Source organism: Stenella coeruleoalba (assembly GCF_951394435.1).
Source record: "Stenella coeruleoalba genome assembly, chromosome: 10".
Taxonomy (NCBI): domain Eukaryota; kingdom Metazoa; phylum Chordata; class Mammalia; order Artiodactyla; family Delphinidae; genus Stenella; species Stenella coeruleoalba.
Window position 1 is genome coordinate 62,768,908 of NC_137156.1, and position 121,896 is coordinate 62,890,803.

The window sequence follows — 121,896 nt, forward strand, 5'->3', positions numbered from 1 at the left end:
TCAACTGCAAAATAGGACAACTTGTACCACATAGGAATTATCAGGGTTATCCATGCTTTTATTGGAGCCACAAAGCCACCTTGTGAGAGAGGATGGCAAATAAGGACTAACACGAAAACTTACTGAATGGAAAAAAAGAATGCTGCTGGACAGTATGTGCACTGTGAAATCAGGTTTAGAAAAAAAAGCCCCATACATATTATATGAACTTTTTTTTTTTTTTTTTTTTTTTGCGGTACGCGGGCCTCTCACTGTTGTGGCCTCTCCCGTTGCGGAGCACAGGCTCCAGACACGCAGGCTCAGCGGCCATGGCTCACGGGCCCAGCCGCTCTGCGGCACGTGGGATCGATCTTCCCAGACTGGGACACGAACCCATGTCCCCTGCATCGGCAGGCGGACTCTCAACCACTGCGCCACCAGAGAAGCCCTATATGAACTATTTTTTAACGTGTACTATATATGAAACTATACATAGAGAAGAAGACCTGTAAGAACAATGACTTTCCTGGAGGGCAGAAGTAGGCCTTTATATACTTAAACAGCAGTTTATTTTCAAACAAATGTATACTTCTTAAACGAAAACATTTTACAAGTATTTAAGTGCATTGGGAATTGGAAGTAATGTTAATCCTGATTATCTGAGCAGGGTGATTATGGATGACATGTTCTTCTAATTATACTTTCTAAATTTCCTACAATGAGCCTGTATCCATCTGGGCCATTTGATTTGTCAGAAGCCCTAATTAGGGGACCTTCAAGATGGCTGACGAGTAAGACATGGAGATCACCTTTCTCCCCACAAATACATCAAAAATACATCTACATGTGGAACAACTCCTACAGAACACCTACTGAACGCTGGCAGAAGACCTCAGTCTTCCCAAAAGGCAAGAAACTCCCCAAATACCTGGGTAGGCAAAAGAAAAAAGAAAAAACAGAGACAAAAGATTAGGGACAGGACCTGCACCACCCAGAGGGAGCTGTGAAAGAGGAAAAGTTTCCACATACTAGGAAGCCCCTTCACTGGGGGAGACGGTGGGTGGCCGTGGGGAAGCTTCGGAGCCACGGAGGAGAGCGCAGCAACAGGGGTGCAGAGGGCAAAGCAGAGAGATTTCCGCACAGGTGCCAACCGGCCCTCACCAGCCTGAGATGCTTGTCTGCTCACCCACCAGGGCGGGTGGGGGCTGGGAGCTGAGACTCGGGCTTCAGAGGTCAGATCCCAGGGAGAGGACTGGGGTTGGCTGCGTGAACACAGCCTGAAGAGGGCTAGTGTGCCACAGCTAGCCGGGAGTGAGTCTGGGAAAAAGTCTGGACTTGCCTAAGAGGCAAGAGACCATTGTTTCAGGGTGCACTAGGAGAGGGGATTCCTTCCCTGTCTGCCCACAGAAGGCAGAGCATTGCCTAAAAGAGCTCCAGAGACAGGTACGAGCCGCGGCTAACAGCTTGGACCCCAGAGATGGGCGTGAAACGCTAACTCTGCTGCTGCAGCCACCAAGAATCCTGTGTGCAATCACAGGTCACTATCCACACACCCCTGGGAGCCTGTGCAGCCCGCCACTGCCAGGGTCCTGTGATCCAGGGACAAGTTCCCCAGAGGGAACACACAGTGAGCCTCAGGCTGCTGCAACGTCACACTGGCCGCTGCTGCAGGCTCGCCCCACATTCCAATCATAACTTCCATACCCCTCCCTCCCCACAGCCTGAATGAGCAAGAGCCCCCTAATCAGCAGCAGCTTTAACCCCATCCTGTCTGGGCAGGAACAGTTGCCTGAGGGCGACCTGCACACAGAGGCGGGGCCAAATCCAAAGCTGAACCCCAGGAGCTGTGCGAACAAAGAAGAGAAAGGGAAATCTCTCCCAGCAGCCTCAGGAGCACCAGATTAAATCCCCACTATCAACTTGATGTATCCTGCATCTGTAGAATACCTGAATAGACAACGAATCATCCCAAAATCGAGGCAGTGGACTTTGGGAGCAACTGTGGACTTGGGGTTTGCTGTCTGCAAATGATTTGTTTCTGATTTTTATGTTTATCTTAGTACAGTTTTTAGCACTTGTTATCATTGGTGGATTTGTTTAGTGGTTTGGTTGCTCTCTTCTTTTCTTATTACCATTATTATTTTATATTTTAATAATTTTCTTTTATTTTTTTTCTTTCTTTTTTCCTCCCTTTTCTACTTCTGAGCCATGTGTCTGACAGGGTCTTGGTGCTCTGGCCTGGTATCAGGCCTGAGCCTCAGGTGGGAGAGCCGAGTTCAGGACATTGGACCACCAGAGACCTTCTGGCCCCATGTAATATCAATCGGTGAGAGCTCTCCCAGAGATCTCCATCTCAATGCTAAGACCCAGCTCCACCCAACGGCCAGCAAGCTCCAGTGCTGGACGCCCCATGCCAAACAACTATCAAGACAGGAACACAACCCCAACCATAGCAGAGAGGCTACAGGAAACCACAAACAAGACAAAAAGACAACCCTCAGAATGGGAGAAAATATTTGCAAGCGAATCAACGGACAAAGGATTAATCTCCAAAATATATAAACAGCTCATGCAGCTCAATATTAAAAAAACAAACAACCCAATCCAAAAATGGGCAGAAGACCTAAATAGACATTTCTCCAAAGAACATATACAGATTGCCAACAAACACATGAAAGGATGCTCAACATCACTAATCATTAGAGAAATGCAAATCAAAACTACAATGAGGTATCACCTCACACCGGTCAGAATGGCCATCATCAAAAAATCTACAAACAATAAATGCCGGAGAGGGTGTGGAGAAAAGGGATTCCTCTTGCACTGTTGGTGGGAGTGTAAATTGATACAGCCACTATGGAGAACACTATGGAGGTTCTTTAAAAAACTAAAAATAGAACTACCGAATGACCCAGCAATCCCACTACTGGGCATATACCCTGAGAAAACCATAATTCAAAAAGAGTCATGTACCACAATGTTCATTGCAGCACTATTTACAATAGCCAGGACATGGAAGCAACCTGAGTGTCCATCGACAGGTGAATGGTTAAAGAAGATGTGGCACATATACAATTGAATATTACTCAGCCATAGAAAGAAACGAAATTGACTTATCTGTAGTGAGGTGAATGGACCTAGAGTCTGTCATACAGAGTGAAGTAAGTTAGAAAGAGAAAAACAAATACAGTATGCTAACACATATATATATACAGAATCTAAAAAAAAAAAAAAGGTTCTGATGGATCTGGGGCAGGACCGGAATAAAGACGCAGAGGTAGAGAATGGACTTGTGGACACGGGGAGGGGGAAGGGTAAGCTGGGACAAAGTGAGAAAGTGGCATTGACACATATACACTACCAAATGTAAAATAGATAGCTAGTGGGAAGCAGTTGCATCGCACAGGGAGATCAGCTCAGTACTTTGTGACCACCTAGAGTGGTGGGATAGGGAGGGTGGAAGGGAGAGGCAAGAGGGCGGGGACACGGGGATATATGTATACATATAGCTGATTCACTTTGTTAGACAGCAGAAACTAACACAACATTGTAAAGCAATTATACTCCAATGAAGATGTAAAAAAAAAAAGCCCTAACCATCCCTACCCCCCAGCCCCCCACCCCCGCTTTCTCGCTGAATCTGCCGGTCTCTAGCGCCCTCTGCCAAAGTATCTCTACGTTTTGCGCTTCTCGAACTAGAAGGTGCAGGCCAGACTCCTGGGGGTCTTGCTAAAATGCATATGCTAATTCAATGGATGTGGGGCGGAGCCTGGGATTGGGCGTTTTATTCATATTCCCACGGGAAGCTGATGCTGGACCACACCGAGTGACAAGGATTGAAACTGCTAGGCAGCGAAGAGTTATTCTACAACAGCAACCACAGTACCAGTCAGCCTTGGACACCGGTCCGACAGTGCTCCTCGGAAAGCCTAAACGTAACACGGAAAGCCGGCCACCCTCGGGAGAAGGCTGTCCTTGGCTCGGCCGGCGGCCCCGCCCCTCGAGGCCCTCGCGGAGCCTCAATTGGTCACCCCTCTCGCGTGAGCGTCTCGTCACGTGAGGCTGCCGTCCAATCGCGGAGCGATCTCGGTCCAGCCGGTGGCTGGCGCGGCTGGCGCACGGAGAGGTGGTGGCGGGCACCATGGAGGGAAGGCCTCAGGTCGCCGGCGGAGGGGTGTGCGCGGCTGCCTACCCCGACGCCTCCGCCGGATTCCCCCCGCACCTCCAGGCGGGAGCGATGCGGCGCCGCTTCTGGGGCGTGTTCAACTGCTTGTGCGCCGGCGCGTTCGGGGCCTTGGCTGCCGCCTCCGCCAAGCTGGCCTTCGGCAGCGAGGTCGAGCCGGGGGCGCCGCTGCGGCGGGCCGGCGGGTGGGGCCGGGGCAGGAGGGGCGCTGCGGGGCAGCGGGGCTTCGGGATGGAGCGGGGCTGGGAGCGCAGGGGGGCCGCCTCACCCGCGCTGGCCTGTTTGGCCCACTCCGCAGCCGGGCACTACTGACAGCGTGGGCAGGAAGGCATCCCTCGACTCCATATCACGCCCAGCCCACGTCCATTGTAGGTGGTAAGAGACTTCGGGGACTGAGGCTTGTACCCTTATCTGGGACCTAAAATCTGCCCTCCGATTGGGCTAGTTCACTCTCGGGGAAGACGCACACCTTCCACATCCACTCTCTACCTCTCATTTTAAGCCCTTTGTGCCCGAACATTTCTCTCCACGTGACTGTAAAGGTGAGACACCTGTTGCCCATCTCTTTAACTCCGTAGTTAATGGCTGTTTTGACTGGTCTCCCCTGCCGGCGGAAACTTGGGAATTTGGGATATCCTAGGTATAAGGGAGACTGAGAGAAACATTCTGGACATAACCCCGATGTTGAGAATTCCTTAACTGCCTCCCCATGTCTGCTAAAGGCGTACCTTTGCCTCTCCCATCGCGAGGTATAGGCCACCTTCTGCTTGTTAAAGAGATTTCATTGCATCTGCAACCCAGGGTTAGGCCCTGACCTGGACAGTAGACAGGTTGATTCTTTAGGTTTAAGCTAATCCAGTGGGAGCTGCCATGCTCGAGGTTGGTATCCTGTTGGGTGTAATTCTTGGAGTAAGTGGTCCAAAGTAAGATGAGTGACTATGAGCCATGAGGTTTTTCTAGTCTTCTCAGTTGTGCATCAGACCGTCATAAGCCTTTACATAAGCAGGCTGGCACTGGCACATAAAATGCTTCTGTGTAAATTATACAGAGACACTCCATCCTTAAGACTCTGTATATTCACCTGCTGATGAGAAGTAAGAGGATGAGGTGTAGATGGGCACCATCCCCAGGAGAAGCAGCTCTGTCTGCAGGCAGGTTTATAACTCAAAACCAAACAAGGGGTCTGCATATCCTTTGTGTAGGAGGCTTCTAAAGATCCTCTCTTCTTTCAGTGCTCTCCTTTAAAAAAAAAAGAAAAATATCTGCAAGTTCTCCAAGTGATGCCTGGGGTCACCAGTCAAATAGTCCCCCGTGTGGTTTCCCTAGGCATGGCTGTGTCCTAGTTTAGATCATGGACCCACACTTCCTGGGCCTGAATCCTGGCGGCTCCCCACAGCTGTGGCGTTTTAGGCAGGTTACTTAATGCCTCAGGTTCTTTATCTGTAAAATGAAGTTAAGGAATAAATGAAAATGTACTTAAAACACTTAGCACAGGGCCTGGTACAGAGTAAAAGCTCAAGAATGCCCAGTGGGACCGGCCTGAGTGGGTTTTAGCCTTCACAGAATGGGGGTGGGGGTGGGGAGACGACTAATTCATGCTTTACCTGATCCCGGGAAGTGACGACTCCGCCCCTGATTTACTCATCCCTCAGACTGAGCAATAACCACTTGGCCTGCTGAGACTGAACTTCATGCACTCGTCACTGTGAGGCCAATAAGGGACTGGTGTTCAATAGAAGATAACTGGTATGGATTCGCATTTTACTTCTGCCCAAGGTCACATGGCTGGCAAGATGGCCAAATAGAGGTTGTTTCAGCTGTTAAATGGGTGTGCGCCCTGCTGAGGGTTAAGTGAAGCCCTGTGCAGGAAAGCTCTGAGGACCCCCAGGCTGTGGTGGCCCGGCTGCCAGCAGTAACCATGACCCTGGCTGCTGTGAGGGGGTCTGCCGGTCATGCTGCCCAGGGCTGGCCGTGGCTGCAGTGACACTTTTTCCTGCAGGTGAACGTGGGCTTCTGCGTCTTAGGCATTATTGTGATGGCCACCACCAATTCTCTGATGTGGACGTTCTTTAGCCGGGGCCTCAGTTTCTCCATGTCTTCAGCCATTGCATCTGTCACAGTGACTTTTTCAAATATCCTCAGCTCGGTGAGTAGCCTGAGCGTACAGTTTCTCTGTCCCAAACCTGGGCTCTGGGAGGGTTCTGGGTGGGTTGTCCTTGGGCAACCCCTGCTTCTACATAGGAGAAGGGCCAGGAACTGAAGCAGAGGTTGGGCTGTGTCTTGACTCCCGGTGGCTGCCCCTCTAATCTCTAACTTGGAGGAATTCTCAAGTTAGATGGGGATGAAGTCCAACTGTCAAAAGCCTACTTGCTTGCTGCTCCTCAGGGGTCTGTGAACTCAGGCAGGAGATGTGGAGGGTCGAGGTTCTTCTCTCCCAGGTGGGGCTGAGCCACTCAGCCCTGCAGTCCAGGCAGGGAGGACTTGGTGGACCAGCTGTGTGCTGGGCCTGGCTGCCGGCCTCTGCTGGGCTTTCTTGTGCACTTTGCTGGGTCCGATGCTGTGAGGAGGCACCCTCCCCACTTCTCCAGGTGAGATATGCTGAAGGTAACAGATGGGTTTCAGGCCCAAGACTTCCAGCTCCAGACCTTTCCTCCCACCCTAGGAGGGCACTCAGCCACAGGGGAGTCAGGTGGTGCCCACCCATCGTGGTCGCATCCTGTGGGCACGTGCCTGCCCAGCCTCACAGCTGTCTCTGTCCTGCAGGCCTTCCTGGGTTTTGTGTTGTATGGAGAGTGCCAGGAGGTCTTGTGGTGGGGAGGAGTCTTCCTCATCCTCTGCGGACTCACCCTGATCCACAGGGAGCTCCCACCACCCAGGAAGGCTCTTCCACACAAGCAGCAGTAGCACCAGCGGGCTGGGCGGACCCGCTGGAAAGACAGTGATGGCGGCTCAGGCTTGGGTTGGCGTGTGGGGACTGCTTCTCAGGGTGATCTGGGTGTGCAGCCTTCTGACCCTCGGCCAAAGAGAGATGCTTCGCAGGGAACCAGGCCTGTGACCGAGCAGCCTTGTGGGTGGACAACTCCGGCTTCGCAGCAGTGTTCTGCCCGAAGCCTTCTCGGTCCGTCTGCTCGGTGCTGTTGATTCTCACGCTCCACAACCCACCCAGTGAGCCATGGCAGGTGTGGGAGACCCTGGGGTTGGTGGGCTTCCTGTATGGACTTGAAACCATGCTGTAACTGCAGTCCTGTTGCCTAACAAAGGCCAGTCATGGAATTTTGGAATCAGTGACTGGTGGGGCTTTCAACAACTTCACACTGATATCAGGCCGTCAGCGTCATGCTTCTGGATTATGGCAAGAGAAGGAAAATTAGATTAATAAATACTTTTTTTGTAAGTTAAAACTGCCAGGTGTGGAATCTTAATTCTTTCCTACTTTTTTTCCTTTCCTAAGTTTTTGGAGTAAGAGCAACCAGGGTGAGCTGCAATTCCTGGAGGGGGAGTTGAAACTCCTCCCGCTGCTTCCAGACCTGGGGCTTGACTGCTCTCTGCCTGCGTGGTTCCTTCCTGACTTCACGCAGGCTGGTGCTCTTCAAATTCAGGAGCATCTGTCCATTCTCTTGGTCCCAAGGAGAAAGGCTTGACCTCACTTTGGGGGCCTAGTTTTATTTTACTTATTAGGAAAGGAAACTGGCCCAGAGGTTGCTCCCACCCCCTCATGTTACCTCTTCTGCCTTTTGGTCCCGTGGCTTTTTTGTATCTTACACCACATGAATCTAATTCCTAGTTCAAAACAGTCTGTTTGCTGCCTGCATCCTCTCCCCGTGCATAGCTTCAAGTGCGATGCTCACCTGCCCCAGTTCCCCGGGGCTCCCCTGGCTGTCTGAGAGCCCTCTCAGCTCTCCTGAGCCTGACTGCCGGCCCCAGGAGGTCTCCTTTCACATCCCCTGCAGGAGAGAGGGCCTTCTTAGCCACGAGGCTGGGGGAGAGAAGGGTCGTGTCCAGCTGGGCCCTCCTCCCCACGCACATAGCACCTTCATTGCTGTCCTCCATTACTCGTGGCAGTGGCCGGATGCTCTCCAGAGCTGTTCTGTGACTCCCAGTGACTTCGCTGTGGCCCAGCCCCCTCTCCAGCTGCTCCCTTGCTGCCTCCTTCCCTCCCCCACTCACCGTGCCTGAGTCACCCACATGTCTGCATCTCAGCAGTTCTTAAGGCCACCACAGCCAGTCGTGCCTCCATGCTTTTGTGCCTGCTTTTCCCTTTGCCTTGGATTCCCTCCTCCTTCCCCTGTCCCTGGAAAACTCCTCCTTCATATCCAACAGGGCACAATTTGCTGCTCTTTCTGAGCTGCCACAGGGGCTAAGGCCAAGCGGTGATTCACAGAATGGTAATTGACTAGCCCCACTTTGACACATTGAAGCCTCCCAGCCTCACTGGGAGGGAGGTTTGTTTTTTTTTTTTAATTTATTTTATTGTATTTACTTTTGGCTGCATTGGTCTTCGCTGCTACCTGCGGGCTTTCTCTAGTTGTGGCGAGTGGAGGCTACTCTTCATTGCGGTGCACGGCCTTCTCATTGCGATGGCTTCTCTTGTTGCAGAGCACAGACTCTAGGCGTGTGGGCTTCAGTAGTTGTGGCGCGTGGGCTCAGTAGTTGTGGCACACTGGTTTAGTTGCTCCACGGCGTGCGGGATCTTCCCGGACCAGGGATCGAACCCGTGTCCCCTGCTTTGGCAGCTGGATTCTTAACCACTACGCCACCAGGGAAGAAGCCCAAAGGAGGTACTCTTGTTACTCTCATTTTAGAGGTGAGGAAACTAAGGCTCAGAGAGATTGGGTCATTTGCCCAAGGTCACACAGCTAATGAATGCCCAAATCACTGTGTGACTCCAGGGTTTGCCTCTTAATCCGTATAAACATCCTGCTTCCCACTTTAGCAGTTAAAGCCCCAGAGAGGTCCTGTGGACGAGGAGCCTGTTTTACAGTGTCTAATAGCACTCCCCAAGTCTCACCTCCTACCTCTCTGAAGGTGATGCTCCCTGGAACACTCTTCATATCTCCCTGGTCAAATATGATCCCATTATTCTACCAGTGAGGAAGATGAAGGCCATTCAAGGCTCTGCAGGGTGTGTTCACATATGTGAGTCAGGCACCCATCCAAGGCCAGACGTGAAGGCTGCTGAGAGCTGGTGGCCTGGCCTCCCTGAGCAGTTCATGAAAAGGGCAGGAAGAAGTCCACCTCGGAGAAGACGTTGTCACGAGGGGAAACAGCCCCCCATCTAGACGCCTGCCGGATACATAAAGATGCTTGAGAAGGAGGAGGCGGCTCCGGGAGATGGAGCAGCGAGCTGGAGCACGGAGAGTGAGGGAGGGAGCTGAGCCGCCTGCCCGCTCGCCATCACCTCCCCTCCATAAGCAGGAGCCCGGGCTGGGCCCAGCATGCTGCCCCAGCCCCTCCCGCGTCATCAGGCCATGAGGGCAGCGTGCGAGCCAGGGGGAGGGAAAGCGAGCCAGTAAGCACCAGGACGAGGCGGCTGAGGAGACCTCAGAAAAAGAACAGCAAGAAGCAATTGAACATATTGATGAAGTACAAAATGAAATAGACAGACCTAAGGAACAAGCCAGTGAGGAGATTTTGAAAGTAGAACAGAAATGTAACAAACTCCGGCAACCATTTTTTCAGAAGAGGTTGGAATTGATCGCCCAAATCCCAAATTTTGGGGTAACAACGTTTGTTAACCATCCACAAGTGTCTACACTGCTTGGGGAGGAGGATGAAGAGGCGCTGCATTATTTGACAAGAGTTGAAGTGACAGAATTTGAAGATACGAAATCAGGTTACAGAATAGATTTTTATTTTGATAAAAACCCTTACTTCGAAAATAAAGTTCTCTCCAAAGAATTTCATCTGAATGAGAGTGGTGATCCATCTTCAAAGTCCACTGAAATCAAATGGAAATCCAGAAAGGATCTGACAAAACGTTCAAGTCAAACGCAGAATAAAGCCAGAGGAAGAGAGAGCATGAGGAACCAGAAAGCTTCTTCACCTGGTTTACTGATCATTCTGATGCAGGTGCAGATGAGTTAGGAGAGGTCATCAAAGATGATATTTGGCCAAATCAATTACAGTACTACTTGGTCCCGGACATGGATGATGAGGAAGGAGAAGAAGATGATGATGATGATGAGAGGAAAAAGGATTGGAAGATATTGATGAACAAGGGGATGAGGCTGAAGGTGAAGAAGATGAAGATGATGATGAGGGGGAGGAAGGAGAGGAAGGTGAAGGAGAAGATGACTAATGGAACACTGATGGATTCCAACCTTCCTTTTTAAATTTTCTCCAGTCCCTGGGAGCATGTTGCAGTCTTTTTTTTTTTTTTTTTCTCCTCCTCCTCCTCTTGTGCTCAGTCACCCTGTTTTTGAGGTCTCTTTTCTTCTTTATACTGTGGCTCACAACTTATTTGGGGGGGAAATACCTTGAACAGAATTCAGTGGGAAAAGAATCTCTACCCCTTTCTGTTCCAAGTTCACTTTTATCCCTTCCTGTCTCAACAAAAACTTTATGGAATCAATACCACCATGCTCTGTGGGAAAAAAGAAAAACCTTCTGCTCCCTTAGCTCTGCTGGAAGCTGGAGGGTGCTAGGCCCCTGTGTAGTAATGCATAGAATTCTAGCTTTTTTCCTCCTGTCTCTGTATATTGATTGGGCTCAGAGACTACACTGTGTCTCTATGTGAATATGGACAGTTAGCATTTACCAACATGTATCCGTCTACTTTCTCTTGTTTAAAGAAAGAAAAAAAAACTTTAAAAAATGGGGTTATAGAAGGTCAGCAAAGGGTGGGTTTGAGATGTTTGGGTGGGTTAAGTGGGCATTTTGACAGCATGGTCTCTCCTTTGACATGTTTAATTGTGATGTTTAAGGGACATCCTTGCAGTTTAAGATGACACTTTTAAAATAAAATTCTCTCCTAAAGATGACTTGAGCCCTGTCACTCAATGGGAGAATCAGCAGAACCTGTAGGATCTTATTTGCAATTGACATTCTCTATTGTAATTTTGTTCCTGTTTATTTAAAATTTTTTCTTTTTGTTTCACTGGAAAGATGATGCTCAGTTTTAAACGTTAAAAGTGTACAAGTTGCTTTGTTACAATAAAACTAAATGTGTACACACACACACACACACAAAGTGCTTGTTGCTGACCCAGACCCTCTCACACTCAACAGATGTGCCTGCAGGAGACCACGGGACACAATGAGATGTTTGTCTAAGAGGAAGGTTTGTCATTTTTCAAAAAGTAGAGAGGTGTGTGTCTCCGTCCAAGAAGATGGGGAAGTGTTCACTGTGTCCCTTTACTCATTGCAGAGGTGTCACATCTTGATCAGAGAATGAACTGCGTATCTGAATTTGTCTGTCTGGTGTGCACCCTGGATGATGGGTTGGAGTTTGTATGCTCTGGAGCCGGCAATTTGACATCCAGGTTAACAGTCAATGGCCTGATAGGTCAGTGTTACTATCTTTTTTTCTGGTTTTAGAATTTTACTTATTTCTTTTTAATGTGTATAATTCAGTAGTTTGTTGTTATATTCACAAAGTTCTGAACCATCACCACTGTCTAATTCCAGAACATCTTATCACCACAAAAAGAAACCCACACCATTAGCAGTCACTCTATATCCACCTTCCCCCCAACCCTCTGGCAATCACTAATCTGCTTTCTGTCTCTATGGATTTGCCTATTCTAGACATTTCATATAAATAAAATCACACAACATATGGCCTTTTGTGTCTGGCTTCTTTCATTTAGCATAGTATCAATATTTTAAAGGCACATCCAGGGCTTCCCTGGTGGCGCAGTGGTTGAGAGTCCGCCTGCCGATGCAGGGGACACGGGTTCATGCCCCGGTCCGGGAAGATCCCACATGCCACGGAGCGGCTGGGCCCGTGAGCCATGGCCACTGAGCCTGCGCGTCCGGAGCCTGTCGCTCCGCAGCGGGAGAGGCCACAGCAGTGAGAGGCCCGCGTACCGCAAAAAAAAAAAAAAAAAAAAGGCACATCCATGTTGTAACATGTATCAGTACTTTATTCCTTTTTATGACTGAATAATATTCCATTGTGTGGATGTACCACATTTTGTTTATCAATATATCTTGTGATGCACATATGGATTGTTTCCACTTTGGCTGTTGGATAATTCTGTTAAGAATATTTGTGGGAACTTCCCTTGTGGTGCAATGGCTAAGACTCCGCACTCCCAATGTACGGGGCCTGGGTTTGATCCCTGGTCAGGGAACTAGATCCCACATGCATGCCGCAACTAAGAGTTTTCATGCCACAACTAAGGAGCCTGTGTGCTGCAACTAAGACCTGGTGCAACCAAATAAATATTTTTTTAAAAAAAGAATATTTGTGTATAAGTTTTTGTGTGGATTTGTGTTTTCAGTTCTTTTGGGTATATACCTCGGTGTGGAATTGCTAGGTCATATATAACTGTATTTAATTTTTTGAGAAACTGACTGCTTTCCAAAGCAGCCACGCCATTTTACATTCCAACCATCAAAATACGAGTGTTCTAATTTCTCCACCTTGTTGCTGACAATTTTTATTGTCCATAATTTTATTGTAGTCATCTTAGTGGTACCTCATTGTGGTTTTGATTTGCATTTCCATAATGACTAATGATGTCAAGCGTCTTTTCTGTGCTTGCTGGTCATTTGTGTATCTTCTTTAGAGAAATGTCTTTTTAGAGCCTTTGCCCATTTTAAAACTGGGTTTCTTATATTTTTATTATTGAGTTGTAAAAGTTCTTTAAATAAAAGAAAAAGTTATTTAAATAGTCTGAATACAAGTGTATCTTATCAGGTATACGATTTGCAAATATTTTCTTTCATTCTGTGGATTATCTCTTTCACTTTCTTGATATTGTCCTTTAAAGCATGAAAGTTTTTATTTTGATGAAGTCCAGTTTATCCATTCCTTTTTTGCTTGTGCATTTGGTCATATCCGTTGCCACATCAGAATATGACCACAGATAATGCAGGGCCTGTCTTAGATCATTGAAAGGACTTTGAGTAAGTGTGCAGAAGAGAGAGCTGGTCAGCCATATCTTAAAGGAGTCCCTTTCATTGAGAGCAAACTACAGAGGGCAAGGGCAGCAGCAGGAAGACCTGTCAGGAGGCTGCTGCCACTGCAGATGAGGGAGAGGAGCCTTTGGTGGCAGTGGGGGTGATAAGAAGTGATCAGACTCTAATGCACTTTGAGGGCAGAGCCAAAAGGATTTGCTGATGAGTTGGATGTGCCTATGAGAGGAAGAAGTCAGTGATGCCTCCGTGGTTTGGGCCCTACTGTGTGCCAGGTGCTGGCGGCACTGAGAGATTCGTGGTGCAGAGCCTTTCCTCACACATTATCTCAATTAAACAACAGCTCTGTTAGTCCAGCTCTTCTAGAGTTGATCTTGGTGGTAACTGGAATGGCCAGCCTCATATGGGTGAGGTCACGGGGCCTCAAGAGTCAAGCAAGACAAAATAATAATAGTTGAGATGTAAAAGAAAGTCAAGGGCCTTTAGTTCCTCCTTAAGCTTTGCAGATACTAAAACCCCCAGCAGGTGGAAGAAGTTAACTGTGTGCTGACACCAGCACGTAGCCCCCAGACCAGCTGGAGCTGAGGATTGATAATACTGACCCCGTGATACCACCTTCATACCTCCCCATCAACCAATCAGAGAATTGTGCACAAGCTGATTGCACACCTCACAACCCTCTCCCTCACCTTGCCTTTTGTTTTTTTGGTCGTGCCATGCTGCTTGTGGGATTAGTTCTTAGTTCCCAACCAGGGATTGAACCTGCGCCCTCAGCAGTGAAAGCGTGGATTCCTAACCACTGGACCGCCAGGGAATTCCCTCACCTTGCCTTTAAAATCCCTTCCCCCAAAAGCCATCGGAGAGTTTGGGTCTTTTGAGTATGAGCTACCTATTCTTGCTTGACCCAGGTTGGGCGCATTGGCAAGAAACGCTGTACTTTGCTTCACCACAACCTGGGGTCAGTAGGTTGGCTTTACTGCGTTTGGGCTAGTGGACCTGGTTCAGTAACATAGAGGTGGCACCTGATGGGCTACAACAGAAGTGCTGAGCTGAGAGCACTTAACGCCCATTTGTCTCAGCTCATCTGTGTAACCCCACAAGGTAGGTATGTTAACCTCCATCTAACAGGTGAGGAAACTGAGTCTCAGAGAGGCCCACGCCTGGCTGGAAACCCAGCTCTGCCCGGCTCTACCTCACCGCAATGTCAGATTCTGGAGCCAAAAAGAGACAATGGGGGAAATGAACATTCTCTTTTCTTTATCTTTCTTTCTTTTTTTTTTTGGCTGCGCTGTGTGGCTTGTGGGATCTTAGTTTCCTGACAAGGGATTGAACCCGGCCCCTTGGCAGTGAAAGCGCAGAGTCCTAACCACCGAAGTGCCTGGAATTTCCTCTCTTTTCTTTCTTTATTCCACACGGTGTGTTGCTGACAGGTCTGAAGTTTCTCCATGCTGACTTCCTGAAAAAGGAGATGCCGTTCCTCACCACACGTTGCAGTTCCAGATGTGCAAACTCTGCTCTGGTGAGGCCTGGTGTTTACCTGTGGCTGGCGCCCTGCAGGCCTGGGACAGTGCACCTGCAGCTCACCTGAGCATGGGGTTCAGGGACCGGACCATGCGGATTCTGATCCTCAAGTCTGAGCCAGGAGTGTCTTCACCTCCCTGGTCCTCAGTTTCCCCATCTGTAAAGTGGGAGTGATATAGGGTGCAATGAGGATGCAGTGGGAGATGGGAGAGACCTGGCCCGTGGTGAGTCCTCCCTCCTCAGATGCTTCTGTTCCTTGGCTAGGAGCTGGAGGATGGCTGGGGAGGGGCAGAGAAAGGAGAAGAGACTCAGCTGGGCAGCTGCTTTAGAAGGGTCTGGGATGTTTCTAGAGATGAATCATAGGGCTGAGGTTTGCTGACACCATGGAAGTGTGGGCTGGAGGCAAGTGGGCAATAGTGATTAAAACACCACACCTAGGGTAATAGATAATGGAAATGGCTCAGCTGCTGGTTATGATTGGCTATGGGCATATGTGCAATTAGGGGAACAGATCTACAGATCTGGTGACAGGGAATGGGATAAGGGGGAGGGTCTTGCTTCTTTAATGCCGTTTTTTAAGTTTTATAAATAGATTTAGTAGATCAGCTTTACAAGAGGGTACATGACACCACTTCCTGGGAGAGAGCTTTAATTCCTTCTCCAAGGGAGGGACAGGCAGAGGGTCTCCTCAGATGTGCTGGTGGACCTTACAGTCAGAACGGTCTCCATTCTCTTCAGTCAAGACGAGATAAGTACCTACTATGTTCTGGGCTGAGGGCACCCTGCTCAGCATGGACGACAGGACGTCACGGTCCCCAACATCAGGGAATATATAGTGCCCCCGGTTTCACGTGCATCCCTCTCACGAACATTTACCTTGTATCACTCACCCACTCACTCAGCAAATAATGCCGAGTACCTACTGTGTGCCAGGAAACATCCCAGGCTCCAGGAATCCACAAGTAAAGCAGTGCCTGGCCTCCCAGACCTGCCCGTTCTAGTGGAGGGAGTCAGACAGGAAGCCAACAAGAGCACAGGGTCATTTCAGACAGGGACACATGGGCCCAAGAAACCAAAGCAAGAGGGTCAGGGCAACGCAGGAGGGTTCTCTTGGGAGGTGGCCTCCCTGATGGGATCCACACCCCATGCAGGAGCCACCACTAAAGACCTGAGAGCAGGGTTCCCAGCGGGGGCACAGTGTGTGACCCCCAGGGAGGCCACACTGGCCATCAGCATTGTCATGAACTATCTGTGTGAGGACCGGAGGCTGGTCATTGCAGGGAGGAGAGGGAGGGGACTGGGCGGGCTGGAGAAGCTGCACAGAAACCATGTGCAGGCTATAAGGAGGGGTTGGGTTTGATCCCAAGAGCAGTAGGGAGTTCCCGGAGGTCATGACATAACCTGACCAACGTTTTCTTAAGTCCTCCGACAGCTGGCAGGGTGGGCAGTGGCATCTGCCTCTTCCAGGTGAGAGAAAAGAGGCTAAGCCGCTGGCACTGGCTGCCCAAAGCAAATGAGCCTGTGCATCTGAGCAGAGCCCAGCGAGGGCTAAACAGGCAGGGAAAAGAAGCAGGTGGGGGACACATATGTGGCAGAGGCACCAGAAAGTGCCACACGCGGAGACAAGAGGGAGGCCTGCGTTCCGTTGTGGTGAACAGGGTGGCCGTGGAGAACAGGAGGCAGAGGAGATTCATCCAAGTTGAGCCGAAAATGAAAACTGGACACTCGGGGCAGAGGGAGGCTTTGCGGCCCTGGCGGGCGAGGGCAGTTGGATGGGGAAAGGCTGCAGGTTGCAGAGCTGGACGCAGGGCTCCAAGAGGCAGAGGAACAAGTGAGGAGGCTTGAAGGGGGCTGGGAGCTGAGGCTTGGGCTGAGGGGGCAGCACGTGTCTTGAAGCGAGGGAACCTCTCGGGGGGCCACCATCAAGACTCTGTGCCCCTCGGGTGTTTCCAGGGCTGAATCTTGGTGTTTCCAACAACATCATGATGGAGCTGGACCCGAGATCATCAGACAGATGTCCCTGGCAGGCAGCCATTCACAATGAGTCCAGTGTGGAGGTGAGGGCCCCCAGGCTGTTGCGTAAGTGGCTGGCTGCCTTCTGGCAGGTTCCTGCCTAATCTGAGGAGCCCTTTCCTTGCCGTGCTGAATATTCACTCCCATGATGCCTTCAACACCTGAGCCCAGACCCAGTGGGCCATCTGCTTTTAGGGGGAGGCCGCCCACCCACGGTGACACCTTCACTTCCTGTCCAAGAGGCCTAAACCTCTCAGGGATGTTCTAGGACACTCAGTCAATAACAGTGCTGAAGACCAACCCCCAGCAGAGTGTAGCAGGGGCTGCGTCTCCAAACGTCTCAGCGTTTGCTCCCGCACCCTCCCCGAGGCTCTTAGCAGCTCTGACTGTGGTCAAACCTCCTACATCTCACCTCCTCCCCTTTTCATTTCAGAAGGGACAATGTTCATTGGAGTAAACAAGCAAGAAGTAAATAAAAATAACCCATCATCCCACCAATGAACAGTTGTCAATCCTTGCTTCCAGGCTTTTCTCTATGACTCGATAATGGTTAGATACGGAAGTAGAAGTGTTTTGCCTCTCACTTCATTCACATTATAAGATACTGTGAACGCTCCTGTTCGTTCAGTGGTTCCCCTACAAGAGAACTGTTCGTGGTGGCTTCCTGCTCTGGCATGTGGGCTCATGGTGGCCGATCGGCCCATCTCCTCTTGGGGGCTCTGAGGATTTACAGTTGTCCAGTCTTCCCAGGGTTGTCATAAACCCTCTCTCAGCCAGATCTTTGGACTAATCTGTGAATATTTCCTTAGGATAAATCCCCAGAACTTTAATTGTGAGGTTAATTCCAGGATTTTCTTCAGAAGCAGAATTTGCAGCTGGAAATGAGGAGGTAAGTGGGCCAACTGCTGGCCTGTGTGTTCTTCCTTCCTTGGCCTCCAGTCCAGATCCCAGACTCCTAACCCTGATTTTTGCAGCATCTGAGTGTTTTTCAGGGATTCATGAAAATCTTCCCAGGAAAAGGCCGTTGATTTAATTTTCCTTTCATTTGGAAGTCTCTGTTTTTGTAAGAAGTCTGGTGGGAAATTTGCCTTCATGATTATGCCTGAGAGGTGGAAGTGGGACGGGGAAGGGAGCTGCATTTCTTCATTCAACAAAGTATTATTTTAAAAAATTTTATTGCTGTACAACACATATAAAGGATGCATATCTTAAGTGTCCCTACGATGAGTTTTTACATATAAATACACCCATGGAACCACCACCCAGGTCAAGGTGAATAACATTTCCCATATCCTGGAAGGTCACCTGCACTCCTTTGTAACATCAAGGAGGGCCTACTGTGGGTGGTGATGGGGATGCAGCCGGGAAGGCAAAATTAAGGTCTGCCCTGTGGCTTAGCGGAATGGGGACACTGTCACAGTTCTGCTGGTGCCAGGACATGCCCCTCACGGAGTCTAGGCCCCGCATGGATCAGTCGTGTGGGTCAGCTGCCTGGTGGGTTGGGGGCAGGGGCTCAGCGCCTTCCTTTTGCTGCAGGTGTGGGGGGTGCAGGGAGCCAGAGTAGTGCAGGCGGAGTTGTGTCAGGGGAGTTCTGTCCCCACTTCACCTCCTGTGTCACCTCTCTGAGCCTGCTTCCCCACCAGCAACATACTAACAATAGTTCATTTAATGAGCTAATAAATGTTTATCTCGTAGTCCTATTGGGGCGGGGGGAGCACTATGGTCATTCCAAGTGTCTAAATGAGAAACCTGAGGCACAGAAGAGATTAAGTAACCAGCCAAGGTTCTACAGCTGGTAAGAGGGAGAGCTGGGATTGCAACCGAGAGGCCACTGTTCCTATAAGATATCTTATAAAAACAAGCATCTCACAGGTTTTGGTGGCGGGGAGATCCTGGGTCACAAACAGAACTGTTTTGTGACAACAACAAGCCACTGTGGCTATAACAACTTCTACCTATCCATCCAGTCATTATCTACCCTCAAAGGCTGGGTGAAAGCCTGGGGTACCCTGGGACCGATGCCCCTCTGGGGCTCAGGCTGCTTGTATTCCAACAACAGAGAGAGAGGGGTTTTTTTGGCTGCAAAAGACAGCTGACATTTAACTTGCCCCCTGAAGTGCCAGGTGGTGGGCCAGGCCCCTTAGGCCAGGCCCCTTACGTTTATATTATCTATGGAATCGTCCCAACCACCTGGTAGGCTTCCCCTCCATGCTGTAGTGAAGGGAGTAAAGGTCAAAGGGGAAAGGGGAAAACACCCGCCAGGTTTCAAACCAAGTCTGTCTAGGCCCGTCGGCAGGATTCGCAGAAGCCGCCTGCTTTGCGTGTCTACTTTTCTGTCTCGGGCATCTGCTGTGCTAGTCCATCCTGGCCGCTACTGGTCTCTGGGGGAGACAGACTTGTTCCAGATGGGGTGATGTGTTAGGACTGATGGATTCTTCTGGGAGGCTTTTGTAGAGTTCAGGGTGTGGCCAAAGGGGGATATGTCCACCATGTCATGTGTCTTTGCTTAGGTCAAGGTGGTGGTTGGCAGCCCCCGCACGCTGTCGTAGGCAAGTACCACCTGCTAGTGAAAAGTGGAAACAAACATATCTTCAAGTCTGAAGAAAACATGTTGTACCCAGGTTTCTTTTCAACCCATGGTGTGAGGGTAACGTGAAACTCAGGTCAGCTGGGGAAATGTGTCAGGTGAGACTCATGGGAGGAGGCAAGAAGCAGCGCCTACTGTATGCCTCGTGTGGTCCGTGAGCTTTGCTTGCCGTCCAGGTGCTTTAAAACTAGGTGAAGGGACCAGACCCAGGGACAGATCATGGGCGGCTTTGGAGCAGCCCCTCTGTGGCTGAGCTCCTTGGACGTTTCACTTCTCCCCTGCCTGACCCCCGCCATCTGGCTTTGGCCTCCACCACTGTACGGAGGCTGCCCTTGTTGGGGGCGTCACCCCAGCTTCTTACTTGCCTTCTCCGGGCGCAGGGCCTGAATCCTGACAGGTGTTTCCTTCCTCCTGAAAACTCTCTGCTCTTTTGGGTCTCCCCTCTCCCCTCCACGTTTTCATTGGCCCAACCCCTTCCTACCTGCGGCTCCATGGGAGCCTTTGCGCAAACGGCACTGGAGGGCATTCCTTCCCCCACCAGCACCAGCCCTCTCTCCCGTGGCTGCTGGGGAGGGCATCTCGCCACAGCTTCACATGCGCTCGTTGGTTACCAGACCTTCTCCACACCCGCACTGCTACAGCCACCTAGAAGTTAAAAACTCAGGTGTACAAGCTAGAAACCAGGGAGCTGGTTATTTATTTATTTAGCGTTTGGAAATGATTTCAAGCTGCAGAAAAGTAGGCAAAAATGGTATAAAGAACATCCATATGCCCTTTATCCAGATCCACTGTGAACATTTTGCCCTATTTTCTTCATCATTTTCTCTCTCTTCCTCTCTCTCTCTCCACACACACACACACACACTTTATGTCTGAACCATGTGAGAGTAAGTTACATACATTGTTGCTCTTTAACGAAAAATATTTCAGTGTGTACTTCCTAAGAATAGGAATATTCTCTTGCTACACTGCTGTTATCAACTTCAGTAATTCAGTGTTGACATAACACTGTATCTAATCTACTTACTGGAATTCCAACTTAGTCAGTTGATGCAATCATGTTCTTTATAACATTTTTTTCCCTCCAGTACAGGATCCAGTCCAGGGTCACATACTGTGTTCAGCTGTCCTGTCTCTTTACCTCCTTTAATCTGGAACTGTTCCTCAGCCTTAGTCTTTTTTGATATGGACATTTTTGAGTAATAGACCCCCTCGGCTCCCCCCCCTTTTTTTTCACTAGAACATTCCTCATTTGGGGCTTGTCTGATGATTCATGATCTTTATTTTTTTGTTTTTATTTAATTTGTTTGTTTGTTTAATTAATATTTATTATTGGCCGCACTGCACGGCTTGCAGGATCTTAGTTCCATGACCAGGGATCGAACCTGTGCCCCATGAAGTGAAAGCGAGGAGTCCTAACCACCGGACCACCAGGGAAGTCCCAATGATTCATGATCTTCAGATTCAGGTTATGCCTCCCTGCCTGGAATATTACATAAGTGACGCTGTGTCCTTCTCAGGACATCACATCTGGTGGCACACAGTGTCCACCTGCCCCTCACTGGGAATGTTAAATTTGATCATTTGGTCAAAGTGTTGTGCAATTTCCCTGCTGTATAATTACTATTGTTTCCTTTGTTACTAATAAGCAGTCCTTGTCTTGTGGCAACACTTTCAAGCCGTGCAAATATCCTGGTCCTCATGAAAATGCTCCCCCCCTAGATTTACCAACCACTGACAGCTCATGCCTGAACCAACCTTCTCTATGATGGTTGCACAGTGATTTTCCAACTCCAGCTCTCCCTCCACACTTACCTGCTGGGCCCTGGTATTCTCCTGTAAGCAAAGCCCTCCCTTCACCAATCTATCATCTGTCTATCTGTCTGTCTAATCTATCGATCATCTATCCATCTATGAAACAATCTATCTGTATGGACTCAGGGATCTCATTTGTTCCCAGTGGTTTACAATCATTCCTGTTCTTAATTATGTTTATGTTCAGACTGTCCCACGTTTGCCCAGTGGAAGTCCTGCACAGCTGGTCAGGAAGCGAGCATCTTTTTGATACCTGTCTTAGCTCTTGCCTCCCATGTCTTACCCCCCAACACACACTGTTTCAAACCCCTCGTGTAGACCTTGAGGGACCTCCCACCCCACCTCTCCCCCAGGCCAGGCAGCTTCCTCCTGTGACAGGTCTGCCTGTGTCCAGGGGGTGGATGATAACCCCATGTGCATGTGTGCCCTTGCTTCAGAGGACGTGGTTTTCACGGCTAATGAGACAGAGTGAAATGAGAGCGTCCCCCACAGCACTGGCTACTGTTACATCTGTTGTGTCGACTCTGTCAAAAAAAGCCCTGGAACTTTGGTCAGGTGATGAATTGGTCATCCTATGGCTGGGCCAGGCCCCACCTTTTTAGTTAGGTAGTAGTCAGTAAAGGTTATGCAGAAATGTTTGTGAGCCTCATGCCAAACCCCAACCCTATACATGTGACACTTGCCTAGAGAGGGGTAACCCTCCCCCTGAGAACATGCAGGCAGGTGGCAGAATCAGAGCTGGGCCTAGGGCCTTTCCCATCCCCCTCTACTCTCTGCCACCCCCCACCCCCACTTCACAGTGTATTTTTTTTTTTTCACAGTGTATTTATCAAAGAACCAACCACCTAACAATTCACAAGGAAGCTCCATTACAAGTGAAATATTGACAAAGATAAAGAATTTCTAGAACTTTTTTTTTTTTTGGCCACCCCTTGCAGCTTGTGGGATCTTAGTTCCCTAACCAGGACTGAACTCGGGCCTGCGGCAGTGAAAGCACAAAGTCCTAACCATTGGACCAGAAGGGAATTCCAAGAACTTCTAAAACTTGAGGGAGATTTTCTAGAAGACTTTGGTCTGGAGACCTCTACTCCGTGGAAGAATGAATGTCTCTGTGCAGCCACGAGGCAGAGCAACAATGTGGAAGGAGGAAGGGCTCCATGGCTCTAAATGCACAAATCCAGTGGCGAGGACTTATGGCACCAGAAACTTCCAGCCTTTTGTCTCACCACCTTTTGCAACAAAAAAACTTCTGGAAAATGCCATACTCTACACAACTGCTTGGCTGCCCCTCCCCTCCCTGGGTCTGGATGCCTAGGATAGGATGGAAATGGGGACAACAGGGGGGGGACCCCCATGAGTGAGGCCTGCTGTGTGTACTCTGCAAAGTGCTTCACAAGCATCCTCTTGTGAATCCATCCCTGGGGGGCAGTTACAATCACTCCATCCCTGGGGGGCGGTTACCATCACTACTTACAGGTGAGGGGGTGGAGGGAAACAAAATGGGAGGAAGTGGTTAGCACAGGAGGTGGGGAGCAGGTAGCGAGTTGGTGGGGGAGCAGTCACCAGAGGAAGGAAACAGAATGAGGACCACAGCAGTGTGGGGAAGAAGGGATCACCTGAATCCTAGGTAATTGCCCCTCTGAGAAAATCAAGGGGTAAATTTAACAACCTCAAAGAATTATGACCATGGAACTTTCCCAGACTCTTTCTGAAGATTATTAGCTATTCCTTTTATTTTGGTAGTTTCCCTCTCAGATTACAAAAATAACACAGGTATTTCAACTCTGTAAATATACTAAAACCATTGAATCATCCAGCTTATAGGGTGGATTTTATGGGCTGTAAACTATATCTCGATAAAGTGGTTTAAAATAAATATATCAAGAGAATTCAAAAAGTAACACATATGTTTATCACAGAAGACCTAGAAGGCTTAGAAGATACAGAGACATGGAAAGAAATGAAATCATAATCTCCTCCCTCAGTGATAAATACTTCACGTTCTAGTGTGTGTCATTCTTTTTCTATTACTAATTCATGCTTACAGAGTTGAGATAATGTCATATGTGCACAACTTTGTAGTCTGTTTTGTTTATCTTGATCACAAAGGGATTTTCTCCGTGGTATTAAAAACTCTGCTGGTATGTCTTTATAATGGCTGTGTAATATTCCACCCCATGGCTCTGTGGGTTTACTTAACGGCTGCCTTGGGTATAGACCTTTAAGTGGTTTCTGGTTTTCCATGCTGTGGGAGACTTCTTTGTGAGCCTGTGGGCAGAGTTCCTTGCTGGGAGATGAGTGGTCCCACAGGGTGGTTGTGAAGTGCAAATTAGGGAGTATGTGGGAACTCCCTGGTGGTCCAGTGGTTAGGACTCCACGCTTTCCCAGGGCGTGGGGTCAATCCCTGGTCGGGGAACTAAGATCCTGCAAGCCATGCGGTGCAGCAAAAAGAAAAAAAAAAAATTACGGGGTATGTGTTAAGTTTCTGGCATGGAACAAACACTTGTTAATGGCCTCTTTCTTCATTTCCCAAAACAACTGCTGCATTTGTCTGTCAAGCCAGATCCTCCTGGAGACCATGGAGCTGAAGCACCCCACGCCAGGGTCCAGGACCCTGTGTGCTCTGGTAGGTGTGGGAGGCCTAGTCATGGCCTCCATCTCCCCTGCATGGACATGCCGTTCGGTGCCCTGCCCTTTCTCTCCTAAAGCCTGCTCTGGGGAAAGCAGTGGCAGGGGGGCCCCTTGATTCCTAGAGACATCCCCTCATCTTGCCCATCAAGTACACATAGGGATGGACACGACCCCTAGTTCCAGCCTCTCCTCTTCCAGGAAGATCTCTGGCTGTGAAGTCAAGGATTGGTCACTGCTGTTGGTCACACAGGTCTCAGATCAGAAGCCTCCTCTTCAGGGAGATTTTTCGTGGCTCCCCGGCCAAAGGAGCCTGCTGCTCTCACATCCACCTGCTGTCTTTTCTTCATAGCACTTGTCATTCCTGAAAGTGTTCGTGTGTTCCGTGTTTACTGTCTGACCCCCAGTACACCCCCAATACCACTTCCCAGACCAGAACATGAGCACCTGGTCCTGTGGGGACCAGGATCCCCAGCTCTTACAGGGATCCCACTTGTTTGAACTATAGCAGCTCTGAGAGTCCTTCATAAGTATTTTTAATCCAAATAATAATAAATCATAAATAATATTACAAAGAATACATACACTGAATCTCAGTATAAAAAATTCTGATAATACAGAAGCCTGTAGAGTAATTTTGCCCCAAATTTGATGCTGTCTTATGCTGTTTACCAATTGCTCAGCAGTTATTAGGTCCCCCCCTCCCCCCACCCCGCTGGACTGTAAGCTCTTTAAACTATACCTCAGTGCTAGGCCTGATTGACTGCTCAAAGCTATCAAGAGATCTACATCTGCTGAAGTCTATTTTGAGTGCAGAACCCCAGCCCTGCAGCTTGGAGGCTGACCCCACAGCTTGACCTCTCCAAGCCTCAGCTTCTGCATCTGCAAATGGTATTCACATGGAATTCACTCTTCCTGCCTGCAGGCTGGGCTCCAGTTGGGTAAGCAAATTATTCCAGTTCCTTTGGGACATTCCTGGGTTTAGGACTGAGAGTCCGTGTCCCAGGAAACCCCTCAGTCCTGGGCCAGCAGGATGGCTGTCACCCTTGTCCACCTTGCCCAGAGCAGCTGTTCTCAAATGGTTTGGTCTCAGGTCCCTTTTACACTCTTACAGACTATTGAGACCCCAAATCACTTGTGTTTATGACTTCTTTTTTTTAAGGGAATTTTATTTTATTTTACTTTTTTTTGGCTGCGTGGGGTCTTCGTTGCTGCACTTGGGCTTTCTCTAGTTGCGGTGCGCTGGGGGGCTACTCTTCGTTGCAGTGCACAGGCTTCTCATTGCAGTGGCTTCTCGTTGCAGAGCATGGGCTCTAGGTGCGCAGGCTTCAGTAGTTGTGGCTCATGGGCTCTAGAGCACAGGCTCAGTAGTTGTGGCGCATGGGCTTAGTTGCTCCGCAGCAGTGTGGGATCTTCCAGGACCAGGACTCAAACCCATGTCCCCTGCATTGGCAGGCGGATTCTTAACAACTGTGCCACCAGCGAAGTCCCACGACGCTTCTTTCTGCAAATATTTACTGTTTCAGAAATTTAAACTGGGAAGTTTAAAATATATTTATTTAACTGATTCTAAAAGAATAATAAATTCAACACATTAACATAAATAAACACACTTTTGTGAAAAATAACTATTTTTGGAAGCCTAAAATATGTCAGGAGAGTGGCATTGTTTTACATTGTTCTAAATCTCTTTAATGTCTGGCTTAATAGAAATCAGCTGGATTTTCCTACCTGCTTCTGTATTCAATCTGTCCAGGGGCATTGTTTTAGTTGTAATATAGGAAGAAAATCTGACTTCCCCCGGATACGGAGGTGGAAAAGGCAGGCATATCTCCATAGCCTTTTCAGATAATGGTGGATAGTCTTCTTTGATTCTACACCCATGTGTAACAACTGGTGGTTTTGTAAAGTTGATCACTGTGTGGAATCTGAAACCACGTCAATCAACTTTTCATCTTCGGTCCCTGTGGGAGAGAATGAGAGGGAGAAACACAAATAACGCCTGGGGTTTATTGTGCAAATCATTTGGGTCACAGACCTCGGGACAACCTGGCAAACACCCCGGGAACACTCTCCAAGGCCCAGAGAGAGAGACAGGAGCCATGGGGCTGCTCTTGCCACCTGGGTGGTGGGCAGCTGTGTTCATCTCTAGGTGAGTCTTAAATGCCGCCTTTGTGGGCTGGCTGTGACTGTGTACCTGACCCAGGGGGATGCCCCCTCCATGGTCGGGGCTCCCACTCCCTCCTGGCCTGCCTGGTAGTTCCAAGTAAGTGACTGGTATTGTACCCATGGGGCCCTCTCGCTGGCCCTCAGGGGCCCAGGCACAGAGCGCACGGTGCCCATGGAAGGATATGCCTGCTCCTGCCCCTTTACCACCAGGCCGAGTTCTCCAGCACAGGGCGGTGGGCTGGAGTGTGAGGAAGTAGAGGAAAGGGGACTGGGCTGCCGGCAGGCGAAGCTTGTACTGGTCTTGCTCTAGTTTTCAGGGGTGCAGGTGGACTTGCACCCTCTTTCCAAGCTGTGTGACCCCGGGCGAGGCTCTGAGCTTCTCTGGGTTTCTGTCAGCTCATCCTTGGGTTAATATGAGGACTCAGTAACATGTAACAAGTATGTGTTATGTGTTATGCCTGACACGTGTGTACCTATTCCCAGGTGATTCTTATGTGTTGGAGTTTGGGAAGCAGTGGGCTAAGCCACTGCTTATTTTGAGGACACCAGCCCAGAGACATGGGGCAGGCGGCCCAAGGTTGCACAGCAAGGTGGTAGTTGAGTCAGCAACACTGACTCCCAGGGCAGTGCTCCCTCCCGACGTCTGGGCACCTCTTTAGCCTGTGACCCAAGCTTGAGCACTCAGACCTCCCAGGTATTGCGGCAGTCACTTCCGAGGTTAGGTTAGAAAAGATTCCATCGCATGTGAGGGAATCTCAGGACCCAAGCTGACTCTGGAGGCCTCCGCTGTAGGCCTGACAACTTTTCCCCTCCTGGGTCCCTGGTTACTATTGCTCCTTCACCCCTAGAAATATGTTGCTGTCTGTGGGCCTGCAGGAGCTACTGTGAATCTGTGGCCACAAGGCAGGGCTTCTGGTCAGGGCTGCCTGACTAGCACTCCCACCCTGGGCAGGGGAACTGGATGGGCAGTTGGCGCGTTGGTTATCTGCTGCCATGTAACACGTTACCCCCAAATGTAGGGCCGTAACACAACAAATCCTTATCATCTTGCAGTGTCTGCAGGTCAGGAATCCAGGCACGGTGCTCTAGCTCAGGGTCCTTCAAAGACTGTAGGCCTCTTGGGGCTCTCGACTGGGTTGGGGGCAGGCGCTCACACGTGGCTGCTGGCAGTCTCAGGGCAGGGACATCAGTTCCTCACCATGTGGGCCCCTCCACAGGGCTGCTCACACCAGGTAGCTGACTACTGTCAGAGCCAATGAGCGAGAGAGGGCGACCCTAGGATGGAAGCTGCAGCCTCTTTGTAACCTCGTCTCAGAAGTGACATCCCATCACTTTGCCGTGCTCTGTTGTCTAGAAGTGAGTCACTGGGTCCCGTCCACATTCTGGGAGAGGGGCTTCTGCAGGGAGGAGGAGGGCATTACTGGGGGCCCTCTTAGAAGCTGCCTACCACACTTGGGAAGAGGAATTCGCTTTGTTCCATAGGAAATATAACACCGCCCATTAGGATTTTTGAAAGCATGAACATCTTTGGAGCCCAGCATCACTCCCCGTCCCTCCCCGCCACCCATTGCTCTGTGGATGCGTGGGTCCAGGAGGCACTGACAGGCCGGGGCCACTAGTTGGGACAGGAGGAAAACAAACATGTCATCTGCAGAACACCTTTAGGGAAAGGTAGGTGTTCTAATGATTACCATTTTACAGAGGAGGAAACTGAGGCACAGAGAGGTCAGCATGTGCCTCAGGTCAGCTGGCTGGTACGCTCCTTGGCCCTTTGTCCTGGTCCAACTGCACCCTCCCCATGTTCTGAGATGCTCTGTGGGGCCGCACTGGGGGCTGTGTGGCCAGGCTGGGCTAGGCTGCCAACACCTTGTTCCGCTGGGGGTGGGCACTGACCATCCCCCCTCGGGAAACCAGGGGCCAAAGGGAGAAGTACCAAGGGTGGGGCTGATCACCCCTGCCTGGTGTCATCTCAGAGCTGAGAGCATTGGGCATCCCAGCACACAGCATGACCGCCTACGATTCAGCCCATGACACTGAAAATAGCCTCACGGTAGACACCTACCTGAATGAGACAGGCGAGCCATCTCTAGCATGACTGAGATTCCATCTGACATGTCTCTGCCCATCAGAGTGTATTCTTGTTGGTTTTGTGTCAGTCTTTCTTTAAGTAGGGCTTTCAGGCCTGGGGAGAGGCAAGCAGGCCTTGCACCTCTTTTTAAAAATGTCCTCATTGAGGTTTTTGTATTATCTGACCAGCCGATTCAACTTGCTATGACCTTCAGTGCTTCCCAGTGCTCCCCAAATGAAATAGCAGTTCCTCACCTGGCCTTCCAGCCCCTGCAGAGTCAGCCTCCAGTTCCTTTCCTGACTTTACACCCCAACTGTGCTGCTCCCTCTTCCCTTAAATGGCTTCCCCCCTCCAGACCTCTGCCTCTGCTTTCCCCATCTGCTACTTTCTTTTCTGAGGTCTCTGCTATCCACGTGCCCCTTGCCCCCCGCCCCCCAATGTGTGTTTTGTTTGTTTGCTGTTGCTGTTTGTTTAGTAACTTTCTTGACAGAGTTCTGCAAAGTCTGTATTCTTTGTTGTACGTGGCCACTGAAGTCTCTGCTCAGCATGCTTAGTGGTCAGCTAATGACTGGACAGGAATTTCCATAAACGTCTTGGATTGATAAGTCTCCTAGCTTTTGCCAAGTAGCTCTGTGTAAATTTGGGGTACACATTTAGTGCTGTGGCAGGCAGTTTTCAACTCTGCCTTACCCTTCACTTCCTGCCTGTGCAGGGACTCAGGGTCAGTCAGAGGTAACAGCTTATGGCCTTCTAGGTCTTTCCTGGGCATGTGCACAGCCCTACACATGCATGTGGCTTTCTAGATTCCCAGGAATCTGTCTGAGCTTTTCAAAGCCCCTATGGATGTTATTCAGCTTTTCCTTTTAAGTTTTTTGGTGAGCTTTTTCCCTCAGCTGTTACTGTTGCCTTAGGCAACTTCAATGACAAACAATGCCTTTTTTTTTTTTTTTTTGACAAATGCTTTTGGGTTAAGGCAAATTATAAGGAGTGAGCTCTGAATCAGCTCAAAGATAAACCTCATGGGTTGGGGTTTCCAGGGGACTGCCAGAATGAGTTCCCTGTGGTGGATATTTGGAGATCCAACCCCTTCTTCTCCCTTCAGAGGTGATGAGGCTGCTGGTTTTCACTATGATTGTGGTGCTGTTGGATTTTAAGGCTACTGTGGAGCTGGGGAGAAAGGGATGGGAATCAGCAAGTTAAAAAAATCATAAAACACTGTATTGTTACAGAGAATAAATGCTCCTCAGATAGTTGCAAGCCTTTGGTTAATTTCAAGGGTTCTGAAAAAGTTGATTTTGACCATTTTTGCCAATGTTCTCATTGCTTTTATGGAGGAGTGAATTTTCAGAGGTCTTTATTCGGCCATTCCCACTGACTGACGTCAGAATGCGCTATTTTTCAGGCATGGTGATTTGAACACCTATCTGTGAATTCATAGCCCTTGGGCCCCTGGAATGTCCCTGGAGTCCAGGCTGGTGGGTAGGCTGCTTCTGCTTCCGGGTGCATTGGGACATTGGGCCCGTGGAGGAGCCCTCTAAGGAAACTGCTTCTGGGTCTCATTCAGGCTCCCCTGAGGAGAGGGAGGTCATGGACCATGCCTTCTCCTACTGCCGTTATGAGAGCGAGTACAAACTACCCCCAAAAGAGGACCTTCTTTAGATGTATGTCCAGGCAGATCCTGTGCTGCTGGGAAACCCTATCAAGTTCACCATCACTCTCAAAAGAAAGACAGACAGCTACCCCAAAGACTGTCACATCTCGGGCTCCCTTGAACTGCAGACATACACGATCAAAAACGCCACCAGCCTGGGCATCTTTCATAAGACCACGCAGAGGCAAGGTCAAGGTACTGGAACCATGGGCAAGAAGAGGGATCAGAGTCCCCACTATCTGAGATGCCCCTCTTCTCTGTGGACTATGTCCATACACTAACAAACTTGTGCATATGAGTAAACACAAACAAACATTTATTAAGTACCTACCACCTGGTAGTTACAAGGAATCTAGGCACAGAGAAAACGGGAGCCAAATAGACTACTAGTCCAGGAGCCTGGGGTCTATCACAGACTCAGAAATTAGGGGTGCTGGAAGTGTCATTAGAAGTCTTCTTTAATGATGGCAAAGATTTTATCTCAAATGCCTAATCTAATCAATGGGTTGTGGGTACCCAGGGCAGTTGAGAATGGGCGGAAAGCCCCCAAAACAACTGTGATGTCTCCATGGACTCAGGATGGGAGCCTGGAGAACGCAGCCAATTATTATTCCACCTTGAGCCCAACTTCTTGTTTTCCAGACAGGAAGAGACTTACCCAAAATAACCCAGTTCCATCCGTCTAGATTTCATCTAATTCTGTGCTTGATGATCACTCATTCGGGGGGACTATAATAAATGACCACACTCCTCCTCTCTAGCTCTTTGGCAGCACCTGAAGAGACTGTGCCCTTGGACTCCAATACCTACATGGGCAGCCTATGTTTGATGATGAACCAATCATCAAAAGTTTCATAATTGCAGGAATTCTAGAGTCCAAGGAAACAACCTCCTCTCAGGAGTTTGCATCTTTCCAGTACCCTGAGCTCCCTGTAGAGGTTAGCCACCTGCAGGCAGAAGGGTCTCCTGGCTGGAGTTTGGCCTTGGCTTGCGGGTGGGGCCCGAAGAATCCTGGAGGGACCCCTGGTTGGCTTATTCTTTAGGTCAATTGTATTCCTAAGAAAAAAGACACCTTGTTTTTCCAAATAATTATTTCTGGAGAAGTGATGGATCAAACAGTTTTTTTTTTTTACATTTTTGGTCAACTAAATTCTTAACATTTTAATTTTTGGAATAAGTAATTACTTGCACATTGTACAAAATTCTAAAGATGCAAAAGTTACAGGGGCCCACCCTCCTGGAAGGCAGTTAGCGGTCTTTCATTACCGCTAATGAAAGCGGTAATGAAAGCTGTCTCTCATTATAGCTTTCATTACCGCTGGCAGAATTGGCCAGCCACTTATCGGCACTTACATCTTCTAAAATGCCCTGCACATCCCACTTGCCACCCTCACCCAAGTGGCTTAGCAGAGTATTTCTTCCACCTCCTGAGAGAAGTCTGGGAAAACGCACCTCTCTCCAGGCAGTCATGGTTCCAGGGATGTTTGAGGTGCCTTTTTTTTTTTGTAATCTTTTATTTTTATTCATTTATTTTTATATTTATTTTTGGCTGTGTTGGGTCTTTGTTTCTGTGCGAGGGCTTTCTCTAGTTGCGGCAAGCGGGGGCCACTCTTCATCGCGGCGCGCGGGCCTCATTCACTACGGCAGCCTCTCTTGTTGCGGAGCACAGGCTCCAGACGCGCAGGCTCAGTAGTTGTGGCTCACGGGCTTAGTTGCTCCGCGGCATGTGGGATCTTCCTAGACCAGGGCTCGAACCCGTGTCCCCTGCATTAGCAGGCAAATTCTCAACCACTGCGCCACCGGGGAAGCCCTGAGGTGCTTTTTAACAGGCGCTCTAGCTTTGCCTGGCTGGCCTGCCTTTTAATTGGCTCTGACGGTATTTCAGGAATTAAGAGGTTTTAGCTAATATATCTGCGTTGCCAAAGGCATGGAGAAACCACAGGGTGTTGGTGGGGAGTGGGAACTGTTTCGGAAGAGCTAGATATTTGGATGAATGTTACAAATGAGGTGAAGCCTGAAAAATGCAAAACATGATGTAAGCCCAGGGGATCCCTGGGTGGAGGATGGGCACCAGGCCTGAGGTGTGGGTCCGAGGAAGAGGGCTCATCCAGGGCCAGGTGGGGGAAGTGGTTACACCAGTGTCAGGTGCTCTGGCCAGATTAGAGGTAGGGGCACTCTGAGGGAAGAGCAGAGCTTAGCTTCAGTTCTGCTTCTTTCTCTGGGCTGCTCTGTGAGGCAACTTGACTGACAGGCCCCTTTTGGGATTTGGGGTCTTGTCTGTGAGGAGGTATGATATCCAAGGGTATGGAAGGGAGCCCTGGTGTGGTGGGCGGGAGCCTGTGTATTAACCCTGGAGCTCAGGAAGGGCATCTATGGGAATCCTCCCTCACAAATGTCCCTTGTTTAAAGGGCCTTTCTGGGGAAGCTCCTTGCAACCGTCTGTCTTGCTAGATGGGGCATCTGAGAACCACAGGCTGCAGATGGGGCTGGGTGGTGCAGGACGGTCCTTAGTTTGGTGAAGAGGGATCCCGCTTAGGGCTGAAAAGAGGCCAACATACAGGTCAGGCTTGAACTCTGGTTGGCATGGGATAACATGTCTTGAGTTCCTTAAAAGAGAGTCTGACAAAGCTCAGGATGTCAGGTTATTTATACATATACATGATTGCTGGCAACACCAGAAGCTAAAGAAAGGCATGGAACAGATTCTCCCCTAAAGCCTTCAGACAGACACACACACACACACACATTTTCCTGGCTTGATATAACGCATCATTTTGGTTCTATTTCTCTGCTTTAACTTACCATGAAAACATGTACCTGACTCACACACCTTCTCCCCCTCTTCTCATCCCCACCCCACCACAGCTGCCTGACACAGGCAGAATTGGCCAGCCACTTATCGGTACTTACATCTTCTAAAATGCCCCGCACATCCCTTTGACAGACACCAAGTCCTCTGTGGAAAGCCTGGGCGTCTCCCTGCTGTAGACCATTGACCAAGGGTGAGTCCACTTAAGCTGTTCTTACAAACAGTGCAGAAAATCTCTCCAGGACATAGATCTTTGCTCATGTGTGCAGGTATTTCTGAGATGTGAATTCACAGTAGGGGGTTATAGGGTCAAAATATAGATACATTTTGCTAATGCCAAATTGCTTTGGGAAGAGATTGCATTGATTTATTCTCCACCGACAGATCTTTTTGATTTTTGCCGATATAAATGGTTGAATAATTTCACTGTTGTTTTAATTTGCATTTCTATTTGTGAGGCTGAATATTTTTATGTTAATTAACTATCTCCTGTGAATTGCTTGTTCATATCCTTTACCTATTTTGAGTCATTAATTTGTTCGTATTGTGTGTAGTCTTTATACAGAAAAGTGTTATTGCTGCAAATCATTTCACAGTCTTTTTTTAACCTCTAAATGCCTTTCACCACTAGAACTTTGCCATTTTAATGTAGCCAAATTTGTTAATTCCTTCCTTTAGGGATACTGGGTTTCATGTCACCCCAAGAATATGTTTTCTATGCTTTTTCTAAAACTTTTGGCTTTATACTATTAGGCACCTGGAATTTAATTTTTTAGCGTGTGGAGTGATGTAGATAGAGCTCCAACTTTCTCAAATAATCTATCATTTCCTAGTGTTTTGAAATGCTGCTTTCATACATCTGGGTCTCTGGACTCTTTAATTTGCTTATTTATCTTCTCCTACTGCAATGTCATACCATCTAAAGTATTGTAGTTCTATAGTACATATTGATACGTAGTAGGCAAATGCTCCTCACCACTGTTTTTCTTGTCCATAGAACTTTTAAAAGCTGTTGGGATTGAGATTGGCACTGCATTGAATTTACCAAGTTATCGGGGGGAGAATCATGCCAAGTGACTACACTGAGTCTTCCCATCTAGGCATGTGGGATACTGTTCCATTTATTCAGGTCTTCTTTGTTACATTTAGAAAAGTTTTATTGTTCATACACAATTTGCACATTCCTAGTTGGATTACTTGCAAGATGTATTTATAGCTTTTGTGAATGAAATATTTTTCATTATATTTTGTACTTGCTTGCTGGACTATATGGAAACTATTGATTTTGATATGCTGATAGATCTAGCAAAGGACTTGACCAAACTCTAATGCTTTGTTCCTGAACGAAGGTTTCTGACGGTCTGTTTCTTATAGGGTGTCTGAATATTCCAAGGAAAAACCAGTAAACTACTGTTTTCCTTAGACCTTAAGATACAGACAAATTAACTGGGGGAATATTGTTAAAATGTGTATTCTGATTCAGCAGGTGGGGTTGGAGGCTCAGAATCTGTGTCTCTAACAGGGCTCCCAGGTGATGCCAGTGTTGCCAGTAGTGTGGCCCCCCAGAGCACATTTTAGTAGTGAGAGGCTAGATGATATGTTTTCTGTGATCCATCATAAAACAGATGTTCCTCTTGGATTTCATATGAAACAACTGTTGCTAATACGCATGGAGCAAGAACATCTGTAAACGCGGGCAGGATTCCTAGGAGGGTTTGTGAAATGTCAGAGCTGGAAGAGCCCCTGGAAGCTGGTTTAACCACCTTGCTTTACATCGGAGAATACTGAGGCCCAAAGGGGCGGTGGAGTCATCTAAAGCATCAGAGCTGTGTCCCAGATCAGGTAAGTGCCATACTGGGGCCAGTTTATTCTAACTAGCCAGGGGACTGGCCTTTAGCTAGCCTCAGAAACTGAACCTCAGTTTCCTCATCTATAAAATGGGGATAATAACACCTGTTCACCGCATGGCACATCCGTGAAAGTCAAATGGGCCAAACAGCAAGAGGAAAATGGACAGAGAATGGCCTGAGTGCCTAAGAGGACCCAGGTCTGTCTGGCTCCAGAGGTCATGCTTGTTTCTGGCCCTTTGTCTTCCCCCAGGGTGATGGTGAGTGAAGAGGAAGCCTATAGACCCAGGGGGCACAGACTCAAACTGGCTAGACCAGTTGGCGGTAACAATGGGGACAGTGGGGTGTTGTGGACAAACAGGAACAGGAAGGACCGTGGTAAACAGGAGTGGGTGCTGCCACTCAGCTCATCTAACTGAGACTGTGTAGGAACGTGGGCCCTGCACTTCCAGATCTTCTGACCTTTCAGAATAAGCTATAGGAGTGTGTGTGTTCTTCTACAATGTAAAGCTCCTGGGTCTTAAAATGCGGCAATTAATTCAAGTTGTAAAAATCACTCTGTGGATCAGACACAGCAAGTCAGAGGTTAAACTTGTCCTTAGCTTGTCAGTTTATAAACAGTGCTGCCAACAGCTGAGATGCTACTGGCACCCCTGCCCCGCCCTGGTGCCCTGTTCCAACCCTGACAGGCTGCATCTGACTCTCCAGCATGGGTTTAATCATCAGTATTCATCAAAAGCTCCCTAGGTGCTTCTCACAGCACCCAGCATGGATGCCTACGTGCTGTGTCCAGCAATGGCCAGGACCCTTCAAAGAGGCTGAGCTGAGGTTGGGACTCTTGGTTTCTCACACAACTTACTTCCCCTCTCCTGCAACATCCTCAGCTGAATGCATGTCTGTGTGTCTGAATCTTCCACGACGGTGAAGCCAGGTGAGACCATTAGATTCCAAATAAAAGGCATCCCAACAATAGCTGGACTTGAGAAATTTATCAAGTTTAGTTCCAATCAGGTGAAAGAGGTTCATGCTGAGAAGACTGTTCTCATCACAACTAGCCTTTGCCTGATGCCTTGGAAAGAGGCAGCAGCTCTGACTGGCTCTAAGCCTTGGTTGAGCGTTTTAGCATTTCCTGCTTTGGGATTAGCTTTCAGATAATTAGATTTTATTACTCATTAGATTTCAGATGATTAGATTTGATTACTCATAGGAGGGCAGATTCAAGAGCCAGCTGGGTGAAAGCGTTCAAAGGCCAACACAAATCACAGGCAGCAGGACCCACTAGGCCAGGTCGTGTGGAATCACAGGGTAGCCTGTTGACAGCTAGAAACCCCCAGCCTGGGCCACAGAACCTCACCTCCCTGCCTTGAGTCATGGCCTCGAAGAGCAGGGCCACCACTATCTGCAGTCAGAACCAAAGGCGTCCACAGCCACAGAGTCCCTCCCTGGAGACACAGGCTATCAGAAGCTGCTGCCCACTTGCCCCGTGAGGAGGGACCACCTCTTCAGCCCCAGAGTGCATCAGCCCTGGAAGCACTAGCCAAGTAGAGTTTTCTGCCAGAACTGGTCTGGGCCTGCTGGAAATATATTCTCTCCTCGCTCCTCCTCCTGCCTGAAATCCCACCCCTCTTGCTTCCCTGAGGGGGGCCTACCTGAGGAAGAGCAGGTAGATGGGGCCGGGCCTGGGCCTGGGCCTGCCTGCCAAACCAGAAGCAGGACTGAGGGCCAAGTGCTGTCTGTTCACCTTTGACTTTCGACAACTTCAGGCAACTTGAAACTATGGCACGTGAAACCCAACTTCACAGCCCCTACGCTTCCCCATGGTTGGTGAGCCTTCGAGGCACCTGTAGTGTAGTAGGCATGTCCAGTCTTCCACGTGGAAGGAGCCCCAGCCCCTTGGTGGTGGCGGATGACCCAGTGGTCCCTCCTACTTGATGACTGATGGTGTTGGTAAGTTAAAATCAGGAACCTTCAAGGGGGCCAATGCGGGGGTGGGGGGATGAGGGAGGGAGGGAGGAAGATGGTGAACAGCCCCACCTCTCCTGGTGAGGGAGCCTGCATACCTGCTCCCTCCATACAGCCCCTGAACCTTCTCCAAGGAAGCCACAGCCTCCTCACCTGGTCCCATCCAGACATTTCACTCTCACTCTAACACCTGAAACATCCCCCTCCTCCAGGCAGCGTTGGGAGTGATCGGAGAGCACCCCTACCCCTCATACCAGGCAGGCCCATCCCAGGCCCTTACCCTGCTGAGCACTCCCAGCTCACACGCGGTGAGGACAGCCAGCCCTGTGCTCCCCGGACATGCTGCTGGACCCCAGGTCCCCTTTTCAGGAATGCCTTTCCTTGGGAACCATCTTGGATGTGGCCCTAGATGTGGTCTGTGAATTTGCTGATCCTGTTGCTTCAGTTCCTCTCTCATGGCCAAGGAGGTAAGATCCATCCCTCTGTACCTCCCATTCACTCCCTGATCCCCAGGAATAAAGCTGCCTTTGTGACCCTGTGGGCCTCCACCTCGGGGTGCAGAGGGGGCAGGCCAGCCAGAGGGGTCCTCACTTGGACCAGACCCAGGAAAAGAAGGGTGTTAAACAAGGGTGCCCCTTCCTGACCTTTGGGGTAAAGAAGACATCCCAAGGGGTGCCCCACGTCTGCCCTGCCCACCACCTCATCTCACCAGTGCTGGTGGCCCCATAGGCCTGGCCTGGAAGCAGAGCTGTGGGCAGCAGCACAGGGACCCACCAGAGATGCCCTCTCTGGTAGTGTGTGTGTGTGTGTGCGTGTGTGTGCGTGTGTGTGTGTGTGTGTGTGTGTGTGTGTGGCGGGGGGCTCTGGCCACCACCCATCCTTTCAGAGAGACACGATGGGCACTGTCTTGGGAGAACTGGCCTAAAACATTCAGGCCAGATTTCTGGTCAGTTCTGCCCATGTGGGTGGTTAGACTCTCTCCAGGACGGACAGTTAAATGCAGTTCTCATAGGGGAGGTCAGAGTTCCGGTAGCTCTAAACAGGTTCTTCCTCCCGACCCTTCAGTGGGAACGGACCGATTTTTAGCCACAAGGCAGGACACCTCCGAGCTGACTCAGGGATTCTAGTATCTATAGAACGGGAGCTAAGTTTGGGTGTTACTGTCATAACTCAGGCTTGCTTCCAACCTCGGCATGTCCCGTGTGTGTGTGTATAGCCTGCTGTTGGAGTCTTCTCCCAAACCAAGCCTGAGCCCTGAAGGTAGCTGAGGCCGCCATGCCTTTCTTCTAGTTTAGGCAGGCACCAGGGGGAAGCCCTTTCGGGGGAGTCACCAGAATCCCTTCAGCCTTTCCAGGTCCATCTCTCCTGATGCCAGTGTCCCACCCCAGGTTCCCAAGGCCAGCCCTGCTCTGTTCTTCCATCACAACCACACAGCCTTAGTTTTCAAAAGCCAGGAGCCTGGGCCCCAACCTTCTCAAGAGAAGACAGACATCCCAAGAAAGGACACAGGCCAGTTCTTTTCTGCCCCCAGGCTGCCCTATTCAGAGCCTCCTTTGCTGGGTGAGGGTGCACAGGCTGTGAAGGGCGCCCAGCCTCGGAGAATGGTTCCTGACAATCCCTCATGGGCAGATGAGCTCAGAGCAAGTTTCTCATCTTCCTCTGTCACCCCTAGTCCACCCCCATCCCCGAACTGGTCCAACGTGGGGAGAGGGAGGAGGGGTCAGAGGACGGCAAAGCCAAGGGGGTGGTGTGAAGGGAGCAGTGGGTGCAGGGGAGCGAGTGGTGCGCAGGAGCCCTGTGGCGATGATGCCGGCACGTAGGATGATGCGGCTGCCTGGTGCCTGGCCCTCTCCCCACAGTATCATTCATCTATCACCTCCACAGAGTCCTCGTCCTTCCTCTGCTCTGAGTGCTCCTCTGTTGTTTCTGTGTTCTCAGTGTCTGACAGCGATGCCACCTGTCGCACCCAGCCACTGTCACTGAGAGGCTTTGGATGACGCAGTCCGGAGAAGGGGTTGAACCAGTTCAGGGAAAAGTCCCCACCAAAGGTCTCTTTGACTGACTTCCAGCTGCTTGTGCGTTCCCTGGGCTGGTGCTTTCGTTTGAGGCGCTCAATGCCCTGGAGGGACAATGGGATAAAGAGGGTCAGCGTGGGACAGCCGTGCGCCATCTTACACACCCCAGGTCCCGGCACAGCAGAGCACCAAGGCCCAGAGCCAGGGGTTCCCAGAGGGTGGGGAGGGGCTCGGAGCAGCACAGCAAGCAGGGCCTGTGTTTCCCACCAACTGCCCTCCTTTCCTTCCACAGGAGCAAGGGTGCCCGGCCAGCTGCTGCACAGTGACCAGGCTGCCCAGTGGCTAAGGGCCAAGGAGTAACATCTCAGGCCTCTGCAGGCATGAGCTGGGCCATCTGTCCGGAGACCACCCAGAAAGACAACCCCTCCCCAAGTATCCTGGGCCACTCCCCCTACAGCAGGCGCAGCAAACCCAGCACGAAGGAGGATGATGCGGTTAAGGGGGACAGCAGGAGACACACGAAGCGTGAGGTGAGGAAGCAGAGGTGTGCACAGCGAGTGCCAACATGCAGCGGGCAGCTGGAGGGTGCACGGGGCCGCTGCGAGGGGGCAAAGGCTGGCGTCGAAACTGCACATGCAGTAGACATGCCCTGTGGCCTCTCCCGAGCTGCCCACTCACCTGCCTCTGGGTGTCGGCTGCGCCAGGCCACAGAAGAGGGTGTTGGGAAGGGGGAGAAGCCAAAGGAGTTAAAGGCACAGCCAGGCCAGCTCTCCAGGCCCACCACACCCTCTGCAGAGGCTTTACCCCCACTGGGGCTCTGCCTCCTCCATCTCTTCTGGAAGCCAAGGAGATTTGTCGTGGGCTTCCCAGGCACAGGTACTGCTCACTGACAGCACTTTCCACCTCGGAATGACCTCTGAGTACCTAGTTCTAGGTTTTCTCTTCTTTTCCACACAAGATCCTTACATAACCAGCATAATTCTTTCTATTGTGCAGGAGAAACTGAGATACACGTACAGACTGAGATCTGGCCACACCTGGGCCAGTTCCTCTCCACCACTCTTTCTTCCCACACCACCTCAGAGGTTTAAGTTTCTTGGCTTTTGGAAAAATGGTAGGTTAAAGAACCTGATCTCAAAGTATCTCCTCATAAGATACTTCCTAATTACCGAGGGTAAAACAGTACCTTTACAGTAAGGAAACTTCGCAGATATAACTTTAACCAATTGAAGTTAACATCACCAATAATGAAATGTATCAACATCACGTGCCCTCCGATACGGTGCCCCAAGAAGGACAGAACATCACTTCACTGGTTTTCCTGCCCAAAAGGCATAATCTCAATCTAATTATGTGAAAACATCAGACAAATGCAGATGTCAGGATATTCCACAGAATATCTTCAACAGGATAATAATCTTCAACAGGATCAAAGTCTGATGAAATTGTTTTGGAACCAGACAGAAGTGGTGGTTGTACAATATTATGAACATACTAAATGCCACTGAACCACACACTTTAAAATGGTTGCTTTTATGTGATGTGAATTTAACCTCAACTAGAAAGAGGATCAGGTTCATGAAAGACAGAGAAAGACTGAGGAGGAACTAAAGACACAGGACAAAGGATGCAATGTGGCATCCTGGAACAGAGAACGATACTAGTGGGACAACGGGAGAACTCTGAATAAAGTATATAGATTGGTTAATGGTATTGTATCAGTAAATTTCCAGGTTTTTATATTTGTGTTATGGTTTTATAAAATGTTTACATTTGGAAAGACTGATTGAAAGGCATATGGGAGCTCTTTGTACTATTTTTACTAATTTTTTTTTTTTTGGTTAAGTCTGAAATTATTTCTCAATAAAAAGCTAAGAAAAATCTGAGACACGATTTATGCAATACAGTCTTGAACACGGATTAATAATGAGAAGTTGGAAACAATCAAAATGTCCAATAATGATGGCTAAGTAAATTATTCTATAAAGCACAACACTATGCAGTTATTGAAAGTGGCATCAACGACAAGGGCCTAATTTTCAAAATATACAAACAGCTCATACAACTCAACAACAAAAAACAAATAACCCAATCCAAAAATTGGCAGAAGGCCTAAACAGACATTCCTCCAAAGAAGACATATAGATGGCCAGTAGGCACATGAAAGGATGCTCATCATCGCTAATTATTAGAAAAATGAAAATAAAAACTGCAGTGAGGTACCACTTCACACTGGTCAGAATGGCCATCATCAAAAAGTCTACAAATAATAAATGCTGGAGAGAGTGTGGAGAAAAGGGAATCCTCTTAACACTGCTGGTGGGAATGTAAATTGGTATGGAAAACATACCAATGGCTGCTATGGAAAACAGTATGCAGGTTCCTCAAAGAACTAAAAATGGAGTTGCCATATGATCCAGCAATCCCACTCCTGGGCATATACCCAGACAAAATTATAATTTGAAAAGGTACATGCACCCCTATATTCAAAGAAGCACTATTTACAATAGCCAAGACATGGAAACAACCTAAATGTCCATCGACAGATGAATGGATAAAGAAGATGTGGTGGGGAGATATACACACACACACACAAACACACAATGGAATACTACTCAGCCATATAAAAGAATGAAATAATGCCACTTGCAGCTACATGGATGGACCTAGACAAATACCATATAGTATCACTTAAATGTGGAGACTAAACTATAATACACATGAACATATCTAAGAAACAGAAACAGACTTACAGACACAGAGAACAGACTTGTGGTTGACAAGCGGGAGGGGAGGTGGGAGAGGGAAGGATTGGGAGTTTGGGATTAGTAGATGCAAACTATTATATATAGAATGGATAAACAACAAAGTCCTATTGTATAGCACAGGGAACTATATTCAATATCCTGTGATAAACCACAATGGAAAAGAATGTGAAAAAGAATATATATATATACATGTATAACTGAATCACTTTGCTGAACAGCATAAATTAACACATCATTGTAAGTCAACTATACTTCAATAAAATTTAAAAAAAAAAGTGGCATCAATACAGTTTTACATACACTGGAAAGTCCTGTCCACGTGGTGACAAGGGAAGAAAGCAAAGTTGCATCTGACATCATTGTGGAACCTGGGGTTTGGGGATGGGATTTTATTTTATTTTTTTAAAATTAATTAATTAATCAGCTGAGTTGGGTCTTTGTTGCTGCGTGCGGGCTTTCTCTAGTTGCAGCAAGTGGGGGCTACTCTTCATTGCAGCGTGCGGGCTTCTCATTGCAGTGGCTTCTCTTGTTGCGAAGCATGGGCTCTAGGCGCCCGGGCTTCAGTAGTTGCAGCACGTGGGCTCAGCAGTTGCGGCACATAGGCTCTAGAGCGCAGGCTCAGTAGTTATGGTGCAGGGGCTTAGTTGCTCCATGGCATGAGGGATCTTCCCGGACCAGGGCTCGAACCTGTGTTCCTTGCATTGGCAGGCAGGTTCTTAACCACTGCACCACCAGGGAAGTCCTGGGGATGGGATTTTAGATTTGATTTGTTTCTGTAGACTTCCCCCATGTTCCAAATTTTCACCAAGAAGCAGATGTGACTTTTATAATCAGAACAAAAAAGCTGTTTCAGAAAATGGACCTTATTGACACAACTCTTGAGGGAACCTCACGTGGGTCTGGGGCACAGGATGCTGTGCTATTCACGGTCCGGCCCCTCACCAGGCCTCCCTCCTTAGCGGGAGCGGCAATGGCCAGCTGAGTGACTTGCTTTGGGGATTCTGGGTTCCCTTCTTGGGTGATCATTTGCAGCCTGTTGAGAGAGGCATTCTAACCATGACTGCAGGGGTGCTGGGATGTGGCCACTTGGCAGACCAGGCTGCAGAGGGGACACCCAGAAATGACAAACTGGCTGGGTCTGCACTGACTGAGCTCACTCAAAGCCGTGACTGTGGGTCCTTACAACCACCCCGAGAGGAGGCGGGTGTTAGTACTAACGCTCGTCATAGGGGAAGACAGGGGTTCTGAGAGGCTGTGACAGCGGCCGAAGCTCATCCTGCTGGTTGTGCCTCAGAACCAGGATGAGAACTGGTGTGTTCTCTCTGCTCAATGCATTTTCAATTCTACTGCAAATCCTCACTCAAAGACAGAGAAAAGCTGCAGAGGGAAATGAAGCAAAAGAGCCCACGGGACAACACAGATGGAAAGATGTATCATGTTCTTATACTGGAAGAATTAATATTGTTAAAATGACCACACTACCCCAGACAATCTACAGATTCAACAGAATCCCTATCAAATCCCTATCTGTCTCCTAGAGCAAAGGAAATAAAAGCAAAAATAAACAAGTGAGACCTAATTAACCTTAAACGCTTTTGCATACCAAAGGAAACCATCGACAAAACAAAGACGATCTACAGAATGGGAGAAAATATTTGCAAATTATATGACCAATGAAGGGTTAATATTCAAAATATATAAACAGCTCATACAACTCAACAGCAACAAACAAACAAACAAGCTGCTTAAAAAATGGGCAGAAGACCTGAATAAATAGATCTCTAAAGAGGACAGGCAGATGACCAACAGGCACGTGAAAATATGCTCAACATCACTAATCATCAGAGAAATGCAAATCAAAACTACAATATCACCTGTAAGACTGGCTATCATCGAAAACAATACAAATAACAAATGTTAACAAGGATGTGGAGAAAAGGGAACACTTGTGCACTGTTGGTGGGAATGTAAATTGGTGAAACCACTGTGGAAAACAGTATGGAGGTTTCTCAAAAAACTAAAAATATAACTACCATATGACCCACCAATTCCACTCCTGGATATATATCTGAAAGAAACAAAAACATTGATTCAAAAAGTTACCGCAGGGCTTCCCTGGTGGCGCAGTGGTTGAGAGTCCGCCTGCTGATGCAGGGGACACTGGTTCGTGCCCCGGTCTGGGAAGATCCCACATGCCGCGGAGCGGCTGGGCCCGTGAGCCATGGCCGCTGAGCCTGCGTGTCCGGAGCCTGTGCTCCTCAACGGGAGAGGCCACAACAGTGAGAGGCCCGCGTACCGCAAAAAAAAAAATAAATAAATAAAAAGTTACCACAAGGTTCAAAGCAGTGCTATTTACAATAGCCAAGACATAGAAGCAAACTAAATGTACGTCAACAGGTGAATGGATAAAGAAGATGTGGTATATATACACAATGGAATATTACTCAGCCATAAAAAAGAACTTTTGCCATTTGCAACAACATGGATGGGTATTATGCTAAGTGAAATAAGTCAGACAGAGAAAGACAAATACTGTATGATATCACTTCTATGTGGAATCTAAAAAATACAAAAAACCAGTAAATATAACAAAAAAGAAGCAGACTCACAGATATAGAGAACAAATTAGTGGTTACCAGTGGGGAGAGGGAAAAGATGAGGGGCGATATAGGAGTAAGTTATTAAAGGTACAAACTGTTCTGTATAAAATAAGCTACAAGGATATATTGTACAACACAGGGAATATAGCCAATATTTTATAATAATTATAAATGGAGTATAACCTTTAAAATTTTTCAATCATATATTGTAACATATAATATTGTACATCAACCATACTTCAATCAAAAAAATTTTTTTAATTAAAAAAAAAAAAAGAGAGCCCACAGGATGATGATTTTCCCCTGTGGTGGCGTGTTCCCAGAAGGGCACTCTTGGTCTCTACTCAACCTCCTCAGCAAGCTCGTAAAAATGTTCCAGATGGAGCCTGGCCTGCCCACCAGATGAACCTCCTCAGCAGTTAAGTAAACATCCAGGAGTGTCAGCTCTGGGTCTGAAGAGGAGAAAATATTCCAAACAAATCTGATGCATAAGAAAGGCTGAGGGTCTGGACCCTCAGGTTCAGGAGGAGCCAGTGGGGTTTCTTTTTCCTGGTAGGACGCAATTTTGAGTTCTGTGTGGATATAGAGGCGTCCTGAAGGCAGAGTTCTTAAGCTGGAGGTTTGCGGAGGCAGCAGTGATACCCACTTTAGGCTCATGCAGACAAGAATGGTTGATGCCTGGTAAGGGGGCAACAGCCTAAACCAGCACCTCTTGCAGGGAGTGTGTGACTTGGGCCTTTTGGGCCTGGTCTCCCTGGGTGACACATGAGCTGTGATCTATAAACAAACTCACGAATGCCCCAAAATGAATGTACCAGGACTACGGCTCCCCAGCAGGTAGAGACCCAGGCACATGCTCTGTAAGGACTCAGCTAAGGCCCACGGAGCAAGAGCAGGAGGTCCCCCTGCTCCCTGCATCTCAGACATAGAAAGTCGGAGGTGCTGCAGCTTATGCAAATGTGTCCTCCTCAGAGATGGCCAGACAACTCTCTCATCAGTGGTTTCACATCTTTTTAGTGCAGCCCACAATAGGAAATACACTTCTGTTGCATATGAGCGCGCGCGCGCACACCCGCCCCACTCCCCCCGGAAGTTTCATGAAACAATATGTATTTTACAAGGTGTAATGCATTATTTTTTATTTCTTTAAAAAAATTCTGTTGCAAACCAATACACTGATCTCACACATCATGAACAGTTGTGTACATGGTCTGAAAGTACAGCTTCAACAGAGCTAACATTCCCTAAAGCCATACAATGTGCCAGACACCATCCTAACATTTACATTCATTTCTCTCTTTGAATCCTCACAGCAATTTTGTGATTTAGATTATCTCCCTGATTTTACAGATGAGAAAATTGAGGCTTAAGTAAATTACTGCCTAAGGTCACACAGGAAGGAAGTAGCTGAGCAGGGATTTGAACCAAAGACCAAGGCCAGGGCCCAAGGCCCCATCACCCCATGACCTCAGCTGCAGAAATTCAGGGCATCCTTTATGTCCATGTCAGAGCACGTTGTCTTCCCCCCGAAGGTTTTTGCAAACCCTATTCTGCAACGCTTTTCATAATTCCTTGGATCGGCGTCATCAGCTCCCGTGTGCGCAGATGAGGGATCCCTGGGACTCAACTCAGTTTTGCTAGGGTAATCACGAGGCTCAAGTCATTAACGATTTTTTCTTGAGAAAGCGGGGTGGGGGAATGAAGTCTTTGGTTTGGGAGAGTAGACTCGTCAGTGGCTTGTTTTTGTTTCACTGTGAATCCTTTATCCTTTGTTAGGTGATTCTCAGGCAGATATGTATTTAAAAGATACAAGAAAAAGCCACATGGGTGTTGAGGTCCACAGATGGAAACCAAAGGCCAGGACGTTCATGTGCGTGGCCGCGCCAGGCTCTAATCACTCACTGGCCACCGCTCCCACTGGGAGGACCCTGGCTTCACTCTGTCTCCTTTTGGGATGGTTCTTCCAGAAACCAGCTGGCCAGATAAGATGTGGAGAAAGATTGCTGGACAGACTAACAGTTTGGCTCTCCTTCTAACAAATACTTTCCTTGTTTTCTCAGCATTCATTGGCTGGGGAGGCCGCTGGTTATGAGGGAAGAGGGGCTCACAGTGGGCACAGCCCACCCAGCACCACACTGAGCCCCGCAGCACACAGGATCGCTTAATCAGCAGGCCTTTGGGCAACCCCTGCAAGCCCCAAGTGGATCCTCAGACTTGAACATGCGTCACCATCAATGGGAGGGCTGTGAAAATCCAGATCGCTGCTGCCCCACCCCCTCAGAGTTTCTGATTCAGCAGGTCTGGAATGGAGCCTGAGAATCTGCATCTCTAATAAGTCCCCAGGTGATGAGGATGTTGCTGGTCTGTGGACCACACTTTGAGGTGCACTGCCTCAGTACATCCTCAGCAAGAAGATTCGCAAGAGGGAATCCAGTAAAATCTTCTCTTCACGTATCTTTGACAACTAAGGTCCCCTTTAAGGTTGGAACCCCTCACTTCTACTGGCTGGCTCACCCTGGAGGCTTATGCACTACAAGTTTTCAAGTGAGAAAAACGTAAAAACCATTGGCCTAGTTGGGAGAGCCCAGCCCAGCCTCTCAGAGTCTGGGGTTTCTGTGTGATGCCAACCTCACGTTAAGTGTTTAATAAACATTGTTTAACCTACCTCATCAGGAAGGTGGATTATTTATTTATCTATCTATTTATTTATTTATGGCTGTGTTGGGTCTTCATTTCTGTGTGAGGGCTTTCTCTAGTTGCGGCGAGCGGGGGCCACTCTTCATCGCGGTGTGTGGGCCTCTCACTGTCGCGGCCTCTCTTGTGGAGCACAGGCTCCAGACGCGCAGGCTCAGTAGTTGTGGCTCATGGGCCTAGTTGCTCTGCGGCATGTGGGATCTTCCCAGAACAGGGCTCGAACCCGTGTCCCCTGCATTGGCAGGCAGATTCTCAACCACTGCGCCAGGGAAGCCCCCAGGAAGTTGGATTTTAAAAGCTGGTAACTCAACATGTCTCACTTTGGGTTCTTCCAAGGAAAAAGTATTACAAAGATGAAATGGTATGATTAAAAGGAGACGTAGCACATACATTTCTACCCGAATCCACTTTGTGCATGACGTCACCAAGCCCATGCAAATATGCATAGATTTGTTTGCTCCTAAGCCTTTTGCATGGTCAGTCTGGTTGCTACGAACACAAACAGGAAGTTGACAGGCAGGAAGGAGTCACCTAATCCAACTGGCCAAGTCACCTTCCTCTTTATTTTTCCTTTCAACTCCTCAAGAGCCCACATTCTGAAAGACTGTGGCTACTACTGTCTCATTTTCCCATGCACACACCATTCAGTGCTGTCAGGATTCCTGTGCCGAAGCAAAAGGCTAGGGCTGCCTTTGTGTAGAGGTGTCCTCCTTCATCAGACGTCTGGGAATACTGAGGAGGGCTCAGGGATGCCTGTTTCTTCCTGTCACTATGCTGCAGAAGACAGCCACACTCCTTAGTCATTGTGCTCCTGGCAAAACGTTCTCCATCTCAACAAGATGAAATAGGAAGAACACAGAGAATTTTGAGCTATTCCTATGTTCTGAGTATAGCATTTCACTCTGGCTTGAGAACTGGGGAAAATTCGTTCTTTCAGCCAAAGGGCTCATAAAAACCCAGACAAAATCATACAGGATGTCGGAAGGAGACTTTCCCTCTGGGAAAGATATACGTGGTATGCTTAGGTATAAATGATGAGTTTCTATTTTTAGGATTTGAAAAAAATTCAATACATCTTCAGCACTATCTACTGTATTCCTTAGAAATTCCATGGGAGGAAGAACCAACTTGGGTCACTTTAAAAAATGCCCTTGAAGATGGGGTATTTTGAGGCATCCAAATACTTAAAAATATTCCCTGAGTCCTACTCTCTCTTCTGAAAGCACATGGGAAACAAATGCTATAAAGGAGATTTAAAAGCAGCACTAAAAAAAAAAGCCCATATCACAGCCTTGACCATGGCGTAAATAGCACAGCAGAGGCAGGTCGAAGTTAATTGCCTTAGGAAAGGTCACAGGGTTCCTTGGTTAAACATCCGAGGCATGGTGAAGAGCTCCTCAAAGCGATGTCCCAGGGCGTGTGTGGAAGCTTCCAGTGATTTCCTCTGGCTTGACTTTGCCTTCTGCTGGGTGGGCAGAAGAAAATGGGTCTCTCTCCCAGGCCCAACCCTAGAAGCAAACTCCACAGACCTGATGAGTTTTTCTGTAGCAACTGGGAGCCCACAAGCATAAGAGAAGGGACCCAGGCAGCAGAAAGAGCCAGAGGAGAGAGGCCCGGTGGGGGCACCTTGTCCAAGATGGGGCTGTAAACGTCCTTTAGCGGCAACACAATAGAAACCTCATTCAAGAGAGGAAGCATGCATACATGTCCTTTAAAAGCAATGAAAGAAATGCCCAAACACAGCACACTCACGTTGACTGGACAATCGGCTCTCCCTGAGGGGTAACACTGTGAGAGATGGGAGCTCAGCCAGAACAGGTTTTGGAAAAATTTTATTGCGTTTTGTTTCCATGTGGAAGCACTGACAGAATTGAAAAGAGGCAGCATGTTCCACTTACTTTTCTGAAAGATCACATAGCTAGATGAAGTCTCTCCTCACCCAGGGCTGATTTAATAAACCTCACCCCAAACCCACCCCAAGCAAAAGATAAAAAAAGGTTTGTGGTGATCGCTTAAAAAACCAAATCCATGTTGAGATGGTATTCGGATTTGCGACCTCTGCATTTGATGCGTACTCCCTGTCCCCTCACCTCCCGCCACTGTCTTCAGGCCCTTCCTCCTTCAAATGAGACTCAACACACAAGTATGCAAATGGAAAGAAAAGCTAGTCAGTTTCAGCGCCACAGGCTTAGGTGTGTCTGCCGATTCCAGTGGATGGATGGCCATCTCTCAACTTTAAAATGTTTGGCTGTAATGTTGCCCTTGCATCACGGTCAGCCCACGCAGGATAATGGTCTCCCAGGTTAAAATACAGACAAGACATGGGTATGTGCACATTTATGGGTCTAAAATGTCAGAAAGTAAACCCACTGCAGGGATTTACAAAATGAGGAAGAAGGGGTTGACGGTGGAGCTGAGGCTGTTTCACTTGGCAGTAACACTGCTTAACCGACACCTCGCTAGGAGAGGGAGGGAGGTGGGGAGGTCAGAGAAGAAGCAAACGTTATTGAGGGAAATGTAGTTCGCCTGAAGCTGGGTCATTTTCTTCTTCCTTTGATTGTATAAGGCATTTTGAACCGGAAAAACTTCTTCACATTCTTCCAAATAATCATAGTTGGAATATAACTGGTGATTCAGAATACAAATAAGACCCCTTTCATCTCCATCCCCCACCCCACAAGTCATTCTACACACCCAGAGCCCATAACGTACAAGGCAGGAAACTGATTTTGTGAATTAGGAGGCGAATCGTGTTCACATGGGGGATGAGGCCACTGTGTCAAGGACCCTTTTAAGGGCTCCATCCCTGATCCTGGCCCTCTCAGGTCACAAGGAGTAAGCATCCATCTTCGGTGAGGTTTTAACTCCCATTTGGGCGCTCGCCACTGCCTCCTGGGCAGTGGGAGGTCATGGGCCCTCCTGGCTCTCCTATGCGTCCCAAACAGGTGTCCGGGCCGGTCCATCCACGCACAAGTGTCACGACTCAGTTAGTACAAGGGGGCATGGCCTGGAGACAGCGCCCTCCACATTAGTCATGCCAGACAGACAGCAGAGAGGAAACCAGAGATCAGAGAAGTGATTTTAAAAAGGAAAAAAGAAAAGCAGCTTCGGTCACCAAAAAAATAGAAAGGATGATCTTTTAAAAATAAAACATGGGGACATTTTTTTTTCTCTGCAATGTTCAGCCATTTTACTTGAGACATTAAAAAAAATGTTTTAGACTTGTTTTGCTTTTTCGGTTTAAACGTTCATGAGAACGGATTGGATGGTAGTGCTGGGATGTGGTTTGTGTCTGAGTGGCAATGCTGGTCAGGGGTCCTTCAGACCACATACTGGTACGGGTCTGCCTTCCCTTGGTCTGGCGTGGCAAAGGGGCTGGCCCAGCCTAGAGAAAAGGGGTGGCCAAAAACGGCTTTCATGTTCATCCATTTTGTTTTTTTAGCCCATCTTCTCTCTTCCTTTTTCAATTGTTCTATTCCCTGAAAACAAGAACAATCATACTTTCAGTCAAGCACTTTACTGCTGTGGTTTTGGGGGAGAGATATCCATTAGCTTGAGGTGAATGGAGTAAATGCTTCCTTATTTTAAAGCCATGAAGCTCATCTACATAGTACATTTTTCTTCTCTTTCTCTCATAAAAAGTGCTAAAGAAAAAAATCATAATTTTTTTTGGGGGGGTGGGCATATAGGCACACATGTATAAGTCCCTCCAGGAAGGAAGGGACAAATGAGCAAAGTCAGCAGGCCCCTAAGCCACTGTTCCTAGTTGTGCAATCCAGTGTTTTGTTAAGTGAGTCCTTGCTGGGTCTGCAGAGGCGCTTCAGGCCTGGTTCTGAGCTGTGTGTGCGGGAGCACTGTGAAGGCTGGGGCGCAGGAAGCCTCAGCTGGTGGGGAGTTTGAGATCTCGATAGCCAAGGACGGCCATTAATTTGGGAACGGTTCATGGTAAGTCTGAAGCTACTATGACCACTTTGCAGACAAAAAAAAGAACCAAGTCAAAGGACCAGCTCTGGTGCTGTTACGCCCCCCAGCCTGGGAGGCCAAGGAGCGCCCTGCTTAGCAGGACTGGCGAGGCACAGTGGAGGAGGTGGAACAGGAGGGAGAGGTCACTACAGAGGAGGAAGGAGAGGGATTAGTATAGGTTAGAAGGGCCGCACGGACAGACCGCTCAGCCTCAGCCTCAGCCCCGGCAAAGGCCTTCCTGTGCTCCTTTGGGGAGAAGTGTGACCCAAGGCCACCTCAGCAGTTGTCACAGAGCCCGCACGACCCCCTGGCCAAGTCTCGCAAGAAAAATGTGGCCTGGGGGAGCAGGCTGATCCCTCCCTTTTCCCTTCTCCTGAAGGAGCTGGTCAGCGGGTGGGGCCGGAGGACAGGGGAGAAGCAGCCTGGCAGGAGCCTGGCCAGGGGCCTGTCTGCTGTGGTCTCTGTGAGGTAGAGGCGCAAGGGTGGGGCCTGAGGGGACAGCCCAGTCTGAGTCTGGGCGGTGGGAGGTCATGGGCCCTCCTGGCTCTCCTATGCATCCCAAACAGGTGTCTGGGTCCGACACCTAGGTTCACAGCCTAGGGCCTTGGGACAATAGAGGCCAAGGGCAAGATGCCCCTTCCCATGAGCTGCAGGTCCTTGGCTTCTTTCTCCTTTCCTTTCAATGTGACTCCCTTTAGGAATACCCTTGAGGGGGAAGAACAACTAGGACCAGGGCCATGAGAGTTTTCCTTCTAGCTCCCCCAGACCATGGCTTGTGTGGCCTGGCGGGGTGTCCCAACAGCGGGTAGGGCCAGATAGTCACCTCTGGGTTCCCTGCAGGTCTTACGCAGAGAAGTTTGTCACATTTACTGCATGGATACACAGCTGGATCTACACCACTGGCTACTATTTTTACAGACACTCTTTTATAATGATATGAATGCTTATAAAAGAAAAAAGGTGCTGAGAGGCACCCAACCTTCTAAACCATGGGGAATTGCCGCAGATCCAAATGGTGGTGCCTTGGCAGCCGGCAGCATCGTCCTTCTCCACATGCTGAATTTCCACACCCACAGGAATGGGGCCTCAGCAGCAGCAGCAACAACTGAGTCTTCCTACGAGCCTCCATCTAAGGCTGACTACCCAATCGGCCGAAGTTCCCCCAAAGAACCCTAGACGATTGTTGAGAGCTGCTACCTGAAGGGGACTTTGGGAAGCCAGGAGGAACTCATGACCTCACCCCAGAGCTAAGGGCTGCCCTTCCTCCTGGGGCCCCTTACCCAGACCCCAAACCCAAACAGGGAAGAAATGCCCACATCACAGCCACGGACTGACCACCTGGAGGCTTCTGGACACCTTAGGAAGGTTGAGAGGTAGTGGCAGTGGCACCAGGGGTATGGGCTCCAGCTTGGCTGGGCCAGCAGCTTCAAAGCTCCCAGAGAAGGAGCTGTGAGCAGGGCGGAAGGTGGGGGCAGGTAGAAGGCAGCAGATGAGGACCAGAGCCGGGTCTTGCTGCCCACTGCTCTGGGGGCTCAAGCTGAGCTGTCTCCTGACTCCATCCTCAGGACCTGTTCGTGAAGGCACCTTCTCTGGGAAGCCGACCCTGTCTGTGCCACCTGGGTCAGGGTGGCCTTTGTCCACCACCTGTCTCCAAGCCTGTGGCCACTGGATGGGAAGGGCATCCCAGTGCCTAGCAGAATGCCCGACCCAGAGCCGTGTATAAGACAGAACCATCACGGGAAGGTGGAAGGGCTCGTAACAAAAGGGAACCCTTTGCCGAGGCTGCGGGGCCCCATTCCTGGTGTGATGTGAGTGCCAGTCCCAAGTGGGGAGGAAGAAGATCCCGAGTCACTGCAAATGGAGGAATGTGCCCTGCACACCCAGGGCCTGGCCGCTGGGCTCCCAGGTCTGGCCTGCAAGCAGCCCTCCCCCCACCCCAGCTGTGGAGGCAGATGGTGAGCAGGCTGCCCACTTGCTTACCGTCTCATCCGTGCAGATGGAGTGTACCTGGGTCCCAAACATGACTGATGTGAAAATGAGGAAGAGCAGCCCCTCGAAGCACAGGAGGATGAGGAGGATCACTGTGGTGGGTGGCGAGAAGGAGCTGCACTCTGAAAGAGAAGGGACACGTGGGGCTCAGGGCTGCCCCTCGCCACCCCCAGGGCTCCTCTCTGGCTTCGAGGCCATGGCAGGGGCCGTCCTCTCCCACACCTGGCTGCACCAGCTCTCCCTCAGGAAAGCCCTCCTCAGCAGGCTGGACCTTGCCGGCTTCCCCTCCCTCACACACACCACTCCCTGCTCTCCGTCCCTCTTCCTGGACAGCACGGGTGTCTGCATCCTGGTGCCAAGCACAGTACCCAGCACAGTCTGGAAGGACCAGAAGGACTCAGAGCTGAGGCACGAAGGCCGGATGACACCACAGGGAGACCTTCCTCTCCTCAGAGAGCAAAATGCAGGTTGCACAGGTGGAGGGGCCTCAGTCCAGGCCTGGTTTGGCCGTGGGTTTTCTGGGCATTCCTGTGCCTCTATCTGCTCACGGGTGAGAGGAAAATCCAGGTCTGGAGGATCACTCAGTGGCTGTGGGAGCTACAGCTCGGCAGGGGCCAGTCTAAGTGCTGGGGCTTGGCCTGACCCAGTAAGCCCCACGGGGAAGGCCCGCTCTCAGGAGCATCTGCGTCCCTGAGACAGTCTGTCCTGAAGCTGGGGAGCTGACAGAAGAGCCACCTGGCCCAGAGCAGACACTTTCACTCCCCTGGCCCCTACTACGACCTCACCCTGACCTGGGTGTGACCCGAGGCAAGTCCTTGTCCCTCTCCAGGCCTCTACTCCCTCCACTGTAGAGCAGTGAGGTTTGACCAGATGTGTGGTTTTGTTTTAGGCAGCAGAATCCTTTGTCTGAGTAGTGTCTCAGTCAGAAACCCAGCCCACTGAAAAGCAGAGGTGCTGAGGGAGCTGGTGGGGGGTGAGCAGGCAGAAGACCCCTTCTCTGGCTCTTCACCATCAAGGCAGCTTCTCAGGAGAGCCCTGGACCACCTTGGGAGACAGGGGCCCCACTTGTGGCACTGGTCCAGGCCCCTTGGTTGGCACTCACTACCCAAGGACTCCTGCCCTTGCCAACAGCTGCCAGGCCTGTCACACCCGGGCCGTGGCCCATGTTTCTGGCTCTTCCAGTGCTCTGGCCTGTTTTCCTGACAGAAGGGGTCTGGTCCTGCAGGGCAGAGCTGGGCTTCACTGGGCTTTGGGAATTCAGGGAGTAAGTGCCCCCTCCAAGCTGCCCTGCTAGCTCCCTCACAGGAATGTCAGGAGAGGAAAAGGACATAAATCTGGAATGAGCTTAGAGACACACCAGCACTGAATGGGTGGCAGGGTGAGAGCATCTTGTCTAAATGCCGTATCTCCCCACATCTTCCTCAGAACTTAACACCTCCACATGACTTCCCTTCTTGGTTCCTTGCTGGGCAGGGTGTGGTTAGGGTGGCCCAGCAGCCTGACGGGCTGGCCCTGGGTGGCCACAGCTGGGGCAGGTACCTGCCTGGCTTCTGGGCTGGTCAGGGTGGTGGGCAGGACAAGGCAGACAGGGTGGGCATGGATCCTGTACCAACTCCTGACTATGAACTCTCACTAACATCCTGACCTTCCCCTCTCTAGCTTGGGCTGGAACTGTGGCAGTCACGAAAATGGGGAGACATGGTGTTATGGACTAAATTGTAAACCACCCCCTGAAATTCACATGCCAAAGCCCTAACCCCCAAAGTGATATTATTTGGAGCCAGGGCCCTTGGGAGGTAATGAGGGTTGGAAGAGGTCATGAGGGTAGGGCCCTCGTGATAGGATTAGTTCTCTTATGAAAAGAGACACCAGAGAGCTTGCTTTTCTCTCTCTGCCATGTGAGGACACAAGAGGAGAGGGCCGTCTGCAAGCCAGGAAAAGGGTCCTCACCAGGAATGGAATTGGTTGGTACCGTGATCTTGGACTTTCCAGCCTCCCAGACTGTGAGGAATAAATGTTTTAGCCTCCCAGTCTATGGTATCTTGTTATGGCAGCCTGAGGTGACTAATACCCACGGGATTTCTCTTCCCCTAGATGAGGTCAAGCCAGGCAGAGATGGGGGCAGGACCGGGGAGATACACTAAGTCCCCTACATACAAACCTTCAAGTTGCGAACTTTCAAAGATGTGAACGTGTGTTTGCATGTCCAATTACGTTAGTTGGATTATGTTAGTTGGGTACCTAGGCTAACGTTGTTGGACTTTACGAACAAATTGGACTTATGAACGCACTCTCAGAACGGAACCTGTTCGTATATAGCGGACTTACTGTAGAAGGGGGGCAGATGCAAACTACAGAGGCAGGGAAAGCCTCAATATCTGGTTGGGAGCTAAAGATACTGTCCTTTTCACAGCCTCACAAGTTCTGGGGGAAATAATAGCAAGAAAAAGCTTAAGAAGTCAGTATGTGCAGGAAGAGCAAAACTCCTAAAAAATGATGAAATGAAGGGGGGAACCAATCAATGGAAAAAGAATGAAAATATGATGTTTCTGCTCAAGATGTGTCTCACAGATGTATGTGTGAAAGATGGAGCCCAGCAGGTGGCCTCTCTTAATTCCTCCAGTATCTGTAGTAGTCTTCCCCTTATCCTTGGTTTTGCTTTCTGCAGTTTCATTTACCTGTAGTCAACCTCAGTGCAAAAATATTAAACGGAAAATTCCAGAAATAAACAATCCATAGGTTTTAAAGTACAAACTGTTCTGAGTAGCACGATGAAATCTCACGCCATCTTGCTCTGTCCACCTGGAACGTGAACCATCGCTTTGTCCAGCATATCCATGCTGCATATGCTACCTACTACCTCGGTTACCAAATCAACTACTGTGGTATCACAGTGCTTGTGTTCAAGTAACCCTTATTCTACTTAATAATGGCCCCAAAATGCAAGAGCAGTGATGCTGGCAATTCAGATACTTTCTTACTGTGCCTAATTTATAAATTAAACTTCATCATAGGTATGTATGTATAGGAAAAAACATGGTATATATAGGGTTCTGTACTATCTGAGGTTTCAGGCATTCCACTGGGGGTCTTGGAACATATCCCCTGCAGATAAGGTGGGACTACTGTACTAAAAATTGTTTTCTTATAACTTATTTTTATTCTTCTTTAAAAAAATTTAAATTTTATTTATTTTTTCAGCATCTATATTTTTCCCTCAGGATTTATGCAATCTTGTGGTTGGAGTTCCTTCCTCAGCATTTGCACTTTTTTTTTTTTTTTTTTTGCGGTACGCGGGCCTCTCACTGTTGTGGCCTCTCCCGTTGCGGAGCACAGGCTCCGGACGCGCAGGCTCAGCAGCCATGGCTCACGGGCGGAGACCGGGGCACGAACCCGCATCCCCTGCATCAGCAGGCGGCCTCTCAACCACTGCGCCACCAGGGAAGCCCGCATTTGCACATTTAAATGAGATACTTCAAAAGCAGGAAGAATTTGTCTACAATCTTAACGTAAATTGGTGATTAAGCAGTTAAAAAAAACAACCATCACACACACACACACACACACACACACACACACACACACACACACACAAGATTAACGAAAACCGTCCATGTCCTAGCCAGAAAGTTAAAAATGGATTTCTGCAAGGTTGGAATAAAATGACCTTCAATTAAAGCTCCTCACTTAAAGACATGGAAGCAAAAGCTCTCTCTGCAGGCACAGCTCCACTCCAGGGAATGCACCGCCCTGCTGGGGGCCTGCATTTTCCCTGGGCTCACTCAGGCTAGAGGGTCTGTCCAACTCACTACATTACCTGTAGAACTGACTTTAAGGGGCTGCTTTTTTTCATGAAGAGATATTTGGGCCTCTGCTGTTTCTTCCCTGATAGGTCCATGGGCTTGCAGGAGATCTAATAAAATGAGGTTGGCCCCTGGTACCAAGACGGAAACAAAGAGCCCACCCTGCTTGGGTCATGCGTCCCCCTGCAGCAAGGAGGGAAGCCCTGGCACATACTCACTTGTCCAGTCTTCTTCAAAGCAATGCAGGAAGTGGAATCCCACCATGATGAGGGCGTGCAAGGAAATGAGAGCTATGTACATCTGAAACAGGAAAGCAGTGCAGAGGCCATTGTTGTGAGAACCTTCTGGCCATGAAGGCTCCCGGGACGGGGTGCTCGGAACCTCCCATTCAGGAACACTTAGGCTGAGGGCTGAGCAGGAGGGGGGCCAGAGAGGCACCTGGTGATTTCTCCACTGGTCCCCCGCCCCCAGCCCTGGGTCTGAGGTGAGCGGCCATTCACTGGTAGCGTGTGGGACAAGAACAGAAACAAGCACGTGTCACCAGGTGTGACCTGGGCTGCCCTGGGGGCTCCAGGCTGGCTGTTGCTCCTCACTTGAAAGGTCAGGGCGCTGACTGCCATTGGCCCCTCCAGCCCTCAGGCTAGATACACTCCGCCTACCTGCAGCTAAGGGAGGGTTGTCGCCTTCTTTAGCTACTTAGGTCGGACACCAGGCATAGAGGCCCAGAACACGGCCCTTGCTTATAGCTAATCAACTTGAGTCAATTTTCTAGATGCTCAAGTGAAGGGCACAGGAACGGGCACTTGTTGAACCAAGGAGAGCTCTGGCAGAAAGGCGGAGGTCTGCGTGGCCAGGCACTATTCTGAACAGCAGCAAAGAACACTGTGAGTGCTGACAATTCGAAGGAACAGAGCTCTCCATTGCTTCACAGAGGGTGGGGCAGAATTCGGAAGCTGACTTACTGTAAACAGGACGAAGTACTTCTGGTTGTTCTCGCCAACACAGTTATTGACCCAGGGACAGTGGTGGTCCATCTTCCGAATGCACCGCTTACAAACACTGAAAGAGCCGCAAGGCAGATCTTTAGGGGGGTCCTCACGGAGGCGGGAGGGTCGAGGGGACTCAAAACCCATGCTCCTGCACCACTCCTGGCAAGTGGCCTCTAGGGCGCCACCCAATGTTTTGCTGCATGTGTGTTGCAAGGGGCTTGGAAGGCAGGGCCAGGACCTCCAGGGTCACAATCATTCCAAACAAGGGGACAGTTATCCACCTCCAAGGCCCCTTATCTTGTTTCACATAAAAACAGGCTGGAACGACATGGCTGAGAAAGAGACTGCTCTCCTGAGGTAACAGTGGGCTGAAAATGTGGTTTACTGAGAGGACAGAAAGAAGTAGCACTTTCAAAAACTTGACAGGATGAGACGGGATACAGCTGCTCCTAATTTCCCCCCAAAGACCAAAAACCTGACCAGGGAACCTCCCAGGGTGCGGCTGACGAGAGAGAGCGCTAGAAGAGTTCAGAGTGGGGTCACAAGCAGTGCGTCACATGGCGGCAGGAAGTCCCCCTCTAAGGACCTTGCAGCTCTAAGATAATATCCACTTAGCCCAAAACAGCAGAAAAGTCATTTGAGCTTAAGTGTTGATCAGAAATCCCACTAATTTGCAAATTACTAACTTGTTACTGGGATAATTTTTGGACTGAGATTGTTTGAAGCTTTGTTATTTGATAGCAAATACCTTCCCCACCCCTTTTTGGACCATACAAGAATCTGAAACAAGAGCACAAGGCTAATGGGACCTCAAAAGCAACTACTCCCAAAGCTCAAGTTCAGGAAGACCAATTTGCCAATAGATGGGCTCATTAAAAATTGTTTCTTGGGGCTTCCCTGGTGGTGCAGTGGTTGAGAGTCCGCCTGCCGATGCAGGGGACACGGGTTTGTGCCCCGGTCCGGGAAGATCCCACATGCCGCGGAGCGGCTGGGCCTGTGAGCCATGGCCGCTGAGCCTGTGCTCCGCAACGGGAGAGGCCACAACAGTGAGAGGCCCGCATACCAAAAAAAAAAAAAAAAAAACTGTTTCATTCTCAATTCATTAAAATAGGCTCCCTAACATTTACCTTGGGGGCAGTATTTGTTCAAAACAGTTTGAAATACTATAAATACAAGCTTGGAAATAATAGAATTATATATATTTTTGACAGTCCCTTAGTTTACACCAGCTTTTCTTTCTAGTAGTTTCCATAACCAACTTTATCTCAGGTTCTTACTAAGGTGGGCTATGGTGGGTGGACTCTGGGGGAAGGGTTGGCTCAGGGGCCTGCTGAAGAGAAGGCTGCCTCGTGCTCACACACAGTGCTCGCTGAGCTCTGGCTGACCCACAGAGAGGGCAGGGATGGCGCAGAAGGAGCTGTTCTGGGCATGGAGGCGAGCTGTTCCCAGACCGCAGACCGGGAAGCACAGACCACTCTGAAGGAGGGCTCACCTGCACCCCAAGGGGGAGGCGTGGGCTTTTCTAAGCATGGCATGAGCTCTGGTGGCAAGGCAGACCTGGGTCCCCCCCTGCCCCCCACAGGACGTGAGTACCGTTATAAGAGAAAGTGAGAACAGATGCTGGCTCAGACGAGTGGTGGGGTCATTCTGGTCTCCACCCTTGTTCTTCCCACAGCTTCAAGGGGTCATGATAACACAGGCATATGGGGAATGGGCACATTTCAGAGATGCTGAACCAGCTCCAGAAATCTCCTTGGGAGCCAGAAAGGCGGGGTAAGAAAAGGACGCATGAAAGGGGCATGGAGGGCAATAAAGAGAAAGCCAGGTACCAGCAACTCCATTACTTGATCAATCAATCTCTCTCTCTCTCTCTCTCTCTCTCTCTCTCTGTATGTTATCGATTTGAATGAATGAATGAAAGAACAGGTAACACTTGTTCCCAGTGTACAATCTTGAAAGTACAGACAAGTAGGCAGTAAAGCTCCCTGCATTCTGGGCCTCAGCCAACACATTCCCACCATGGAACCACCCCCGTAGCCCATGTCTTGTATGTCCTTCCTCAGCTCTGGGGTTTCTTAATCCCCTCCCTCTCTGGGGAGCTCCTGAGGGTAACCACCTCCCTGCTCTGGACTCTTGAGCAGTTTTTCTTCCACTTGTACTTCTTTGTAAAAGGGGTTTCAGGTGGGTGCTCTGAGGCAGTGTTTGCTCAGCAGCAGAGAGGTGCCAAATGGCCTGACGTCCTCTGAAAGCTGTCTAAGAGATTAAGCAAATCTGTCCTTTGCTCTCCCCTCCCAGCCTCTCTGAAGAGGCCAGGTGTGAACCCTGGGAAGCTGGGTTTCACAATGGGCTAAGTTTCACTGGGCAGCCAAATTAGAACACTACTCATCCTTCTAGAAGTAGGCAGGAGTACAGCCCACTGAGAGCTGCAAAAGTTGTCCAGAGTGTTGGTCTCTGAGTTTCCTATTTGCAAAGACAGGAAATGCCAAGATGGCGCCTCTCCCTCCGGCTTACAGAGTTGTTCAGAAGCGGGCTCCTGGGGCAGGTGGTAGTGCACGTGGGTGGTGGAGGTCCATCCATGTATGTGGCTGGAGGCGCTGTTTAGAGGCTAACTGACCCACGGCTCACAAAACACCCAGCCTGAATGGCTCTGGGGCTGGGGCCTGGAGAGCACCAAGGGCAAGGCCTGGTCCCTCAGTGGGCCAAGTGAAGGGTGCTCCAGGCCCCGGGGGTGACTGCCCACACCTGCCTGGCTATTTCATCTCAGGCACCAGCCCTCAGGGGGAGGACGAAAAAATGTGAGCCTTCCACAACCACTGACACCCCACTGGGAATCAGGCACCTCAGAGTCAGTCTTCTTCCCAGTCCCCACAGCACAGTGGGCTCACTGGTGTCCCCTCCCCAGACACAGCAGGGCAGCTCAAGCACAGCAACCAGGGAAGGCTCCCAGAGGGCCCTTTCTCCACTCTTGCCTCCTGGCGAAATCCACCTTCCCTGGGGCTCCTGCCTGCACTCCTCTCTTGTACCAACTCCAGTGTCTCCTGTGCGAGACGCTGTGGACACAGACATGTCCTAAGCATTCAATGGCAGCTGCTAAAAAGACCAAATGTCCTCAATGGAGGTATTTGGGGTGTTCCTACCTTCAGGGTTTCCCAGGCCCCTCCCGTTTTTTTTTGTTGGTTTGTTTTTTTAATTTATTTTTGGCTGTGCGCGGGCTTTCTCTAGTTGCGGCAAGTAGGGGCTATTCTTTGCTGCGGCGTGCGGGCTTCTCATTGCGGTGGCTTCTCTTGTTGCAGATCACAGACTCTAGGTGCGTGGGCTTCAGTAGTTGTGGCACGTGGGCTTCAGTAGTTGCGGCACGTGAGCCCTAGAGCATGCAGGCTTCAGTAGTTGTGGCACACAGGCTCAGTAGTTGTGGCTCGCGGGCTCTAGAGCACAGGGTCAGCAGTTGTGGCGCATGGGCTTAGCTGCTCCGCAGCATGTGGAATCTTCCCGGACTAGGGCTTGAACCCATGTCCCCTGCATTGGCAGGAGGATTCTTAAACACTGCACCACCAAGGAAGTCTGCCCCCCGGCCCCCGCCTTTTTAAATCCTGGTTTTACAAGAGGGAGGATGCTTCTCTCCTTTTCCTCCAGGTTCCCTACCATTTTCAGTCCCCAGAGCACTTCCTTCGCAAGCTTGGAAGAGCCCAACAAGCTCACCGGATCGTGTGTATTCAGGTTCCCTGGGGCTCATGCTCCCTCTCCAGGGAGGTACAAGAGCCCTTCCTTGGCACTCAGCCCCCAAGGAGCAGGCTGAGGTCCTCCTGCCCACCCTAAGTGATGGCCCTGTGACTCTCCCTACAGCGGCACCCACCAAACTGTATCACGGCAGACAAGTGCATCTGCCCTACCTGGGCAGGAGGCCCCTGGGTCAGGGCCATGTCCCATCCACCACTACAGTCCACAGCCAAGCCTGGGGCCCCGCTTAGCAAAGGCTGGAGGAGTGAAGGCTCTGACACTATAGATGGGGAACTGGGCTCCACCACCTCAGGCTGGGATGCCACAATAGATGAAGAGAAAAAATCATAGCAAGGAGGTACCAAGGGGACCATGCTCCCCATATAGGTTTTCATCTCACACCTCATTCACTATGATTAAAATTATAAGCAAAAAAGGCATCTATAACATCCTGACCCCAGCTCAGACAATGTGGGGTAAGGCAGTACCCAAACAGGGTAAGGCCAGTGGAAAGAACACATCTCTCAGATCACCACTTTGGGCTCTGGGCAAAGAAACTTAGCTTCTCCAAACCACCCTCTGTAGAACTAGCCCTGCTCTCTCAGGGTTAGAGATGATGTGTGTAAAATGCTTTAAAACCAATGCTAGTGCAATATAAATTTATCAGTAACTGATAAACAAGCTGGCAGGGGCCCTAAGCAGTCCCCAACTGTCTCATCTCAGTGTGTGTGTGTTTGTTGGGAGGTGGGGAGGGGTGTGAGGCTTTGCCAAGGTCAGAGGTCTCCACCGCCTGTGCAAGAAGAACCTAACACATAAGCCTAACACCTTGGCTGTCCCCGTTAGCATGACCCACCCACCCCAAGGATTTCCACAGGCTTCCATGATCCTCAACGCCAGGATGAAAGGAGCCTGCTTGGAAGGAAGACCCAGCCACGTATCACCAGGCTGGAAGGAACACCTACAGGTGCAAGATCAGGGAATATTTGTGGTACCCATCAGAGCTCAGGGAAAAGAGTTTTAAATTCCATGACACTACTGGGAGGAGAGGAAGCAGAGAGCTGGGCACAGACACATGCCCCTTCACCTGAGCAGGAAGACTGACACCAACTTTCTCTAGCAGGGCAGCAGGCCCCTTGGCTCACCCAGTCACAAACCCAGCTCTGTTTGGTGTGCTGGGGATTCTGCTTATCCAAAACCATGGGTCCCCAGATGGCCTGGGCCACCACAAGCCACCACAAAGGAGCAGGTGTCAGCATACATTTCCTGACACAGGAACAGGCTATGCACAGGCATCCTCACTCAAGTTCATCTGAATCAGCAGCTCTTGTTTTGCTCAAGCTGATTTGTTTATTAGCACTCAAGAATACCTCCCTTGGATCATCCTGGGGAGAGAGGTGAGGAGGAGGCAGTGAGGAAAATGCCAGGCGGTGGAGGCTGCCAAGGGCTCAGGGACGAAAGAGAAAAGAACCACTGTGGTCACCCAAGTTCTTTCTATAAAGTTCACACTTCCCTGTTTCTGGTCCAGCCTATGTAAACCCAGCACATCCCCAATGCTCACACATTCCTCCATTAACAGATAGATATTCATACTTAATCCTCACAAGCTAAGGAGGAACAACTCATTTTACAAAGGAGAAAGCTGAGGCTCTGAGAGATGTGGTGCCTGGCCCACAGTCCCCAGTGTGGCAGGGACAGCGCTGCCTTTCCAATGCTGACCTCTCCAACTTCAAGGCAGCAGCCCGCTCCACCACACTGGAGGAATGTGCCTGGAGGAATCACATCACCCAGGGGATGAGAAGAGCTGGGTTCCCGAGCCTCGGGGTGGTAGGAAAAGGCTAGACTGATGCCTCCATCTCAGGCACAAGAAGAAAGCATTGAATTAGTTTCTAATACAGATTTCAGAAACAAGATGACCCAGACACAGAAAACCCCACAGGAGATGGCAGTTCCCATGGTCCCTGCCCAAGCTCCTTGGCCCTCACCCTTGAGAAGTGGCAACTAGCTGGGGAGGTCTCCAGATCGCTCTCTCAGACAGACAGAAAAAGATACACAAAAATATGCATATGGTTATATCAAGTTACACAAGTCATGCCAAACTAGATCTAGTGGAAAGAGCCCCAGACTCGGAGCCAGACACACCAGGAACCAATCCTGTCTCTCGTAGTCACCGGCTGTGTGACCCTGGAGCAGCCACTTAACCGCCTTGAGCCTTAATTCCTCATCTAGGGAGGGTCATGCCTATGGCAGAGCTATCTCTGGGGGTGAGCATGGGGATGACGATGATGAGACGGGGTGGGCTGAGGTGCCTGAGACACGGCAGGTATTGGGAGCTGACCATGGCATCTGGATGTTCAGACCGACTGCCCTCCTCCAAAAGGTGGGCAGTGCGGCCCGCACAGAAAAGCCACCTTTCAGCCGCTCGGACCTCGCACAAAACCCAGATGCTTCCACAGCCTCAGGACGACGATACCTCCTGACATCAGGAGCCAGTTCATTCCTCCACAGCCCCTCTCCACCCCGAACACACGCTAGTGTGAAAAAGGGACTAAGTGACAGGTTCGTTATTTCTGTAATTTAGCATTTAAAGTTCTCGTCATGATAAAATGCAATATTTAGCTGGAGGTTTTCTTTTGTCAAGAAGACTCAAAACAACAAAGAAATCTGAAAACCAAAAGGGAAAAACCACCACAGATAAAACAGGGAAATGGCTTTTCTGGCTGAACTCTACAACTGTCAGACCTCTAGAAGTTTTGTTTTAAAGAAAAGTCTTTCTTTTCTTTCAAGGACAACCCCCTCATTTCCCTATAAAATTTAAGTGAAATTGCACCTGCCCCTTAAATGTGTCAGGGGCTAGACATTCACAGAATGATTTCCTAAAGCTCTGTCTCACGTGCCCTTAATAAAGTAATAAAGCTGTGCGGCAGGAAGAGCAGGACTCCCCTCCATTTCACAGATTTGGAGACAAGGGTGGAGACAAGCAAGGGCCTGGGCAGGGCCCCCTGGCAAGTGTGGCGAAGCCTAGTGTCCTGAGCCCGAACCAAACACCCTTTCCCACCCTTGCCCTCCTGTGCAGGTGGGGATGGAGAGTCAATGTGGTCACTCCATGCCCAGAGCAGGGCACGTTCAGAAGTCCTGTTGCTGATGGCACCCGTGGAAGGAGGGCGAGGGCGGGGGCGCAGGGGGTGAGGAGGGGAGCCCAGGCGGGGGCAGTGTACCTGCAGTGGTGGGCTCGGTCAGGCTTGATGCTGCAGCATTTGGGACACTTGTACACCACCTGCCCGGGCTTCAGCTGTAAACTCTCGATGAATTCTTTAGTGGCATTTCCTTTGGGCACCGCCCCCTGTAAGAAAGAGAGGTGTCAGGGTCAGGCTAGGGGTTCCCTCAGTTCTGACATTCCACAGAGGCGATGGTCATTTGAAAGCAGCAATTCCACACACGGGGACAGCATATTTTCATCCCAACGACATGTGGGTTCTGTTCAGAGTTATGCCAATACCAATAATAAGTTATTGACAAAGAATTTCCCCAAGGAAAAGTGAATGATTTTCTACACTGGACAGTTACGTTGTTCCCGATGATCCTCTATTTTCATTTTACTGACATGGTTTTCATTGAATGCATCCTTTCCTATGTAAATGTTACAGGGAGGATTTGACTCATCAACTACAATTTTGATTTACATTAGATTTCCCAGGGACAGTTTCGGTCTTTGTGAATTTTCATTGGTGAGCAGCACATCTAATAGTCCAGTTTTCCCAGGTCATAATCACAGCTCTGAATGTTATTGGGTTCTGTTTAAACTGGAATCAAGTTTTATTTTATTTTATTTTTTATCAGTACTATTGTTATGGATTGGTAATCTGTGTTTAGTTCTTATGAATCCACAAGCAACTGTAAGCCACTGCCCTAAGATATTCAAGTGCTCTCCACACCAAGATGCTGAAAACCAGATGTGACTCAGGATAATGATCACCTCTGTGGTGGTGAGGAGGCTGGGAGTGGAATGAAGTGGGGGTGGGGCATATAAAGAGGCTAACCTGTCTTTGTAACTTTTTTTTTTAATTTACAAAGCTGGGAGGCGAACACATGAGTGGTCATCATATTATCCTTTACACCCTTTCAACTGTCTTAAGTATTTCATTAAAATTTTTTCTGAAAGTCCAAAAGAGAAGTGGAAAAAAAATACAGCCTGCAAAATATAGTCAGATGCCAGAAGAATCTATCAAAGACCTTTTAAAAGCAAACAAACTTTGGTAGGCAAGGACTACCTGGTACATACAATGCCATTTATGCTATAGTTCTTGACATCAAACAGCCATAAAAGTACACAGCTATTGACATGGGAAACGTCTATGATAGACTGTTAAAGGGAAAAGTAGATTCCCAAACAGTATGTAGACTACAAACCCATTTTGATAAAGATTACACACACACACACACACACACACACACACACGTACATGCCAAAGTATTAACGGTTATCTCATGTAGTAAAATCACAGGTAATTTTTAATTTATTAACTATATTTCTTAAATGTTCTAATATGAACATGTGACTTTTGCAAAAAGGAAAAAACGCATTTAAAAAAACAAGCAAAAAAATATACTCAGGAAGGAGCTATGCAAAGTAGGAGTATGACCAACTTTCCTGAATTTTGTAACCGAAGTGCTGTGACTTGTCTCACCTTGAGACATCTGAGGGTCCCCCCTTAAGGCCAGTGAAGGGTCAGGGTCTGGAAGTCTTCACAAAGGTAAGAGAGGGCCCAGATCGCCTAGATGAGTGGATTTTTAAAAGGGGCTTGGGAAGGGCGCTGGCCCAGGCAGAGGGGGAGGTTGCAGAAAAGCCCAGAGGGTCATACTTTAAATTCTCTTTAATGTAAAAAAGTAATTGAGTTTGGGTAACTGTGTGACCTTTTGTGGATCCTGAAGCCAACAGACCGCATCTGGAAGTCACTATTGTCATGTGTACAAGAGAAATGCACTAAGGAACAGCGTTTCCCCAAGGTGATGAAGCAATAGGGCTGTTTTCCTAAATGAAGGTCGTTTTTGGTTTTTTTCAGGTCCAGTTTTTAAGGTCACCACCACCACAATTTGCTGTAAATCTCAGGAGACCCTCCCCATAAAGGGCTACAAGAGCTTTACAGAACCAACGGCAATCAGAGCTCTCATTTGGTCTCCTCATTACTGCCTGTTATTCCAGACCACAGTCAGAGACATTCAACAGCGCAACCTTTCTAAAAGTCCCTCCTCCATGTGACTCCATTTGCACAAATCTCCTGGAAGGCTCATTCCCATCCAGGCAAGACCCCACCTGCCCAGTGAGCCCATCTCGCAGAGCTAGAGACCCACTGGGCCAGCCCCTGAGACTGAGTCCTCCTCCCTCCCTCACTTCCTCCCTCCCTTTCTCTCTCTCTCTTTCTTTCTTTAAAAGAATAGGCTCTTCTGGGCTCATCTCCACAGATTTCAGAACTTACTAGTTCACGGTAAGGGATTTTGTTCTGTATAACTCTTGATAGATGGCTGGGAGTTGGAAGGCCTGCTGAGACATTTTTGCCACTGCTGTCACGTGTGCACTAAGAAACACTCACTACCTCCACCCCTACCCCTGTTCCTATATCTCACAGGGATGGCTTGAAGCTTCCACATTACTGCACCCCGGGAGAACAAAACATACCGATTTCTTCCTCATTTCCAAAGTAATATTTGTTCATGATTTTTAAAAATGTATAGAGAAGAGAAAATTAAAAGGGAAGAATGCACCCTCTGATTCGATCATCCAAAGATTAGTACTATTAACATTCTGGAGTATAGTTTTCCAGTCTTTTCTCCTTGTAGGCTAAAAACACTTAAAACAATCTATACATCCATAAAAATGCTCATATGCTTCTAAAACATATATTTGGTCCCGCAGTGGAATCCATTTGAATCTGGGGGCAGGAGGCGTGACATAGCTCCATCAACCATTCCCCTCAGTGGCTAGCCCAAACTTCCAGTACCTTCCTCGACCTCTGCCCAGTACCTTTTCTATGTCAGAGGAAACGGAGGCTGCCAGGGTAACACCCTCCTTACTCCTCCTCTCGCTCCTCCCATCCCTGGGAGGACTCACGGGGACCCACTGTGTGGAGGACGAGGGGCCCTCAGGGGCTCATACTTCTACCTCAGAGCTTTCCCTTCAGGCTCTTAGCAGACTCCATGCTCTCCTTCCTTCACAGCTAAGTTTCTCCAAGTTGTGTACATTTGCTGTCTCTGCTCACCTCTCACTGACTCTTTTTTTTTTTTTTTTTTTTTGCGGTACACGGGCCTCTCACTGTTGTGGCCTCTCCCGTTGTGGAGCACAGGCTCCAGACGCGCAGGCTCAGCGGCCATGGCTCACGGGCCCAGCCGCTCCGCGGCATGTGGGATCCTCCCGGACCGGGGCACGAACCCGTGTCCCCTGCATCAGCAGGTGGACTCCCAACCACTGCGCCACCAGGGAAGCCCTCACTGACTCTTTAGTTCCAATTCTCTGGCACCTGTTGCCTCCATACCACAGAACTGCTCCCACTAGGTCAACAAGCAACTCCCTGTGGCCAAATCCAAAGGTCAGTTCCCAGCCCTCATCTTTCTTGGGTCTCCTCACGCCCACCAGTCCCTCCTCCTGTCACTCTCTTGTGACGGCTCCATGCCCTCTTGGTCTCCACCTGCCTCTAGGGCTATGCCTTTCTCACTCTCCTGCCCATCCTGGACATGGGTGATCCTTGGGGCTGCACCACTAGCCCTCTTCCTTGTTCATCCTGCATTCCCCAGACAATCTTCCTCTATCACCAGCTCCAGCTCAGACCTCTTTTGGGGATGAAGATGTTTCTACCTGGTTGTTCAAAAGACATTAAAACAAAATAAAACAAACCCCCAAAATTCAACTTCACAGAACTGAACCCATTACTTTCTCCACAAACTGTACTTCCTATTCTCCCCTTCCTGGCCCATGAGACATCATCTACCCGGTCACCTGGGGTAGAAACCCAGTAGTCATCTCCAGCTCTTCTAACCCTCTGCCTCACACTCCCACCCACTCCACCAACTTAATATGGCCCCAAATGATGCCTCGAATCCAATGTTCTCCCCTCCGTGCCACTCTCACAGCCTTAGTTGAACCCCATCATCGTGTGCCCCAGACACTAGAGTCCCCCAGGTCTTCCTGCCTCCAGTCTCTCCCTGTATCCTGCAGCCTCACCTCTATCCTTTCTCCCCACTATTTTCCAGAGTAAACTTTCTAAAATGTGCATCTGATCATGTTAGTCCCCTTGCCTAAAAGCCTTCCCTGGCTCCCTAGAGCCTTCACATGGTACAGAGTCCAAGCTCCTGGGCAGGGCTCAGGCAAGGCCACCAAGATCCAGCCCTGAACTACCCTTCCAGTGTCACCTCCCTCCCCTGACAGTCCCACCCTGTGGACTACCTGGAGTTTCCCAGAGGCTCTGTGCTCTCCAAGTCTTCCTCTTGTGCCCTTAGGGACCCATATTAGCACCTCCCCTCTAGCCTGTCATGCACATCCTTGCCTCCTGCACCTACAACAAACCCACTCAGGGACCACATCCTCTGCCTTCTTTCTAATGGCCCCAGGCTACACCCAAGACAGAACCCATCACTTGGCCTTTGTGCTACCATAGCTTGTATTTGTCTTATAACACCTATCATTTAAGTATACGCTGATCTCTCCTACATGACTGTAAATTCCTGGTGGACAGAGACAATGTCTTTAATTTGTAGCCCAATGAATTGCCCAGGGCCCGGCACGGAACAAGTCTTCAATAAATCCAAGCTGAATAACAGTGATGATACAACAGACATTTATTGATTGCTTATATGCCAGGCACAGTTCCAAGGGCTTTACTGTACTTTGTCAATTAATTCTGACAATAAACCTATGAGGCAGAGACTATGATATTCCTCATATTATAGATGAGGCAACTAAAGCAGAGAAGTTAAGCAACTTCCCAAGATCACATGACTAACAGGTGGCGGTGGCAGGATTCAGACCCAAGTCTAGAATCTATGCCTCTATCAGAAGACAACTTACATATTTTATTATTTTTTAATTTTTTTATCTTTTTGGGTGCGTTGGGTCTTTGTTGCTGCATGCGGGCTTTCTCTAGTTGTCGCGAGCAGGGACTACTCTTCATTGCAGTACGCTGGTTTCTCATTGCAGTGGCTTCTCTTGTGGAGCATGGGCTCTAGGCGCACTCTAGAGCCCTACTGAAGCAGGCTTCAGTAGTAGGTGCGCAGGCTTCAGTAGTTGTGGCACGTGGGCTCAGTAGTTGTGGCTTGCGGGCTCTAGAGCACAGGCTCAATAGTTGTGGCACACAGGCTTAGTTGCTCCACGGCATGTGGGATCTTCCCCAACCAGGGATCAATCCCATGTCCCCTGCATTGACGGATTCTTAACCACTGCGCCACGAGGGAAGCCCCCAACTTATGTTTCTATTCTATTAAGTGATTGAAAAGGGTTTTCTTTTTAATTGCCTTCATGCCATAATATCATTCTCCTGTGAAGTACTGTATAACTACACAAACATTAAGACTGAAATAGGCCCAAGATAACAAGGCCTGTTTCAATTAGTATCCAGGATAATATGATGATGTAAAAAGGACACACTTGTAAAGGGGTGGAGACAGGTTCTAAAGAAGCACCAATGATGCCATTTATTTCAAGCAACCAGTATGAAAACTTGCTTAAACTGTTTCAGGGGCCATGGGATCATGGCATGAGCACACCTGCTGGTCTAGTCAGAAACTCTCCCTCTAATAGCTCTGCCAGGAACAGGTGACCAGCCCCAGGCCTGTGTCAAAAGGCCACCTGTCTCCTCCACAGAAAGGTAGGAGGTAGGTAACCCCCAAATTGGTCACCTTCTTCTCTCTGGAGCTAGAAAGATTTTCCGGTCAGTGTTTATGGATTACTCAGTGGCAGGTATGAGAAATTGCCTGGCACTAGGCAGAGTGCAGCACCCTCCTCAAATGAACCCTGAGGCAAGTCCCTGACCTGATCCAGGGAATGTGTCAACACCTTTGGGCAAAGTGTGCGAGGCCCTTCTCTGGCTGCACGCAGCACCCACGTACATTACACGGCACACTGCAGGACGACCCGGTGCTATTCGTCCTATGCTCCCACGGACCTGACATCATTCTGCCACCGTACTTGCCCGAGTAAATACTCACTGATTCTGTACACAGTTGTGCTCAATAAGGTCACCGAGAGAGAGACTCCAGAAGGGATTACCAACTGCATGTTGAAGTGAGTCCTGTTATTCCGGTTTGGGCAGCTGAAACTCCAATCACTGGCCTGCAGTGGTCTCGGATAGTCATGTGAGGTCTGTTTATAGCAAGGTGTTCACAGGGTGGGATTCAAAGGCAGGGAGGGACACTGGCAGGCATACAGATGAATTTTCCTTCCCTTAACAACGTGGTTAAATTGAATTCATTTACATTCCTCTTGTTCTCAAATCTCAGATTTGAGATAATTTACAATGAGGTTAATAAACGATTAGGTCCAAAGAAAGCAGGGGCAAAAAAAAAAAAAAAAAGCTGATCATAGGGTTGACACAACTGCTGTGATTGTGTAGTGCTTGGCTTTGGGCTTTCAGCAGCCAGGACAAAAAGAAACACGCTCTCAGCTTTAAGCACCTTCTGGGAGACAGGTGTTGTCCCAGATCTAAATTTTAAATGGAATCCTTCAGGATTCCTGAGGGGGTTCCTAGGATGAGGAGTTAAAATGTATTTATAACTGGAAAAGGTCAGGTGGTGAATTGGGATGGGGTAGGGAGACAGAGCAGGTACCAAGGTCAGAAAGAGTCCCTGAGCCCAGGTTGCCTTCAGGAGGCTGCCTCCTCCAGGCAAGCGGAGCCACTCTCGACCTCGCACCGTCTCAAGTGTTTCAGGAACACAGAAAGCTCCTTTGAAGACATTACACAACCTCAGAGCAGGCAAGGAGAGGGCAGCCTGAAATCAAACACCGGTCTGACTCACGCGCCCGCCCACACCATGCCACCTCCAGGCCAGCACACCTGCCAAGTGAGGTACGGCCCCTCTGTCCACCTGCCCCCTTCTCTCTTCTTACAGGCCTGTCTATCCCTTTCACCCCATTTCTCAAATGGGAGTTCCACCTCCAAGTCATTTCTTTCTCCCCTTTTCTGCTCAAGCTCTTCGTGGACCCACTTACTACTATGTTGGAGTAAATGACTGCTAAATGGTCCAGAAAGCTGTAGTGGTTGCAACTCTTCTGATGTTACATTTGGAATAAGAATTTCAAAGCTGAAAGGGCTACCAGTAACTGTCTGGGGGAGACTGCAGGAGTTTTTTGTTTGTTTTTTGTTTTACTAGTAATATTAACAAACTAAAATGATATACAATGCATACATTGTTATACATTGCTTATAACCTCCGGATATAAACTTTTCTGAAAAATTATACACAACATGAATTCTTGAGATACAAAACATTACAATCCTATTAGGGAACTCCTTAGAATCCTGCAGTGGTGCCTTTTTAAAAACAGACTCTGCCTGCAGTGTTAATAAGGAACCCCTAATTGACTTGCTTTCAGTGTGAGATCTGGGCTCCCCAATTCCGTCCCTTGGAAGCCCGGGGTGTCCCAAGGGTTCCTTCCTCTGCAGCCCCACCTCTCTCTGTTTTGTGTACTGGGTTTTGCATAAGATGTCACATGTTGGGAGTGGGGAGAGGCAGGTGGCAGCATGAAGAGCCAGAGATGGGGCAGGTCTGCAGGGCATGCTTTGAGTTGCTCCCCTTACTAATGGTAGATATTTGACAGACGCTTTATGTTTTTGCCCCATTTTCTTTCAGGCCAACAGCAAAACACACCTATGAGAAGCTGAATGGTGTTTGGGATATAGTCTGTGGCTCTCATTTGGGATTGGAAGCCGAGCAACACCCAGTGAGAATCACTCTCTCCTGCATCCGACTGCAAGGGGCCAGACTGAGGAAGACCCTGGAGAGGGCACAACGTGGAGGTCAAAGAACACATGTGTGTGAGGGTAGCAGGAAGTCCAGGGCAGAAGCCTCTTCTCCCTCCCACCCGACATCCAGTTCCCTGATTCACATGCCTTCTAGAAACCAGTAAACTCCACACTACTCTCTGATCCCAACTCCCCACCAGCCCCAGACCTGGCTGTCCACTGCCCAGCTAGCACTCCTGCTTACACGTAACAGAGACACAGTTTGGCCAGAATAGAAGTCTTGATTTCTCCTCCAAAATCTGTTCTCCCCAGACTCTCCCATTCAATAAAGGAGACCAGCAAACCTCCCAGCTACTCCAGCCAAGACTCTGGAAGGCACACTCTCTGATCCCTCTCCCCTTTTGTCACTCTTCTGAATGGCGGTTCTCAGACCTGGATGAATATGAGGGATACGTGGGAGCTTTAAAGCACCCCAATCCCAGGGCCCCATCCCAGATCAATTAGAGTAGAATCTCTGGGGATGGGGCCCAAGGCATCAGTACTTTTCGAAAGCTCCTCAAGGGATTCTAATATGCAGCCAGGCCTGAGCATTAGGGGCTTAAAATACATTCCAAATCCAAAAGTTTCTCTCCCCCAGCCTCACCGCTCCCACCTTGGTCTGAGCTGCCACCACGTCTTGCGTGGCCCACTGCGATAACTCTCATCTTCCTGCTTCTACTTGCGCCACCTCAGAACCCTATCGCAAGCACAAGGCAGTGTCTTCTCAAAAATCAGGTCACATCATGCCTCTCTGATGGCTTCTCACTGTACAATAGAGACCAAGGTTCTCACGAGGCCCACAGGTCCTGCCCGGCCTGGCTTCTGCAGCCCTCCCCACCACTTCCAGCCCCTCTCGCCTCCGCTCACCATGCTCTGGTCACCCTGGTCTGAGTCCTGTTTCTCAAACACGCCAAGCACACTCCTATCTCTGGGCCTTTGTACCTCTCCTCTGCCTGCAAGGCACTGCCCTCTGACCTTCACCTGCCTGACCTACCCCTTCATGTTATTTAGGCCTCAGCTCAAGTGGCATCGCCTCAGGGGTCCTTCTCAGATCACCTTCATTTAAATAGTCCTCCTGGGACTTCCCTGGTGGTGCAGTGGTTAAGAATCCGCCTGCCAATACAGGGGACACAGGTTCGAGCCCTGGCTCGGGAAGACTCCACATGCCACAGAGCAACTAAGCCCGTGCGCCACGACTACTGAAGCCCACGCACCTAGAGCCCGCGAGCCACAACTGCTGAAGCCCATGTGCCACAACTACTGACGCCTGCTCACCTAGAGCCCATGCTCCGCAACAAGAGAAGCCACCGCAATGAGAAGCTGGCGCACCGCAACAAAGAGTAGCCCCCGCTCGCCGCAACTAGAGAAAGCCTGCACGCAGCAACGAAGACCCAACACAGCCAAAAATAAATAAATAAATTAATTAAAACCAAACCAAACCACTATGAGCTTTCAGGAGTTCCCTGGTGGCCTAGTGATTAGGATTCTGGAAAAATAAAATAAAATAAAATAAAATAAAATAAAAAATAAGTAAGTAAGTAAATAATAGTCCTCCTTCGCCCCAGAAAAGTCACTACCACAGCCCCTGGATCACACGGTTTTGCTGTCTTTAAAGCCCTTTTCGACTTCTGAAATTACCTTGTTCCATCACGTCTTTACTGCCTGACGCCCTACGCTAGGATGTGGGCAGCAGTAGGGCAGGGATTGTGGTCTGTCTTGCTCACAGCTGTATCCATTGCTCAGAAGGACCCTCTCACATAGTAGGTACTCAATAAACATGGCATCCATTTTGTCCCACTCCTCAGTGCCCCCGGGGCTCCTCCTCACTGCTGCCACGGTGATCCTTGTAAAATGACAATCCGATCTCATCACTCTTTTAAAATCCTCAGGGGCTCTCGCTGGCCCCATTTTCCAACTCCTACCCCACTTCTTTGGCACTCTGGCCACATCACCAAACCAAACCCATTCTCCTAAGTTCCTACCACTCCAAACAACCACACTCCTGCATTCCTGTGTCTCTGTGTATGCTGCTCCCTCTGCCTGGAATGCTGTCAGTGTCTTCCTGCCCTATCACCCTCCACCTTCCCTGCCCATGTACATTGTTCTGACAAGAACTGGCCTGGGCATCACCTCCTCCAGGCAGCCACCCCTGCCTAGACTGGTTAATTTTTGTTCTTCCACAGCAACTTGTGCTTCCTTCTGCCACAGCCTTCATCACACGGGGTTAACCTCACCTGTTGTCTCCTCTAGACAGAGGGCACCTTGAGAGAAGGAAGAGTGCCTGGGGCTCAGCAGACACTAAATTATAAGCTGAGACAAATAATGTCTTTTACTCTTGTATCCCCAATAGCAAGGGCACCATAAAAATTTCTGAATGAACCCTTAATTTGTTTCCATTATGATCAAATTGATGCTGCTGAGGAAAACTGTTTATGCCCTGTGTTTCAGGGCACTTATAACCATGTACTTCATTTCCTTCAGGTGACAGCTGTTCAACAATCCTACGAGCAGCTCTAACACTGGGCCAGCAGGCCCCTGCCTGCCAGTGTGTGCGATCTCTCCAGGCACGTGCATGAGAAGAGGCGCCATATGGGCCGGTCACTGGCTTGTGATTGAGCCGGGAAAGTGGCTTTCCCTAGGGATGGATTAACAATCCACCACCTGAACCAGCAGGAAATGGAGCCCTCTGAGAAGGGAACTAGCTCAGGACCCAGCATTTTTACTGTGCTTTCCCCAGGACTCACAGAAACGAAATCTGTGTGGCCAGTGCACTGCCACTTGCAGTGCTTTCCCTTTCTTAATTTAAACACACTTGTCCCACGTACTGAAACAATTAAGCCATAGGAAGTCTTTATCAAATAACGCTCTCTCTCACTTTTCCCATACAAGATAATGAGCAGGAACGGAGACTTTAATACTCGACAGCCACTTGCACAGCTTGGTATATTTAGCTAAGTCATTGGGCAGAAAACCACAGCTTTACCCACAGATACTCAACCAAGAGGCACTTGCTAGGGCCTGAAACAGGCTTATCCAGCTTTTCAGGGAAAGATGAGCCTCGCCCAAACAAGGTAAAGGCCACTGTTGTGCAGGTTCCTGGAACTGGATAGGGCTTTAATTTCAGCTTCACCTGGCTCCAGTCCTATCTTCACTGGGAGGCCCCATCCTGATCCAACCCCCAGCATGCCTTCCACTCGGATCATCTGGCCCCAGCCTCGTGGTTTTCTCACTGTGCCTTTCTAACTAGAGGCTAAGCCTCCTCGAGATCAAACTCCTCCCATGGTAGGCTCAATTAATGCAGACACCTACATACAGAAAGCATCATTCAACCAAGACAGGCTGTGGTACAGATGGGGTCCCCTCGGTGGGGCCTGAGTCCACTTTCCCACCCCAGCCCTGGCCCTCCTATTCTCCACATTCCCAAGGTCAGGGGGCACATGCAGGCGGCGGCCATGCCAGGGCCAGAGGAGGAGAGTGTGGGCTGGTCAAAACAAGCCCAGACATACTCACGGGGTCCGTCAACATGGCCCGGCAGTGGGAAGCCAGGGCCAAGAAGGCCAGCAGGTTGAACATAATTCCATTGATGATGCTGTACACGTAGTCTCGGGATGGAATCAGCATGACAAAGAGGACCACAAACTCCGCATAGAGGACCAGAAACCAGGTGACAACGGCACAGGCGATGCCACAGCCATCACGGATAAACCACATGGTTCCCACAGGACTGGGGTGGGGAGGTGGGACGCACTTCTCTGGCTGGAGGTATTCTGGCTTCCGCTCAATGTCTCGGAAGTGGTGGGCGGGGATAAGCATCATAAGCTATTCTGTCCATACTGGCATCTGGAAGAGAGAAGAAAGAACCCAGAAATTTGGTGTGGTCTTGTCATCAAGGAGACTTGACAAAATTACCTTTCCAAAGCGAGCCATGAGTATCTATGTGCAAACTTCTTGCAGAAAAGCTGCCTAAACCTTCTGTTCATTTCCAATGTGAGTTCTTGTCCCTACTTCTGAAAGCTAAAACAGGGCCACCTTGCCCAAAGCCTTCACGTGACAGATAAAGAAAGGGGAGCCTTCAAAGGGCAAATGCCTCGCCTCAGGTCAGCCGGAGCAGCAGCAGCACACACAGCACACCAGCTGGGAGGCGGACTAACAGATATGTTCAAATTTTGACCTAAAAGACAAAGGGGTGGGAGGGGGAGCACCAGGCCCTCTGGGAAAACTCTCTTCATCAGTAACACTGCTGCCTCTACACTGTGGACAAACCCAGAGACTCGTGTTGAGGCTGGATTGAGTAGGAGGAAAGTAGTGGTAACCTAGGACTAGGGTTAAGCTGCAACCATGAAGACCTTCTAACTTAGTGCACTGCATTAGCCAATAATAAAGGCAAAACACTCACTAGGATGGGGAATGTTCTTGAAACAAGCTAGGGTTTTTAGCCCTATGGCCAAAATGGTTTATTTTCCAGGAATGAGTTCTGCTCTACTCATGGTGATAGGGCAAAGCGTAGGAATGTTGGACAATGAGTCCAGAGATGTTGCCGCACCACCTGCTTGTGGGGCTTCGTGAGTTCTGGTCTCCTGACCTAGGAAAACACCCACATTCCAGCCCCAGCCCCCACCTCACAGTTGGTGTGAGGGTCGAGAGAGTTGGAGGTGCCTGTTACTCGTGCTGTCGACCGCAAGACCCTGCACACATCACAGGCGGTGTGCACGTCTTCTCTCTAGGAAAGACGTCAGTTACTTCAGAAGCAAGTGCTGAGCAACGCAGCCTTTCTTCCTCACAGCTGCAGCTGAGTCTCTGGAGAGAGCAATGAAATCACTAAGACGCGATAACTGAAGTCTCTCTGTCCACGGCACATGCTGCAAGACATGTCAGTCTAGATTCCCCTGCTCCAGTTCTTTATCTTAAACTCTGGGGCCTGTCGTTTCACCAACCAGGTTTCTCAGAAACCGCGATGGCTCCAGTTCTCTCTCAGATGTAGGGGCCATGGGAAAACCACCCGGAGCACAGTCTATGATGCAGGCAAGCAACATCTCAGTCTTTTGAGAACTCAGATCACTTCACAGCACAGGAAATCACTCAAAAGCAGCACTGGCTGTGTGCTTTTCTGAAGACTGCAGCTCTGAAGGGGAAGGGCAAGCTTTCAATGGTTGTACTGGGTTATCCTTACCCTTTGCCCAATTTTCCTCCTTCCTCCACTGCCCTCACCCCCAACGAAGAAAGAGGATCTGAAGTGACTACAGTAGCGTCATGAAAAGTAAGGATGTGTCCAGAAAGCTGAGAGGGCAGATCAGTAACTACTACTCAAATGATAGACATTCTGGAATCAAAACTTGCAGTGACTAATAATGAAAGAATAAGGCCAAGGCCTCCCCTCCCATGGTGGCAGAGAATTAATGGCTGAAAGGCAGTTAAATGTGTACTGTGTGCTTGTCCAAAGGAACACTGACTCAAAAAATACTCAGAGTGACTATCACATTCAACCAGAATTTTCCAATAGAGCAACCTTGTGCTCTTCACAAGATAGTGGCAATTAGTGTTGCCAGGGACAACCTAGAGGCATTAAAAGATGCAGGGATACCTTCTGAAGCACCAAAGAGAAGGACAGCAGGAGACTGAAAACTGGGGACATCTGGGACCTGACCTATGGCAAGCAAATTCTAAAATTCTAAACTCTGTACAAACAAAACCAAACGAACGAAAAGCTGAAATCCCATTATGATTCAAAAGCTGATGGAAGCTCAACATTTTGACAACCTCCAAATGCAAGCATTCTTTTTCCTGCTGCCATACTGATTTGTATGCATATCATCTATGTCCCCACGATTGCTATTTAAGTTCTAAACCAATAGTTTTATTGGACCACAGCCATACTATTCGATTACACATATTATATTCTCTATATCTTTTTTGCAGGGTTGAATAGTTGTGATGGAAAGACCCATTAGCCTAAAGTATTTCCTCTGGCTCTTTACAGAAGTTTGCTGGTTCTAGGTAGTTGTCACCCACCAAATAAATACAGGCACACCTCATTTTATTTCTCTTCACTTTATTACGCTTTGCAGATACTACTTTTTTACAAATTGAAGGTCTGCAGCAGCCCTGTGCTGAGCAAGTCTATTGGTGCCATTTTTCCAACAGCATTTGTCTCTGTCACATTTTGGTAATCCTCGCAATATTTCAAACGTTTTCATTGTTATTATACTGTTATGTGATCTGCAATCAGCAATCTTTGACGTTACTATTTGATTAAGCTTAGTGAGGAAGGCATTTCAAAAGCTGAGACAGTCCAAAAAGCTATGCTTCTTGCACCAAATAGTTAGCCAAGTTGTGAATGCAAAGGAAAAGTTCTTGAAGGAAATTAAAAGTGCTACTCCAGTGAACACACGAATGATAAGGAAGCGAAACAGCTTTATTGCTGATGTGGAGAAAGTTTTCGCGGTCTGGACAGAAGATCAAACCAGCCATAATATTCCCTTAAGCCAAAGCCTAACTCAGAGCATGGCCCTAACTCTCTTCAGTTCTGTGAAGGCTTTGAGAAGTGAGGAAATTGCAGAAGAAAAGTCTGAGCTTATTAGCAGAGTTTGGTTCATGAAGTTTAAGGAGAGCAGCGATCTCCATAACATGAAAGTGCAAGGTGAAGCAGCAAGTGCTGACACGGAAGCTACACCAGCAAGTTATCCAGAAGATCTAGCTAAGATAATTCATGAAAGGTGGCTACACTAAAGAACAAATTTCCAATGTAGACAAAACAGCCTTCTATTGGAAGAAGATGCCATCTAGGACTTCCATAGCTTGAGAGAAGTCACTACCTGGCTTCAAAACTTCAAAGGACAGGCGGACTCTCTAATGCAGCTGGTGACTCGAAGTTGAAGCCAATGCTCATTTACCATTCTGAAAATCCTAAGGCCCTTAAGAATCATGCGCAATCTACTCTTGCCTGTGCTCTATAAATGGAAACGAAGTCTAGATGACAGCACATCTGTTTATAACATGGTTTACTATTTTAAGCCCATTGTTGAGACCTACTGCTCAGAAAAAAAATATTCCTTTCAAAATAGTACTGCTCATTGACAATGCACCTGGTCACCCAAGAGCTCTGATGGAGATGTACAACTAGATTAATGTTTTTTTCATGTCTGCCAACCTAACATTCATTCTACAGCCCACAGATCAAAAAGGCATTCTGACTGTCAAGTCTTATTTAAGAAATACATTTCATAAGACTACAGCTGCCATAAGCAGTGATTTCTCTGATGGATCTGGGCAAAGTCAATTGAAAACCTTCTGCAAAGGATGCACCATTCTAGATGCCATTAAGAACATTTGTCCATGCCACTCTCTGATTCACTTTGTTATAAAGCAGAAACTAACACACCATTGTAAAGCAATTATACTCCAATAAAGATGTAAAAAAAAAAAATTTGTGACTGGTGGGAAGAGGTCAAAATATCAACATTAACAGGAGTTTGGAAGAAGGTGATTCTAACCCTCATGTATGACTTTGAGGGGTTCAAGACTTCAGTGCCTCGAGGAAGTCACTGCAGATGTGGTGGAAACAGCAAGAGAAGCAGAATTAGAAGTAGAGCCTGAAAATGTGACTGAACTGCTGCAACCTCCTGATAAAACTTGAATGGATAAGGAGCTGCTTATTATGAATGAACAAAGAAAGTAGTTTCTTGAGATAAAATCTACTCCTGGTGAAGATGCTGTGCAGATTGTTGAAATGACAACAAAGGACTTAGAATAGTACATAAACTTAGTTGATAAAGCAGCAGCAGGGTTTGAGAAGATTGAGTCCAATTCTGAAAGACGGTCTACTACGTGTAAAATACTATCAAACGGCATTGCACGCTATGGAGAAACTGTTCTTGAAAGGAAGAGTCAATCAATGCCACAAATTTCACTGCTGTCTTATTTTGCCACCTCAGCCTTCAGCACCACCCTGACTAGTCTGCAGACATCAAGGCAAGACTCTCCAACAGCTTTTGCTGAAGGCTCAGACGATGGTTAGCATTTTTGAGCATTAAAGTATTTTTAAAATAAGGTATATGGGAATTCCCTGGCAGTCTGGTGTTAGGACTTGGCGCTTTCACTGCCATGGGCTCGGGTTCGATCCCTGGTCAGGGAAGTAAGATCCCGAAAACCATGTGGCACAGCCAAAAAAACAAAAGCAAACAAACAAATAAGGTATGTTGTTTTTTAGACATAATGCTATTGCACACCCAGTAGACTACAGTAGAAACATAACTTTTATATGCATGTGATTTGCTTTATTGTAAAAAAAAAAATTCATGTGACTTGCTTTATTGCAATTTTCACTTTATTGCGGTGGTCTGGAACTGAACCTGCAACATCTCTGAGGTCTGCCTGCTTCCCCTGCAGAACAGCTCAGTGTGACCTAGATGGTCAGTGACGACTCACCCCACCCCAACCCACGTCTGTGGCAGTGTATCCTCCTGTCATCTGCTGCCTGAGGGTCATCTCACCACAACCTGTGTACTCCATTGTTCTTCAATTATCATAAACTGTGTGGTTTTCAGAAATGGATAATCACTGAAAATAAATTTTAGAGCAATGCTCTTGTTTATATACTTCCAGTGATCACATTATGCTCATGGTGTATCTTCACAGTAGCTGACTGTATTCTATCTGTCCTCTGACAATTGCTCATTCTTGATTGTACATACGGCAATGAGTTGACTAAACTTGAGTTGTGTTTCATACGTGTGGTTTTCCTGAGGAATAGGCCCTTCCACATAAGCAAATTTCCCAGGTAACTGTGGCTTATTCCTAAGCAGAAACACATTTTAACAATTTGGATGGTTAAATTGGAAATATTAAAAAGTAAAACAAAAAACAACAAAAAAGGGATATTATAGCTCTTCCTGTCTTAAGTACAATAACCATCCATTTCTTCGGAATGATTTAGAGTCATTACCAGGAACATCAATTAATGGAGTGTGTTAGGTAATGTCCTCAGGGGGTACAGAGAATCACTGGGCTCTCGGCCTCACACCAACTGGCCTGTGCAGACTATTATAATTGTTAATTCTGGCATCTCCTTTGTGTGGTTCTTTGTCTTCCTCCTCCATTCCTGGCTGTCATTTCTGTGTCTACAGCTACCAATCTTCCCAACATACCCTCTATTTACTACTGCTAATTGGCTGTGGACTGGAAAAGCAAATAAAACTAAATCTTGTTAGATTTGTTTGTAAAAGGAAGGTATTCATTTTAGGTAACTGACCTTTAGGGAACACCAGCTATGTTCTCCTACCACACAGTCCTTGAGGGCTGGGAGCCCTGTCTTTTCATTAGCCAGTGCCTGGCACGTAGTAGCCACGTACTATCTGTGTTCATTACATGAATACAGGAGTAAAATGCCACGAGCTTTGTGTTCCCCGGCCCACCTCTTGGAGCCCTTGTTTGATTACTTTCAGGGCTGTGGTCATACTTTAGACGGCGAAGGGTGCCCCCAATAGGATTGTGAAATAGGTGGACTGTGACTCTTACTCAAGTTTCCAGATGTTCCACACTCAGACCACGTGAGACCAAAGGGTGGACAGAGGAGCTGTGTTTTCCCACTGCCCCTCACTGGTGAGTGAGAGCCTGTGATCTGGGAAAGAACCCAGCCAAGGGTGTCTGGCAGAGCCAGACACTAAGGGCTGAACTGAAGAGCATGTTCCAATCCACGCTTCAGAGCTTCAAAGAGTCCAATCAAAACCAAGGAAGGCACGCTGCTCTTAAAAATGTACTTAACTAACCCAGCTCCCCCAAAAGCAATGGAAGTAGCTTTCCTTACATTAGCCAACTGAAAATCTGAGGAATATGGGGGAAAACCCACCTTGAAACAAACTGTACAAATTCCCTTCACTCTGTCCCTAGTAGCAAAAACAGAAAAGGCAAATATTGACCACTTTTCCTTTTCGAATTAGGGAAATTCCAATCCTTGGGGTTGAGGCTCTTTGCCAAGGACCTACTCCTGACATGAGTCCTTGCGTGAGAGGAGGTGCGCAGAACTGGCTGCTCAGCCTCTGGGGCAGGTCCACAGGGAGGTTGGTCGGTCCCAGAAGCCTCAATACCACTCTTGCCAGCCCGCTCATACCACAGTGGGGCAGCCTCCTCCAGTTTCCCTCCCTACCTTCTTCATCCCATGCCCTTGACCTGTTTGCTTTCTCAAGCCCCCTCTCTTCAATTCAACTCAAAAAGACATGCATGAAACAGCCGCTAAACACAAGGAACTGTGCAGGGCACTCACACCCAGGGATGACAATAATGTGTGTGTGCTGCCCTGGTCAGGCCCTGCCCTTCCCTCTCCCAGCTCCCAATCTGGTAAAACTATAGGAGAAAGAGATGCACAGGATCAGAGGTGTTCTGGAGCTCCCTAGAGAAGGTGATCCTGATGATAAGGCAGAGATGGTGTCCAGAATGACAACCTGAGCTCTGTGGGGAGTAGGGTGTTGGAAGTCTAAGAAAACCATCTAGTCTTCCTTCTTAGAGTTTCAGAAGCAAAAACCAAGAAATGACTGAAATCAGTGCTAACTTCCAAAAAACGCCACTGCTTCTGGTCCAGAGAATTGCCTCCAGATTCACCTATAACACACGTGCTTCATTATGCCTGACCACAGTCAGGCCCTTCCACTAATCCAGATAAGCAGACAAAAATGTATTTAGTGAAGTTCCATCTAGAGTCCTGTGAGCCCCAGGGATTGGGGTTCTGGATTGGCCTTGCAGTACATCACTTATGACTCAATTCCCATGCTGCCTATCCATGGCTGGGCAACTGAAAGGGTTTGAAAGTGGTGATTCTAAGGCGAAGCTCAGAGGCCCCATTCCACTATGGCCCATAGGTGGTTGTTGGCCAGCCTAGCCTCCTAGCCTAGTGTTGACAATTAGTGATGGGCAGAATCCAGCTACAGTGACTGTAGTTAATCATTACTTGTTGAGTGAGGGGCAAACCCTTATAAATCCATCACCTGGCCTAAGAAAGTTGACCAAAAGTCCGTGCTTCATGAACAAGGTTCAAAGGCACGACCACATAAAAGTTCAGTACTGGATGTATTAGAATCCCCAAAACCCACTGTTCTCAATCCAGCGAATGTCCCAAGAATCCCAGATCTTCTCAGATTGCCAGCTGCTTTCCTGAGACAAGATACTACACTAAAGTCATGGGTGGCTCAGCTAGATCTAAAACCAAGTCCTTAAAGGCATCTCAAAGGACTTTGTGAAGATTACTTTCCTAAAACAGCACACCCACTCACATTCTCACATCCACACATGCATTCATGCACAACATACAAGCAGATCTTGGCACTGTATAGATTCAGAACTTCTCAAGTTTTAGGGTGATGGACTTCAAGTATTCACAAACCAGCCCTACAGCTTTACAGATGAATAAATGGCCCATTCCCTGGAAGCTCTGGAAATAAATCGGATCTAGCAAAAAATGAATTTATCTGAGTTACAATTCTCTTAATTTGTGTAAGGATCCAAAAGGATTGTAAATTTCATACCTATTTTTAGATGATTCTCAGAAAGAGAGAATGAACCATGAATCACTATGTTTGAAATGTTTCATAAAAAACCAGAATGAGTCACTCAACTCTTTCCAAAAGGTAAGGGTGTGGTCCAAAGGAAAGGTGCCTTATCTTACCCTCTGCACCACACCTTGCCAGGCAAGGAAGGTGTCCAGACAGGCAGAGCTGCTGGCCTGTGCTAGAAGATCTTTACCAAGGAGTCTACATTGTGCCTCTCTCTACAACAGGGTCTGTCTCCCTCTGCCTGCTTGCTGTCTCTGTCATACTTAACCTTTAACAAAAAACAGGAAAAAAGAAAGGAAGGAAGGGAGGGAGGGAAGAAGGGAGGAAGGAAGGAAGATATCACATGCCCAAACCAAATCCTATATATATTAAAATTCACTGAGGGAACCTGCAAGTGGTCAGTAAGCGAAATTTGCCTTCTTCCTATAAAAGCCACCTTCCTATAAAACCCACTCATGTGCAAACTCAGATTCCTAACAATGAGTCTCCATTTCAGAAAAAAGTTTGGGGATTTGGAAGCTCATGTAGGCTAACGGTTCCTCCATTTACTACAACTGACTATTACAGTACTACAACTGGCAGTTTACCACCTCCTAGCTTTCTAGATCTATTAAAAAAAATACACACCCACATATAGGATGACATATGTCACAAACACTGGGGATCAGTAGAAACTACCACTCGTTTGGGTAACACATTCATCCTTTTTTATGAGCGTGCTTTATCATATGTTGCAACAATGAGAAAAAAATTAAAACAAGACCACGCATAAGATTAACTGGTAAAAAACAATCACTATCTGAGTCAGAATTTTAGAGTGGGAAGGAACCTTAAAGACCATCTAATAGGTTTTAGTCAAACTCTTCTGCTTTACAGATGAGGAAATCCAAGGGCATCTGAGATTTTGCCTAGAACATGCAGTGCTGCTATAGGAATGGAGATGGGCACTATCATTAACTGAATGCCCATTAAGACTGAGGATGTACACAAAGCAGCCCCTCTAAATTCTCACAACAACTTAGCACAGTAGCTTTTATTATTCATTGTAAAGACGGAAAAGGTGAGGTATAGAGGGTCTTAATAATATTCCCTAGATCAGATAAAGCCAGGATCCAAAACCAGCTCTGTTTGCCGCCACAGACCACATTCTGAGCACCGCACATGGCTGCTTTTTCTTTCTTTCTTTCTTTCTTTGTTTTGCAAGAGGGGGACAGGAGGAATGACCAAGCAGGAAACACGAGCTCTGCTTCCTGCTCCCTCACACACAATTCATGGACCTAAGGAGAGGTCACTTCAACTTAGCTTCAATGTCTTCATCTCTCAAGTGGGGAGGCCTAGTTCTCTAAACTTTGTGACTCTTTTTTAAAAACCTTAGAAAAGGACTCTAAGCAGACTTTGCTTCCGCTCCTGGGAGCCTATAATACTCATTCTTTGGGGGAAAAAAAAAAGAAGGAGCATTCTTTCTTCTATGAGCCATTTTGCTGCTGGTGGCTTCCTCTTTAATGGAGCACAGCACCCACCAGGCCACCTCACACACTAGGGCCCTCAAAAAACACGGCCTTTCGGGAAGACACCATAGGGACTAGCTGACCTCTTCCAAACTCTGGTCCAGCCTCTTCTACAGATGGGTAAAGAAATGAAACTCAAGGAGTCAGCTGATTTCCATAAAATGGTTAGCGAGCTGGCTAACTTCCTATCTAGGTCTAAAGGATGGTATCCTCTTGTTGCTTATGCGGCCATCTCCCTACATTAACTCCTCCTTCCAGGAAGTCTGCAACCCAGCAGGAAACTCTTTAAAAAGGCAACAATATGTCACTGATTTAGCTACTCAATTAATGTTTGTCAACAAGTGTTATAGTACATGGAACCCTTTATAGTACATGGAACCCTTTATCATGCACTTAATCAGGTGCATGATCTCACCTGACACTAAACTGCCCCCGGCCTCTGTCAGGAGTAGGTTCCAAGATGCCTTCTGCTTGGCAGCTGCCACAGCGCAGGGCACACCCAACGTGGAGCGGGGCCCTGACTCTTACTGAAGGTCTACTATACTGGGCTGTATGCTAGACGCACCTCATCCTGCTCTATCCTCATAGCTACTCGACCTTGTAGGATAAGTCCTCACTTTCCCACCCCCTTTTAGAGGTGAGGAAACTGAGGCATGGAAAGGTTACCCTATGTTCATACTGCTAGGAAGCAGTGGAGACAGGATACACTCCCAAGCCTGCTCTCATTCCAGAGCCTAGCTTTAACTACTCACTACAATCATTAACTTTGCCCATTAACTAGAAACAAAAGGGGGAAGGGTGCTGATGTTTCTACCAGTGACCTTGGCTTACTTACTGTTTGAATCTCTTGCCCACACATGGTCACCCAGAGATGGCACTCTCGGGTGGGCCACATGCAGTGCTGTTCATAGATCACAGACCTGAACTTAAGCATTTTGTGCTCTAAGCTGGGGCCCTGGCTGAACACCAGCCACCATTCAGAAGACTGATCCTGCCTTAACTTAGGAAGCAGGAGGGCTGTGAAGCTTCAGCCAGGAGGGTCACCCAAAGATTGAATCCCTAAAATCTGCTTCTGCTGGGGAACATTTCCTGTAGGGCCAAGTTCCAGCACGCTGCTTTTTCTGAGGGAAAGCCCACCCATGCTAGGCAGAGACCAACCAGCAAAGGCTGAAAATGGCACCTGGCCCCACACTGTGCTATGTGCAGATATGCAGCCACTATGCCATCACCCAGGCAAGAGCGTGGCTTTCTTAGGGACTAAAAGCAAAAGGGCTTAGAGGGATCTGAAAGAGGAGTTAGGGAAGGAGAAGAGAGAACCAGTTACTACAACTGTACCAGGCTTCAAGGAGGGGACCCATTTTGCTTTCAGGTCCCTGTTGATCCCACTCACCTCAGGCAGGCCCTGTAAGTGGCAATGCAAGAGCAGAGCCTTGGGAGGAACCTGGGCCCAAGGAAACGAGACTCTACAAGTCCACAGCCCCCACCTGCCAGGCGAGGCATCTGTTAGAGGCCTTTGGAGATAGATGGGAGACTAGTGCTAAGCAGAATGAAGACTGGGCTTGGAGTCAAGAGGCCAGAATTCTACTCCCCACCCTGCTGCTCACTAACCTCATGATTTGGGGCAAGACAGTTACCCTCCATGGGCCTCAGTTTCCTCACCCATAAAACAAGAGGGAACATTGAGCTGATTGCTAAAGTCCTCTGCAGGGCTGAGATTCTGATTCCTCTGTTCTCAGAAACAAATTCAACATCTTTGTTAATTTCTTGGATTTTTTTATTATCAAAAGTATCCTTTAACTTTCTTTCCCCATTTTTTTGTTAATATTCAAAAAGAAACAGTTGTCTGTTAGCAATTTTCCTGAGCATGTTCAATTTTTTCAATGAAGTATGGCATGTAATTACCACTTCCTTTGTTCTTTCATTTAATGTTTTGCAGAGAGGGAAAAGCACTATCAAAATACATCAAATATTACAAAATGGTAAAAGAGAGAAGTCTTAAAGTCCAAAGTTAAACATGACCATTTTTCAGTGTTTAAATGTCTCTATATCCAAGATCTACTGTGACTTCTATAACCTGGTAAGATAGGCATTTTCGTGTAAAATGAGGTTTAGAGAGGTTGACTTACTCAAAGTCACAAAGCAAGTTAGTGGCAAAGTCTAGATCACTGGAATAGATGCCCAATAGTCTTTCCACCATAGATCATTATCTTCCTAGCCAACCTGCCTTTCTAGATTCTCTGCTACTCTTTCTTGGGTTAGAAACGCACACTTTGTACAAAGTCAAAACTTATTGCAACAGAACTGCGGCCAGAACTGTACTTGTCCCACTAGGGCCATTGTCCTAAGGTGAAAAATCAATCGTACCCCAAGGCATTCCATCCCCACTGACCCTGAACAGGAGATATTCATGTCTCAGGTAGACCAGAAAATCCAAAGAGTTCAATCAATGGAATGTTACCAGGAATGTTACAATTTGGAAGAAACTATGAAAAGAGGGAGTTTTCCTGGTGTTTCCTCACATTGCCTGGATGAATGGCTGAATTAGGTGGGACATGCAAGGTAGTCTTCTTACCGACACAGTCAAAAGTCAGCAATAACCTGGCCATTTGTCTCTGGAAATCTGCTTTTGAGGAGGAAGGCAAATGATTTTAAAATGCAGAAAACAGGAAGAAATTCGAGGCAGCATGGCATTAGCCTTCTTATTTCCCCCAAAAGGTCAATAGCCAGACATCACACCTTCACTGCTGCTTCAGCTTCTGCTACTTTCTATGGCTATCGGGGTGTGTATGTGTTTAAATACTTCCAGATTTGCTAATCAGGACATGTGATGCCCTTTTCTCACACATGCCCTAATGAAAGACATAGGAAGCACCCTGCCATTCGCTCAGAATGAAACACACGTGAAGACCCTTCCTCTAAATGAGAATAAGCTTTACCTATGTATTCCCATCAATTTTTCTATCACTGGAACCAGAAGTTATGATTTCTAGAATGACAAGACAGACAGACGTGCTGGCCTGACTATGACAGGTTATTTATACCGAGTATTCTTTAAGACAAGGCACAGGCAGGACAAATGCAAAGTGTTTAAAGGAAACGGATCTATAGGGAAAACAACAGCTCACTTTTGCTTTTCTGGGGTGCTGGGCTAATTGTGAGAACGCAAAGGAAAAGGCCTAAAACTTGGCTACCCGTGTTTAAGACTGGGAATAAAATGTTCCCTTGCTGGGCTTTTAAGAGGTCTCCTTCGAGAGCTCTCTGCAACTTCAGCACCACGGACTCAGCACTGCCCCAAGCTCTCCTGTAACTGACTGTTTTTGCTTTAATTAACCAAGGCTAGGTGGGACAGATTTACTCTGTGTAATGTCACTGTTATCTGCCAGTGGCTAGCAGCAGCTCTTTACCTGTTGCTCTTGATGCCTGGCCTGCACAATTAGCACCTTATTATAGGCCGGCCTCTCATCTAAGTACCACGTGTCTCAATTGAGCACTTTATTTTGTCTTGTTCACGTACTAGTTCAAGAACCTGGGCTCCGCAGTTATAAGAAATCTTAAACTCCTTTTAGGCAGGTGTGTGTTTTCAGTTTCTTATCTCTTCAGGCCCACGAGAACACTAGGGACACAAAGGCATGCAAACAAATACTTCCTGATTGTTTGAAGAGCTTCTAGAGGTCTATTCTGGGACTAAGCACGTGGTTGGAATCTGGGTCTCCATGCCTATCTCAACCCTCTGTACCTGATCCATTGGGCTTCTCTGCCGTTGAGGGATCTCGGGTACTTTGAGTTAAGCTCCACTTGGTCTATATGTAAGCTTTTCCCTTACCTAAAAGAGTTGGCTGAAACAGACACATGAGCTTCCCATCAGCACCACGTTCAATGTTCCTCTAGAAAAAGGAACAGATTCCTTGCTTTTGGAATTAAAACTAACTATAACTTATAGGGCTTTACCAGTTCCACAACAAACACAGGCCTCCTTCAAATACTCTGGTGAATGAAATGAAAGGGGACAGCTACATAAGGGGATGGTTAGGAAGGCAGGTATGGGAGCTAGGTTTTCTGGTCTCAAATCCTGGCTCTACCGCTTACTAGCTGTGTGACCTGAGACCTTGGTCAAGACAGCCTCTCTGCACCTCAGTTTCCCAATCTGTAAAACAGGATAATAGTACCTGCCTCACAGGGCTATTGTTAATAGGACTGAATCAGTTAGTCTTTGTAAAGTGCTTTAGAGCAGTGCTTGGCACATAATAAGCACTATTATACTTAAGTTACTGTTAGATAAAATTAATAAGCGTACAGAGATTTAGAACAGACAGACCTATAAATCAGTATGCCTCCAAAAGAATCTGACAGTGATGGGAAAACAAGCAGGTTAACAGAATAATATGCCATCCTTGGTGTTTTGATTTTCTGGCAAACATATAATCTTTGAATTGCTTCAGTAAACCAAAAAGAACTCTGGATTTATAGGCTTTTGAAATGTCTAACACATTATCACAACATATGTGATAAAAATGTTCTGGCTGCATTCAAGCAAAACAATTAGTGAAGGTGTCATTGTTTTAGTAGAGAATTTTAAATGAACATTCTACTGTTTACACCTCTTATATCTACTTTGTCTAACATGTCAGACATTGTTCATAATGTTATTTAGCAAATACTGCCAACCCTTCTCCAGCAAAGAAACTTAGTCAATTATCAGGGGAACACTTCAAATGTATGTTTTATATTTTAAAAGATTCATTGAAAGATGAATCTTTATATAAAGATGATTCCATGGTATCCAAACTCAGAATTTTCTTTCAGTGTCTTTTCTGATCTATTCACTGCCACTTTTTAAACCCTCAATCTTCTTAGATATCCTAGCTACTAAAATTCCTCATCCAGGGTCTCTCCTTTCTGAGCAATCTCTAGCGCAAATACCATTTCTAACAACAGCAGTCCCTTGTTATCTCACCACGGAGGTCCTCTCTAGAATCCAGGCGTCCAACCACACACAAAGGCATCTATGTGCCACAACAGGTGGGGGCACCTGTACTTTCGTTAGGGAGGAAACACTTCCAGTTTCACCTCTCCTAGATTCCCTGGAGGGCAAAGTTCAACAATGCAGGATGTCTTCCCTGTAGGTGCACCTGCAGAGAATTATGTAGAGACATCAGAAACAACTAATGTCCAGTCTACTAAGAAGTGATCATCTATTTTGGGGCTCAGCAGTTTAGTGCTTAAGAATGTGGGCAGGTACTTCCTCTCCATACCCTCCTCGGACTGACCTCCCTATCCCACTGTGTTCACTAGTGCCACTGTCATAGCTCTTAACCACCATGTTCTGTGGTTATGCTGGCCCTGGGTCCTTCCCCTCTGCCTGGGGAGCTTCTCTGGGCAGAAGTTGTGCTCCACTTGTCTTAGTGTTCCAAAGCCAGCACAAAGCCCATCTATGCTAAGCTCCCAAGAGTTATGTGTGAAACTGTATTTGAGCTACTATCTGAGAAAACCCAAATGTTCTTTGGATGATCAAGCTGTCAAGGGTTACTTTCACTTTTGAGTACAGGGAGGTTCCTCAAAAATGGAGCATTTGGAAAAGTCATCAGACCCCCTCTTTGTTTCTGTCGTTTGGGGTTAACTTTCCCCCATTTATCCACGTGGCCCCTTTAAAATTTTTTCGTGCCCTGTCAGCCCCGCCTTAATGGGCTCCTTCAGTGACCCCACATTCACCTTGCAGGTATCCTTTCTGAATATTCGAGGCCCATTCTTACGTGGCCACGAGCGGGGCTGGCATTTTTTTCGTCCACGGCTCCCAGCGATCACTAGTCACTGCTAGGAAGTGCTGGGGACGCCTGGGCACTGCGCCCCCCAGCCAGCGCCGACCAAGACTCTCCCCCCCTACTCTCTTTGGGACAATGCTCCGGCAGCCACCCAGGGCAAGGGGATCCTGCAAAGGTTCCGGGTCAGCGTTCGGTCAACCAGCCCCAGAGAGAGAGCGGGGGTGGGGGTGGGGGAATCCCTGGGGTGAAGACGCCTCGGGACTAGTGGGCATTCACTTCTGGCCCAGACCCTTCCCACCGGGAACGACCTAAAGAGGTCTTTATCGCCTCTTTCTTTACCACCATTCTAGGGACCAGAGAAATGCAAGACAGGGGGTAGGAAGGAGAGCAAGGAGACAGCCTCTCAGGCCAATCACGACGTCCGCCTCCCCTCACTCGGAGTGAGTCTGTCTGTGTCTGTCTGTCTGTCTGTCTCTCTCAACACACACGACCTGCTACTTCAACTTCAGCTCTGAGCAAACTGCGCCGCACGTCTCTCCTACTACGAGTCCTCCAGCTCCGGCCCCGGCCCGTGCCTCTCGTCTCACCCCAGCTTTTTCACCCAATCCCAGTTTCCTCACCCAACTGACCGTGAAGCTGGAGGCAGTTCCCCAGTCCCAGGCCCCCGGTGGGGCTCGGCTGTCGCCGCCGCCGTCGCTCCCCCTGCAGCCCCCGACCCGCGATCCGGCCTCGGGCTGCAGCGATGGCTCCCCGGCACGAGGCGCCGCGGCTCCCTGGACTCGGCCAGACACAGGGCGGCGCGCAAGAGAAGCCCATCGAGCTCCCGGCGGTGGTGGCGGTGGTGGCGGCGGCGGCTGCTGGAGCGGCCGCCGCGCAGGCTGATGACGCATGGGCGCGGAGGGGGCGTGGTCCGCGGGGGAGACGCTGGCAGATGACATCTGGCGGCGGGGAGGCTCGGCAGCATGGCGTTTGTGGCGCTGAGTGAGGCGGAGAAGGTGTACATTGTGCATGGCGTTCAGGTAGCGGCAGCAGCGGTACCGGCGCCGGCCGTCGGGTTCCCCTAGGACTGCGGCTGACTGGGTTTACCTTGTGATTAAACCGCTCGGCGGCCGGCGTGTGCAGATCGAAGCCGGCAATGAGGGTGTATTTGGGACCGGGCGGCGAGAATCCATTTAGGATTGTATTTGTACTTGCTTCTTTCTGGGTCTACAAGGTTCCACACCCGGGTAGGAAGCGGTGGGCAGTCCCTGATTCTGTTAAAGACCCTCTCAGCCTTTGAAGGCTGAGCTGTCCCATTTTTGTTAGGTACATATTCTATCATAATTTTTATCCCATTGAATCTTTGTAACAGTCCTGAAGGTAAGTATTATCTCTACTTTACATATAAGGAACTATGCTCAGAGAGGTTAAATCAGTTGTCTGAGGTCACAAAGTAAGTGTGTGGTGGTGTTACCCGAAAACAGGGTTTGCCGCTTGGTGGGTGTCGAGCCAAAAGACACAACCAAGCCAAAGATTGGGAGAAGGAAGGATTTGTTAATTGCAGCAAGTGAGGGGACGCTGAGGATCTTTTCCAAAGCAGTGTCTATCCAATTAGCAAAATTGGAGAATAAGCTAAGGGCACATGCATATTCATGTGGGGGCTTGAGCAGAGGGGAATTTAGCATAGAATTGGGGCAAAGGTTAACAGACTCCAAGCTTTAGTTGATTGGAGTCTCCGAAGGTCATAAAGGTCAACATCATCCTTCCTCGTGTTGAGACCAGCTTGGGGTCTTATCCTGTAGTTACCATCCTCTAGCTGGGTGGGGGCCTTAGTTCTTGTATAACAAGTCAAAGATCTGTATCAGATTGTTAAGTATATCCCTTGAGGAAAAACTAGGGCTCTGTTTTATCTCAACTGTTATTTCTTCACTGCTTTTCCTTTTTTCCTGCATTCTTTACTTCCCTCAAGATCATTGATTACAGAGACCTGTTCAAGGGCAAGCATTATGGTCAGGCTTAGATCACAACAATGCTTAGGCCTAAAATGGCTTCTCTTATGTCCAGAAAGCCATGCCTGGTTCTCTTTTTCCGGGGCCCCGTACCCTCTCTGATTACAGTGGACCTGGGATATAAATCCAGATCTTTCTGATTGCAAAGCCCACCTTGACTTGCATGCCACTTTCCCTTTTTTAAAATGGGGATTCAAAGGCAAAGGCCAGAGAGACTCCCCACTTCTACTTCTCTTTCTTCTGTCTTCTGAAAGCATGTTGGGGAAATAAGGGGGAGGGCAAGTTCTGAACCCCACCATTTTCCTAGACCTTAAATAGTATATTGACATATATTGCTGTACTGTTATCTTTTTAGGTAGTACTTTTTCCCACGTTGGTTCTCAGTTTCTTTAGAACCCTATTTTGCATTTCTTTGTACAACTTTTGTTTTACTAACTTGTATCAAACTGGTTTTTATATTCAGGAATTTGGGGGCAGATGTCAGAATATCCAGAATTAGCATTTAATCCTCTTTTGGAGTTTGCTTAACTAGCTAAATATGTGCTGCTTCCTCCATGAAAAGACATTGCTAACCTCCGTCTTAGCCCAGTGATTCCGAAACCTTGAAGCGCCTTTTACTCACAAAATACAGCTTCGCGGGCTTTACCTGGACCTTCTGAATCAGAATCTCTGGGGCTGGGGCCTGGGAATGGGTATTTTCATAAATGTTGGGAGATTTTGATGCAGTCACCAGACGTTGGGCTATGGGCAAGCCTCTGGCCTGGTCCAGCCTGGAGTCTGCTGCAGAAATCTTTGCCCCCCTGCCTGAGGTTGTTGCAGGAAGGGGGACCCCTTCCAGGGCCCGAGAGTGGGCTCTTGTCTAACACTCGGAAATGAATTGTCTGAGGGGACACATGTGCTGACAAAGCAAGAGACTTTATTGGGAAGGGGCACCCGGGCAGAGAGCAGTAGGGTAAGGGAACCCAGGAGAACTGCTCTGCCACGTGGCTCGCATTCTCAGGTTTTATGGTGATGGAGTTAGTTTCTGGGTTGTCTCTGGCCAATCATTCTGACTCAGGGTCCTTCATGGTGGCGTGTACATCACTCAGCCAAGATGGATTCCAGCGAGAAGGATTCTGGGAGGTTGGTAGGACATATTGACTGGTGTCCCCTCTCCTTTTGACCCTTCCCGAATTCTTCCGGTTGGTGATAGCTTGTTAGTTCCGTGTTCCTTACCAGGACCTCCTGTTGTAAGATAACTCATGCAAATGGTTACTATAAGGTCTGGCCAGGGTGGGCGGTTTCCGTCAGTGGTTCCCCTAACAAGGTCACATGACCTCCTGCGTCTGTTTGAGTGAGGACTTGGAGTCAGACTGAGCAGGGATCCTTTCCCGGCTCCACCATTCACAGTAAGAGTGATTCTTACCTGAGTAGCTCCCCCTGTATAAAATGAGAACATATCCATCTGGGAGCAGAAGGGGATTGTGAGGAATGATGAGAAAAGAGAATATGGACCACCTGGCATGTGGTCAACCCTGAAGAGAAGTTGGCTCCCTGTCAAGATTTTTCCATCGGAAGTGTGGCTTTGTCCGGAACCATCCATACTATATCCGCAACCTTCCTAGTGACCCCATGTGGGGTTCCGCCTCTGGCTGTTGAGATTTAAGCTCTTTTGATTTGGAGGGCTAGAGATTGTTAAATTGTCTCAAGACAAGGGGGATTTGTGGCCAGGCCTGGAAAGTCCCTAGGCAGCTCTGGGGCACTGCCTTTTCAGGGCTCCAGCATGGATCACATAGACTGTGTGACTCTGCCTGTCTTTACGTCTCTGGTGACAGCCCTACTTCTCTCTGCTGAAGTGTCTCACTTCTCCGCAGCCGCTTGCTGTCCAGCTGCCCTCCACCTTGGTACATGCCATCCCCCCACCTTTACTTCTGTGAGGCCTCTCCAGCCTCCCTCCACACCATGACCTGTCAGCTCCTCTTTAACTCCCTTTCGCTCCCAAGTATTTCCCAGATCAGAGATCAGATTCCAAGGAGTGAATCAGTTTCACGCCCCAAAGAGCTGGCCACTCTCTGGATTGTATGCCTTTGGGTCAGGCCCTTTGCAAGGTGAGTGGGATCCCATCCTAAAGGAATGCAGGCCCACCCAACAGGCTTGGAAAGTGGAACGAGGACAACATCTCGTTTTGCCTGCTGTGTCTGGGGCCTGGGCCTGCAAAGCTGGCCCTTTCCAAAGTAGGGTGGCTTTCTAGTAGGGGAGGCCGTATGGTCTCAGTTCTCTTCCAGCAAGCTCTGCACTCTTGGACAAGTCAAAGCAAGGTAGTGGAGGTGGGAGGTGGTTAGCATCGCCTCAGAGGACTACTTTAAGTCTAAATCCTCCCAAGTGTGTTGGATTAGGAGAGCCAACTGACAACTCCCATTAGGAAGTAGGACTGTGTTACCCGGGTGTGAGGAACAGCAACTCTGGGTTGGGTCATCTGTCCTGCCACTCTGTCACAAACAGGAGGTTAAACTTGGCGCCTCAATGTCCTCATTTGTAACCTCTCTCCGGGTTGTTTTTGAGGATTCAGTGAGTTAATATGTGCTGCCAGAAGCAGAAGGAGCTGCTGAGCAGGGACTCCTGTGTGCTGCACTGTGCTGAGGATTCTCCTATAACTCTGTAGGGTCGGGGTTATTCCCGCTTTATAGACAAAGAGACAGACTCAGAGCTGTTGAGGAACTAACTTGCTCAAGGTCAAAAAGCTGGCGTGGAACAGCAGAGTTTTAAATATAGGTTGGCGGTGACTCTGTGCCACACCCAACCAGCAGGGTTGTAGTGATCACACAGGTAACAACTTGAAAGTCACGAGGAGCCATCCTAGCATCCAGAAGCCCTTTACCTAGAAAGGTGCTCAGTCCCCTCTGCTGAGAACAGGGTTCCACTCCCTGGTGTGGTCTGTCACCTGTGGACATCTCTATTGATTTTTTAAATGGAGCGTTCACTTCAGGGCAGCCCATGTTTAAATGTTCACACATGGATTGATTCCTTAGCTCCTGAGTACTACAGATGAATAAAAATTATGGTAGGGCGTCAGGCTCTGAGCCAGGCCAAGCAGGTTTAGCGATTTCCTAAGCCTTTTTTTTTTTTGCGGTACGCGGGCCTCTCACTGTTGTGGCCTCTCTCATTGCGGAGCACAGGCTCCGGACGCGTAGGCTCACCGGCCATGGCTCACGGGCCCAGCCGCTCCGCAGCATGTGGGATCTTCCCGGACCGGGGCACGAACCCGTGTCCCCTGCATCGGCAGGTGGACTCTCAACCACTGCACCACCAGGGAAGCCCCTTCCTAAGCCTTTTATGAGGAAAAGTGGATTTTTAAAAAGTCCTGTGTGCAGTGATTCATGGACTTTGTTTTCTCCTGTTGTGTGCTTTTTTCTATGAAAAAAATTATACTTTACGCGTCCCTGGAAAGGGAAATTTGTAGCTTTTTTGTTTATCGGAAATTTGTAGCTTTTTTGTTTATCTCTTACTTGTCACCCGAGCCTTCCTGACTGAGCCTTCCCCAGGGGGCAGAGACTGATTTAAAGGCTGGAAAGGCAAGCTCTGGTGAGGCCCAGTTTTCTGACACCCCTCCAGCCACATTTTGGAACAGTGGGTTGTCACTACAAAGGGTTGTGACTAGAGTGAGTGGTAATTTAAAGCAATAGTGGGAAGCCCTGTAGCCTTGCGGCCTTCCTGCTTTCAGAGTCGTCATCACCATCATTAGGACGAACTGGTATAGCCAGCCAGTTCGTCCTTTGAGAGAGGCCTGTGCTGCCTCCTTTGCACAGTGAAGAGACTCTTTAGAATGCAGGAGACTGTGGAATTGGGGTTAAGAGCTCTGGCTTGGAATTCAAGTGCTATTTACTGGCTATGACGTTGGGCCAGCCATTTAGCATCTTTCAACCTGATCCCCATTTGTAAAATGGAATGAAAATTTGCTCTCTTACATTATAGGGTTATTGCGAGGATTTAACATGTTAACTGTATAGTGTTCCTAGCACGTTATCTGGTCGATAGTAAATGCACATTAAATAGTAGCTACTATTAGTTCTTGCAAATAATTGTGGCTCTTTTAATTTATAGATCCACAGAATTAGAGACGCACCTTTGAGGCCGTTGAATTCAATCTCTACATCTACAAATGAGGAAATTAGTCTAGAGGGGAAGGGTTAGGGTTAGGGTTAGGGTTAGGGTTAGTCCTAGGTCAAGCAGCTAGTTAATGGCAGGACCAGGCCTGGAGGCCATGACTGATGCTCCTAGTGACTGCTCACACTTGTGCCATACGTACAATCCACCAAGGACTCATTGTAAATGCTGTTTCTGGGCCAGGTGTTCACTTCCTAGCAAGGCACACCTGGGGGATGGGGCAAGCCGAGATTGACCTAGGATGCTTTCATGTGGGTGGGGGTAGGTGGGGTTGTGACGAGACACAGTTATATAGTTTTGGGATCCTCCAGGGAAGAGAACTCACTCTGTAGAGTTCAGTAGACTCATTCTTCTAGACTTGAAATTCTGTTGCTTTTCGAGAACATGTCTCCCCAGGCTTCAGATAGGGATTGCCTCCAGGGAGGGGATGGCTGGGAGGGGATGTCTTGGAGTCGACTGGCTGCAAAAGGACTTCAACCTGATTTAGGATGTTTATTTTCTCTCCTTTAACAGGAGTTTAAAGAGTTGAAACAAACACGACAGATGGTAGTAGTTGGTACTGTGTGGCGGGAGTATTCAGTGTTTTCCTTTTCTGTATTTTCATTTCTCAAAATAAAAAAGTCAATCAGATATGCAGTGAGCCAAGCAGTTTAAAGATAAATCTCTGACAGATACATACTTCAGAACAGTGGTGGCTTGTTTGTTTGGTTTGTTTGTTTGGTTTTTGTTTTCAATATTTTGAGAAGCATTAATCCCTTTGAGAATCTGATGAGGCTAATGATTTTTTTGCTGAAAGAAAGAGCTTTCAAAAATTGTTTACAGAGAATGAGGACAATCTCTATGAGCTGATGTGGAGTGATTTCCTGCATATGTATTGTTAATTGTTTAGAAAAAGAAGCTACGTGTAAAAGAGTATCGGTAGTATGCCATATTTTATAAAAGAAAATAAGGGATATTAAAAATACTCTTATCTGTTCATTTGTGGAAAGGAAGTACATGAAAGATGGACTGGGAACTAAAGAGATTGGTTACCTGCCTGGCGCTGGTGGGAGGGGGTAGGAAGGTGGGGGGGGATGAAAATAGGGATGAGGGGTGAGTGACATTTCTCTGAGCATACCTTCTCTGATAGCTTTGACTCTTAGAGCCCTGGTGATAGTAATTAAAAGTAGCCAGGATGTAGGGGACCCAAAATGGAACCCCAGCAGTTACTAATGAACTGACAGGGGTACAGATGAGTAACAGAGGCACAGGAAGGATGGGGAAAGACAACTGGAAACAATATTTTGAGTGGGTGCTGTAAGGCTAAAGACAAAAAGAATTCTACACAAATACTGTATTAGTAAATTTGTTTTTCACAGGGGTATGGCGTAGTAATTCTGAAACTACTTTATGTATATACAGAGATTTAACAAATACATAAATACATTGTAGATAATGAGAGCCAGGTTCCTCCCTGTCTGAGAAAGAAGTTACAAATAAGACAAGGAGGTAGGTTAGAACCAACTCTCAGTATGAACACATGACTTTTTAACAGATATGTGGATAGATACAGAAATAAATATAGGTGTGTGTATGTGTGTGGGTTAGTACACATACGTATATTTTCTAGCACTGTTCTACTGAGACGATCTAGAAGCAATGATACCCCTGTAGCAATGAACCTACTTAGCACCCAGATCCTGGTTTTTAAGTACTATTCTGCAATGAAGGGAACCAGGGCTCTTTGGAAAAAGGGCTGATCCCAGGGCTGGGGCAGGTAAAATACAAGTGGCTGGAACACCTTTTGTTGTCAGAAGTAAAGAAGTGCTCCGAAGAGATTGGAGACATGTTGAGAGAATGCAAGAACCAACCCAAAGGAGCTCCCAGTGGCCAAATCTGGGACACTTGGAGCAACAAGATAAATAATGGAAGTACTGGATTACAACCACAGCATAAAATAGTTATCTATGAGTTACACCAATAGAAGTAAATAATTGAGTTAAGTAAATAACTGGGGATAAGGCCAGGCAGTACGTACACCACCCTGAAACCCATCCTCTGTAGCAGGGGTTGGCAAACTTTTCCTGTGAAGGACTAAATAGTAATGATCTGGGGGCTGCAGGTCATATGGTCTCTATCTCAACCCCTCAGCTCTGCTGCTGTGGTATGACAGCAGCCACAGAATACCTAAGCGAGGGGGCACGGCTGTGTTCCAGTAGAACGGCTTATGAAAACAGGCGGCCTGCAGGCCTAACTTTGTTGACCCTGTTCTAGAGCATGCCTGTTTTAGAAGATCTTTTAGAAGATACCAGTTAGTTGTTTTTAGCTATTTACAGACTAGATCTGATTGGGTTTGGGGGGTAGGAGGGCTACAGCCAAGACAGTTGTACCTGTATCTCTGACAATCCATCCTTCTTGTGACTTCAGAATTGCAGATTCGGAAAGAGACCTCTTTTATTTTGTCTGTTCAGATTTTGTTTGTGTGTGCCTGTTCTGTATAGTGGTACGTAGTTTGGACTTCGTGCTCCGACAGACCTGGGTTGGAAGCTGAGCTTTGCTGTCCCTAGCTGTGGGACCTTGGACGTGAGTCGCTTAACTTCTCTGAGTCTCCATTTCCTCATTTGTAAAATAGTAATGTTACTACCTATGAGGACAGAATATTTGGATGAATCACTAAGAGAAAAAGAGTTGTTGTACCACATATTTCTCTCTGGGGGGAAAGGAGTGAGTCAGTTGAACAGTCTGTTAGAGGTTTAGTATTATAACCTTAGGATTTTGATTGTTGCACTCAGGAAGACCTCCGCATGGATGGCCGTGGCTGTGAAGACTACCGATGTGTTGAAGTGGAAACTGATGTGGTGTCCAACACCAGTGGGTCTGCCAGAGTCAAGCTGGTGAGTACTGTGGCCACAGTCTGTACCCAGGTGGAGGAATGGGTAGGCTCTAGGGAACCAGTTGCAGGCCCCTCTGGGCTTTCGGAGTGCATATTGTTCCAAGGGAAATCTAAGACCCAAGCCAAACTCTGGGAGGGGGTCTGTATACATCTGAAGGACCCCTCACCTTCTCAAAGGGCCACTTTCCAAGTCCCGGCACTGATGCTAAGCGAGTCCCCTCGAGGCGTACATCTGGGAGAGGAGGGGGTGGTTGGGTGCCTGGCTGCCTGCCCTGAGTGAGGACCCTTCTTGCATGTGTCTGCAGGGTCACACAGACATCTTGGTGGGAGTGAAAGCAGAAATGGGGACGCCGAAGCTGGAGAAACCAAATGAAGGTTACCTGGAGTTCTTTGTTGACTGGTCAGTACTCTGCAGATGTTTTTAAAGAAAAATGCTTTAAAAGATACAAGATTCAGAGAATTAACCTCTGGTTTCTTGTTGAGCCCACTTTTATTTTGTATTTAATCATCTTTCACCAGCCGGCAGGTATTTACTGAGTTCTCCTGTGTACCAGGCACTGGGAAATGTGAAAGGAGGCCTTGGCTCAGGTCCTGCCCTTGTCCCTAATCAGCTGGCCCTCACTAGGCTTCATTTTCCCTGTCTGAAAAAGGAGGGTGTCTGCCAGGCAGCCAGGCACATGGTAGTTATGAGAGTCAAATGAAATGATGTCCTGTTTCTCTTCCTGCTCTAGTTTTGCAGAAAACTTCTCATGACTTGCTTGGCAGAGCAGGGAGTAGGGCAAGCCAAGCAGCCTGACAGGCCGATGGGGTGGCAGCTGGGCAGGCAGTGTGGGTACTGGGAAAAGCAGAGACTCTGCAGTCTCTGCAGCCAGCCAGCCAGCCTTGTTGCTGGCTTCCTTCTCTGGCTAGCTGTGTGACCTCAGGCTACTTACTCAGTCCCTCTGTGCCTAAATTTCTTTATCTAAAATATTGAGATAATACTACTGTTGTGATGATGAGGAAGCGAAGTAATGAAAATAGAGTGAGCATCCAGCACAACGACTGGTTCAGTGGACTTTCAAAAGTGTTCTTTCTCTCCCTCGTGTTACCTCCCCTTCTAGGGGTTGGGGCTTTTTATCGGGTTGCCAGCCCAGTCTCATCTTCTATCTGTAACTCCTCTTCTAGCTGGGTGGTGACAGCAGACCTTCTTGAGGTGGGTAAGGCTCTATCAGCTCATGCTAGGTGCAGGTATATAATATTGGTACTTCACTGGGAGGGGTGGCAAGACCACCCCCCACATTCAGACATTTCCTGAAAGGACTCACAGGACTTAGCATAGAGCATGGAGTTGTATTCAGAGCTTTGATTATCACAGAAATGCAGCAACACGTGTGTGATGATTCTGCCTAAGAAAACGCATTAGAGACTCAGCACCAAGATTTTGATTGGGGCTGGTCACATAGGCACCCTCTGCTTTACACATACCAAAGTTCCAGACTCCCAGAAGGAAAGCAGGTGTTTAGCATAAACCACGTTATTTGCACAGTCTAGGCACAGGAGACCCAGTTTACTGTTGACTGAGTCCAGTCTGAGAGCCAAGTGCCCAGATGCCAGCTGAGGACCAACCTTGCAAGCAGACCCTTCTAAAGGTAGCAGCCTTGCACCTGAAATGTCAGCCCTTTTCTGCAAAGATGGTAACCCACATTTGCACAGCGAGTTACAGTCTTCCAGTCTTCACTTCCAAACACAGAAATTGATCCTCACAACACTCCTGAGAGAGAGATGACAAAAGGGGTTCAGAGAGAGTAAGTGACTTTCCTGGGATCACACAGCTAGTAATGCCAGCTCAGGTCTATTCAGTGCTGAGTCTTTGCTCTTTCTGCTTCATGTAGCCTGCAGGAGCCAGCTTTAGAGGGATATCCTGCTTAGAGTTTTCAGAATGTGTCTGCGTTCATCTTTCTGGCCAGTATTCCTTCCAGCCCATCCCTGCCCCGGCCCTGGCCCCTCCAGAGCAGTTTCCTCTGTTTCTGCCCAGCTGCTCTCAGCAGTCTGAGTTGTCCAGTGGAATCGGCCCATCCTTTAAGTTGCTGTGCATGATGGTGAACTTGTTAAGGCCTCCAACTTATCCTTCCTTTGCTCGTGGAGGAAGAAAAAAATGCCTCTCCTGCCTTGATCTGCCTGATCCGGTGCAGTAAACAGTCACTGAGGAGCAGACGCCATGTGTTAGGGGCTGTAATTTGCTTTCCTTTTCTTCCTCTTCATTATCCTTCCGCCTCATTCATCTTAGGCAGACCAAAAGCAGTCAGCCCAGCCACACCAAAGAGAGGGTGTTGCACTCAGATGCTTGGTATAGGAGACACGTTTCATTGTGGCTCTGTGTCTGAACATGACTCCAGTTAGCCTGCTGCTGTTGACCCTTTCTTGTCCCAGCTGTAAGAGGGTGGCTCCAGGGTGAGAGGAGCCTTTGAGCTGCCTCTTCCCAAGATCTGGCTTCTAGAAGCAAACCTCTTTCTCCTGGCTGAGAGTGGCTGCCTGCTGGTCTCTTTTCCCCCTTTGTAAGTCTCAAGAGAACCTCACCAGGCCCAGAAACTCCATTTCCCAGGGAGTTCTGAGTCTGTTTCTCAAGGTGGCACCCTTCGGCGTCTTTAAGTGGCTCAGTGTGATCAGCCCAGCGGGTAGAATCACCATGAGAGATTCATAAAACCCCATTTTCCTGCAAAGAAGAGCAGGTTACCAAGCACCACTGGCTGCCACCTTTATCAGAACCTCATTTGCATATTCAAGGAGCAACTCATAATTGTGTAAACAAATAAACCCCTTTATTTCGATCCAATGAATAGGAATGGCTTCTGGGCACCTGTGGCTATGCCCAGCCATAAGGGTGCTGCCCCCAACCCCATCCGGGCCCCAGGCGTGGGGCCTCTGCTGGAGAGCTCAAGGCATGCACCCATCCACAGGCTGAAACAGAGTTATTACCCAGTGGGAGGAAAGTTAATTGGTGGTGGTGGTGGGGGGGGCTCCTGCCTGACTGAGCCCAGCTTGACTTAACTACTTACTGGCAACTTTCATGTTTTAATTATTTAAATTACCAGTGGTAATTACCAGAGAGGTCACAGAAAACGAATTGCTTTTCTGCTAATTCCTTCTACTTCTGTTTGTCTACTTGGAATAATATATGGAGCCTGGTGTAGACACCTTCGCCCACCCCAATGATTTTCCCTGGGTCTTAGAAATGATGCCCTTAGGAAAGGGTACCCATGACACAGACCCTGATCCCCATACCAGTGGAGGAGGAAAACCTTGGGGTTCCTGAGATCTGCTCCAGAGATGCCTGGCAGCACTTTGACTAAACTGGGAGCATACTCGGACCTTCTAACTCCTGTCTCTGTGTCTTTGTTTTGTTAGTTGTAGCCTGAGAATAGGCCATTTTAAATAAGAAGCTTGAAACTTTGGGAAAAGGTGGTTTCCATCTAAAGCCCAGAAGGTAAGAATTTAGTGAGCTGGTGTTTCACTCTGGTTACCACCATGTGGCAGACCATCAGGTCACTTCTTGGCTCTCTGGCCACCATGTTCATGGGTTTAGGAGCTGTGTTTGGTCTCTCAGAGAGGCTGCGGGTTGTAACTGGAGGAGGTGAGGAGAACACGTTTCGTTCATAGACATTTCAGCGTGCCCGGCACTTGTCACTTCTCTGGGATCTCAACTACTTTTAAATGTGACCACTTGTTTTTTTTCACTAATATTGAACTGGAAGCTTCAAGCCCTGAATTGGTGGGTGGAGCCACTTGATCTCTGTTCCTTACCTACTTCGTGCTGCTTGAAGGGGGCACCATTCTCGGCTGAAGGGCTGGGGGTGGGGGCAAAGGAGAGAGGCAACCTGCAGAAGTCATTTGAGGCTCGCTGTGCTTTGAACGTCTCCAGAGCTAACGATATAATTCTCCCAGGAACTGCAAACAAGGGCTTACGATGCAACACTCAGAATGTGCCACTGTTCCCATACCCATTTATAGGGAATCTTTTGCAGGCTCAGAAGTGAGCACATGTGCTCCCTGAGGAATTGGGACCTACCTGGGGGCTAGATGACTAGAGGGGTAAGGCCCGGAGTCATCCCTGGCCCAGGTACCTACTAAATCACTTTTTCTGCCGTGGGCCTGGCCTGGCCTGGCTGTAAGCCTTCACAGATTTGCAGGCTAGATTGACAGCAAGGGAAACAACAATGGGCCTAGTGTCTGAAGTCCTGTTCCAGGTAGACATGGCCTTGATCTCAGCCTAATCCAGTTAAACCAGAGATGTGCCAAGCAGGAGGAGCACAGTCAGGAGGTTGGAGAACTGGGAGGGAGGTGCAGCGTTCCCAGGATTTTTATGTTTATCCAGCTCAATAAGCGATTTCCCAACAGCCCTGGAAGAGGGGCTGGGTCATACTTTATGAAGGATCTGAATTGGTTTTGGTAATTGTAATTATAGAAACCACTTGTTTTGTGCCAAAAACAAACAAACAAACAAACCAAACCCAAGTATATATTCCTCTACTGAAAGAATATATTGTGATGCCTGCGAACAGGAGTCTAGGATTACCAGCCTGCATTCTCTCGCTCTCTTTTTTTACTTGGCACTTAATAGAGAAGCTTTTTATTAGGACTCCCTTGGTCTGCATTCGTTGACTCCAACATTTGTGGTCTAGTAATAAGTCCCAAGACCAGAGCACCCATTCATTACCTTGAGGCATAAGACAGACCCAAGGAGCGCTAACCTGACTAATGTTAGGCTACAAGCCAAGCATGCTGAATTACACATTCAGGGAGAGTCCAGAGCAGGAGCTTTCCGTAGTCTCCTGAGCATCTAAACCTTCCTTTCTCTGGCCACCAGCTATGCTGAAAGAGTTAACCTGTATTTTAAAAAGGAAAAGAAAGAAAAACCTTTTAAAATGGGAAAATTTTCCACTTTAAACCAGCCCAGTGTCAAAAAAAAACCAATGGGGGGTGGTTTGGTAGGTAGATTATTTAGGCGATTGGCCTGGGAAGTTCTTAAACCATCCCTTCGGGCTGTTAGTGCGGCAATCCCCAGTAATTAGCCCCTCCCAGGAGGATGTGGCCCACTGTAATCAGGGAAAGGTCAACATTTTAAGCATAAGCATCTCTGCCTGGATTTGCACAATGGTCTATTTAGATGCAGTTTTTAAACACTTAAAAGATGGGACTTAATGGCTTAGCGTTTAAATTAGAAACAGGTTGTCTTTTGCTAGCCCTGCAAAATAATGAACTTGGTCTCTAGTGACTTGATTATTTTACCATAAATGAGCTTCTTTTCATGGCTTAGTGCCCGAGTCTGGCAGAGGCAGTGAGGGAACAGTGAGGTTGCTATGACAGTAATGAAGTTTCTCATAGGGGTTTTAAATTGGGGTTCTGCTGGCTCATAGTAGTAAGGGAACACTATGAGAGTAGCAAAGTTATTATACAACAATACACTCTCATTGTTTTAGGATTCATCTTACATCTATATTAGAATGGACCAGACAAAAGGGACACTTAAATATATTAGGTGAGGTTTCTTTCAGCATTACACAGACGGGGTGGGTACAGCCTTGAGCCTTCACATAGGTTTTGCTTTGCCTGGAATCCCCTTGGCGTTTCTGTGGTCTGACCAGCTTCTACTCATCTTCAGGTTCAAGGACTCCTATAACCCTCAACACTGGCTGACATCCCTCTTGACCCCCTACTCCTGTTTGCCCACTATCGTGTGACTCCCCCCAGCAATTGGAATTGCTGACTTAGGGTCTGCATTTGCCTTGCTCAGTCTCTAGGTCTCCAGTGCCTAGCACAGGGGCCCAGGACCTTCCAGGTGGATGAGGACCAGAAAGCTGCAATATGTGATTTTGTAGAGGCCATACTGAAACAACGGATTTCATATCTTTCTAGGCCTTATTTATTACAATAAAATGATTACTGGAATGTTTGTATATGTCACAAGTGTATTAAGGATTTGTTTTCATTAAGCCAGAACCCTCAAAAATTTCCTGTTAAACACTTAAGTAGTGCTTAGGGTGGCGAATGTCAATGCTTGTTCATTCTTTGTTGAGGTGATTTGGCATAAAATTAAAGAGGCTAAAAAGGAAAAAGTTTTCTCTAGAAAAATGAAGTAAAAGAGAGAACCTAATATTTAAATCAGCCAACAGTCTTATTTTCCTGCTTTTCAGTACCATGATAATCTAAAGTTAATAACATAACTCTGACATACTGTTATATATATATCTTCTGAATCATTCCAGGAAAGTTATTGTACCTACATTGTGGTTTTTGTTTTGAGAGTATCATATCATCATCTAGGGATGGTGTATATAATGTAACCCCTCTGTAGGCCAGACTGATTCTCTAGGCCTCTCTGGGCCTGCCAGAGAAGTCTTTATTATACCCTCAAGATATGAGTGTTCGTTACTACTGGCTGAGGTTCATCTTACCAGCGTTCTTGTTTCTCTTTGGATAAATATGGCTTCTGTAGAAGTCAGTGGGAACTCCCACCACACACACTGACACATCCAGAACATGGTCCTGGCCTGGCTCATTGCGTGTGTCTAGAGGCTGGAAAAGTGTCAGATGTATCCTTTCCTCATTTCAGTGACTTTCCTCATAGTCCTGGTTCTTCCAGCATCCCCCAGGGAAACTGGAACAAAGCCTGCCCTTTTGCTCTTTGCATTCGACAAGACTCACCCCTTTTCTGTTGCCCTTCTATATAGTTCAGCCAATGCTACCCCTGAATTTGAAGGTCGGGGAGGTGATGACCTTGGCACAGAGATTGCTAACACCCTCTACCGGATATTTAACAACAAGAGCAGCGTCGACCTGAAGTCCCTGTGCATTAGTCCTCGGGAGCATTGCTGGATTCTCTACGTGGATGTGCTAGTAAGTATCACATTGCTGTACTGGCCATACTCTACCTTTGTTGGAAGCCAGTTGGCCTACTTTCCTCCCACTGCTTTTTCCGTCTTCAGTTGAATGCTTTCAATTTCCAGGGTGAGGTTAGTTGGGAAAAGATTGGTCTCCTGTAATAATTTTTAAATTAAATACAACATAGTAGTGCAGGTATAATGCCATCTTACAGTAAAGTTACAGTCATGTCTTGGTAACACCTAAAATTATCCACAGAGGCTGTCAGGGGAGAAGAAAACAAGAGATGCTCTCCAGATGGTGCCAAACAGAGTTGATGGGCAGAGTTTAGACAAGAAGGATAATGGAAAGATGATGAGCTCTTTACATGCATTTTCATGTAACCCTTACAAATGTTTTGTGAGTGGGCACTTGTTTTCCCCATTTATAAGTGAGGGAACTAAGACACAGAGAGGTCAAGTAACTAGCCCAGGAGGTCTCAGCTTGTGAGTAGTGGTACTGGGCCTCAAAGCCAGGTCTGATTAGTGCCAGAGCTGGCTCGTGACCTCACCAAGCCATCCTCCCTCGAAAACACCCTGTAGCCCAGCTACTCTGAGTCCCTCGTTTCCCGAGTGAGGCCCCTGAGGCCCTGCCTCCTCCCTCCTCCAGAGTCTGCGCCTGCAGGAGTCTTTCTAGTCTAGCCCTCCATTTCCTTCCTGGTGCTTCCCTCTCAAATACTCGTCTGCCCAGTTTTTGGCGATTGGCAGTAACTTTTCTTACAGCTGTGATTACTTTTGCCAGTCTCTTGTTCATGTACAGGCTTTTGTTGGGTCTATTTTATTCCTTTTCATTTAATTTTATGAACCTTGAGATTAGTGGCTACATCTTCCACTTCATACTGAGGGCACAGGGCTAAGCCAGTGACCAAACAGGTTCTTTAATGAATCTGAAGATAAAGCCCATCTTGTGGACTGATAGTGAACTTCATGCAAGGAACAGCCCAGCTGTCTATAATTGTCGGCCCTGCATGAAACAGGGCAGGGCTTTCTGGATACTTTTAAATTAATTTGATGATAGATGGGCACAGCTAACCCAAAGAGAGCAGTGCTTACTATTGTCTAGCAGGTTAGGGCTGTTCTGAATGCTGATGCTAATGGGTAAAAATAGTGAAATTACAAGTCCATTTGCTTCTTCTCATCTCTGGTAAGCGGGATGTATTTGTAGTTTGATTCCTACCAAGCAGGTAGTTTTACACGTCCTGGTTTTGAGGAGGCGGGAACTGGCAGCCTACAGTCATTACTGATAAGAGTCAGGCTTCATAGCTGCCCAGGGAGGTGCAGCCCTGCACACTTGTGGTTTGGTAGGAGGCTGGCCTGGTGAGGGGGCCTGATGCTCTTTTGATTCAGGCAAGAAGCCTGTTCTCTCAGTGCAGGCTCTTGAAAAACTGGTGAACATCATAGGGACGTTATCTCAGCTTAGAACCAGCATGCTTCTTCCATGAGCAGGGATATGGTGAGCAGGAGTGTCTCGGGTGCATTGTGTCTTGGTCACCTGCAGGCCTTTCTTTCTTTCTTTCTTTTTTTAATTTTTGGCCACACCCTGCAGCAGGTGGGACCTTAGTTCCCTGGCCAGGGATTGAACCCACGCCCCCTGCAGTGGAAGGCAGAGTCTTAACCACTGGACTGCCAGGGAAGTCCCAGGCCTTTCTTTTTAAGACTTTTTGCATTTGGATTTCTTCTCTAATATTTTTTTAAAGGTTTTACTTATTTTGGAAGAAGATGTGAGCTTTTGAAATGTTGTCATCTTCAGAAAAGTTTTTAATGAATTAGAAAAGCATTTTAAAAATTATATTATTAATGAGGTAGATTACTTTTTGTCATTCACATAATTGCTTTCTGCCTTGGTGGGAACGTACTTCATGCATGTGAGGTAGGAGATAGGCTTTTGTTTGGGGAGTAAGTTTTTGTCCTACATCTAAAAATACATTGAATACATTGAGTCCATGTTGAAGCAAAATGGTGGAAATCCAGTCCTATCACTGGGATTGCAAAAGATGAATCTCCTGTGATTTATTTTTACCAACTGGTCTGGGTAGTCCTCAGGCAGAGCCCATCTTTCAAACAAATATTCACTGGGCAGCCTTCCATGCTTTCATTCTTTTATTGCAGGCACAATTACTTGAAACCTATTATAGTCAGATGATCCACCTGTTTCCAGTATTGGTTTTTTCCCCAGTTGCATTATTTTATGAGAGTAGAAATTTACCATCATGGAAACTTCATTCATCTTTGCTCTTCACAGTTCTTTAATGGCATACTTTTTACCCCAAGTGGGATAGCTTTGGACTTCATGGCACTGACGGTGTACAGGCGACCTTTGGTGGGGAGGTGGGTCACAAGGCTTGTCTTGCGAGGGGCCCCAGGAGTGGTGATGAGACCCGCATGTGGTCTGTGGCACTGGGCATGGGAGGGAAGGTGGAGTGGAGGAGCCACTGCAGCACCCGGCAGTGGCTGTGTGTGGTGCCAGGAGCTGCTCAACCCGGGTGTCTGAGAGGACAGTGCGGGGAAACCCAGGAGGAGCAGGATCTTTGTGGGGAGGCAGGTTTTCTACTTGGTACGCTGTACTTCCTAGCAGTATGGTTTGGAGGTGTACCTTATGAAAAGAAGGCCGTCATCCTCAGAGGCTAACAGAATAAGTTGTCTTGTTCCCCTAAAAGAGCCATTGTTGTATTTGTGCATCTGACGGGAGGTGCATCTGTGACCAAGTGTGTCTTCCTTCCCCTTCCTCAGCTCTGCTCCTGCCCCACCTCTGTTACAGGAGGGGTTTTCTCCTCAGCGAAGGTGGACACCTATGACCTCTCTGGGACCACAGTCCAGTCTCTCTGTAACACTAGTTGTCCGGCACCTCCCCGTTTTCCTCCCAGCTCGCGTAGCCCTGTTCAGACAGCCCAGTCAGGCTGCTTTGGGTCTCCACATCCCCCCCAATCTCCCCCTGCTTCTTGGCTGTGCCACTGTGTTTAGCAGAAAGATTCTAGCCAGGCTGGGCCTGCTTGGCAGGAAGAGAGGAAGGTAGGGTCTCTGAGCACCTCTTATGTGCCAGGGATGTAGGGATGTGATCTCATTTAGTCCTCATGGCCACCCTATAGAGAAGCATGGCTTTGCTTCACTGAGGGGGAAACCGAAGCTCGGAGGACACCTGGCCAGCAAGTGGCCGAGAAGAGTGTCAGACGCACGCTGCCCGGCCTGGGTTCCTTGTCGTGCGGTACCCTGTGAGGAGCCAGGCAGGCAAGCTGAGGCCTGGAGTTGGGTGCCTGCCCTTCGGGGGCCCCTCAGCAGATACTTAGGGCTCAGCATTCTGCCCTCTCGATTTCATCTTTTGGTGATAAGCCAGAATGTTGAAAACCAGTGTTTGTGTCCGGCCTTAACGGGACGTGGTGCAGGACAGTAGAAAGAGCTCTGACTGGCCGGCAGGCCCCTGAGCCCACCTGTCAGTGAAGGGTTGGCCGAGGTGCTCTCCAAGTCCTCTCCAGCTTGGAGGCCTCACAGCTGCTAGAGCAGACGTCAGCATTTATCTAGCACTTTCCTTGCATAAAGCAGATACTGTGGGCAGCAGAGTGTAAAACGGTGGTCTTCACCCCTGGCCAGTCATCAGGACCACCTAGGACCTGGAGTAAAAAGCAGTTTCCAGGCCCTCACCCTGCATTGTTAATAAGCTCCCTGACCCTGCATAGCCAGGGTTAGGAACCTGGGCTGTCAACAGTGAAGATGGAGAACATGCAGATGCACTCAGACAGTCTGCGAGGACAACAATGGGAAGATGAAAGAGCAAATGTGACGCCTACTATGTGCCAGACACACTTCTAAGGGCTGTACAGATACTAAGTTGTTCAACACTTCTGGGAGATCGTGTGACTTTCACCGTCCATGAGGCCCAGAGAATGTTAGGTCCCACCCCGGGTTATTCAGTTACCCAGCAAAGATAGGAATCAAACCAGACTGTCTGGCGCAAGAGTCTAGCCAGAGGTGGGGGCCGTGCTGTAGTCTGTACTTGAACCAGGGTACAGGAGAGCTAGTCCAGTTGCTAGACAAACAAGCTGCAGTTACAAAGCCAGTTGGTAATACAGGCTGGGGGATCATATTCTAATAAGCAGTAATTATACCAGGCTGTAGGAAAGATGGTGTCTGCACTGGAGGTTTGCCCAGAAAGCTTAAAGACGGGAATTAGAGTTTGCACTGGGTATGAATGAAGTGCATGAGACATACCAGGTGTGGTTGTTGATTCTTAGTAGAGTTTGGAAGGCCTGGGTTTAGGGCCTGCCTGTCTTCCATAATCACCAGGCTCCTCCTTCCCAGCAGCCCTTCCTCCTGGGCTCTGAAGATAAAGGAATGAACAAAACCAACAGGGTCCAGCCTCACGAGTTGACAGTTCAGATGAAGAGGAGATAGACTCTATAAACAAACACACACGGAAGTACACAACTTTTCTTTCTACACGTGACTTCCTCTCCTCTCTTCCTGTTGGCTTTATTCCATAACTCAGGCCAAGGCGTCTTTAAAATAAGGAAGAAGGATGTGTTGCCTTCCTCTTAATAATGTGCTGTAACCCTCCCTGTTCAATGAGCGCACGAGTACAGTCTACACTTTTGCTCATGGGGAAAAACGTGTGAAAGACCTTAGTTGTTACTACGCTTAATGTAGAACAGGGAGTGTTAGGTGTTTGAGCATCAGATGTACATAGGTAATTACGTGCAGTAGTAACTGCACTAATCAACATGGCCCTGGTGGCAGCTGCAGCATCAGTGGCCACCATTTTTTACTTGTTTGGAGGCCAGGCATATGTTAGCAAAGATGAGAGTAACACTTGCCAAGTGCAACTGAGAGTTACCTGGGGCAAAACGCAGGTGATGAGTTCCTCCTTCAGTGCAGGCCTGACTGGCTGAGGAGCTGCACCACAGGCTGAGGCCTCTGAGTGTTGGTACCACAGCCAGGGCAACAAGGCAGCGTGTGCGGTTAGGGTGAAGAGCCAGTGTGTGTCAGTGAGCCAGGAGAGCAGCCACGCGTTCTTGTCTTTGTAAACACTTGGTTGGCACTTCTCAGGAACCAGTGTCCTTTACTGGGGATAATACTTAAAGTAACAAATGATGCTACCTTCTTCTTCTCCCCCTCACTCCCCGTCTCCCTTAGCTCCTGGAATGTGGTGGAAATTTGTTTGATGCCATCTCCATTGCTGTAAAGGCTGCGCTCTTCAATACAAGGTATGTCTTCCTGGAAACAGCCCCCTGGGCCCGTGGAGAACCTGAGCAGCCACCTGTGATGAACCACTGAGGGCACTGCTACTGGAGCTCGTAGGAGAAGATAACAAGGGGTTTCAGCATTGACAATGGTGGTATTTAATTTTAAGCTTCAGAAAACAGATTTTATAAGTTATAACTAAATATATTTCTGTATTTATTTTTTTGGATTATTATTTTCATAAGTAAACATGTACCATATAGAAAAATATTAGAAAACTACAGAGCAGCAAAAAGAGTAGAAACCAGAGACACAGTCAGTTTTCCAAATACTGTCACTAGATAAAGCTCCATGGAGACAGGGGTTTTGCCTGTTTTGTACTCTGCTGTCTCCCCAGCGCCATCAACAGTGCCTGACACATACTCCTTGATTGGACACGTGAATGTTCTCAAAGCAGGGTAGCAGCCTGATGTTTGGTTTAAGTTAAGAGCAGGAAATGATGATGCCACTGTGGTTCAGCTTCCCAGACAGGCTGTGTAGCAGAGGACATGGCACTAAGCTTTCTTGGAGTTGACATTCCCTCCGACTGTTTGATGATACGGCCTTTTCCTTCTCTATGCACAAGGTTCTTTGAGGAAAGTTTGCAGCATTTGAAAATAAATATGTGGAGGAGGGTGTTCATTCCATGAGAGAGCTTACATTATGGTAATGGGGGGTCCTGGGGTACTTGAAAATGAGGATTAAAACTTCTAGGGATATAGCCTAAGGAATTAATTGGATAAGTGAGCAAAGATATTATTCGAAGATGTTTATCACAGCTTCTTTGTAGTGATGAGAAGTTGGAAACAACCTGAATGTCCCAACATAGGGGATTGAAGTCTACACAGCAGCATATTTAGTATGTCTGTAAATATATATATCCCCAGATGGTCATTGTGGTTATTTTCCAGTGCTCATATCATGGGTGATTTAAAATTTATCTGTATTTTAGAGTTTTTCTGTGGTGAATTTACACTACTTGCACAATTTAAAACAAAACAAACAAAAACAAAGATAAATAAATGTAGGTCAGAAATTGCAGGATGGAATATTTGCTGAGAATGAAAGCTATAGAGTCCCTTAACCCTAGCTGTGCCACTAGACTCCTGGCTGACACTAGTCAAGGGTGGGCCTGGCACTTGTGGCCACTGTGAGGGCTCAAGTACCAGATGCCATCGGCAGCAGCCTGGGCTTGGGCTCCGTTGGAGAAGAAAGGAAGTCGCCATCTGTTGTACCTCAAGCGTCAGAAATTACTTCCTGTCTGCCAGCTGGTTTCCATGGGCACCAGGGCAAAAAGGGAGAGTAGAACCAGATGAGGCGGTTTGGCTGTGGGGGAGGTGTTGGGCAAACTGTACATCAGGATGATAAACCCAGCTGCTCAGGATGGGGAGGACACCTGTCATGGCCATAGCTGCAAGTCTCATTCCCAGAGCAAGAACAGCCCTGCGGGCAGCAAGGGATGCGTACTCGGCAAGGCACTGGGTCCCTCTAGTGTATGGAGAGACCTTTGGTACAGCCAGGGCCTTTTAGAAGGGTAGAGGCCATTCTCTCGACAGTATCCTCTAGCCCTTCTGCTGAACCATATTGTGGCCAGAGGGTTGGGAAAGGGTGTGTGTGTGTGTGTGTGTGTGTGTGTGTCTGTGTGTGTGTACGCTTATTTTTTACCATGCCAAAATTCAAACTGGTTACCTAATTTGTTCAAATAGGTTATTACTTAGTACTTACACCCTGGGGGCCCCTGACATGGAGACTTCATCCAGGGCAGACCCTGGCAGGACTCCTTAGTCCTTGTGGACATTCTCTGGCTGAAACTCCTTTGCTCTGGACGTTGGCTTGTGTAGGGATGGCCAGCAGGCTGAATCATAAGGGTCTTTTGTTAGAGGCACAGGGAAAAGCACCAACACTGTTTCTATAACAGTAGCTGGCTGGACCACCTCTTCCTTCCTGGCTCCACCCCACACTGGAATGAACTGACTTTATGGCTCAAATATATTTTCAGCACCCAGCTCAAGAAACAGAACACTGCCAGCCCCCCAGAAGCCCTCCCACCCTGTACCCCCATGCAAGTCGCTATACCCACGGAGGATAACCACAGTCCTAAAACAATAGATTGGTTGGTGCTTGATATAAATGGAATCATGCAGTGTTTTCTCTTTTATGTCTGCCTCGTTCACTGAGCATTATGTTTTGAGACATCTGTATTGTGGCCTGTAGTCATACTTTGCTTTTTGCTGTAGGGTGTTCCACTGTGTGAATATGCCACAGTTTATTTATCCATTCTTCTGTTGATGGATCTGAGTAGTTTCCAGTTTTGAGCTATTGCAAATAATGTTAGTAGGTAATGCAAAACAGCTTTCCAAAGTGCTTTTACCAAATGATACTCCCATTAGCAGTGTATAGAGTCTGAGTTGCCCTGCATCTTTGCCAGCCCTTGGATTTCTTTTTGTGTTTTTAGTATTAGCCGTCCTGGTGGGTATATCTTGGTATCACATTTTAGTTTTACTTTGCACTTCCCTGATGAATATTTAAGTTGAGCACCTTTCTGGCAATAAACATACCCAGTATGTTTATTGGCTATGTGAATAGCCTCTTTCATGAAGTTCCTGTTGAAGTCTTTTGCCCATTTTTCTGTTGGGTCGTGTGACTTTCTCTTATGTTTGGTAGGAATTCTTTATGTAATATGTGAGTTTATATACACATACACACACACAGAGAAATATTTTCTCCACTCTGGATTATCTTTTAGTTTCCAAATAATGCCTTTTAATTATTTATTTATTTAGGCTGTGTCGGGTCTTAGTTGCAGCACGTGGGATCTTCATTGCGGCATGCGGGATTTTTAGTTGCAGCATGTGAACTCTTAGTTGTGGCATGTGGGATCTAGTTCCCTGACCAGGACTTGATCCCGGCCCCCTGCACTGGGAGCATGAAGTCTTAGCCATTAGAGCACCAGGGAATTCCCCAAATAATGCCTTTTGACAAACAGAAGTTCATAATCTTAATATATATTATACACACACAGAGAGGCATATCTTGATTTTTTTTTTTTTTGCGGTACGCAGGCCTCTCACTGTTGTGGCCTCTCCCGTTGTGGAGCACAGGCTCCGGACACGCAGGCTCAGCGGCCATGGCTCACGGGCCCAGCTGCTCTGTGGCACGTGGGATCTTCCCGGACCAGGGCACGAACCCACAACCCCTGCATCGGCAGGCAGACTCTCAACCACTGCGCCACCAGGGAAACCCGGCATATCTTGTTTTACTGCACTTCACTTCATTGTGCTTAGCAGATACTGCGTTTTTTACAAATTGAAGGTTTGTGACAACGCTGCGTTGAGCAAGTCTATCAGTGCCATTTTCCCAGCAGTATTTTCTCACTTCATGTCTCTGTGTCATATTTTGGTAATTCTTGCAATATTTTGGACTTTTTCATTATTCATATATTTGTTATGGTGACCTGTGATCAGTAATCTTTGATGTTACCATTGCAAGATGACTACGACTTGCAGAAGGCTCAGATGATGGTTATCATTTTTTAGTAATAGAATCTTTTTATATTAAGGTATGTGCATTGTCTTTTTTTGTTTTTTTGTTAGATAAAATACTATTGAATACTTAGTAGACTGCACTATAGCGTGAACATAACTTTATATGCAAAAAATTCGTGTGACTCACTTTATTGCCGTAGTCTGGAACCAAACCTGCAGTATCTCCAAGATGTGCCTCTGTGTGTGTGTGTGTGTGTGTGTGTGTGTGTATTCAATTATAATATAATTGAATCTGTTATTTTTTTCTCCCCTTTACAGTGAGTACTTTCTGTCCTATTCAATAAATCTTTGTCTACTCTAAGGTCTTGAAAATGTTCTTAGTTTTTCTTATGAAAGCTTTATTGTTTTATCTTTCACCTTTACATCTGCAGTCCATTTGGTATGTGTATGGTGAGAGGTAGGGATCGGGATTCATTTTTGGATATCTGGTTGACTAAGCATCATTTTACATTTTATTTTTTAAGTTTATTTTTTTATTGAGGTATCATTCATTTACAGTATTATAGTAGTTTCAGGTGTACAACATAGTGATTCAGTATTTTTATATGTTATACTCCATTTAAAGTTATTATAAAATATTGGCTATATTCCCTGTGTGGTATAATATATCCTTGTACCTTATTTATTTCATTCATAGTACCTCATGCCTCTTAATCCCCTACCTCTTTCTAGCCCCTCTCCCTTTCCCTCTCCTCAGCATCATTTTTTTTTTTTCCAGCCATGTGGCATGCGGGATCTTAGTTCCCTGACCAGGGATCGAATCTGGGTCCCCTGCAGTGGAAGCGTGGAGTCTTAACCCCTGGACCGCCAGGGAAGTCCCTCCCTAGCATCCTTTTTTAAAAGACCTCCTTTCCTCACTGCACTCAGTGTCACCTGTACACTTTTGGCAGGGCTGACACGGAGCTCAGGCATAGCATGACTTCATCTTGTGAGGCACAGGGATTCCAACTCAAGAAAAAGAAGTTATCATCCTTCCTTTCAGTTAGTGGGAATTTTAATTGTGCTTCTGCTTCTAGGATACCAAGAGTTCGTGTTCTGGAAGATGAAGAGGGCTTGAAGGACATTGAACTGTCTGACGACCCCTATGACTGCATCCAGCTAAGTGTGGAGAATGTCCCCTGTATCGTCACCCTGTGCAAAGTATGAGCTTATATCTCATGGTTTTTGTCTTCCCTGTGGATCTCCTTCAACGCGTTAAGGTTACCTAGTAGATTGAGAAGTTATAGTCTCACAACCCATATAGTAGTCTTAACCCTCGAATAATTTTGTTATATTAGAGACCACTACCATGAGCAGCTCTTTCTTTTCTTTTTAACTGGAAGATAATGGCTCTGGTCCCAGGAGCACATGAGTGGGTTCATAGTAATAGTAGCCAGAGTTTGCTAAGCCCCTTCTACCTACCAGGCATTTCACCAAAACACCCTGAATGCATATTTCCTTTAATTCTCTCAACTCTATGGTGTCTACGCTGCTTGAGTAGTAAAAGGGTGGTTGAAAGGTGGACACTGTCCCCTCTGTGGCCCTAATGTCCACATCTATGAAATAAGGGGGTTGGAGCAGGGCCTGGGTGTCTAATACATCAAGTGTGGTTTTTCCATTAGCACTGAGGCCTGTGGAGCATAACACCTGGCTGATGCTGATGTGTAACTTGCACCTCCCAAGGCTGTGCAAAGAGGCCTGTTTTGGCTGAGATTGTCGCTGACTCCACGCAGGATTCGTTATATAAAAATCAGACTGAACTGGTCAGGTTTAATTCCGCCAGAATCGCTTCACCCAGGCTCTGGTGAAGCATTGGGACGACTGGAGCCACCTGCCCTTGACTCATTCTTGAGCTTGTCCCTTAGCATGGGCTCTCTTGATTCATCTTTGTCATCAGTGAAACTTCCAGGGGCCTGTTAGAAACCCCCTGGTTGGCCTCTGACTTGGAAGGTCTCTGAATTATAATGCCACCACCCTTCCCCCTACCCCATATTTCCATTTCATGCTTCTGTTACACTGGTTACACAGTAGCCTGTGATAGAGTGATCGAACGGTACTTCAAATATTTCCCATATGAGCAGGAACTAAAATAAGACCCAAATGGGAGACACAGGTTCTTTGCTGGTGTAGATATTCCCTCCACGAGGCTCTCAAAAGCGGGGATCTGGGATGTGCGTTGCCCACGCACGTGCACTGCTGCCTGACTTTGCAGATTGGTTATCGGCACGTGGTGGATGCTACTCTTCAGGAGGAGGCCTGCTCCTTGGCCAGCTTGCTGGTGTCCGTGACCAGCAAGGGAGTTGTGACATGCATGAGGAAAGTGGGAAAGGGCAGCCTGGACCCAGAGAGCGTCTTCGAGATGATGGAGGTGAGACTGGTTCTGAAGCAGGTGCTTGGACCTGGCTGGGAGTATTGGCTGCCTCCTGCCCCCTTGGTCACGCTGTGGGAATTCTCCCCATTGACCCCCTTCACCCCAGGCTTGGGGCTTGGAGAGCAGCTGGTATGAGCCAGATGTCGCTGAGCTAGCTGAGGGTGGTGGTGGTGAGGGCTCTGGACCAGGAAATGGCGACCTGCTCATAAGAGTCTCTTATCCTTTCCCTCTCTCATCCTCAGTTCCATATTTCTGAATGAGAATATTGGACTGATAATGTGAAGAGTCACTTGTAACTCCAAAATTCCAAGTTTCTGTGATTTGATAAGGGAATTGAAATCCTGGCTGACTGCTTCCCATCCCTTGAAGGGAGTGAGCGGAGGTGGAGCCAGGGGGCTGAAGGATGGCCATCTCCCCATTCTTCGTGGGTCTGGAAGTGTTTAAGTGGAGATGAATAGGAAAGGTGGGAAATCCTCTTGACTGGCGGATTGCTCCCCTCAGGTCTCCTCAGGCCTGGCAGCACCACTAGGGTGCTTTCCAGCTGCTCTGTACTGATTGGTCGACAGGTCTGTCCCCCACATTGGCCTGGAAGCCCCTCTGCGGCAGGGACCAGGTCATGCTGACCTGTGTCTTTCCAGACCTTCCTTCCCTCGTGTCCACCTTGACTTTCCAGAAGTCTTTGAGGACTTTGAGACTGACAGACTGACTGACTGACTGAATTGCCAGGAACAGAGTTAGCCAGCCCCAGTTTTTTGCTTTAGTTAACCACTGCCTCACAACACATGCCCAGAGGTCATCTATACTCTTCTTTCATTTCTAGAAATAGTGACTTCTCACTATTGTGCACTTAATGTCTGTTGTTATTTTTGTCATCTTACTTGAAAGCATAAAATTGGCCTTGTGTATAGTGTTGAGGGCCCAAGCATAAGCTCTGAAGACAGACTGCCCAGGTTGCAAATGTGGGTTCTGGGCCACAGTTCCCTCATCTGCAAATGGGGATAACAACAGTAGTAGTGCCTGCTGCTGCAGGTGTTGTGAGGGGTGGGCAGGCTGAGTGGAGGGGAAGCACGTGTCAGAGCGTCTGACGTGTCGTCAGTTTGCAGTAAGTGTCAGCTCCTACTCTGTGCCCCATTAAGCACCCTGAGTTCAGGTGTCTCCAACTGTGCATGGCAACAAGGGTTCTTCTTAAACAAAAGCTCTTAAAAAGCTTTATAATAAGTTCTACCAGAGGCCTCTAGATGAGTGGCTCTCAAATACTGTTTTCGACGGAATTCCCCCCTCATCCCCCCACCAGGACAGTTTGATGAGAATTGCAGTTATCTAAACAACAACAGAAACAATAAATAATAGTTAACGTTTATTGTGTGCTTACTACATGTCAGACTCTGTTTTTAGTGCTTTAAATAATATCGTGTCATTTACTCCTCAACAACCCCGTGAGGAAACTGTTGTTACCCTTATTTTTATAGACGAGGAATTAAGGCACGTAGAGAATAAGGAACTTGCCTACAGGCTTCACAGCTTGTAAATGCGGGAGCTAGGATTCAAACCTGGACTGTGTGCCTCCAGCCAAGAGCTATTTTAACCTCATAAACCAGGTCAGCCATGGATGGGTGGGAGAACCAGAGTGCTGTCCAGTGAGCTGGGCTTCATCTTCCCCTGGGGCTCGGGAATGAGGTCTGCAGACCCTGCTCAGAGGGACCATGGCCCTGAGGCCCTGTCTCACCATTTGCCTCACATGGGGAGGCAGCATTCTGGAGATGCCGCTCGTGGTAAAGCTTAGAAACCCAGGTTGTTGTGCGGCTGCCACCCCCAACCCCTGCAGTCTCTTTCCTGCAAGTCCAGGTTCAGACTTCTCAAGTCCTGGTGTCCTGTCTGTCTCATCTCCTCCTCTCCTCTCCCTGCCTTCATTCACGTGAATAATCAGTTCCTCTACTAAATCAACTTGGACATTTTTTTCTTTTTTCTAACGTCATGATAAAAATCTTCCCAAAGTCACTTTGGACCTTAACCCTGACTTTGCATTTCACAGAACTGATCACTCCCCAGCCTGTAGACTGAGATCTTCTCTTCATATGAGTTTTCCGTAATTCTTAAGAGTCTCATCCCTTGTTATAGTCAGGGGTCAGGGGAGAAGGCACACAGCCCTAGGGAGAATCCACCTATGACTAGGAGGATTGGGGTGGGGGTCAAGGCCTGGGTGCCTTTCTCCCTGACATTGTTGGGAATGGAACCGGTGGCACAGGTGAAACTAAAACTGCTATGGGAACGTGGAAGGCTTGATGAAGAGACTTGCAATTGGTTCACTGTATTCTTAACCTGATTCATGGGATGGAAAAACAGTTGCCTAAAGAAAGATTTTTGTTGTATAGTTGGGTTTTTTTGCCGGGGCCCCCTTCTTTCTGCTGTGTAGGAAATCTGTGGGTTGTCTGACCTCCTGACCTGTCTTGATTCCAACATTTCACGCCTTTAGCTTCTCTGCATGTCAGTAACATCAAAGACTATCCGGGTATTGACTTTGGTCCTATCTGAGCAGGTCTCCTTTGGTGGCAGGTGAATTAGAAATTGCTTGTTAACATGGGTCCTCAGCACCATCTGTTCCTTCATCAGACAGATTTTTGGATTCACTTGGCCTCCCCATGCCTTCTCACTGCAGCACAGTGGCTGTAACCAAGACCTGATTGGGTTGACAGTTTTGCTGCTTCTATTAGCAGCAGCTAAGGACTGAGGCAGCCTTTGCTGCTTGCTGCTTTGGGGTTTGCCTTCTTCTTCCTTTTTTTTTTTTTCCTTTTTCAAAATGGAGGTTTTTCCAGAATGCAACTACTATGTAGTCGGGGTTTGGGGTTTGTTTTTATACTGACTTGTTAATTAAATAAAAGTCCTGTAAGGCAGATGGAACGTGTGCAGCTTTACAATGGCTAGCTGGCGGGGAGCTTCTCTTGGTCAGAGTGTGTGTGCCTCACAAGCGGGCCTGTGCCCTCTTCCATCCCTTCTGTGTCCTGCAGACCAGCAAGCGCGTGGGCAAGGTGCTGCACACCTCCCTGCAGAGCGTCCTACACAAGGAGGAAAGCCTGGGGCCCAAGAGACAGAAAGTTGGATTCCTGGGATGATTTGCACATCAACCCCCAACTGCCACGTGTTTGTTTTCTACTTTTCCTTTTAAGCTGAAGTCTGTGTACATTTTTCTTAACTATTATGAATTTAAGGCAACATTTGTACATGTAAAATTAAAGTCTGATTTATGGTCTGGCTTGATATGGCTAGAGTTCCTCAGCTGTAAGCCAAGATGCCATTCGGTGACCCCTCAGAGAGTCTGACCCTTGTCTAGTGAAGGACAGCTAAGTCCAGAGGTCTGCTCCAATGCAAGGGCTCTGGTCACAGGCCTCCCCAGGGAGACTTACCACCTGCCACAGGAGATCAGAATAACAACATCAAGACCTAGCAGTAAAATGGTTCAAAGGAAATGTTTATGATATGTATATTGTCAATCTTTCTCCCCTGTAGAGCCTACAAAATAAGAATCACACACAAAAAATGTAAATTCGGGCTTCCCTCGTGGCGCAGTGGTTGAGAGTCCACCTGCTGATGCAGGGGACACAGGTTCGTGCCCCGGTCTGGGAAGATCCCACATGCCACGGAGCGGCTGGGCCTGTGAGCCGTGGCCGCTGAGCCTGCGCGTCCGGAGCCTGTGCTCCGCAGTGGGAGAGGCCACAACAATGAGAGGCCCACGTACTGCAAAAAAAAGAAAAATGTAAATTTGCCTCGTGTATTTGGGGGCTTCTTGGTGGGGGAGATGGAGGAGGCGCTCTGCTCCAGGTACAGACCCAGGGCTTCTGCCTGGCTGGTGAGCCTTCCCGAGTTTTGGGGGAAGCCCAGTTCTTGCTTCTTGCCCTCCAAGAGATTCCCAACCTAGCTCCCCTAGAGTCCGGGGCTTAACATGTACTTTGGTCCTTAGCCAACCTTTCTTATCACTCTTGTTTAGAACTTACTTTGTGTTTTTTTTTTTTTTTTTTTTTTTCGGTACGCGGGCCTCTCACTGTTGCAGCCTCTCCCGTTCGGAGCACAGGCTCCGGACGCGCAGGCTCAGCGGCCATGGCTCACGGGCCCAGCCGCTCTGCGGCATGTGGGATCCTCCCAGACCGGGGCACGAACCCGTGTCCCCTGAATCGGCAGGCGGACTCTCAACCACTGCGCCACCAGGGAAGCCCATTACTTTGTGTTTTATAGCCACTCGCTGGTGTTTTGTAA

The 121,896-nt window shown here is 48.1% G+C and overlaps 3 protein-coding genes and 1 pseudogene across 9 annotated transcripts; 3 read left to right on the forward strand and 1 right to left on the reverse strand.

The window, feature by feature from the left end:
- The first annotated feature begins 3,607 nt into the window (after positions 1-3,607).
- On the forward strand, positions 3,608-7,520 carry LOC307192899 (transmembrane protein 42). The gene is made up of 3 exons (XM_079934282.1): positions 3,608-4,312; positions 6,162-6,308; positions 6,926-7,520. Exons 1-3 carry the CDS (start codon positions 4,121-4,123, stop codon positions 7,064-7,066), a joined length of 480 nt encoding a protein of 159 aa, XP_079790408.1. The 5' UTR covers positions 3,608-4,120; the 3' UTR covers positions 7,067-7,520.
- Positions 7,521-9,493: 1,973 nt separating this feature from the next.
- LOC307192950 (protein SET-like) lies at positions 9,494-10,857 on the forward strand (annotated as a pseudogene). Its single transcript has 2 exons — positions 9,494-9,520; positions 9,641-10,857. The product of its transcript is annotated as a protein SET-like (transcript).
- Positions 10,858-32,591: 21,734 nt separating this feature from the next.
- Positions 32,592-91,581, reverse strand: ZDHHC3 (zDHHC palmitoyltransferase 3). 5 transcript variants are annotated; one of them, XM_079933309.1, is made up of 8 exons: positions 91,273-91,581; positions 75,347-75,676; positions 64,067-64,191; positions 57,108-57,204; positions 56,364-56,445; positions 56,160-56,255; positions 52,334-52,464; positions 32,592-38,432 (listed from the first exon to the last, which is right to left on the reverse strand). In XM_079933309.1, the coding sequence occupies exons 2-8, from the start codon at positions 75,650-75,652 to the stop codon at positions 38,175-38,177; spliced, it is 1,095 nt and encodes a 364-aa protein (XP_079789435.1). In that variant the 5' UTR covers positions 75,653-75,676; positions 91,273-91,581; the 3' UTR covers positions 32,592-38,174. The 5 variants fall into 5 exon arrangements, with proteins under 5 accessions (XP_079789435.1, XP_079789432.1, XP_079789433.1 ...); XM_079933306.1 differs by lacking the exons at positions 56,160-56,255; positions 91,273-91,581 and adding an exon at positions 89,839-89,988; XM_079933307.1 differs by lacking the exons at positions 56,160-56,255; positions 91,273-91,581 and adding an exon at positions 76,233-76,329.
- A 12-nt stretch (positions 91,582-91,593) lies between these two features.
- On the forward strand, positions 91,594-120,895 carry EXOSC7 (exosome component 7). Of its 2 annotated transcripts, none has more exons than XM_079933310.1 (8): positions 91,594-91,662; positions 99,546-99,647; positions 99,952-100,046; positions 106,354-106,519; positions 111,667-111,737; positions 116,315-116,438; positions 117,490-117,645; positions 120,654-120,895. In XM_079933310.1, the coding sequence occupies exons 1-8, from the start codon at positions 91,606-91,608 to the stop codon at positions 120,756-120,758; spliced, it is 876 nt and encodes a 291-aa protein (XP_079789436.1). In that variant the 5' UTR covers positions 91,594-91,605; the 3' UTR covers positions 120,759-120,895. The 2 variants fall into 2 exon arrangements, with proteins under 2 accessions (XP_079789436.1, XP_079789437.1); XM_079933311.1 differs by lacking the exon at positions 91,594-91,662 and adding an exon at positions 91,961-92,002.
- Positions 120,896-121,896: the final 1,001 nt, after the last annotated feature.

Coding starts and splice junctions, on each gene's coding strand:
- EXOSC7 (XM_079933310.1), top strand. CDS start 91,606: ATGGCGTTTGTGGCGCTGAGTGAGGCGGAGAAGGTGTACATTGTGCAT. Junction 91,663..99,545: donor ACATTGTGCATGGCGTTCAG/GTAGCGGCAGCA, acceptor TGTTGCACTCAG/GAAGACCTCCGCATGGATGG. Junction 106,520..111,666: donor TTCTCTACGTGGATGTGCTA/GTAAGTATCACA, acceptor CGTCTCCCTTAG/CTCCTGGAATGTGGTGGAAA.
- ZDHHC3 (XM_079933309.1), bottom strand. CDS start 75,652: ATGATGCTTATCCCCGCCCACCACTTCCGAGACATTGAGCGGAAGCCA. Junction 57,205..64,066: donor GACCGAGCCCACCACTGCAG/GTACACTGCCCC, acceptor CGGCTCTTTCAG/TGTTTGTAAGCGGTGCATTC. Junction 56,256..56,363: donor CTTTGAAGAAGACTGGACAA/GTGAGTATGTGC, acceptor TCATTTTATTAG/ATCTCCTGCAAGCCCATGGA.
- LOC307192899 (XM_079934282.1), top strand. CDS start 4,121: ATGGAGGGAAGGCCTCAGGTCGCCGGCGGAGGGGTGTGCGCGGCTGCC. Junction 4,313..6,161: donor AGCTGGCCTTCGGCAGCGAG/GTCGAGCCGGGG, acceptor TTTTTCCTGCAG/GTGAACGTGGGCTTCTGCGT. Junction 6,309..6,925: donor TTTCAAATATCCTCAGCTCG/GTGAGTAGCCTG, acceptor TCTGTCCTGCAG/GCCTTCCTGGGTTTTGTGTT.